This window comes from Bombina bombina, chromosome 1, assembly GCF_027579735.1.
Source record: "Bombina bombina isolate aBomBom1 chromosome 1, aBomBom1.pri, whole genome shotgun sequence".
In the NCBI taxonomy this organism is placed as follows: Eukaryota; Metazoa; Chordata; class Amphibia; order Anura; family Bombinatoridae; genus Bombina; species Bombina bombina.
In genome coordinates, this window is record NC_069499.1 from 55,704,268 (window position 1) to 55,848,446 (window position 144,179).

At 40.6% G+C, this 144,179-nt stretch overlaps 2 protein-coding genes across 4 annotated transcripts in view; one reads left to right on the top strand and one right to left on the bottom strand.

The window, feature by feature from the left end:
* Window positions 1-23,090: 23,090 nt before the first annotated feature.
* Window positions 23,091-82,246, top strand: LOC128652826 (uncharacterized). The gene is made up of 11 exons (XM_053705793.1): window positions 23,091-23,120; window positions 26,177-26,278; window positions 26,345-26,627; window positions 40,734-40,850; window positions 46,594-46,599; window positions 52,911-53,098; window positions 53,201-53,397; window positions 81,409-81,506; window positions 81,592-81,646; window positions 81,768-81,865; window positions 82,029-82,246. Exons 1-11 carry the CDS (start codon window positions 23,091-23,093, stop codon window positions 82,244-82,246), a joined length of 1,392 nt encoding a protein of 463 aa, XP_053561768.1.
* A 53,545-nt stretch (window positions 82,247-135,791) lies between these two features.
* GSTZ1 (glutathione S-transferase zeta 1) overlaps window positions 135,792-144,179 on the bottom strand; it is a 72,374-nt gene continuing 63,986 nt past the window's right edge. For all 3 annotated transcript variants that reach the window (XM_053697368.1, XM_053697369.1, XM_053697370.1), the window contains one exon: window positions 135,792-136,137. In XM_053697368.1, the coding sequence (XP_053553343.1) occupies window positions 136,011-136,137 (127 nt within the window). In that variant the 3' untranslated portion in view covers window positions 135,792-136,010. The remainder of the gene's footprint in view (window positions 136,138-144,179) is intronic.

The following is a 144,179-nucleotide window of genomic DNA, read 5'->3' on the forward strand; positions in this document are numbered from 1 at the left end:
AGCGTCGTCTCTTTCCAAAGCAAAGGCTCATACAGACATTGTTCTAGCCTTTCTCAGATCTCACGGGTGGAAGGTGAACGTAGAAAAGAGTTCCCTGTCTCCGTCAACAAGAGTTCCCTTTTTGGGAACAATAATAGATTCTTTAGAAATGAAGATCTTCCTGACAGAGGTCAGAAAGTCAAAGCTTCTAAACGCTTGTCAAGTTCTTCACTCTATTCTTCAGCCTTCCATAGCTCAGTGCATGGAAGTAGTAGGATTGATGGTTGCAGCAATGGACATAGTTCCTTTTGCTCGAATTCATCTAAGACCATTACAACTGTGCATGCTCAATCAGTGGAATGGGGACTATGCAGACTTGTCTCCCCAGATTCAAGTAGACCAGGTAACCAGGGATTCTCTCCGCTGGTGGTTGTCTCACGATCACCTGTCTCAGGGAATGAGTTTCCGCAGACCAGAATGGGTCATTGTCACGACCGACGCCAGTCTCTTAGGCTGGGGTGCGGTCTGGGACTCTCTGAAAGCTCAAGGTCTATGGTCTCGAGAAGAGTCTCTTCTTCCGATAAACATTTTAGAACTGAGAGCGGTATTCAATGCGCTCCTGGCGTGGCCTCACCTAGCAAAGGCCAAATTCATAAGGTTCCAGTCGGACAACATGACGACTGTAGCGTACATCAATCATCAGGGGGGAACAAAGAGTTCCTTAGCGATGAGAGAGGTATCCAAGATCATCAAATGGGCGGAGGATCACTCCTGCCACCTATCTGCAATTCACATCCCAGGAGTGGACAACTGGGAGGCGGATTATTTGAGTCGTCGGACTTTTCATCCGGGGGAGTGGGAACTCCACCCGGAGGTTTTTGCCCAGTTAACTCAACTATGGGGCATTCCAGATATGGATCTGATGGCGTCTCGCCAGAACGCAAAGGTTCTTCGATACGGGTCCAGATCCAGGGATCCCAAGGCGACACTGGTGGATGCATTAGTGGCGCCTTGGTCGTTCAACCTTGCTTATGTATTTCCACCGTTCCCTCTCCTTCCCAGGCTTGTAGCCAGGATCAAACAGGAGCAGGCCTCAGTGATTCTAATAGCCCCTGCGTGGCCACGCAGGACTTGGTATGCTGACCTGGTGAATATGTCATCGGCTCCACCATAGAAGCTACCTTTGAGGCAGGATCTTCTAGTACAAGGTCCGTTCGAACATCCAAATCTAGTCTCTCTCCAACTGACTGCTTGGAAATTGAACGCTTGATTCTATCTAAGCGTGGGTTTTCAGATACAGTCATAGATACTCTGGTTCAAGCCAGAAAACCTGTAACTAGGAAGATTTACCATAAGATATGGCAAAAATATATCCGTTGGTGTGAATCCAAGGGATTCCCTTGGAGTAAAATTAAAATACTTTCCTTTCTCCAAGAAGGTCTGGATAAAGGTTTGTCAGCTAGTTCCTTAAAAGGACAGATATCTGCTCTGTCTGTTTTGTTACACAAACGTCTTGCAGCAGTGCCAGATGTACAGGCGTTTGTACAGGCGTTAGTTAGAATCAAGCCTGTTTACAGACCCATGACTCCTCCTTGGAGTCTAAATTTAGTTCTTTCAGTTCTTCAGGGGGTTCCGTTTGAACCCATGCATTCCATAGATATTAAGTTACTATCTTGGAAAGTTCTGTTTTTGGTTGCTATTTCTTCTGCTAGAAGAGTTTCTGAATTATCTGCTTTGCAGTGTACTTCTCCCTATCTGGTATTCCATACAGATAAGGTAGTTTTACGTACCAAGCCTGGTTTTCTTCCAAAGGTCGTTTCCAACAGGAATATTAACCAGGAAATTGTTGTTCCTTCTCTGTGTCCGAATCCAGTTTCAAAGAAGGAACGCTTGTTACACAATCTAGATGTGGTCCGTGCTTTAAAGTTCTATTTAGAAGCAACAAAGGATTTCAGACAGACATCATCTTTGTTTGTTGTGTATTCTGGTAAGAGGAGAGGGCAGAAAGCTACTGCTACCTCTCTTTCTTTTTGGCTGAGAAGCATCATCCGATTGGCTTATGAGACTGCCGGACGGCAGCCTCCTGAACGAATTACAGCTCATTCTACTAGAGCTGTGGCTTCCACATGGGCTTTCAAGAACGAGGCTTCTGTTGATCAGATCTGTAAGGCAGCGACTTGGTCTTCTCTGCATTCTTTTGCCAAATTTTACAAATTCGATACTTATGCTTCTTCGGAGGCTATTTTTGGGAGAAAGGTTTTGCAAGCCGTGGTGCCTTCCGTTTAGGTAACCTGGTTTGCTCCCTTCCTTCATCCGTGTCCTAAAGCTTTGGTATTGGTTCCCACAAGTAAGGATGAAGCCGTGGACCGGACACACCAATGTTGGAGAAAACAGAATTTATGTTTACCTGATAAATTTCTTTCTCCAACGGTGTGTCCGGTCCACGGCCCGCCCTGGTTTTTAATCAGGTTTGAAAAATGTCTTTCTTTATACACTACAGTCACCACGGCACCCTATAGTTTCTCCTTTTTCTCCTAATCGTCGGTCGAATGACTGGGGGGCGGAGCCAGAGGGGGAGCTATATGGACAGCTCTTGCTGGGTGCTCTTTTTGCCATTTCCTGTAGGGGAAGAGAATATCCCACAAGTAAGGATGAAGCCGTGGACCGGACACACCGTTGGAGAAAGAAATTTATCAGGTAAACATAAATTCTGTTTTTTTATTTGCACAGTGTATATTGCATGTGAATTTTAATCAGCATGCAAGATCATATTGTTAGAATATTATAATTTAGTAAATTATATACATTTCAGACACTGTTAAGACAGCTGTAGAAGTTTTTATTTTAGGTCACGCACACCTATTGGAAATGTGTTCCGCTTTATCTTGTTAAAAAGGAAAACAGTTTGAATTTAGGCTTCCGTTCCAGGCAGTACAGTACCGCTCAGTATCCTAGCGGTTCCTATATGCGGTTATGCGGCGGTAGATGAAGAGATCAAGAGAAGCCAAACTGGTCCGCCGCATATAGGAACTGCTAGGATACTGAGCGGTTGTTTTTTAGTTCCTGCTTCAAAAGGCCCCTGCACTAAAATCAGCGCAATGCGCATGCGCCAAAAACTGGAGTGCGGCAGCTCGAAAAGTTACAGGCAGAAGAGGAAGGAAGGAAGATGGCCACGACGAAATACAGGAGGAGGGTGGCGGCCATTTCAAAACGGCCGAGGGACATGTAGTAAGTACTTTTATTCGAAAACTACATATTTAGCAAAGTTGGGCTACAGTTTGAACTATTTATCCTAGTAAACTTGATCTGTAGGATTAAGAAAATTTTTTGGGTTGACTGTCCCTTTAAGAAAATTGACAAACTTCCTTACGTTCAGAGCTTTGTTTAAGCGTTAGGACCAATGTTAGAACCAAATTAAGGTTCCGAGTTTTGTAGGTCTCTCCTTTTGAGCCTATGCATAGTTTGGACATTGAGCTCCTGTCCTTGAAGGTATTGTTTATTTTAGCAATATCGTCTGCTACAAGTATTTCTTAATTGTTTGCTTTCTTTGCGAGTTTCTTTATCTAGTTTTTCACCAAGCTAACGTAGTTTTAGCCAAGAAGCTAAAGTAATGGCTGTGGCCTTTGTGTGGACCTGAGAAATTAGAAAACTGGAATTTCCCAATGGATGTTATCTGAAGAAACCATCTTTGGTAAAAAAGTCAATTTTAGTCCCTAAAGGGACACTGAACCCAATTTTTTTCTTTCATGATTCAGATAGAGCATGCATTTTTAAGTAACTTTTTAATTTACTGCTATTATCAATTTTTCTTTGTTCTCTAGCTATCTTTATTTAAAAAGCAGGAATGTGATGCATAGGAGCCGGCCCATTTTTTGTTGAGAACCTGGGTTATGCTTGCTTATTGGTGGGTAGATGAAAGCCTCCAATAAGCAAGCGCTATCCATGGTGCTGAACCTAAAACGGGCTGGCTGCTAAGATTTACATTCCTGCTTTTAAAATAAAGATAGCAAGAGAACAAAGAAAAAAATGATAATAGGAGTAAATTAGAAAGTTGCTTAAAATTCCATGCTCTATCTGAATAATGAAAGAAATTTAAAATTGACTTTTTACCAACAATGGTTTCTTCTGATAACATCCATTGGGAAATTCCAGTTCTCTAATTTCTCAGGTCCACACAAAGGCCACAGCCATTACTTTAGCTTCTTGGCTAAAACCCTTGATTAAAAAGGCTTACTTGGAGGCAGGTGGTGTCATCCTAATGTGCCGCTACTTGACTGGCCTGTTGCTGTGTTGGGGGACTCGTGCTAACTTGAACTACATATCCTAGAAACCTCACGGTGCATCAGATGTGCGGACTGGACCAATCCGCAGAGAGAAGCCAAATATAGGGCAAAAAACTGAGCACTAAAGAGGTGAAGAGCTAGAAACTAAGTTTATTAAATCCAGTTAAAAGGACACAAGCATGCAGAGGTGCAAGGGTGGACCCCCTGATGCGTTTCGCGCTACAATCAGCACTTAATCATAAGTAATTACAGTTAACATTCACTGCCGTTAAATATTCCCATTACCCAATCACAGCTTACAAAGGAGGATGGAAAAACTCCTCCAAAAAAATCTTTTAAGGTGGAAATATAAGGATAAGTATATAGGGAATAAAGAAACGGCTAAAAGCTATTTAAAATAGAAAATAATTTTCTGAAAAATAAATGTTACTGCCTGTTGTCCGTTATTAATCATTAAAAATAATCTATTTGTTATCATTTAGCATGTAAGAGACACAGGCAAACATCCTTGCACCAGGAACTAGCTATAAATTGTGACATATTATACTATCATTCTAAATGGTAAATCTGTAATCTATATGTAATGGCTGTACAATATATTAAATTAAAGAGGGCTATATTAAAGGGGTTATATGTACCCTATGAAATATCCCATTCAAAATTCATACCCAGTGAGAATCTTGTACCTAGTTTGAATATCCAAAAGAGTTCTCTCTTTGTCAAATATTTATACCTATCCCCCCCTCTGGTGTGTTTTTTCACTATTTCTATGATGTTAGTTGAAAAGTCAGGAACATTCGATAGATGCAAATCATTAAAGTGTTTTGCCACTGCAGAATCCTTGTGAAAGTTTTTTACATCTCCTTGACTCTATTATGTAGTTCACGAGAGGTTTGTCCTACGTATTGATTGTGACACAAATTACAGTCCAAAAGGTATACAACCCATATTGTTCGACATGTACAATATATAAATATATCAAAAATTGACCTGTGGTAGTAGATTGAAATTTATTACCAATCCTAATGGTTTTACATTGTATACATCCTAGGTAATTACATTTATAGTTAGCCTTTTTCTGTAGCCATGTGTGTTGAGTAGTCCCAGTGTTATCATACTCTGGAATAGTTTTGACCCCAGTGTTACTGTTTTTTTTTTTTTTTTGTTTTTTTTTAGAAACAAATCTACAATGTTGTACCACTGGTGCAAACGTCATGTCATTCTGTAACAAGTTGAAATGTTTCTTTAGAATGTTCACTATTTCTGAAAACTGGGGCGAGTAAGCAGTACTAAAATATACAGTTAAATTAGATTCTTTATTATCATAAGTAAATGTTTTTGCCTCTTGTCTCACAATATCCAGATGATCTGAAGGATAACCTCTTTATAATAACTTGTTTTTTAAGTTCACTTGTCTGCTCATCGTATATCGTATATCGAATTAGAGTTGGTGTTGCGTCTTAGCCTGATGAACGGACTTTTTGGAATAGATTTAATGTCCGCCGCATATATAAAGTGTTGTGGATGTGATGAATTTGCATGTAGAATGGTGTTTCCCGAAATGGGCTTTGCGAAAAGTTTAGGGGGAGTCAGGAAATTCTCGCCCAAAACTTATTAAAGCCCATTCTACTAGATCAGTTTACACCTCCTGGGTCTTCAAAAAAGAGGCTTATATTGAACAAGTTTGCAAGGCAGCAACTTGGTCATCCTTAGATATCTTTACTAAATTCTACCACTTTGATATTTTTGCTTCCTCTAAAAAAACGGCTTTTGGTAGGAAAGTCCTCCAGGTAGCAGTGTCTGGAAATTAGGTGACTGCCTTTTCAAAAAAAATTTTGTCTCGCCCAAATTACTCGTGGACTCCACAGCTTGGGTGATATTTACCAGGAGTAATCGCTCTTGGACTCTCACCACCTTATGAAAGAAAACAAAATTAATTCTTATTTGATAAATTTAACCCCTTCCTGCTGTAGGATGTTCCATGCCGTCCTGACTGCGGTGGGCTTTAGCGCCGTTAGGACGGCATGGAACGCCCTAGCCATTTGGCTGTCCTGAAGCCATAGCTGCTTCCTAAATGGGGTTTACACATGCTTTGTCCTTTCCTATCTTTCTACTTCCCCTTGCTTGGCTATACGTAAGACTAACATACCAGAGAGGTGGGAGGGATTAAGTTTTCTTGGAGTTTTGGGAATCTTTGCCGCATCCTAGTGGCCAGGAATTTAAATCCCACGACTAATGGCTTATGGACTCTCACCACCATGAAAGACAATTGATTAGCTAAGCATACATTTTGTTGTTAAGATTTCCTATACATATTTGTAGTATTAGTACAGAATATGTTGAGTTTGCAGTAAGCAGCTTTCAGTATGCAGTTAGAATTGTTAAAGAATAGTAAATGATTTTTATAAATTACTTTAGTTTCTATAATAATAATATAATTAAATTATGTTTAGTAAAAAAAAAAAGTTGCAATATACTCTTTATTTGATCCCCTTTTCCTGTAATTTAAATTGTGTTCCACTGAGTTTCTGTAAAGTAATGGGTACTGTCATGTTGGAACCTAGGTTTTTCCCCTTATCTCTCTCTTCTACTGAGGACAATTAGGGACAGATACAATGGACAGTACAAGAGTGTGTGTGCAAACAAGGCTGTGTGAAATATAGAATTGTTAAAGTAACTATCAGGTTTTCCACACAGCCTTGTTGGCACACTTTCTTTTATTAGTCTACTTAATATATGCCCCTAATTGTCTTCAGCAGAAGAGATGGGGGAAGTGCCAATAAATGACGGTTTATTGCAAAGTTATTTTACTACACACATATATATAAATCTCAAACTGTTTAATGTGCCTTTTAAAGATGCTAATCTAAATTTTAACTTAGAAAAAGGCTTCTTTTTAAAAGCATTTACATGGGAAACTTGCTTTGTACGTTGTGCTTTGTCTGCTAAATAGACCCAACATTATGTGTAGCAGAGTGTTCATTTAAGTAAAAACTTTCATGATTCAAATAAAGTACTCCCATTTACTATGTAGTGGACAGAACATGTTCCAAGCTAGGGAACCTGTCCACCCATATTCAGGGTGAGCAGTTAATGGACATGCAGAATCTGCTGCTCCAATTTATTATACACAAGCAAATGCACTTTACACCAAGTGTACGCGAGCAGGTCCTGTTATTCACTCAGGATAAATGAGTCTGAGGTGATATAACTTACTGCTGCTTCTTATCTCAGAGCAAAGCGACGCACATGAGTAAAAAGTCTCTTTAAACCAAAACTGCCACATACTTATCTGTTTACCATTTATTAAACCCTCCACCTGCCATGGGCTACATATCATTGCGCTGCATCAATCTAAAACATTTCATATTTTGCACTATTGTTATATATTTTATTAAAGAAAAAAAATTGAAAATCAAACCACTTGAGTTTCTGTTGTGTTACCTCCACACTGAGCGTAAAAATGAGATCCTGCAAATCTCCCGTCAGAAGAACTTTTGAAGCTTGAATACATCCTATTTTGTAGATTTTAAGAAAACTTTACATTCAGTATCCTTTAATGAACCCCATGTTTGTTTTGTCTCTTGTTCATATTCTTGTTCTGTAATAAAGTTTTTTTCTTTTCTATGACTTGCTGTGCTTATGTCTTATTGCTTGTTGTCAGCCATGAACAAAATTCTGCTACACTTTTAGAGTTATTGCTTAAAGGGTCTCAGTACTTAAAATGTTCTGTCATCCATATGAATGAGCGGCATTTACACATCCCAATTTATTATTTTATTTTACAAAAAAAGTGCAGTAAATCAGTTGTGTACTTTTTCTAATACTCAGTGGACTAGATTCAGACACTAGTTAGGTTCACAAAGGGCCTTGTTGTTAAAGGGACATTCCAGCCAAAATTATTAATCCACATGGATTTATTTCAATTTTAAATAGAAGTATTTTTGTCATATACATGTATTAGCAAAATGTTTCTAATAAAAGCTCCAGCTGTTTCAAAAGTGTATTTAAGTATGCACCGTGCACCAGCATTTTAATGCTTGTACCATCTGGTAATGACTCAATTTGTTAATTGCTGACATGATACAGTCCCCACTGGCACTCTGAGCAGGTACAGTTTTTAAAATGCTGGTGAACTGAGAATATCTAGCTATGCTTCACATGCACGTGCAGAGAAAAATGCTAACGCTAAAACAATAATAACTTTTATTAGAAGCATTTTTGCTAATACAAGTATATTGCAAATATGTTTCTATTTAAAGATGTAATTAATCTATGTGCATTTAACTTTTGACCGGAATGTCCCTTTAAGTTCATAGAGGCTCGCGACACCTATTTTAATATTTAAATTCTTCTATTCAGGAGGGTGATAATAGTTTTGAGCATAACATCCTTGTAACAGTTTTTGCTGTAGACATTTTAATAATTTGAGAGGAAAAGCTTCACAACATCACCCAGTTTTTCACACAAGTATAGTTGCCAGGTGCATGAAAGGAAATCCTCTGTCACAAAAAAGCCTACAACAGAGAAGCCAAATATTTATTTTACTCCCAAACTGATAAGGTTCCAATTAAACTGCACCAGTGAACATTTGAAATAAAGCTTTTATAATCTACATAATAAGAAACCAGAGTAGTTAATGTAAATGCGTCACTGTCTGTACTAACAGTACCTACAAATAATATTTAAATCATAGTTACACATTATATCTAGTTCTGTGTGTTGATACTGACAGCAGAGCTCAGAGCAGATGACTACTGACTCAAAAACCAGTTCCATAAGAAACAGATGCAGCAAGTAAGGTGACTATAGTTCAGCCATTACTGTCTGACATTGCACTCAAGGTTGTTTCAGTAGAAGCATAAACGTGAAAATAAAACAACTTTGAAGTTGTAGCTTGTTGAAAATGAGCAGACTCCCAAAAAGGAGCAGCTAATGCCTTGACCGATACAGTGATATCACTTTAGGATATGTTACATCCTGATGTGAGATCAGGGGTCATTGATAAGTGACATCATTGTCTTGAAAGACATGGGACTATGATAATTTGAGTCGAAAAATGGGGGGGGGGGGGGTGAAAGGAAAGTCCTGAACCACAATGAATATGTGCCAATATACAGTATATGTATAAGGTGCTCCCCAAATACTGGATAAAGTCTCTCAAACCACACAGCGTATGTGGATAATTCGGAATACATCTTATCCTGATACAAGACCTCTCATCATGTTGGGCTCAATACCTGCTAGCTCCGTAGCGTGTTGCTGTTTCCACCTCGTTGGCACGGGCATAAACTTTCTGCCCTTCCACACACCAGCGGAACTCTCAGCTACCGGGTAATAGCGTCCTGACAGAGAAGCCCTCGTCAGCAACGTCCGACTCACGTGACTCGGTCTTTCTTTCAATGGGAAAGAACGGCTCCTGCTAGTTCAGTATACGTGCACAGACGAAAATGCTGGTAGGCAAAGTTCAAACAGAAGAAGAATCGTCTTGCAGAATAAAATACAAAACTTTATTATCCAAGTTAAAAACGGGGTATAGCAACCCAGAGCAAACACACATAAGGTCTTGGAGGCTTCTATTCGCTTACCATTACCCAACTTAGACCCCTATTTGCCCTCCATGTTTACCCGGAGGGGTCTATTTATCAAGCTCCGAACGGAGCTTGATGCCCCGTGTCTATGGCGAGTCTTTAGGCTCGCCAGAAACACAAGTTATGAAGACCGCTGTCAATGACCTGTCTGCCTGCTCTGAGGCAGCGGACAGACATTGCCAAAAATCAACCTGATCCAAGACGATTAGGTTGATTGACACGCCCTGCTGGCGGCTGATTGGCCGCGAATCTGCAGGGGGCGGCATTGCACCAGCAGTTCACAAGAACTGCTGGTGCAATGATAAATGCCAACAGCATATGCTGTCTGCATTTATCGATGTGCGGCGGACATGATCCGCAATATCGGATCATGTCCGCTTGCACCTTATTAAATAGACCCCGATGTATTAACCTGAAATAACCACACAGACACCGTAATTTGGGCAAAAAATGGAAAGGTCAATATTTAATTAATTTTTGTCAACAAAAGGCAGTTTTAGAATCGGAAAGTAAAAATTTGCCAACATAAACAAATATAATTCTCATAAAATGCACCCTTATTTGCATACAATATGAACTTTGGGTCCCACGTATTAGGGGGAAGATCACAAACTCCCCTGTGGCATAGCAGAAGGGGGTAAGAAGAACCCGTGGCATAGCCCGCCCAGTATAGACCACCGGATAACCACTCTAGGCTAGTGTATGCCACAGGATCCTCCAATCCTCTCTCTTCCCTGCCCACGTGACGGACCTGAATTTCACCACCACAAAAGAGCTCCCTTTTTCAGCCACCTATTCTATTTGACCTATGTGACCTTTCCTTACCTTCGTCAATACTTGCAGCATCATCCGGATGTCCGCCAAGAGTTGGTCATTCCCCTTGTGCGTGAGATGTACCCCATCGCAACAAAATATTTCCTCTCTCAGTGGATGTTCTAACACTAGTCCCCCTACTTCCTTGGCCGCTAACTGGTTCAATTTCCTCCTTGACCTATAACCTGCCCTCCGTGTGTACAAATTCCTACAATATATCCTCGATATTATATTTGACCACACTATTTTAACAGACGGCTATGCTTATCCATTTACCTCCTTAACCTTCTCTTCCAGCTCCTTTAGCGGGTAAGCTCTTATGTCGTTTCCCCCGAGGTGTATTATTAACACGTCGGGGCAACCCCACCTTTATCTTGCTTGCTGTATTGTTGGGACCAGTTCATCCCATAGCATTCCTCTCTTTCCTAAGCACGCAACACTAGCTTGCTGATGCGAGAAACCTAGATGCCCGCCTTGTGATGACGCTGTTGCTCTCGCTTGAGCCCAATACACTTAGGAATGTCCTACGATCCACACCCTTAATGCTCTTTCTGGAATGGAAATTAAATAACACCATTTTTTTTTATTTATTCTTTCCTCCTTTCAGCGTAATATGTGACTTGTATGCCGATGACTTCCATCTCCCTAGTTTTTGTATCTGCTCTGGTGTGCACCCTTTCCCTGCTGCTAAAGTTGCTGCTCCTATTCTAAATGAGTGAGGAGCAATATATGCCTCGTCCCAACCAAACTTTAATATGACCATGTTCAATACTTTTTTTAAACTGATATATGGTTACCTCAGAACCGTCCATATGTCTCAAAAAGGCACGGCCTTTGCCTCTTACTATTGCCATATACTCCTTTGCGCATGCTACCGGGCAACCTAGCATTTGTGATGCCCTCATATTTACCCATACCCCTCTAACTGCTCTGTCCGTCTTTGACTTCCTAATGAGAACCATTACAGCCTCGTCCCTTATTCTGACATCACTTTCATCCAAACCCCCCCTTCCTTCTTTCTTATTCTTTGGGAGTAGCTCCCCAATCCTCATTGCCTCATGGAATGCAAAAGTGAAAGCCGTCCTGAATATTACTGCTTCCTTCTGATTAAAATAAACTTCCTGCAGCGCAAACCATCATAACTTCTAGTTTGTCCTTTGTTATGGGTTCCCTTTTATCCAACTTCCTTTCTTCACCTATTCCCCTTGCCCTAGCAATTTTCTTTACTATGAATCTCTTGGTCCAGTCTATTTCCCCATATAATTGCGCAAAATAAGACATTCTGCTAGCACGGTACCCAACTGTCCCTTCTTTACCTGCATCAACCATTCCAGAAACTTTCCTTCATCCCCCAATGTGCTGTTTCAAACTCCCGCCATTGTTCCCAGTATTTTTTATACGCTAACCATGTCCTTGGGGCCAGGGATTTCTCCACCGATTCCTTGATCCCGTCTATTCGTTGCCAATCTGCCAGATATAAATAGGACAGCAATCACCTTCTATCTGTAAAAACCTAATCACTGAAGGGGGCGCTCAAGATGCAGTATATTCAATAATCTAGAACAAAAGTATATATGATGGGGCAATGTTAAGCTATCATAGATGAGTATATACACAATAAAGGCAGAAAACAGTAAATTCTTAGATACTGTAGTGAAAATACACTTGCAATTGTGAAAAATTAGACAGTCCTTTATACGTTCTTCAAAGGATAGCGATTGCTGTAGCGGCTGCCTCCTCCTCACTGGATGGTCCAGGTGGTACTAGATAAGATAAAACAGAATGGAGGGGCGCCTCATGTGTGGTATCATCTATTAATTAACAACGAGTAACAGAACTATTGCCAAATGGGTACCCACAAATTTGGAGAGCACACTTATGTGCTGGTAGGGGCGGGCTGCAGAATTAGAAAGGTGTGACAGCTCACCCACTTGAAGGCACTCTTGGCGTAAGATGTTGGTGCTATAAGGGAGACAAGAAATACGGGCACCACATGTGCAGACTATTAATGGTACAACCACAACAGATTCCTTAATGTGGAGGGTACTCACATATTCCCAGAGCACACCAATGTGCTTGTAGAAGCAGGCTGCAGATTGGTAGAGGTGTGGCAGCTCACCCAAACTCTAGGTATCTTGATATTTGTATGATAATGTGTTCCCTCAGGTGCTGGGCTGGTCTCTCATAGGTGAACAATGGCAGATGGTGGGTAGAAATGAATCCATTCAAAGGATAAAAGATATATCCAAATTTATTTAAAAAAGCATAAAAGTTTAAAAACAACAGCACAATGATTGCTGATGGGAGTGGATAACTTTGATTTTTTATGCCTGATGAAACGGTCTGTGAACCGTGAAACGCGTTGCATGATTGGGTGATTATTGGACACCCTGTTATCCACTCTCATCAGCAATCATTGTGCTGTTGTTTTTAAACTTTTATGCTTTTTTAAATAAATTTGGATATATCTTTTATCCTGTTGTTCACCTATGAGAGACCAGCCCAGCACCTGAGGGAACACATTATCATACAAATATCAAGATACCTAGAGTTTGGGTGAGCTGCCACACCTCTACCAATCTGCAGCCTGCTTCTACAAGCACATTGGTGTGCTCTGGGAATATGTGAGTACCCTCCACATTAAGGAATCTGTTGTGGTTGTACCATTAATAGTCTGCACATGTGGTGCCCGTATTTCTTGTCTCCCTTATAGCACCACCATCTTACGCCAAGAGCGCCTTCAAGTGGGTGAGCTGTCACACCTTTCTAATTCTGCAGCCCGCCCCTACCAGCACATAAGTGTGCTCTCCAAATTTGTGAGTACCCATTTGGCAATAGTTCTGTTACTCGTTGTTAATTAATAGATGATACCACACATGAGGCGCCCCTCCATTCTGTTTTATCTAATCACCTTCTATCCTAGCATTGCGGACCAGGCTCCTAAATTTTACCCATTGAAAATGCGGAAGGGCGTCCGCCATTACGTTTTTGTACCCTGGAATGTGTTTTGCTTTAAAACATATGTTCAATTTCAAACATTTCAATACTAAATGCCTTGATACTGAGTACTTGATAACTGGTAAGGATGAAGCCAATAGGTTATTAATGATATCTACAACTACTTTGTTGTCTGGCCAGCATAACTATGCTTTTGTTTGCCAACTTCTCCCCCCACAGTTCAATGGCCACCACTATGGGAAATAGCTCTAATAGCACTAAGTTCTTCTCGCTCCATAACTCAGGCCATTCGCCCGCGCACCATCTGCCCTGCCAGTATGCTCCGAACCCTGTGCTTCCTGCCGTATCTGTATATAATTCAATCTCCTCCCCAGACACTTCCTACACCTATATTATTATACTGTCGAAATCCTTTAGAAAATCATCACACACTCTGAGGTCCTCCCTCATTGCCCCAGATATTCAAATAAAATGCTCAGGTTTTTTGGCCCTTTTCGTGCCCAGCTCCAAGCGTCTTTTAAAAACTCTGCCTACCGGTATAACTTTACAGGCAAAATTCAAGATGCCCAACAACTTTTGCATCTCCCTCAGTGTCACTTTTTTCCTCTTCAGCATTCCCCCCCACTGCCTGTCTAGCTTTTTCAACTTTGTCCTCGGGTAACTCACACTGTCCTCTTACTGAGTCTACAACTCTTCCCCAGGAAAGCCAATTGCGACACTGGGCCTTCCGTTTTTTCTTTTGCAACCGACACCCTCAGCTCACCCAACATTTCAATCAAACCGTCCTTCATTTGCCTAAATACCCCAGATCCCGCCGTACTGACTACCATGCAGTTGTCTATATAATGGACCATTGACTCCTTTCTTAACCTCTTTACCAATAACCAATGCAGAAATGAACTGAATTTCTCAAAGATCGAACAAGAGATTAAACAGCCCATTGGCAAACATTTGTCTATGTAAAACCTTCCTTGGAATTTACACCCCATTAGCTTAAAACTCTCGGGATTCAATGGCAATAGTCTGAATGCAGACTCAATATCTATTTTTGCCATTCCCGCCCCTTTGCCTGCTTTTCTCACTAGGTTTACTGCATTGTCGAATGACTGGTACTGGACTGCAGCGTCAAGCTTATCGATAGCATCATTTACTGATTTACCCTTCGGTTAAGATTAATGATGTATCATTCTGAATTTACCTTTTTCTTTTTTAGGGACCATCCGTCTACAAAAGGTTTCTCCCAAACAAAAACCACCTCTTTTTCAATTCTAACAAAATCTCAGGGAAATCATAGGCAGACTTTAGGTTCCTAGCTTTGGTTGCCCCCTCGACTTCCCTTTTTACTGGTACTATGAAGCCCCTATTTATGCCCTCAATTAATAGCTGCCTACCTCCGTGTATAGGTTAACTTCTCAATTCCTGCGTTATCTTATCTGCCCTCAATGGCGTTGAGGCCAGACTCCACCGGTTGTCCTCTACCCATATTTCCTTGGTTTACGAAAAAGGAACCCCTCCCCGCTCCGTTATTACCATTATTCCTCCTGCAGTCGACCCCCGCATGCCCTCCGCTACAGTATCTACATGCATGCCTATATTTACAGTCATTGCCTCTATCACATCTTTTTTTTTTTTTTGAAAGCCCAGCATTTCTTAAAGGGACACTGAACTCAAATTTTTTCTTTCATGATTCAGATAGAGCATGAAATTTTAAGCCACTTTCTAATTTATTCATATTATCAATTTCTTCGTTCTCTTGCTATCTTTATTTTAAAAAGAAGACATCTAAGCTTTTTTTTTTATTTAGAACTCTGGACAGCACTTTTTTATTGGTGGATGAGTTTATCCACCAATCAGCAAGAACAACCCAGGTTGATCACCAAAAATGGGCCGGCATCTAAACTTTCTTGCATTTCAAATAAAGATACCAAGAGAATGGAGAAAATTTGACAATAGGAGTAAATTAGAAAGTTGCTTAAAATGCCATGCTCTATCTGAATCACAAAAGAAAAAATGTGGGTACAGTGTCCCTTTAAACTCAGTTTTAACTAACTTCTCAACATTCATATTCTGCCCCCTTGATTATCTGCCACTTTCATTAACCTTGTATACATATCTAGAATTTTTACCCCAATCCTTGCGCCCTCTATCACCAAGCTGCATATTACCCCTCCTAAGTTCTGCATCATAGTCTTTCCAAGCAAATCCTCCGTAGGTTGTATAGCATTCCGTATTTTTCTTTACATTTTTCTTTACCTTTCCCTTCCTCCCCTCATCTGCGTTAAAGGGATACTGAACCCAACTTTTTTCTTTTGTGATTCAGATAGAGCATGCAATTTTAAGCAACTTTCTAATTTACTCCTATTATCAATTTTTCTATGTTCTCTTGCTATCTTTATTTGAAAAAGGAAGTCCAGAACCCTAGACAGCACTTGTTCATCAAAAATGGGCCGGCATCTAAACTTACATTCTTGCTTTTCAAATAAAAATACCAAGACAATGAAGAACATTTGATAATAGGAGTAAATTAGAAAGTTGCTTAAAAATTGCATGCTGTATCTGAATCACAAAAGAAAAAAAATTTGGGTTCAGTGTCCCCTTTAAATTCCTCCATCTTCCCCCGCAGCATCCTCCATTTACTTTCTCCTTATCCTCCCCTTTTCCTTGCTTCGCCTAAATCTTTCTTACTATTTTTAGTATTCTATTACAACCATCGCCCTTGCCCTTATCATCAGAATCAAAATCAGAAGAGCTCTCATACATGCTATTGTTTCTACATATAATCCGCTTACCCTGTTTAGGTTTCTACATGCCGTCACTCCTTGTAGCTACCTCCACATTCTTAGATGCCACAGCTCCTTCCTTCTGCTGCGTTGCCACTGTCCCTGCTCTCTGACCAAATTCTGCTTCCAAGGATTCCATAGTCTTAGCTGCTGACACCGCTTGTCCATCCTTAGCGCGCTGCTCCCCTGTACTCTGTAAAGGATTATCATAATTATTATTAATGGCCTTTTCTTTATGTAGAGTGCGCTGCACCCTCGTGGTACCCTGTTGATTTTTAGCATCCCTCTCCTCCATGCTTCCCTTGCTACTACTGCCTACCGGTTCCCCTACTGGCTCCATCATCATATAGGTATTCCCCTCCATGTCCCTAATTATCCTAGGCCTGCCCTGTTCGCTTCAAAGGTCTTCCTAGAGCTTTGCTTTCCATTTTGTAATTACAAATTTGCCCAAGTTCCCTGTATGCGCTAACTCACCTTCCTTCCATCCTGAATGATCCGTCTTCTCTTGTGTCCCTAAATCTCCTGTTCTCCCACCCTTCCTCATAAAACGCACTGGGACCGCAGCACCAGCTATCCCCATACTCCTGTCTCCCCCTACTTTCTTTGGGACCCCTGCCCTATCAGGCTGCCTCACTATCCCAGCCATAACTGTGAAAACCACCTGGGCCCTTACCGCTAACATCCGGCTAAGAACGCTGCCATACCCGCTCGCCCTGACGATGAAGCCCCTACTCCTGCTGCGTGCAACTGCTAGGCCCCAAATCACCCCTCTCATTTACAATGTAAACTTCACCACGCCGCCGTGACGTCATCTTCCAGGGCCAACGCACGCGGTGCGCTAACGCCCCACGGCCATCTTGGATTCTAAAACCACACTAGGCCTACAGTGCCGTGGGCCCTCCCAACCACCGTGGGCCAGAGGAGTACCCCCCCCCGGGAGAGTCAGGGGGCGAATTAAAACATTGGGGCACCCCAATGCTCTCCTGCGACTCGCCGGAGTCCTCGCCTGTCCACCCCATAATGTCTGCGCTGTTACCTGCTATGATGGGACCTGCATTGGGTGACACCTCCTCCGGATCTGATACTACATCATTTTTCAGTAAAGGAATCACCAAACCACCAACCGCACTGTCCGGCGATGCTCCTTTGGCTGGCTTTTGTCCAGATTTGTCCTTCTCCTTCCTCCGTAACTTCCTTTGCTCCTGCAGGGCCCTAGTCCTCCATACAGATTCCCCATCGTCCAGGTATCTTTTTGGAATTTTCCTATTCCTGGTCGACATCTTCTGAATTCTTCACGAGCTGTGAGTTGCCTGTGTGAGTGCTTCCTGTGAAAACAAAAGGTTAGTTTAAGCACCTCCCCTTATGTACCTGTTCTGAAGCCACCCCCCCTTTGTCCGCTTCCGCCAATAATGAGGCTCTTATCCCCCTCAGGGTGTTCCTACATCACACAAAGCCAAACCTTTTAACTATTACCAGCCCAGAAGCCCCATGTCTTATTTCGTTCCCCTGCATACGCTCCCTACACTTTGTTTATGCAGCGAGCACAGAACAGCTGTCTGTGCTGCACATTTGTGCTTGCTCAGGGTTGCTATACCCCATTTTTAACTAGGATAATAAAGTTTTATTAGATTAACAAATTCAGCTTCTGGATGGATAGAATTATAATGAAAAATCATGGCTGAAAAGGCTGTTTACACTACTATGTCCACTTGCACCATTAGAGACCATAACGAAAGACCTTACTGAAGGCATACATCTCATGTGCCAAAATATGTAATCAGAATCTTTTGGAAAGTGACTACCAGGTCAATTAACTTTTTGCACAGCTGAGATGGGAATCCTTTTAGTTATGCAGAATATATATCTTATTTAAGTTAGCTGGACTGGGAAATGTAGCTCTATTTGCACCTGGAACTGGGAATGCCCCAAAAAAGGCCCCAAGTGACACCCTCAGTCAGTGTAGCTACACCCTAACATAAAAAAAAAAGCTTTAGACAATACTTATTTCATGCCATCTAGGCCTAAGGACCTGGCCAGGAACAAGAGGAGGTAGGTTTAATCACTCAAACACATGCCGCACCAGCTTGGGAACAGTTGAAATAATGCTGGAAACATGTTAAAACATGTCCCTTTATTGTGTATAATAAAAAATTACAGGTTGTTAGACTCAGGCTCAAAGTAGCCCAACAGTAGAAACTGTCCAAAGGAACTGCCCAGAGGAACTTCGAATGCCAATTTATTTGAAGGAAACAAGCTTGTGGCCAAGTGAACCATCACTCAGCAGGCACTGCTGGAGGAGGAACCTGTGGATTGAACCAACTGAATATATCTGTTTCTGCACCTACAGTGATCTGGGGGTAGCTTAGCTTTCCAGGCCCCTTATAGCTAGGTGCCCATGCATGTGGCAGTGTAACTGGGAAACTGAAGGAGTTCAGATGAATGTAAACCCAGCCCTCCTGTTAAATTGTCTTGTATCATAATCTCTGGCACCAGCTTGACTGAAGGAAAATGATTACAAAATAAAATCTTAGACTGCACAAACCATAGCATTCTGGAAGAGGCATAACTCAAAACTGAGCTTAGGGATGTGGGATCAAAAGGTTAAGAGGAATACAAAGATTATTTTGAGCCTCCTAGAAAGAGAACATAATCTATTCAGAGCTGTGCTGTCACACAGGATGTGAAAAAAAATATATATACAAGAAGGAAGCAGAATAAAAAAATGCAGAAGTGAAAAAAGAAATTAATTTGTGAGTCATGCCAGGGATGAATGTGATTTATAGGACATTGTTCAACTTTTTCAAAGAACAGGCCCAGTGTAATATATTGTTTTTTATCCTGTTTGATTAAACTACAGGTGCTGTAAATCAAAATATTCAGCAGTGTGCACTGGTTTGCACATACAGTCACATTTGTCATTTGAAATAGCTGTCTTTGCCTGCAAAAACTGCAAACTATATGAGAATTTTAATACCGCAGAGGCGGCTGAAAAAAAATCATACCATGACCATCTGTCTAATGCTTATGTTACTCAAAACCAGCCCTTCTTACAGGCCCTCATGACCACTAACATGATCTAGTTGTAAAGGACATATTATTTCTATTAAGTTTAGAGATTCCATAATATATTTTATCAGGTGACTACCTTCTACATGGAACACATGATCTCTTGCAGTGGCAGTTTTTAAAGGGCCATGTGGGTGCAAAAGTGTCCCCAGCAACCACACTGTGCTCAAACTAAGGGAGGAGGTAAAAAACTCCCCATCTCTTCCATTGTTCCTTCCTGCCTAGCTACATCTTCAGACAACCCAACTGTGCCCACTACAGTAAAGCACAAGAAACAGCCACAATTACTCCGACTACCCTTACTCCAGCCGTAGCACATCCACTACTCCACCAAAAGGCCTCCTAACTCAAATCCTAGGCCTCAATGCCCTATGCTTGGAGCTCTGCAGCCTGGGGTGTTTACCCCCCAACATTCCAGAACTGCCCCTATCTTTTGTGAGAGCCTTCAACTTCAGGAGCATAAAATATTATGTTTAGGATTGGAACCAAGGTTATCTAAGTGCTTAGGCATAGACAGATTATCCATTAGCAGCAATGTCTAGGAGCCTGCTACAGTTTGGCAACCCGTGTAAGTTAGTAGTTAACATAGTTTTTTCTTTCTTAAACCTTCAGTGCTTACAGTGTTATGTTATGTAGGGTGGCATTTTCAAGATGACCACCACCATAAAAATGTTACACTGCCCAAGAAAGTTTTGAGCGCCATGTGCAAATTCTGGTTGGAAGTGGCCATCTTGAAAAGGCTGCTGTTAATACTTTTGCATCCCTGCCCAACAAACTACCCCCTTCAGCTTGGTGCCCACATATCAGGTCATCTTTGTTTGGAATCAGGTTCTTATTTGCAGCACATTCCTTTATGTGGCACATTGTGTGACAAAAATCAACTGGGATAAGCAAATTATGCACAACATTCAATTATGTACACGTCCATAGTCTGGTGGGGTAAAGAGGCAGCAGATATGATAGAGGGACTCATAAATATAATCTTGATAAAAAAAATTATCCAAATACTACCTGGGTGTATGTAAAAAAGTTTGTTTTAAGTAACCAAAGTAAAAAAAAAAAATATTACCACCCTTTTAAATACGAAGGATTATCTCCACCCTAGTTGCTTCTAACCTATTTTAAATTTTGCTCTTCTCAATTTCCACATCTTCCTACACCCTAGCCCACCCTTTTCCTCACTGCCGCCTCCACTTCAACAACTCAACTAACTCCCGCCATTTTATAACAACCCACAAACACAACATTTGTAACAAGCTTGCGCTCGCCCCATTTGCCCTCCTGCTGAACACCTTATATATACTTTGATAGGCCCCGCCCCATGTTACGCTAATCATTGGTTTCATGCTGTCACATAACTGCGACCAACTCTTCCCACGCGGTATGTCTCGTGTGGAATTTTAAGCCCTGTGGTCACTGCTGGATCCGCCGCGCGCAGGTTCATCAGGTGTGAAACGGAGTAAAGAGCTTTATTCGTGGAGAACGCTCCTGTGTCTGATATAGAACCTCCTGAACAGTTCCCAAATACCCCGCCGTAGTGCAACAACTACTTGTTATTCTATACTCATTTGTTAATTGGTTATAATCCGGCAACAATATTCTCTTTTTACCGAAAGTACAATGTACTTATTTTGTGCCCCCCCCCCCCCCATACATTGTACCAACCCCTCATTCTGCTCTCCAGAAAATTTTTAGATATTTATCTCACATAAAATATCTTTGTTTTTCAACAACCCCACGTTTTACCATACTGTGTTTTCACCTTTACAAACCTTATCATTTTCCCTTTTTACATGCATTTTTTCACAATAATAATACATTTTATACCTTCTTCCTACAGATCGTATCAGACTAATTTTTTCACCCCCAGAGGTACAATTCTGTTTTACCTGACCAGTAATCTATTTAATTGTACTCTTGGTACCACTAGCTTCTATCTTTGCAGCTGAATCCATTGTTTAATGAATAAGTTCATAGTTTAAAGGGATACTGAACCCAAATTTATTCTTTCATGATTCAGATAGAGAATACAATTTTAAGCAACTTTCCAGTTGACTCCTATTATCAATTATTTGTTCTCTTGGTATCTTTATTTTAAAAAGCTGGAATGTAAGCTTAGGAGCTGGTCCATTTTGTTTCAGTATCATTGGTATGCTTGCTGATTGGTGGTTACATTTAGACACCAATCAGCAAGCGCTACCCAGGTCTGAACCAAAGATGGGCAGGCTTGTAAGCTTACATTCCTGCTTTTTCAAATAAAGATACCAAGGAGTATGAAGAAAAAATTATTATAGAAGGTGAGTTAGAAAGGTTGCTTAAAATTGCGATGCTCAATCTGAATCATGAAAGATACAAAATGGGTATCATATCCCCTTTTCAGAGATGAAGATTGGGAGGCCATTGAAGCTAAAGGCATCAACTTCTGCCATTGTCTATTTTTTCTTTCAGTCAGGTCCTGAAGACCATGTGCTGTCTCACCCAAGAATAAAATAAAAACCAAATGCCAATCAAATAGTCAAAACCCAGCCCTAGGTAGCAGTCTCAAAGATTCGTTCAGCAGAATGAAACTCGCACAGATCATGCTGATACCCAAATCTCTATTAGCCAGAATCTAAGTGCCACTCTGTAAATGCCCCCTGGGTCTGGATTATCCTACTTGGTCCAATTATAGAGCTTCCCCCACTTTAACCTTTGTCACTTGTTCCTACATCCCTAACGCACACGTCCATTCCTTTGTTCCTCCCTTGACAAGGTGCCGCCCATTATTTTCACAGTAAGGGAAGTCGGATGAGTTTCAGCTCCCTATCCCACTTCCCCTTCCCAAACAGCTGCTTCTCTTCAGCCTGGGTGACTGGAGCTACTACACCCCAGATACACAAGTTATGCCGCAGCTTATTGCTGGGGATGCTGAGCCCGCAGGCACTTAGGAACCCTCTCTATTAACTGCAGGTAATGACCACCACTCTAGACATCACAAACTAGCTAAGCCTTTAGAAAATGTTTAAAAGGAACACCAAATGATTATATTATATCATAACAATTAATGGATTGCAAAATTAACTGCAAAATTATGTTTTATAGAGAAATAAGTTTAGCCCATGATTTAACACGGCCACTTCCAGAGCTGCAATGCACTACTACATTAGGTGTTCAATGACAAGGCATATGTGTGTACACCCAATCACCAGCTAGCTCCCAGTAATGCACTTGCTGCCTCTGTGCCGACCTAGGTATGCTTTTTAATAACAAAGTACATTGCTAATAGAAGTAAATTGATAAGTCTCTTATAAAAAAAATATTTGATAGTCTACGTAAATTGGGAAAATTGCTTAAAGTTATATTCTCCATCTGAATCATGATTTTTTAATTTTGCCTTTAGTGTCCCTTTAATGCATATTATTTTCAATCTAAGGACATACCTTTTGGAAAATAATCTTGAATTATTCTTTATTTTATCTTGTCTCCTGAGTAGGGGTTGCCACCCGTCCCTTAAAATCCAGAACACTTATAAGTTACACATGCTGCAGGGAGGAACGATGAATAGTGTTGTCCAGAAACACAATACATGTTCCTCCCTTCACACCCCGCAGCATGTGTAACTCATAAGTGTCCAGGAAAACATGGCTGAAAATGGCAACCCTACTCCTGAGGCATGTTAGAGACTGATAATAATGATCTACAATAATGATCATGCAATCACTGTAGATTGTTGCAGCTTTAAAGGGACATGAAACCCAACATTTTTGTTTAATGATTCAGATAGAGCATGTAATTTTAAACAACTTTCTAATTTACTTATATCAAAATTTTATTTGTATTCTTGGTATCCTTTCTTGAAAAGCAGAGCTGTAAGTTCAGGGGATGTGTGCATGTATCTGTAGCACTATAAGCAGTTTGCGGGATGTTATCCATTTGCAGTAGATGACAGCACTATTTCCTGCCAGAATTTTTGGCTTCATGTCCCTTTATGATTCTGGAGTCTGGAGTACACACTTCAATATGTTAGAATTTAAGGAAACAACGGTAAAGTAATACAAGTACTATGCAAAAGTATTGGAACTATTCCTAATTGAACCATTTTATGGAGTAGTTCAGTTTGTGTTTTAATCCTTTAGCTGATCAGTTTGCGCTCCTCTTCCGCCTCTCCTGTATCCTCAGTGTTGATTATTTTGTATGTGGGTATTCATTGCAGATCACAACTAGTTAATGTTTTGTCTTGACCCACGGTTGTAAAAACATGGGGCAAGTTCTGACAGTGCCTAATGCTCCTGCTTCTTATGACACAGTTACACCATACGCATTGTGTTCTCTAGGTCTCTTGTGTGGGAAGGAAAATGGAGTGTGCACATTGTGATGGAAAGCGTAAAGATGGCGGCTCAGGGGAACTCCAGCCAAACTTCTCCTGACAGTAAGTGGACAGGTAAGAATCTGCATTGATATCTACTGACTCTTCAATCTCTTGTATCAGATACAATACATTTAAAATGACATGTATGATATATATTCCATAATTAGACAACTCCACAGAAACAAAAATGCGGTATTAGAGAGGCATTTCGGTTGTCTTGCTATAGAATAACATCAGCCAGTCTAAACATTTTTTTAAAACAAGATAACACGTTGTTGCTGCAGTGGCCTTTTCAATAGCTACACTCCACTGACTGCTTACCACCATTTGGAGGACCCAGGTCTGAGCTTAAAGGGACACTAAAACCCACATTTTTTTCTTTTATGATTCAGGTAGAGAATACAATTTTAAACAACATTCCTATTTACTTCTGTTATCTAATTTGCTTCATTCTTTAGATATTATTTGATGAAGAAATGCAGTGCACTATGGGTGAGCCAATCACACGAGGCATCTATGTGCAAGCCACCAATCAGCAGCTACTAAGCGTATCTAGATATGCTTTTCAGTAAAGGATATCAAGAGAATGAAGAATAATCGATAATAGAAAGTAAATTAAAAGTTGTTTTAGAAATTGCATACTCTTCTAAATCATGAAAGAAAAAAATTGGGATTTCCTGTCCCTTTAAGTATGCAGCTTACAAGGCTAGCCACAGACATTAAGGGACATGAAACCCCAAATATTTCTTTTTTGATTCAGATAGAGAATACAATTTTAAACAACTTTCTCATTTACTTTTATTATCTAATTTGTTTCATTCTCTTGGTATCATTTGTTGAAGCAGCAGCAATGCACTACTGGTTTTCTAACTGAACACATGGGTGAGCCAATGACAGTATATATATATATATATATAATATATATATATATATATATATATATATATATATATATACATATATGCATAACAATCAGCAGCTAGCACCTAGGTTCTTTACTGCTCCTGAGCTTACCTAGATAAACCGTTCAGCAATGGATAACAAGAGAAGGAAGCAAATGAAATACTAGAAGTACATTGGAAAGTTGTTTAAAATGCTATGTTCTGTCTAAATCACAAAAAATTTGGGTTTCATGTCCTTTTAGTATGAAGTGGTTTTGTTTTGCAATTATCTGTTAAAGACAAATACATATGTAGCAAGGTTAAAGGGACAGAGAACTGTAAAACTGGTTTCTCCATTTCAAATGACTTGATATATTGGATGCAGAGTTTAAAATATATGGGAAGTTTCTCCTTTAGTTTTGTTTGTATTTGAAATAGCTGTCTCTGCTAATTGAAACCACAACATAATCAAAAGGGGAGTTAAAAATCAGTAAACCTTTCAAAGTCAGCAGGATCCATTTCCAGCTCAGAAATAAATTACATAAAAAAGGGCAAAATAAATAATGTAAGTATATTGCAAAGTAGTTTTATTGCACACAACTAAACATTTTATATTAAAATCTCAAGAAGTTTACAACAAGTGTGCATATTAAAAGTGTGATGTTACCCCTGCTGGTGCATTCCAGATCATCACTATACCTGATAGAGATGTGCATTTGCCAGTTTCGTTCACTGCCGAATGCGGAAGTAAGAGCGTGCTTGCGGTATTCTGCACTTTTCAGAGCCAAATATCTTCTTGTGCAAGTAAAACATACTAAGATGTAGATTCTAGTGTGTTTCACATGCACACTAAGATATTTGGCTACGAAAAGAGCCGAATACCGCAAGCAGCCTCTTACGTCTGCATTCGACAGTGAACGAAACTGGCGAATGCACGTCTCTAATACCTGATTAAGTGTTCCTTTTAGAAACACAACACACAACCACTGCTGGTTGCCAGACCTTATTATCTGCTTGCAATCAATCAAACACAATTAATGACTGCAGATAAATTAATATTGCAGCATAACTTATGGGTACATGAGCCAACTCTAGACAATTTAGTAAAGGGACTCTAAAGTAAGTGCTGGAACTGCAAGAGTCAGGACTTTGTGTAGATCAGCATCCAATCTGCCACTGTATGGCTATAAGCACAGACCTGAGGGGCAAGCTTTTGCCTACTAGAGTATATAATGTATATTGCAGTGGTTATCTAATGATAGTCAGGCATGATCACAACTTGTATCACTTTTTTTATACAAATACATTTGATTTATAAGCCAACAATATTGATAGCATTAGAGCTGTTAATACACCTCAAATGTCCATTCTATATATAAAACATAGGTTTAAAGGGGCAGTGAAGCATGTGTGAGTATGTATACATAAGTTGACTGCCATTTTTTTTAGCAACATTTGCATTATTTTTCTTCGGCAGGTTGTGAAGGCTTCCAACTTCAGGAGCAGTACCCCTGCTAGAAAGCGGCTTTGTATCGGTCCCCCCAGCTCTCCTTTGCTATCAGAGAGTTCAATTGCTCAAGTGAGAGGCTTGGATGCTCCAAATGAGGTCACTAATTATGTGTTTTTCTGTTTCTGATTAAAACAGCCAATGCTTATGTATGTTAGTGATAATGTTTTAATGATCGGCATAAGTTTTTATCACACACCACAGGGCAAGGGTCATGGTTCAGAGGTCACTCACCTGACAACAAGTGCTATAATCAAGGTGTCTCCCCCTGTGAAGAAGGCTGGACTGATTCTACCTTCACAGGGTAAGGATAGAGAGCCTGATGGACAACAGACCTCTCGGAGGATGAGCTGGAAACAAAGAAACCCAAGGAAACTGCGCTTCAGTAGTCGGGGGTCTGATGATGGAACCCCTGGGAAAGGTAATACACATCACTTTTACACTTTGCCGCAATCACAAACTTCTACAGGGGTTTATTGCATTTCTAGGAATATAAAGTTAACATTAAACTTTAAAGGGACAGTATGCTGTAAAACTCTTGCGTTTAAAGGGACAGTCTACACCTTAGTCATCTTAAAGTCTTACCTTAGATTAAGCTGCAAATAGTCTCCTGCAACTTTTCTATATCATCCAGCCAACACAGGTTAAGCAATATCGGCAGACACTATTGTAGAGTGAGGAGTGAGCAAGGAACGTTAAAAACAATTCGTTTACTGAAACATGAATTTAAGAACGTAAAGAGCACAGCTATCATACCTATACAGCTGACGCGTTTCCTGCCTCCTAGGGCACTTCCTCAGAGCTGTTGTACAGGTGTGTCTTACCTAATTAAGTACACAGACAGGATAGAAAGCCCAACAAATCAAAATTCATCAAGGCTACACTCCCACTCTGTATACCTATCACATACAATCTAATAATACACATTTACAAGAATATAAAACAGTGAAGTTACAAAGCTGAAATGATTTTGTATCACCCGTGAACACATAAAGTGGACATAACTCATTGAAATACATAGTTGCATCTACAATAAATTAAGTTGATAATGGGTGCAAAAATGAAAATACATGCAACTAGAGCAAAAACTTAATGCGGGTGAGACAACGTATTAATTGTAACTCCACCTATGTGGTTTATTTGGTAACGTGCAAGGTGTGTAATTTTCAGTATGTGAGACTCACCTCAAGGATGCTCAAAGATAGAGTTAGGGAGCATCTATCTTGAGGCTAAGGTTCCCAAAACGTCGGTAGCGTTTTCAAACATACTAATCGCTTGAAAGCCTTTAGTTTCCAAGGTGTTGAATTGGTGAATATGGGATGCAGAGGTGGAGATAAATTTCAAGTGTTATGTAAAAAAGAACATTTTTGGATTTACACTCTGTGCACAGGGTCTTCTCTAGGTATTGATGAAATCAGCTATGTGAAACTTTTCATTGATAAAACATAACTTGTGTTTACCATTGCAAACATATATATATCACACGTCCTTATTTTTGATTGACGCTTGTGCTCCAGAGGCTTATTATATATATATATATATATATATATATATATATATATATATATATATATATAGTTAGTTTCTTTTTGGGAGATTGTGTTGTTGGATGGTGAGCTCATGTTTTAAATTGCAATTTATTTGAATAATTTCATAAGTCGTGAAGGCTCTTTTTCTGACCCGCATTAAGTTTTTGCTCTAGTTGCATGTATTTCCGTTTTTGCACCCATTATTAACTTAATTTATTGTAGATGTAACTATGTATTCCAATGAGTTATGTCCACTTTATGTATTCACGGGTGATACAAAATTATTTCAGCTTTGTAACTTTGTTTTTATATTCTTGTATATGTGTATTATTAGATTGTATGTGATAGGTACACAGAGTGGGAGTGTAGCCTTGATGAATTTTGATTTGTTTGGCTTTCTATCCTGTTCCTGTCTGTGTACTTCATTAGGTAAGACACACCTGTACAACAGCTCTGAGGAAGTGCCCTATGAGGCAGGAAACGCATCATCTGTATAGGTCTCATAGCTGTGCTCTTTACGTTCTTAAATTCATCACGATCTGGGCTGCATCTATGCACTCTGCACTCTGCAGAATAGCATTGAAAGTCTGTTGAATACAGCTAGTGAGCCTTTTTTGTTTGGAAGCAATATGCAGCCCAGATCGTGATGTCATAAGTGGGTGGAGCTTGGCAGCCATTTCAAACTGTCTGGAAACCATTTTAATTTCAAAATAACTGTTTTACTGTTCCTGCTGCATGATATAGAAAAGGTGCAGTAGATTATTTGCAGCTTAATCTAAGGTAAGACTTTAAGATGACTGTGTAGACTGTCCCTTTAATGTATATTCACTTGTTATAACAGCTGCAGAGTATAAAATGTAAGAAATTGCATTTTCAGGTTTATTTGTGTATATGACAATGGGTTGAACTTGCAGGTAATATCAGGTCTCATTAAGTTATCATTTTGTGTACACAGACTTGCTTCTTTGTTATATTTGTCTGGAAAACTGAAGTGCAATACTTAGCGAGGACAATGGAAATTAACGTTTTATTACTTAAAGGGAGACACAAGTCAAAATAAACTTTTGTGATTTAGATAGAACATGCAGTTTTAAGACACTTTCTAATTTACTTCCATTATCAAATGTCTTTTTATTTTCACACTTTCTGGGGAACAAGATCCTACTGAGCATGTGCACAAGCTCACAGGGTATACTTATACTAGTCTGTGATTGGCTGATGTCTGTCACATGATGCAGTTGGCCCGGAAAATGGGAGAAAAACTAAAGATGTCAGAAAAAAAATCTACTGCTTATTTTAAATTCAGAGTAGGTGTGTTATAGCATTGCCTTTTTATTATGCACTTGTTAATTATGCAATTCTACAGCACTGAGTGGTCCTTTAACGATCCTGCACCCCACTGGGAGTGTAATTTTTTTCTCCTGGCTGTTCTTGTCAATAGCTTGGACATAAGACAAGACACTTTCAGTATAGTTGGGAATACCACAGGCTAAATTAGCTATTTTAAATGCTGAGATATGGGTAAAGGAGCTACTTGTAAACCATTTAATACACTCCAGCAGGTAAAATGGATCATTGGGAACAATTTTAAGGTAGTAAACTTTCCCTTTAATGATTCAGACAGACTGGGCAGTTTAAAAAAAAAACCTTTCTTTTATTCTCAAATTTGCGCTATTCTCTTGGTATCCTTTGTTAAAGAGTAAACATAGGTAGGCTCATATGAGCTTAGAAGTGTGCACATCTTTAGCAATCTCTGGCAATAGTGTTTACAACGTTGTATAACATTGCTAAAAACATTGTTGTAAACACTGCTGCCAGAGAGCGCTAAAGTCGCATGCACACTCTTATCAGCCTAGCCTAGTAAAAGGGACATTTATAGTTGAAAAAATACATTCTCTAATTCAATAAAGCATGTAATTTTAAAACTAGCTACCATTAGTCTCTTTGTGTTTAAACTTCGCAACAGGAGTGAAACACATAGAAGTACCGTTTGGGACCTGCAGAGCACTGCTGGTACCAAATGGAGACTGCTGCTAATCCAATCAACAGAGCTAGATACACATTAAACACATTATAGTATATAAATGCAACTGCTATCTTATGAAAGTTCTGCATGAAAAATAAATGTTTTCTAAGCATTTTAACTATTTGTTAGAAACATTTGTTGCCTCTGGGCAGTCAAGTGAAATAATTCTTGAAAAACCTCTTCAGATATTATACCTTATATCATCTGCAATGGTCAACTAGAGACAAATATAAATGTGCTCCTGCACTGATCAAGCAAATACTGTGTATCATGTGGCTGAATCAGAGGTCTGGATCTGGAGGTAAAGTTTAAAAATAAATCATAAAAGTACATTTTTTTTTAAACTATGCCAGATTATTCCGTTTTTAATGGGACTTAAATACACATAGAGAGAAGTGCACGCTCAGGAACGAACAGCCAGCTCAATACCATTGTTAGCCTGTTCTAGGGCGTTTTACCACCTGGGTGCAGCTTCTTTGTAGCCCAGTAATGCTTTTCACAGAGTAGAACCTTCCTGTAGTAGATCAGTCTGATCCCGCCTATCATGGTTTGTCCAGCGCTGAAATACAAGGCAACAAATGTTATTGAGCTGGTTGTTCGCTCCTGTGAGTGCGCGTCTTTCTTTATGTGAAAAAGGGGCAACCAGACGTGGACTTCTTGCTCAGCCAATCGGATTGAACTTGATTCTGATTGGCTGATTCCATCAGCCAATCAGAATATTCCTACCTTAATTCCGATTGGCTGATAGAATCCTATCAGCCAATCGGAATTCAAGGGACGCCATCTTGGATGACGTCATTTAAAGGAACCGTCATTCGTCGTTCAGTCGTCGGCCAGGATGGATGTTCCGCGTCGGAGGTCTTCAGGATGCTGCCGCTCCGCGTGGATGACGATAGAAGATGCCTCTTGGATGAAGACTTCAATCGGATGGAAGACCTCTTCTTGCTACGCTTGGATGAAGAATTTGGCTCGGCTGGGTGAAGACGACTCAAGGTAGGGAGATCTTCAGGGGCTTAGTGTTAGGTTTATTTAAGGGGGGTTTGGGTTAGATTAGGGGTATGTGGGTGGTGGGTTGTAATGTTGGGGGGGGGTATTGTATGTTTCTTTCATGTAATTAGCAAGAGTCCATGAGCTAGTGACGTATGGGATATACATTCCTACCAGGAGGGGCAAAGTTTCCCAAACCTTAAAATGCCTATAAATACACCCCTCACCACACCCACAATTCAGTTTTACAAACTTTGCCTCCGATGGAGGTGGTGAAGTAAGTTTGTGCTAGATTCTACGTTGATATGCGCTCTGCAGCAAGTTGGAGCCCGGTTTTCCTCTCAGCGTGCAGTGAATGTCAGAGGGATGTGAGGAGAGTATTGCCTATTTGAATGCAGTGATCTCCTTCTACGGGGTCTATTTCATAGGTTCTCTGTTATCGGTCGTAGAGATTCATCTCTTACCTCCCTTTTCAGATCGACGATATACTCTTATATATACCATTACCTCTGCTGATTCTCGTTTCAGTACTGGTTTGGCTTTCTACAAACATGTAGATGAGTGTCCTGGGGTAAGTAAATCTTATTTTCTGTGACACTCTAAGCTATGGTTGGGCACTTTATTTATAAAGTTCTAAATATATGTATTCAAACATTTATTTGCCTTGACTCAGAATGTTCAACATTCCTTATTTTTCAGACAGTCAGTTTCATATTTGGGATAAATGCATTTGTTTCAATCATTTTTTCTTACCTTAAAAAATTTGACTTTTTCCCTGTGGGCTGTTAGGCTCGCGGGGGCAGAAAATGCTTCATTTTATTGCGTCATTCTTGGCGCGGACTTTTTTGCCGCAAAAATTTTTTTCTGTTTCCGGCGTCATACGTGTCGCCGGAAGTTGCGTCATTTTTTGACGTTTTTTTGCGTCAAAAATGTCGGCGTTCCGGATGTGGCGTCTTTTTTGGCGCCAAAAGCATTTAGGCGCCAAATAATGTGGGCGTCTTTTTTGGCGCTAAAAAATATGGGCGTCATTTTTGTCTCCACATTATTTAAGTCTCATTATTTATTGCTTCTGGTTGCTAGAAGCTTGTTCACTGGCATTTTTTTCCCATTCCTGAAACTGTCATTTAAGGAATTTGATCAATTTTGCTTTATATGTTGTTTTTTTCTTTTACATATTGCAAGATGTTCCACGTTGCAACTGAGTCAGAAGATACTTCAGGAAAATCACTGCACAGTGCTGGAGCTACCAAGCTAAGTGTATCTGCTATAAACTTTTGGTATCTGTTTCTCCAGCTGTTATTTGTATTGCATGTCATGTCAAACTTATTAATGCAGATAAAATTTCCTTTAGTACTGTTACATTACCTGTTGCTGTTCCGTCAACATCTAATTTTCAGAGTGTTCCTGATAACATAAGAGATTTTATTTTTTAAATCCATTAAGAAGACTATGTCTGTTATTTCTCCTTCTAGTATACATAAAAGTCTTTTAAAACTTCTCTTTTTTCAGATGAATTTTTAAATGAACATCATCATTCTGATACTGATAATGGTTCTTCTGGTTCAGAGGTTTCTGTCTCAGAGGTTGATGCTGATAAATCTTTGTATTTGTTCAAGATGGAATTTATTCGTTCTTTACTTAAAGAAGTGTTATTTGCATTAGAAATAGAGGATTCTGGTCCTCTTGATACTAAATGTAAACGTTTAAATAAGGTTTTTAAATCTCCTGTAGTTATTCCAGAAGTGTTTTATCTCCCTGATGCTATTTCTGAAGTAATTTCCAGGGAATGGAATAATTTGGGTAATTTATTTACTCCTTCTAGACGTTTAAGCAAATTATATCCTGTGCCATCTGACAGATTAGAGTTTTTTGGGACAAAAATCCCTAAGGTTATGGGGCTGTCTCTACTCCTGCTAATGTACTACTATTCCTATGGCAGATAGTACTTCATTTAAGGATCCTTTAGATAGGAAAATTGAATCCTTTCTAAGAAAAGCTTACTTATGTTCAGGTAATCTTCTTAGACCTGCTATATTTTTAGCGGATGTTGCTGCAGCTTCAACTTTTTGGTTAGAAGCTTTAGCGCAACAAGTAACAGATCATAATTTTATAGCATTATTATTATTCTATAACATGCTAATAATTTTATTGGTGATACCATCTTTTGATATCATTAGAGTTGATGTCAGGTATATGTCTCTAGCTATTTTAGCTAGAAAAGCTTTATGGATTAAACTTGGAATCTTTCTTTCCAGGGTAAATAATCATTTTCGTTCCTTTCCTCACAACAAGGAACAAAAGCCTGATCCTTCATCCTCAGGAGCGGTATCAGTTTGGAAACTATTTCCAGTTTGGAATATATCCAAGCCTTATAGAAGCCTATAGCCAGCTCCTAAGTACCTATGAAGGTGCGGCCCTTATTCCAGCTCAGCTGGTATGGCGCAGATTACGTTTTCTTCAAAGAAATTTGGATCAATTCCGTTCTTAATCTCTGGTTTCAGAAACATTGTTTCAGAAAGGTACAGAATTGCCTTCAAGTTAAGGCCTCCTGCTAAGAGATTCTTTTCTTTCCCGTGTCCCAGTTAACACAGCAAAGGCTCAGCATTTCTGAAATGTGTTTCAGATCTAGAGTTGGCTGGAGTATTTATGCCAGTTCCAGTTCTGGAACAGGGGCTGGGGTTTTTATTTTATCTCTTCATTGTACCAAAGAAGGTCAATTCCTTCAGACCAGTTCCGGATCTATCATTATTGAATCGTTATGTTAGGATACCAACATTCAAGATGGTTATTGTAGGACTATCCTGCCTTTTGTTTAGCAAGGGCATTATATGTCTACAATAGATTTACAGGATGTGTATCTGCATATTCCGATTCATCCAGATCACTTTTAGTGTCTGAGATTCTCTTTTTAGACAAGCATTACCAGTTTTGTGGCTCTACCGTTTGGCCTAGCCTCAGTTCCAAGAATTTTTTTCAAAGGTTCTCGGTGCCCTTCTTTCTGTAATCAGAGAATAGGGTTTTGGTATTTCCTTATTTGGACGATATCTTGGTACTTGCTCAGTCTTCTCATTTTCAAAGAATCTCATACGAATCGACGTGTTGTTTCTTCAAGTTCATGGTTGGAGGATCAATTTACCAATCAGTTCATTGATTCCTCAGACAAGGGTAACCTTTTTAGGTTTCTAGATAAATTCAGTGTCTATGACTCTGTCCTTGTCAGACAAGAGAAGTTTAACATTGATATCAGCTTGTCAAAACCTTCAGTCACAATCATTCCCTTTGGTAGCCTTATGCATGGAAATGTTGGGTCTTAGGACTGCCGCATCAGATGCGATCTCCTTTGCTCGTTTTCACATGCGACCTCTTCAGCTCTGTATGCTGAACCAATGGTGCAGGGATTACTCAAAGATATCTCAATTAATATCTTTAAACCGATTTTACGACACTCTCTGACATGGTGGACAGATCACCATCGTTTAGTTCAGGGGGCTTCTTTGTTCTTCCGACCTGGACTTTAATCTCAACAGATGCAAGTCTTACAGGTTGGGGAGCTGTGTGGGGGTATCTGACGGCACAAGGGGTTTGGGAATCTCAGGAGGTGAGATTTCCGATCAATATTTTGGAACTCCGTGCAATTTTCAGAGATCTTCAGTCTTGGCCTCTTCTGAAGAGAGAGTTGTTCATTTGTTTTCAGATAGACAATGTCACAACTGTGGCATACATCAATCATCAAGGAGGGACTCACAGTCCTCTGGCTATGAAAGAAGTATCTCGAATTTTGGTTTGGGCGGAATCCAGCTCCTGTCTAATCTCTGCGGTTCATATCCCAGGTATGGACAATTGGAAAGCGGATTATCTCAGTCGCCAAACGTTGCATCCGGGCGAATGGTCTCTTCACCCAGAGGTATTTCTTCAGATTGTTCAAATGTGGGAACTTCCAGAAATAGATCTGATGGCTTCTCATCTAAACAAGAAACTTCCCAGGTATCTGTCCAGATCCCGGGATCCTCAGGCGGAGGCAGTGGATGCATTATCACTTCCTTGGAAGTATCATCCTGCCTATATCTTTCCGCCTCTAGTTCTTCTTCCAAGAGTAATCTCCAAGATTCTGAAGGAATGCTCGTTTGTTCTGCTGGTAGCTCCGGCATGGCCTCACAGGTTTTGGTATGCGGATCTTGTCCGGATGGCCTCTTGCCAACCGTGGACTCTTCCGTTAAGACCAGACCTTTTGTCTCAAGGTCCTTTTTTCCATCAGGATCTGAAATCTTTAAATTTAAAGGTATGGAGATTGAACGCTTGATTCTTGGTCAAAGAGGTTTCTCTGACTCTGTGATTAATACTATGTTACAGGCTCGTAAATCTGTATCCAGAGAGATATATTATAGAGTCTGGAAGACTTATATTTCTTGGTGTCTTTCTCATCATTTTTCTTCGCATTCTTTTAGAATACCGAGAATATTACAGTTTCTTCAGGATGGTTTAGATAAGGGTTTGTCCGCAAGTTCCTTGAAAGGTCAAATCTCTGCTCTTTCTGTTCTTTTTCACAGAAAGATTGCTATTCTTCCTGATATTCATTGTTTTGTACAAGCTTTGGTTCGTATAAAGCCTGTCATTAAGTCAATTTCTCCTCCTTGGAGTTTGAATTTGGTTCTGGGGGCTCTTCAAGCTCCTCCATTTGAACCTATGCATTCATTGGTTATTAAATTACTTTCTTGGAAAGTTTTGTTCCTTTTGGCCATCTCTTCTGCCAGAAGAGTTTCTGAATTATCTGCTCTTTCTTGTGAGTCTCCTTTTCTGATTTTTCATCAGGATAAGGCGGTGTTGCGAACTTCTTTTGAATTTTTACCTAAGTTGTGAATTCCAACAACATTAGTAGAGACATTGTGGTTCCTTCATTATGTCCTAATCCTAAGAATTCTAAGGAGAAATCGTTGCATTCTTTGGATGTTATTAGAGCTTTGAAATATTATGTTGAAGCTACTAAGTCTTTCCGAAAGACTTCTAGTTTATTTGTTATCTTTTCCGGTTTTAGAAAGGCCAGAAAACTTCTGCCATTTCTTTGGCATCTTGGTTGAAATCTTTAATTCATCTTGCCTATGTTGAGTCGGGTAAGACTCCGCCTCATAGGATTACAGCTCATTCTACTAGGTCAGTTTCTACTTCCTGGGCGTTTAGGAATGAAGCTTCGGTTGATCAGATTTGCAAAGCGGCAACTTGGTCCTCTTTGCATACTTTTACCAAATTCTACCATTTTGTTGTATTTTCTTCTTCTGAAGCAGTTTTTGGTAGAAAAGTACTTCAGGCAGCGGTTTCAGTTTGAATCTTCTGCTTATGTTTTTCATTAAACTTTATTTTGGGTGTGGATTATTTTCAGCAGGAATTGGCTGTCTTTATTTTATCCCTCCCTCTCTAGTGACTCTTGTGTGGAAAGATCCACATCTTGGGTAGTCATTATCCCATACGTCACTAGCTCATGGACTCTTGCTAATTACATGAAAGAAAACATAATTTATGTAAGAACTTACCTGATAAATTCATTTCTTTCATATTAGCAAGAGTCCATGAGGCCCGCCCTTTTTTGTGGTGGTTATGATTTTTTTGTATAAAGCACAATTATTCCAATTCCTTATTTTATATGCTTTCGCACTTTTTTCTTATCACCCCACTTCTTGGCTATTCGTTAAACTGAATTGTGGGTGTGGTGAGGGGTGTATTTATAGGCATTTTAAGGTTTGGGAAACTTTGCCCCTCCTGGTAGGAATGTATATCCCATACGTCACTAGCTCATGGACTCTTGCTAATATGAAAGAAATGAATTTATCAGGTAAGTTCTTACATAAATTATGTTTTTTTTTTACAGGCAAAAGAGCTGAACTTCTTGGGGCATGCCCCGCAAAGGGCCCTGTTCAGGGCTGGTAAGGTAAAAGAGCTTTGAACTTTAGTAATTTAGAATAGGGTAGGGAATTTTTTTTATTTTGGGGGGCTTTGTTATTTTATTAGGGGGCTTAGAGTAGGTGTAATTAGTTTAAAATTGTTGTAATATATTTCTAATTTTTGTAAATATTTTTTTATTTTTTTGCAACTTAGTTCTTTTTTATTTTTTGTACTTTAGATAGTTTATTTCATTGTATTTATTTGTAGGAATTGATAGTGTAGTGTTAGGTTTAATTGTAGATAATTATAGGTATTTTATTTAATTAATTTATTGATAGTGTAGTGTTAGGTTTAATTGTAACTTAGGTTAGGATTTATTTTACAGGTAAATTTGTAATTTAACTATTTTAGCTATTAAATAGTTCTTAACTATTTAATAGCTATTGTACCTGGTTAAAATAAATACAAAGTTACCTGTAAAATAAATATTAATCCTAAAATAGCTATAATATAATTATAATTTATATTGTAGCTATATTAGGATTTATTTTACAGGTAAGTATTTAGCTTTAAATAGGAATAATTTATTTCATAAGAGTTAATTAATTTCGTTAGATTAAAATTATATTTAATTTAGGTGGGTGTTCGTGTTAGGGTTAGACTTAGCTTTAGGGGTTAATACATTTATTAGAATAGCGGTGAGCTCCAGTCGGCAGATTAGGGGTTAATAATTGACGTTAGGTGTCGGCGATGTTAGGGAGGGCAGATTAGGGGTTAATACTATTTATTATAGGGTTATTGAGGCGGATTAGGGGTTAATAACTTTATTATAGTAGCGGTGAGATCCGCTCGGCAGATTAGGGGTTAATAAGTGTAGGCAGGTGGAGGTGACGTTGAGGGGGGCAGATTAGGGGTTAATAAATATAATATAGGGGTCGGTGGTGTTAGGGGCAGCAGATTAGGGGTACATAGCTATAATGTAGGTGGCGGCGCTTTGCGGTCGGCAGATTAGGGGTTAATTATTGTAGGTAGCTGGCTGCGACATTGTGGGGGGCAGGTTAGGGGTTAATAAATATAATATAGGGGTCGACGGTGTTAGGGGCAGCAGATTAGGGGTACATAAGTATAACGTAGGTGGCGGTCGGCAGATTAGGGGTTAAAAAAATTTAATCGAGTGGCGGCGATGTGGGGGGACCTCGGTTTAGGGGTACATAGGTAGTTTATGGGTGTTAGTGTACTTTAGAGTACAGTAGTTAAGAGCCTTATGAACCGGCGTTAGCCCAGAAAGCTCTTAACTACTGACTTTTTTCTGCGGCTGGAGTTTTGTCGTTAGAATTCTAACGCTCACTTCAGACACGACTCTAAATACCGGAGTTAGAAAAATCCCATTGAAAAGATAGGATACGCAATTGACGTAAGGGGAGCTGCGGTATGGAAAAGTCGCGGCTGAAAAGTGAGCGTTAGACCCTTTTTTTAATGACTCCAAATACCGGAGGTAGCCTAAAACCAGCGTTAGGAGCCTCTAACGCTGGTTTTCACGGCTACCGCCAAACTCCAAATCTAGGCCATAGAAAGGTGGCGCACTGATAGGATGTGAAAAGTAAATAAAATAATTAAAATGAACAAATGTTGTCTGTGTAAACAAAAGTAATTTAAATATACATAATAACAATTGTTAGAATGATAAACAATATTTCAATAGTAAAATCCATAAATTGATAATCAAATTCTATTGTAGAAATGAGATTCAAGGGTAGAAACCAATTTTGGAAACGGTGTAAGGCAGCTCCACTTGTGGAGAACGATCTCAATTCACCTCGATAATCTAGATAAGAAAAGGAAATGGGCGCCTCATAGTGAAATCCATATGCAATATGGTCAGAACAAAGAGAGTAAAACTCACAATTTGTGATGGCACTTATGCAGTGCAAACAGGCAGGCTGACAGTCACAGTGGTCAGCTAACTGGATACTTCTCCCGTATCAGGGTGGATCCTGTCTCAGGTCTCTGGTCTGTCAGCGTCCAAGCCACAACACCAGCAAACAAAACAGTGTGAAAAAATCACTAGTGCAGTGATACAGATGTAAAAAAAACTTCTGTGGAAGTAAAAGGCAGACACCTTCGTAAAAGGTTAAAATGTAGTTTAATATTGCAACGCATTTCTCGACCCAAATATTTGGTAGTTTGTATACCAATACTTTTTTGCCTGACGACCGAATATTTGAGTCGAGAAACGCGTTACAATATTAAACTACATTTTAACCTTTTACGGAGGTGTCTGCCTTTTACTTCCACAGAAGTTTTTTTACATCTGTATCACTGCACTAGTGATTTTTTCACACTGTTTTGTTTGCTGGTGTTGCGGCTTGGATGCTGACAGACCAGAGACCTGATCCACCCTGATGCGGGAGAAGTATCCAGTTATCCGACCACTGACTGTCAGCCTGCCTGTTTGCACTGCATAAGTGCCATCACAAATTGTGAGTTTTACTCTTTCTTTGTTCTAACCATATTGCATATGGATTTCACTATGAGGCGCCCCCTTTCCTTTTCTTATAAAAAAAAATAAGTCCACATTTGGACCTTTTGATAAATAAAAGCAATTTGTGCAGAAATATTAAACAGTATGAGAAGATTGTATTAGTAAATGATTAATTATATGTATTTAAAAAAAGCTTTGTAGTATAATGTTCCTTTTTCCTGTAATTTATATCTGGAAATTGTTGTTTTTCTAAATTCCACTGAGTTTCTATAAAGTAATGGACGCCGCCATGTCTAAACTTTATTTTAAGCTTATCTTGCTGTCCTGCTGCAAATAATTAGGAACAGATATAAAAACAGCAATAAAATAGATTGATATAAACAAGTTTGTGTGGGATTCCACACAAAAACTCTACTTTATTGCCTGGTTTATATATATATATATAGATTATATATATATATATATATATATATATATCCCTAATTGTTTTCCACAGAAGCAAGAGATTAAATAGAAAACTATTTAAAAAATGGCCAGCACTCATTACTTGAGCAGTGGATTTATTTTCTTTCAAAATTAACTTCAATTTTCTGTCCCTCTGTATCATGTGACAGCCATCAGCCAATCACAGACTTATATACACTATGCTCAGTAGTAGCTGTTGCCACAGAAAGTATGCATATAAAACTGTACAATTTGATAATAGAAGTAAATTGGAAAGTCTCTTAAAACTGCATGTTCTATCTGAATAATGAAGTTTTATTTAACTTTAGTGTCCCCTTTAAAACACCAGTGGCAATAAAAATAAATAATTAAAAGGCTATAATAGTCTAAATATTACATGCAATAATTGTTAGAGCATGCTATTTTAAGACTATTGACCTACACTACTGTGTGTTTAACCCCATATTAGTGGTTGTTTCTGTTAGACACGCACACTCAGGTTTTGTTTTCCTTCGAATAAGGAAGAAGGCGTTTCTTTGTGCTGCTCGGCTATTTTTGTTGCCACAATTATCCTTGTGCAACAGCGATGCACCAAAATCTGGATTTGCTCAGATTTTAGTGCGTTGCCGTTGCACAAGAATAAATGCGGCAACGAAAGTAGCCGAGTGGCACAAAGAGCTGCCACCTTCCGCATTCAGAGGTTAACGAAACCTCAGAATGCACATAACTAGTTTCTGCTCAGGATCTGCAATGCTTGTGTATTTAACCCATTTTCGGTAGTGTAGAGTCGATGGTCTTAAAATTAGATCATGTAACAAATTAGTCATTTTTTGGCCTTAAAAAAAAAAAAAAGGCAGCACAACTATTGAAATACAGGGCATAATAATAGTTATGCATGTCCAATAAGAGTCAAAACACAAGAACAAAAGAAAGAAAAGGTTGTGCCTGTGATTTTAGGGCATATGCACATTTTGTAATGCTTTATATAGAAGAAATTGGTTTGGGTATTTTAAATATTTGCCCTTTCTTTGATGTAATAGTCCAGATTGTTTAATTCATTTTATCTTGTATTTATAAGTTGTTTCCAGAGTGTATTTTACATGATTTTTTTTTTATATTATCACATCTAATTTTCCTTTATTTCCCCCCCTTTTTTTTCTTTTATCTTTCCCTACCTGTTTTTAGTGAGCCCATCACCAAGGTGGGGTCATAATGTTGTCCTCTGTGACCCCGACACAGTAATCCTGATTGGTGGCGAGGGAATAAATCAGAAGCCATGTCAGGATGCTCTCTGGAAGATTGGTAATTGGGTACAGAAATGTAATGAAACCATGTCTCTTGCAGTATTTTAGCTGAAAACATTAACAGTGCATTGAAATCAATTCTATTTACCAGTCAAAGTTTACAATGTGTGACAGCACATGGCAGTGACTTGTCAATAACTCATACAATGTGTGTGTTTAGTAATCATTGGAGAGATAAGATTGAAGTATCAGTATCATGGCTCCCCTTGAAGGATTGTAGAAGAGAGCCCCTTGTTTAATCCCTCCAGGCAGCTGTAATGCCCAACCCCAAACTCGTACAACTAGGAGAACAGTTTTTTTCAAACACATAGTATGCCCTCACATAACTCATAGGTCCAGAAATCAAAGGTACAAGGGATGTTGACTCAGAAGATCTAGATTCTTAGAAGGTTGTAGGTTGGCCTCTGCATGCTGGCACTATGATGCCCACTTTATCACTTTCAATATTGTGGTTAACTCTGTAGACAGACACTGGAATTCTGCAAAAACTGACTATTTAAGAATCCTCCTATTGGGACTCACACACTACCTTTCTCCGTCCATGTAGTTGGCTTCACATCTATAAATGTATATTGTAGGTTTGTAAATCTAATGAGGCACATGTATAATGAATCAGTAGAAAACCATTTTGGACCACAAGTGAATCTGACAAAGCTTATGAGGGTGCCAAGGGACCTCTAACGCACCAATGGACAAAATCACACATCATCTACTATTTATGCTGGTACAGCAGTAGACTTGGGGTTTCCTGCCTTGTGCTAGCTGGTGTTTAGTGTCTGTGTGTGCGGTACAAACAAAACAATGCTTGAATAAGGGCAGTAAGGAAAAGCTGATAACCTCTAAAAATTAAGTAACAAGTAACGCAGCAGAACCACTGTTAAAAACACAAGTCCTTAATTAGGGTAAAATGCTCAAAAATTAGCAACTTTAATCCATGCTATATCGACCAATGCAACATATAAATTTAAAGCCCAAAATAATTACCCACATTACTGTTACCTGTCTCTAACAATAACCCTAGGTAACACCTATTTAACACTCTACTGATGCCTAGTGTCCCATTAAACAACATTCTTAAATATTCACATCTTCAAATCTATAACCCCTGTTGCCATTCCCAAATTACATTAAAATATAAAAACTTATTTCATTACAAATTAAAATAATTTAATAACTACTAACCTGTATGTTAAAAAAAACAAACAAAAAAAATGCAGATAATAATACCTATTTAGGACTCTTGATAGAAAATTTTGTACCCAATGTTTTGATCCACCACACATTTTTCTTCAATAACATTTTCTGTTACCCCCTTCTTCTAGGCACATGACCCATTACCTTGAAACTGTAATTGGCTCACCCTATGTCCCGATTATAGAAAATGTTTAGAAACTGGTTGTGGTAATCCTTATTGCTGATTTAGTTTTCTGTTATATATTTCCTAACTGTACGAGTACTTTCATCCAACATAACAAAGGCACATGGGCACTTTTAATAAGTATATATAAATTCCAGTTGACTTGTATAATACCCACCAATCATCGATCCTCTTTCTACGATGTTTTTGCTAAATATTTACCTTTAGATCATGGGAATTGCAATTAGAGCAATTAGAATACTCCCTTTTATTTCTTTCCTAAGATATGGTGGAGCTACGGCTTGAGTAATTACTGTTGAATATCACTCCTGGCCAGCAGGAGGAGGCAAAGAGGCACTACAGTTAAACTGTTAAGTATCACTCCCTTACCCACAATCATTCTCTTTGCCTTCGGTGCATGGAGGAGGTGAAGTTTAGGTGTCTGAAGAAACATTTTGATTTAATCTACAAGCAAGTTTTGAGGTATAGCTGTATTCAACGTCATTCCTTGCAGTCGGGTAGTGGTGGCTTTAAAGCAGTTTGGAACTTGTAAAGAGGTACTTACTGAGTTTTCCTAGCAATTGCTGCCCTAGTTTAGAAAGCCGGAGTTGGTTACTCTGTTCTTTCTTTTCCAAAGGTCTCTGTGAAGAACTGTGTCTTCTCATACCTTGTAACTGTCTACATGTCGGACAGCGGAGCAGGTAAGTGCTTTTTCTTCCAGTTTGGGAGACAATGCACTTAACAAATTAAGACACTGCTTTTTTATTGGGACATAGATAATCCTGTTGTATGGGTTACACTGGGGGACGAAGCAGCCACTGTAGCATGTGTGAGACTAACATTTAAACTCTTTTAAAAAGAAAGGGTAAAATGTTTTTATTAGGCTTTATTTTCTGACACATATTTACTTGATAAAGCAATACAAGTTTAAACTTAAAGTAAGGCTGCATTTTCTATTTCAGAAGCTTATTCATTTCCCATTTGCTTTAAAATAAAACGATGCAACATTTTAAACTGTCAGGTTTGAAAAACTGTTGTGTCGCAGCAGTAATTTGAGCTCGGCAGTTGCGGTCACATGACCGGCTTTACCTCATAACGTTTCTGAGGAAAAAGTTGTTTTTCTCCATTTCTGGGTGATCCGGTCTTAATTGGTAGCGGTAAGGCACCTCAGTAATTGAGGTGTGGAGTTGCCTGAGGGGTAATTTTAGGACGTTTATTTGATGTTTATTAAACGTTTTTTCTTAACTTTTCTCACATAATTTTAGCTGGGGGATTGATCCTAATTTGGGATAAAATTTAAAGTGTATTTGTTTCCTTGGCTTAATTGAATATTAAAATGTTTGAGAACTTATCTGTACAAGTTTATTACTTGTTTCACAACATGTCTGATATGGAACATGCTCTCATGAATTCATGCTTATTATGTTTAGATGCACAAATTGCAGCTCCTATTCCATTTTGTTCTTCATTTGTAAAGAAAACCTTGCAAAAAAAAAGGGTAACATTTTTGAGCCTAATGCTCTCAGGATGATGCTGTTTAAAATAAATACCTCAGCTTTCTCCTGCTAAGCCCAAGCCTCAATGGGCGTCACATGCAGTGCCCTGTGGTTCCTCTATAACTCCTACTGGAGTTTATTTAAAAACAGAAATTGCTACCTAGGTATCTTCAGCGGTATCTGTGTGCATTAGCTGCCATTCCCAGAGTACTGAGAAAAAGCAATAGAAAATCTAGAAATTCCAGAAAGTTAAGGTGCTTGTCCTCAGTTCTGCTTCCCAAGTTGCCCTTTTTCATAAGCCTGAAGAGGAAGATACAGCTGACTTTCTGAGGTGAAATCTCAAAATTTGGACAGTATAATTCCTTCTTCTGAGACTGAAGTGGTATCCTTCAGATTTAATCTTGAACACCTTTGTGTATTGTTAAAGGAGGTTTTAGCTACTTTAGATCACTCCGATACCTCTGTCGTTGTCACTCCTAAGAAATCTAGTAAACTTAATATTTCTTTGATGAACCCTTCCACTTCAGAGGTTTTTCGCGTGTGCCGGACCGTGCTAGGGAGAATATTTCACAGGAATGGGAGAAACCAGTGGTGTCTTTTTCCCCGTCTCCCATTTTTAAGAAAATGTTTCCTGTCGAGGACTCCATTAAAGACCCTTGGTAAAACTGTACCCAAAGTTGAAGGGGCAGTTTCCACTCTGGCTAAGAGAACAACTATTCCTATTGAGGGATTTAAGGATCCGATGACAAGAACCTGAGGCTTATTTGAAAAAGATTTATGTTCCTCAAGGTCTCCAATGGCAACCTGCGTGTGTATTGCCACCGTGACTAGTGCAGCATCTTATTGGGTTCAACGCCTTGTTTGATTCTCTTCAAGTAGAGAATTCTTGAATAAAATTTAAGATAGGATTAAGCTCTTAAGTTGGCCAATTCCTTATTGCAGATGCCATTTTTACAGGTTGTTTAGACTAGGAGCTAAAACCTCTAGTTTCGCTGTCCTAGCCCGCAGACGTTTCCTCTAAAGTCAAGCTTCTGGAGATTCATTACAAGGGCAAAAACCTTGTTTGGACTGGTTTGGCAGGAAATTATCTCTGATATTACGGGTGGAAAAGGGTCTTTTCTACCTCAAGATAAGAAGGAATAGGCCAGTAATTTTCGTTCCTTTTTCGTAACTTCAGGAGAAAAGCCTTCCCCTTCTTCCAAGCAGGAACAATCCAAGTTTTCTTGGAAACCCAATCAGTCTTGGGACAAGGGGAAACAATCAAGGAAACCCGCAGCTGATTCCAAATCAAAGGGTTTTGCCCCGATGCCGGGATGGGATCAAGTGGGGGGCAGACTTTCTCAATTCTTTCAAGCCTGAATACGAGATGTCCCAGATTCCCTGGAGCTGTGGATATAGAATCCCAGGTTTACAATTTGGAATTATAGACTTTAACTCCCAGAGGCTGATTCCTTTATTTCAAGATTATCTGCAGACCCATAAAGAGAGAGGCTTTCTTTGAAATGTATACAACATCTTTTCCTACCTTGGGAGTGATAGTTCCAGTTTCAGTGCAGGAACAGGGTCTTGGGTTCTACTCCACACCTATTTGTGGTTCCCAAATAAGAGGCAACTTTACGTCCCATTCTAGACTTGAAGTGTCTAAACAAGTTTCTCAAAGTTCCATCCTACAAGATGGAGACTATACGCTCCATTCTTCCTTATAGTAACAAGAGGGTCAGTTTCATGACAACCATAGACCTAAAGGATGCGTATCTTTATGTTCCTATTCACAGGGACCATCACAGATTCCTGAGATTTGCCTTCTGGACAAACATTCCAGTTTGTTGCCCTTCCATTTGGTCTAGCCACGGCCTCCCACAATTTTTTCAAAGGGTTCTGGGGCTCTTTTAGCAGCGATCCGTTCTCGTAGAATTGCTGTGGCACCCTACTTGGATGACATATTGGTTCAGGCTCCATCTTTTTTAACTAGCTAAATCTCACACAGAGATAGCCTTTTCTTTCATTCCCACCGGATGGAATGTGGAATCTGAAAAAAGCTCCTTTCTCCCCTGCTACAAGAGTAGTGTTCTTAGGGACCATAATAGATTCTCTATTGATGAAGATTTTTCTGACAGAGGTCAGGAAAAAACAAAATAATTTCCTCTTGCCTCTCCCTTCACGCTTCTGCTCATTCTTCAGTGGCTCAATGTATGGAGGTAATCAATCTGATGGTGGCTTCTATGGACATCATTCTCTTTTGCTCGATTCCATTTGAGAGCTCTCCAGTTGTTCATCGCTCAGACAATGGAATGGCGACCATGCGATCTATCTCAGAGAATAGAGGTTAGATCAGTCCGTCAAGGGATTCTCTCCCGTGGTGGATTTCTCAGGAACATCTGTCTCAGGGCACATGCTTTCGGAGACCTTCCTGGGTGATCTTGACCACGGACACCAGCCTGCTGGGCTGGGGAGCAGTCTGAACTTGTTAAAAGCTCAGGGCCTTTGGACTTGGGGGGAGAAGTCTGCTCTTCCTATCAACATCTTGGGGTTGAAGGGCGATTTACAATGCTCTATTTGCGTGGCCTCAGTTGTTCCTCAGCCCCAGTTATCAGGTTCCAGTCAGACAAAAATAACCTCATGGCTTACATCAATCACCAGGGAGGAACTTGGGAGTTCCTTAGCCATGAAGGAGGTTACTCGGATTCTTAGTGGGCAGAGACCCACAATGCTGTCTCACGTAGACAACTGGGAAGTCGGATTTTCTGAGCAGGACAGACTTTTCATCCCGGGGGAACTCCATCCGGAGGGTGTTTTCCAGCGTAGTCCTCAAATGGGGGGTGCCGGGAGTAGATCTGATTGCGTCCCATCAAGAACACCAAGCTTCCAAGGTACGGTTCAAGGTCAAGAGATCCGTAGGCTGTTCTGATAGATCTCTGGGCGTTCCTTGGTTTTCAGGTTGGCATACCTGTTTCCTCCGTTTGCTCTCCTTGAGTCATTGCTCGTATCAAACAGGAGAGGGCTTCAGTGATTCTAATAGCCCCTGCTTGCCTTGCAGGATCTGGTTTGCAGACCTAGTGGAGATGTCATCTCTCTCACTTTGGAGACTACCTCTGAGGAAGGACCTCCTGATTCAGGGTCCTTCCTTCATTCCAAATCTCGTTTCTTTGAAGCTGACTGCTTGGGAGATTGAAACGCTTAATTCTGTCTAAGCGTGATTTTTCTGAGTCGGTCATTGAGACCATGATTCAGGCTTGCATAAGATATGGAGTAAATATCTTTATTGGTTGAATCCAAGGGCTACTCTGGAGTAGAATTAGAATTTCTAGAATTTTATCTTTTCTTCAGGAAGGCCTGGAAAGGATGTGTCAGTCAGTACCATTAAGGGTAAGATTCTGCTGTATCAGTTTTACTACATAAACGGTTTGGCGGATGTGCCAGATGTTGCAATATTTTTGTCAGCCTTGGTCAAAATCAGGCTTGTCTAAGGTCTGTTGTTCCTCCTTGGAGCCTTAATCTTGTTCTTAAAGTTTTACAGCTGGCTCTGTTTGAGCCGTTGCATTCCATAGACATTAAGTTTATCTTGGAAGGGTTTTTGTTTCTTGTTGCTATCCTCTTCTGCTCGAAGAGTCTCGGAACTCTCAGCTCTGCAGTGTGATTCCCCTTATCCTATTTTTCATGCCGATAAGGCGTTTCTTCATACTAAGTTACGTTTCCTCTCCCTATTTATTTGTGTCCTCTAGCTTGGGTATTGGTTCCCAACAGTAATTACTCAAGCCGTAGACTCGCCATATCTTAGGAAAGAAAAACAAAATTTGTGCTTACCTGATAAATTTATTTCTTCCTGGATATGGTGAGTCCACGGCCCCACCCTTTATTTTAAGACAGTTGTTCTTTTGACTATAACCTCAGGCACCTCTACACCTTGTGTTACTCCTTTTTCTTAAAGGATTACTTTCTGTTATAATTTTTAAACTAAACAACTAACATATTAAAGTTAATAAACATTAATTAAAACCTACTGACCTATATTTCTCCAAAACGAGGTTTCATAACGTTCTAGAAAGTTATATCTTTTATTCGCCGATTGATGTCACGTATCCTGCCACTGCTCTTCTGAGCCAAAAACTACTCTTTCCTCTGACTTGTGTGAACAGCGGTGCTGTTGCATTACTTGAATTTGCATATAATAAATGGGGTGAGCAGAGACCCTATTTAGCACAAGCACGGTTGTGAAATTGGAATTAGGAGAGTGCTATCTTTTCTACATTGGATAATTTCTAGATCAAGACATTGTGTATGCTGTTGTAGTAAAATGAGTGAAAAACAGCTATGTTATAAATTACAAACTTCTGTCATTGCAGATGTTTATGCATCTGGAAAACAAAAACCTTCCGCCAACTGAAATCATGACAGCTTTTTTAAAGAAAGGCCTTAGTTTATGGGGCTTTTATGGAACTCCCTTGCTGAAGAAAATGGACCTCAGGTTAAAAACAACAAGATCCCAGTAATAAACAAAGCTTTGTGGGTAAACGCAAAGTACCATGACTATGTTTACACTGTTTGCTGCTGACTAGAATTTTGAGGCCACATGTACAAAATCAACAAAAAGCGATAAGATCACTGTGAAGTTTTGGGAAGGTAAAGACCTGTGCTTTTTCTCTTGGGATACATACTGGCTTCTTACCCATGCAGACCTTTGAAGTGCTATTCAGAGGACAAACTCTTTGACGGTTCCAGACATTGTAGTGTGCAAGGAAGTTGCCCTTCGAAAACTTAATACTGTCTTTAAGGGGAGCAGCTGAGGTTCTAGTACTTTTTTTCTCATCCTACCTTTCCATGCTGGTAGAGTATTAATACTCAGTAGTTACTGATAACTGCCGTAGCAGTCACAAATTGTATGAGAGGTAAATTGCTGAGAACAAACTCAAGCGATGATGGGAAAAGTCTTATTTCTGCACCAGCTCATTACAGATGAACAGAAAAATCTAGTATTCAGTTACCTAGTGAACTCCTTTTACTTGTCAACGTTTATTTGTGCTCGGACTGAGAATAGTTTGTTTTCTTCTACTGTAAATTAGCTAGTCCATAGCAGTGTACTTGCCCTTGTTTATTTATGGCCCAACAACCTAAAACTGCATATTGTATTGGCTTGTGTGAAAATTGCCTTCAGTCTAAACTGAAATGGCAAGGTTTCCCACACCTGAGAAGTAGTACTAGGCAGAGTGCTGTAACATTCATTAAAAAAAGGCTAATGTAACAATTTATAAACTTAAGTTAAAGCGAATGGATAGAGAATGAATACTAAGCAACTTTACAATTTACTTCAATTATCATTTTGCTTTCTTGTTATCCTTTGTTAAAGAGTAATCCTAGGTGAGCTCAGTGGTGGTTGCACAATGTTTATAGTGATGTTTATATTGTTGTGAACACTGCTGCCATAGAAAGCTAAAGGCAACGTGCACAGTCCTAAGCGCCTATCGGCCTACCTAGCTTCACTTTTCAACAAAGGATACCAAATTTTATAATGGAAGCAAATTGAGAAGTTGTTTAAAATGATATGCTTTTTGAATCATGAACATTTAAAAGGACACAAAACCCAAATATTTTAGAAAGAGCATGTGATTTTAAATAACTTTCTAATTTACTTCTATTATCTAATTTGCTTCATTCTCTTTGTTGAAAAGCATATCTAAACAGGCTCAGTAGCTGCTGATTGGTGGCTGCACATAGATGCCTTGTGTGATTGGCTTACACATGTGCATTGCTATTTCTTCAACAAAGGATATCTAAATAATGAAGCAAATTAGATAATAGAAGTAAATTGGAATGTTGTATAAAATTGTATTCTCTACCTGAATCATGAAAGAGAAAAAAATGTCCTTTCATTTTTACTTTACTTACTGTTTAAAGAGTAAATGTAGGCTGTCACCCACGAGCTTGTCTTTAGCGCTCTATAGCAGCAGTATTTGCAACAAATATATAACATTGCTACAACAATTGTGGAATACACTGCTGCCATAGAGTACTAAAGACTAGGGGGCCTATTTATGAAAGGCCTGTCGGACATGATCCGACATTGCGGATCATGTCCGACAGACCTGGCTGAATGCAGAGAGCAATACGCTCTCTGCACTCAGCATTGCTACAAGCAGCTCTTGTGAACTGCTGGTGCAACGCTGCCCCCTGCAGATTTGCGGCCAATCGTCCGCTAGCAGGGGGGGAGGTCAATCAACCAATCGTATTCGATCGGGTTGAATTGCGGGGATGTCTGTCCGCACTCCTCAGAGCAGGCGGACAGGTTATGGAGCAGCGGTCTTTAGACTGCTGCTCCATAACTTGTGTTTCTGGCGAGTCTAAAGGCCGCCGGAAACACAGGCCCTCAAGCTCCATACGGAGCATGATAAATGGGCCCCTAGATATGGACCCGATAATGTTTTTTCAGGGCCGATACCGATTATTGGCCACCATTCAGGCCGATAACTGATAACAGGGGCTGATATTCTGTACATTTAATGTTTTGAAAAATCAACACAATTTCTACACAAATCTGGTATAGAACGGAACAGTTTATTAAAATTTGAAACATTAAAGTGCCATTGGGGGTATGGTAGTTGGTAACTGAGCTCCCAGGAACACCTGCGCTTGGACTCTGTTATCAGTGCTATGCTATGTCCAGCTTATATGTGCTATCAGGCTGCATCACTACATCTGATAACAGAATCCAAGCCCAGGTGTTCCTGGGTGCTCTGTTTCCAACTACCATACCCCCCAATGGCAGGCCTGTAGATGGACTTGCATTAACAAACATAGATGATTTGTGTCACTTAAAAACTACATCGTTTCCCTGAAGTACACAAAGCTAAATTACTTTTGATTCACTCCATATCGCTAATATCGAGTATTTTACCGATTATTTCAGAAATTCCGAATATCGGCCGCTCCGATAATCGGTCTATCCCTACTAAAGACATGTGCATGCTCTTGAGCTTACTTAGGTATTGAAGAACATAGACAACATTAACTGATATAGGTCATTAGGAATTACTAGCAACAGTCCTCAAAAACTGCAAATGTAGGAATGATAGATTTATCAACTAGATAAGACTTGAAAGGTGACAAACTCGCCTGTTATTGTTTTGGAAAGGGACATTCCAACCAAAATTGAAATCCATATGGATGCATTTCAGTTTTGTAATATAGATATAGACCCAGTTTGCTGCAAATTAGGCATTTAAAAAAATAAAATTCTGTAGTGTAGCTGCCCCCCCTCAATATCCTACCCCCTCCCAGATCGACTTCCCACCCTCCTATTCCCATCACTAACCAATATAACCAGGACCCCCCCTCGCCACTCCCTCCTTCCCCCTCCCTGCCGCTTTCAGTGTTTTGTTTTTTTTCAACTCCCGCCCGCCTCCCTCCAGCGATGGGCCGCCAACCCGCCTCCCTCCTTAGCCTCCCACCCACCAACGATCTGCACCACCGCTGTGCGATGCAGAGAGGGTCACAGAGTGGCCCTCTCTGCATCACCAACTCTGCAACTTTGGGCATGCAGAAATAGCCCGATCTCGCAATTTTGAGCGAGATCACGGCAGAGAGAAGCCCAGGACTGCCAGGGTACGTCGCTGGTCCTTAAGGGCATAACGAACAGCGTTGTACAGGGTACGACGCTGGTTGTTAAGGGGTTAACTAGTGATAACTTTTACTAGAGGCAATTTTGTCAGTACATCTATATTTCAAATATGTTTCTATTCAAATATGTAATTCACCTATATGCATTTACATTTTGACCGGAATTTCTCTTAAACTCAAAATGTAACCATCTATAACAGTGTTTCTCATCTCCAGGACCCCTAACAGGCTAGATTTTCATGATATCTGAACTAGAGCACAGGTCAAATAATAAACTGATCAGTAACCATGGTTACACACCTGCTTTTACCAATCATAGCTGATTATTTCACCTGTACTCTAGTTAAGATATCAAGAAAATATAGTTTGTTAGTGGTCCCAAGGACTGGAACTGAGAAACCCTGCTCTATATAATGTTTAATAAAAAATAACCATGCATTATACATTTATTTATTTTGCTGTCTGACAAATATGGTGACATTTACCCTGTAACATTTTACAGAGGGATTGTTTGATCAGTATAGGAGTTTAAATCTGTCCTTAAAGGGATATGAAAGTCAAAATTAAAGGGACATAATACTCATATGCTAAATCACTTGAAACTGATGCAGTATAACTGTAAAAAGCTGACAGGAAAATATCACCTGAGCATCACTATGTAAAAAAGGAAGATATTTTACCTCACAATCTCCTCAGCCCAGCAGAGTAAGTTCTGTGTAAAAAGTTATTCTTCACCTGCTCCCAGTTGCAGGTAAAAATAAAAAAAAATTAAGAAATGAACAGCAGCCAATCAGCATCAGCAGTGCTGAGGTCATGAACTCTTACTGTGATCTCATTAGATTTGACTTAACTCTCATGAGATTTCATATGAGAGTTCACGAGGCTCATCCCCTAAGCTGTCCTAGGACAGACACACTAAAATGCTGCTTAGAAATCCTTTACAATGGGATGTGGCTACTGAGGAACTTTTGAGGTAAAATATCTTTCTTTTTTACTAGAGTTGTTCAGGAGATTATTTTCTAGTCAGCTTTTTTACAGCTATTATGCATCACTTTCAAGTGTATAAACATTTGGGTATTATGGCCCTTTAAACTTGCAAGAATCAGATACGGCATGTTATTTTTAAGACATTAAAATAACTTCTATTTTCAAATGTGCTTTGTTATCTTGGTATCAATTGTTGAAAATTAATACACACATATCCTACACTAGTGGGAGCTATCTGGTGATTGGTTCCTTCACACATTTGTCTATTGTGATTGGCTAACTAAGTGTGTTCAGCTAGCTGCCAGTAGTGCAATGATGTTCCTTCAGCGAAGGATACCAAGAGAATCAAGTATAAAGTAAATTTAAACGTTATTTAAAATTGTATGTTCTATCTGAATCATGAATGACATTTTGGGGATTTCCTGTCGCTTTATCTGACCTCAGCAAGGACCAGGAACTTGAAATGTGTCTAAAATATATATCATTTCCTGTTCACTGTAATGTGAATTAGCAACCAGTAATGTTATCATGTTATGGTAAAATAATACAATGTTGGTATAGTCGTCTTCTCTGCTGTGAATTTTACACTGATTTCTGTTCATTTTAGACAGTGATTTCTGGTTCCCCATGGATGGACTGTGCTCAGGGACTGTCCCCCAGTGTTCTTTGGGTCACACTGTAACTTTTGACCCTGAGACCAAAAAAGTGTACGTATATGGAGGGATGAGAGAAGGTCGCAAGTTCAGCAGTATTTATGTGCTGGATACACTAGACTGGAAATGGAATCTGCTCACTGTGAGTGTTGTACTGTGAATATCAGTCTTATTTTAGTAAGTGGAAAGGTATTAATTTTTGGTATAGTGCAACGTACAGATTAAAGATGTTTATCTCCCACAGGCTGGGGGTAAGGTGCCAACCTTGGCTTATCATACTGCCACTATCTACCAGAGAGAGCTGTATGTATTTGGGGGACTGTGCCCGCAGCCAGGCTCTGAATATGGATCCTGCACAAATTCCCTTTATATCTTCAACCCTGAGTACAAGATCTGGTACCAGCCCATTGTGGAGGGAGAGAGGCCTCTGCCAAGATACGGGTGAGGAGTATTATCACTATATGGAAGTTGTGGTTTGGTAGTGGACTTTATAAAATCTTTACAAAGTGTTAAAGGGAGGCGCTGGGGGTGTTTTAGCCTCTTTTAGATATAAGCTCCTTACTGGCTTATGGGTGTTAGAAATGTGTAGAATTCAAAATTAAAAAGGGTGCTTATATAGCTGACACTATAGAAGTTAGTATTCTGCTTAAAATGATACTATGTATTTGTTAAAATAAAAACAATATTTAATGTGCAATTATTGCAATAGTATCCACATATTCATATCATATAATATCACATATACATTTAAGTGACGTCTCCCTTAATGAAGCAAGCTTGAAAAATTGAACAGTATAAAAAGTAGAAAAAGTATATATATTTCTCTTACTTGGTGTATTCAGTCCACAGATTCATCCTTACTTGTGGGATATTCTCAGTCCCTACAGGAAGTGGCAAAGAGAGCACACAGCAAAGCTGTCCATATAGCTCCCCTCAGGCTCCGCCCCCCCAGTCATTCTCTTTGCCACTCTAACAAGTAGCATCTCCACGGGAGGGTAAAGAGTATGTGGTGTTAGATTTGTAGTTTTTATTTCTTCAATCAAGAGTTTTGTTTATTTTAAAATAGTGCCGGTTTGTACTATTTACTCTGAGGCAGAAAGTGATGAAGATTTCTGCTGAGAGGAAAAAGATTTTAGCATGTTGTAACTAAAATCCATTGCTGTTCCCACACAGGACTGTTGAGTACAGGAGAACTTCAGTTGGGGGGAACAGTTTGCAGGCTTATACTGCTTAAGGTATGTTCAGTCATTTTTTCTAACAAGGTAGTGACTGACAGAAACCCCATGAGGGAAGGTAAGCCATTTTCTGAGACACTATAGTATAGAATGATAGCTTCAGTTAAGGGCTTTAATACTGACAGACACTGTGATGGGCTAAATCGATTACTTTATTAGAGTAATCTTATGTTTATTACGCATTTTTTAGACGTTGGAAACACTTTTTGGGGACTTTTTTATGCCTGGCATTTTGTAAGACAGCTAATCTGACTCAGAAAGGCCCCATAACTGTGGAGTGATGAAGGAGGGGGCCTCATTTTCGCGCCTCAATTGCGCTGTTAATTTGCAACACAGCTCCATGCAGCTTCATGTGCAGAGCCTTTAAAGTACAGGAGGACTTCAGGGAAGCTTAATTTACACCTGCAATTAACCCTAAAGGAAGGTAAAGCCACAGCAAAGACTGTGGCATCGCACTGTAGTGAGTTAAACCGCGTGTTTACTTCATTTTGCTCCGGTTTGGGCATAAGGGGTTAAACGATTTGAAAATTTGTGTGCAATCATTTCAAGGCATTAGGATCATGTGGTGAAAATTTCATTAAGATCGGATGTTTTTTGATGATTTGGTAAAAAAGTGTGTGCCTTTTTATTATTTAAAGAGACAGTAACGTTTTTTCAAAAAGTATTTTTTTCAACATTTTAGTGTTGTCTGAGTCTGTCAAACATGTCTAAGCCTTCAGATAGACCTTGTTCTTTATGTTCAAAAGCCATGGCAGTACCCCCATTGCATTTATGTTTAAAGTGTGCAAAAACATCTAAGCATTTTAAAGATCATCCAGTGACAATTAAAAATGCTGACCAAGATGATTCCTTAACATAGGGTAATGAGGATAGTCCTCCTTCCTCCCCCCACGTGTCTACACCAGTAACGCCCGCGCAAGCGATGCCTAGTACCTCTAGCGCATTGGCCCCTATCACTTTACAACAATTAGCAGCAGTAATGGATAATTCCCTTGCAGCATTTTTATCCAAACTGCCAGTTTTTCCAAGAAAGCGCGATAGCTCAGTTTTAAATACAGAGGATGAGCAATCTGAAGCTTTGGATAATTTATCTGTAGTACCCTCACAAAACTCAGGAGGTAGCAGTGAGGGGAAGGGCTGTCTGAGGGAGAAATTCTGACACAGGAAAAGTTTCTCAGCAGGCAGAGTCAGATTCCTTAGCGTTTAAATTTAAGCTGGAACACCTCCGCGTTCTGCTTAAGGAGGTTTTAGCTACGCTGGATGATTGTGGTCCCTGAAAAGTTGTGTAAGATGGACAGATTTCTAGAGGTCCCTATATACACTGAGGCATTTCCGATCCCAAAGAGGGTGGCGGATATTGTGACTAAGGAGTGGGAGAGACCAGGTGTACCCTTTGTTCCCCCACCTATCTTTAAGAAAATGTTCCCCATAAACGACCCTAGGCGGGACGCGTGGCAGACGGTCCCTAAGGTAGAGGGGGCTGTTTCAACACTGGCTAAGCGTACAACTATACCAATAGAGGACAGTTGTACTTTCAAAGATCCTATGGATAAAAAATTGGAAGGATTGCTGAAGAAAATTTTTGTTCAGCAAGGTTTTCTGCTTCAAACCAATTGCCTGCATTATTCCGGTAACTACTGCAGCGGCTTTTTGGTTTGAGGCTCTGGAGGAGTCGCTCCAGAGGGAGACTTCATACGATGAGGTCATGGATAGAATTCACGCTTTGAAGCTGGCTAATTCTTTTATCACTGATGCCGCTCTCCAATTAGCTAAACTAGCGGCGAAAAACTCAGGTTTTGCCATTATGGCGCGAAGAGCGCTTTGGCTCAAATCATGGTCGGCGGATGTGTCGTCCAAAACAAAACTGTTAAATATTCCCTTCAAGGGAAAACCCTATTTGGCCCAGAGCTGAAAAAAATTATTTCAGATATCACTGGGGGCAAGGGCCATGCCCTTCCACAAGATAGGCCGTTTAAGGCCAAAAATAAGGCTAATTTTCGCTCCTTTCGCAACTTCAGGAGCGGACCTGCTGCAACCTCTGCTGCCGCAAAGCAAGATAACGCTTCCCAGCCCAAAGCAACCTGGAAACCCTTGCAGGGCTGGAATAAGGGTAAACAAGCCAAGAAGCCTGCTCCTGCTACCAAGACAGCATAAAGGGGTAGCCCCCGATCCGGGATCGGATCTAGTAGGGGGCAGACTTTCTCTCTTTGCTCAGGCTTGGGCAAGAGACGTTCCGGATCCCTGGGCATTAGAAATAGTTGCTCAGGGGTACCTTCTAGAATTCAAGGACTCTCCCCCAAGGGGAAGGTTCCACATTTCTCGTTTGTCTTCAGACCAAACAAAGAAACAGGCGTTCTTACACTGTGTAGAAGATCTACTAAAGATGGGAGTGATACACCCAGTTCCAATTGCAGAACAAGGACTGGGCTTTTACTCAAACCTGTTCGTAGTTCCCAGAAAGGAAGGAACTTTCAGGCCAATCCTGGATCTAAAAATTCTAAACAAGAGTTCCGTCTTTCAAGATGGAAACCATTCGGACAATCTTGCTGATGATCCAAGAAGGTCAATATATGACTACCGTGGATCTAAATGATGCGTACCTACATATTCCTATCCACAAAGATCACCATCAGTTCCTAAGGTTTGCCTTTCTGGACAAACATTACCAGTTCGTGGCCCTTCCTTTCGGGTTGGCCACCGCTCCCAGAATTTTCACAAAGGTGCTAGGGTCCCTTCTAGCGGTACTAAGACCGCGGGGCATTGCAGTAGCACCTTACCTAGACGACATATTAATACAGGCGTCGTCCTTTCACAGAGCCATGGCTCATACGGACATCGTTCTGGCCTTTCTAAGGTCTCACGGGTGGAAGGTGAACGTAGAAAAGAGTTCTCTGTCCCCGCTCACAAGGGTTCCCTTTCTGGGAACACTAATAGACTCTGTAGAAATGAAAATCTTTCTGACAGAGATCAGGAAGTCAAAACTGTTGAATACTTGCTGAGTTCTTCATTCCATTCCTCGGCCTTCCGTGGCTCAGTGCATGGAAGTAATTGGTTTAATGGTTGCAGCAATGGACGTACGCCCGACTCCATCTCAGACCACTGCAGCTGTGCATGCTCAAACAGTGGATTGGAGATTACGCAGATTTGTCTCCTCAAATTCAAATGGATCAAAAAACCAGAGACTCTCTGGTGGTTGTCTCAAGATCACCTGTCTCAGGGAATGAGTTTCCGCAGACTGGAGTGGATCATTGTCACTACCGATGCCAGTCTGGTAGGCTGGGGTGCGATCTGGAACTTCCTGAAGGCTCAGGGACTATGGTCTCGGGAAGAATCTCTTCTCCCGATAAACATTTTGGAGCCGAGAGCGATATTCAATACGCTCCAGGTGTGGCCTCAACTAGTAGAGGCCAAATTCATCAGTTTTCAGTCGGACAACATCACGACTGTGGCGTACATCAATCATCAGGGAGGAACAAAGAGTTCCCTAGCGATGAAGGAAGTAACCAAGATCATCAAATGGGCGGAAGATCACTCCTGCCATCTATCTGCAATTCACATCCCAGGGGTAGAGAACTGGGAGGCGGATTTTCTAAGTCGCCAGACTTTCCATCTGGGGGAGTGGGAACTCCTCCCGGAGGTTTTTGCTCAGCTGACCCAGCTATGGGGCATTCCAGAGTTGGATCTGATGGCGTCCCGTCAGAACACCAAACTCCCCCTTTACGGATCCAGGTCCAGGGATCCCAAGGCGGCATTGATAGATGCATTAATAGCGCCTTGGTCATTCAGTCTAGCTTATGTCTTTCCACCGTTTCCTCTTCTCCCTCGGCTAATAGCCAGAATCAAACAGGAGAAGGCTTCGGTAATTCTGATAGCGCCTGCGTGGCCACGCAGGACTTGGTATGCAGACCTAGTGGACATGTCGTCGGTCCCACCATGGAAACTGCCATCGAGGCAGGATCTTCTAATCCAAGGTCCTTTCAAGTATCCAAATCTAGTTTCTCTGCAACTGACTGCTTGGAGATTGAACGCTTAATCCTAGCTAAGCGGGGTTTCTCTGATTCAGTTATAGATACTCTGATACAGGCCAGAAAGCCTGTCACCAGGAAAATTTACCATAATATATGGCGGAAATATCTTTGGTGGTGTGAATCCAAGGGTTACTCGTGGAGTAAAGTTAGGATTCCAAGGATATTGTCTTTTCTCCAAGAAGGTTTGGAGAAAGGCCTGTCAGCTAGTTCCTTAAAAGGACAGATATCTGCTCTGTCTATTCTGTTACACAAGCGTCTGGCAGCTGTACCAGACGTTCAGGCGTTTGCACAGGCCCTAGTTAGAATCAAGCCTGTCTACAGACCTGTGGCTCCTCCATGGAGTCTAAATTTAGTTCTTTCAGTTCTTCAAGGGGTTCCGTTTGAACCTTTGCATTCCATAGATATCAAGTTTTTATCTTGGAAAGTTTTGTTTTTAGTAGCTATTTCTTCTGCTCGAAGAGTTTCAGAATTGTCTGCTTTGCAGTGTGATTCACCCTATCTGGTGTTCCATGCAGATAAGGTTGTTTTACGCACTAAACCTGGTTTTCTTCCAAAGGTGGTTTCTAATAGGAATATTAACCAGGAAATCATTGTTCCTTCTCTGTGCCCTAATCCAGTTTCTAAGACGGAACGAGTGTTGCACAATCTCGATGTGGTTTGTGCTTTAAAGTTCTATCTAAAAGCAACCAAAGATTTCAGACAAACATCATCCTTGTTTGTTGTGTATTCTGGTAAGAGGAGAGGTCAGAAAGCAACTGCTACCTCTCTGTCATTTTGGCTGAAAAGCATCATCCGATTGGCTTATGAGACTGCTGGTAAGCAGCCTCCTGAACGAATTACAGCTCATTCCACCAGAGCTATGGCTTCCACATGGGCTTTCAAGAATGAGGCTTCTGTTGAACAGATTTGTAAGGCAGCGACTTGGTCTTCACTGCATACATTCGCCAAATTCGATACTTTTGCTTCTGCGGAGGCTATTTTCGGGAGAAAGGTTTTGCAAGCAGTGGTGCCTTCCGTTTAGGTTACCTGACTTGTTCCCTCCCTTCATCCGTGTCCTATTGCTTTGGTATTGGTATCCCACAAGTAAGGATGAATCCGTGGACTGAATACACCAAGTAAGAGAAAACAGAATTTATGCTTACCTGATAAATTACTTTCTCTTACAGGTGTATTCAGTCCACGGCCCGCCCTGATATTAAGTAAGGTTCAAATTTAATTTACAATAACTAGTCACCACTGCACCCTATAGTTTCTCCTTTTTCTCCTAACCGTCGGTCGAATGACTGGGGGGGGGGGGGGCGGAGCCTGAGGGGAGCTATATGGACAGCTTTGCTGTGTGCTCTCTTTGCCACTTCCTGTAGGGATTGAGAATATCCCACAAGTAAGGATGAATCCGTGGACTGAATACACCTGTAAGAGAAAGTAATTTATCAGATAAGCATAAATTCTGTTATATCTCGAGGGTGTAGTGTATGCACTCTCACTACCGTCCTGCGGCCGCAAGGTTGCTATAGTAAGGAATATAGCAAAACAGTAGAAAAGCACTCACTGGACTTTAGACATCAGTGTTAATCCTTTATTGTGACATTTCGGGACAACCAGAGAGGGACTATGGTGAAGTAGTTGCTTAAGGGGTTTAGGATAGAGGCAGAGTTAGCCAGCGAATAGGAGCAGTGTGGGCCGGACTTGTGAGCCTATCAGTTGCTCTGTTTGATGACAGCTGTATCGGCTGACGATGTTGTCTAGTACACTTTTTTTTTCTATAACAGAGATGTGGATCTAGGTATGCCTTGGAGCTAGATGAGAGGGGCTGAAACTCCGGTGCTGATTTATTCGTTGAGAGGTCTGTTTCAGGGGTGGTGCAGTCTGCGACTATAGTCTGTAATGTGTGCGATCTAAAAATAGGAACTATATATTTTCTTCTTAAATGGAAAGAGTCCACACCTGCATTCATTACTTTTAGGAATTAAGAACCTGGCCACCAGGAGGAGGCAAAGACACCCCAGCCAAAGGCTTAAATACTCCTCCCACTCCCCTCATCCCTCAGTCATTCTTTGCCTTTCGTCCCAAGAGGTTGGCAGAGACGTGTCAGAATTTTTAATTTTAGATTTTTGTCTCTTATGGAGGGTAATACTCTTCGGCATGGGACAGGAGTTTTAAGTAGTCCTGTCAGTCTCTCACTGAGGGCTTGGATGAAAGTTAGAGTCTGGAGATGCAGGGAGAGTCTTTCTGTGAAACCATCCTGGCTCATATTAACAGCTCCTCAAGCAATCAGCGTTGTCGAACTTTGCTCCACTGCCGGATTTCTTCTCTCATGTCCATGGCGGAGGCAATGCCACTATTCGTCACACTTGAAAGGCCGTGTTCCTGTTCCTGTCAGGGTGCCAGGAATCAGACTGACGAGAAGTGCAAAAATAATCACACCTTTATTAATAGCAAAAAATAATAAAAAGTCCACAAGTCAAATAACAAGCCAGGAATCAAAACCAGAGCTGGTAGTCAGACGAGCCGAGTCAGGAGCCAAAGCGAATAGTCAGACGAGCCGGAATCAGGAACAAGGAAAACAGCAGAGTCAGGAACAAGCCAAGGATCAGGAACCAGGAAGGACGTCCGGCAGCGAGGTAATACACAGGAACTCTCACAAACAGGTCTGAGACAACGCAAAGGCAAAGCATACTGAACAGAGGCCCTTTAAATAATAAGTGATGACATCACAATTCTGAGATTGCATCCTGTCTCACATGGATGATGCACACCAGTCTGGCCATAAAAGGAAGTGCAGGAATTGAGCAGCATCCCCCACAATGCACCATAGTCAGGAAGAGAGGTGAGTAAAATGGCTGCCAGCAGCACATGGCAAACAAAACAGGGAAAAAACCCTGACAGTTCCACGGCGTAGATTCCGGTAAGATCGTTTCATTTTACTTTATCGTCAATGTACTGTAATATGAATGTTTTCCCGAGAGGCTACCACACCTTTGCGGGTCTAACTATATGACATAAGGGTCTCAGTGAGTCTTAGTTAGTATCTTGGAATCGAGGGTTAATATCTCCTGAGGGTGGTTATTGAATAGGGGGGTTTAAAATCATGTTTGTTATGTGATTTAATCTGCTTAGGTGTGATGTTTATGTTCTCGTGGTTGGAACTTTGAGGATTTGGTGACGCAGCCTTTTGGTTGGGCACGCTGTTTTTGGACTGTTCGGTTCACCTTGTGTTCGGGCGTGGTTCCGTTCCGTTCCCCATTTCCACATTCCTGACCGTGTGGTGAAGGAGATATTCTAGTCCACAGGGGTCTGGTCATAGGAGGTGGTGAGTGCCCCAGCCATTGTAGGTGTTAGGTGCCATTTTTTTTTTCATTCTTAGTCCATATTGATATTTCCTCTATCCAGTTATGGAGGATTCTGATGCTGAGACTGTGCTCGTTTCAGATTCAGTTACGGAGGATTCTAATACAGAGACTATTTTGATTTCAGATTCTGTGTCCGGTGTTGACTCCGGTTTGGCCTCGTTGACGCATGTCGACCAGTTTTGTTAAGTATGCCATATAAGAGGCACCTGGTTCCTCGTGCTTGGGGAATCAAGGGACTGCTGAGAATCAGGGGACTGCTGAGCTATCCGCTCTGGGGACCCCGTTTTCCAAGAGGTAAGTTCCCTTCCAATTTATATTTCTACACATGCGGGTAACCCAGTTTATGGTTCCTCTGTGCGGGGTGGCGTGTTCCCCCTGGAGGTAGCAGCACGTTTTCGCTTCCAGATAATGTTAGCAATGGTCCGTCTGCAGAGTCCATACGTTTATTTGAGATTGTGCTCGTTCCCTATTGTCCCGGGTCTTCCGCCTTGGGATGGGCCTCTACAGTTCCCCGCGGGTGTAACTGTTCCGGAGTGTTGTGCCTTTTGTTACAGGATTGCGCGCCTTAGCCTGTTGCTTAGACATCTTTTTCAGTTAGTGAATGACCCTATCGTTAACAGATATGGGGATTTTCAGTCTGATAATTCGAATGGTGCACCTCATTAGACATGTGGGGGTTATTTCCTGTTTATTTGTTTTAGATCTTTCCCAGTTTTTTGACAGATAGGGGCTCCGTTTGGCTGGTCTTGCGGGTAGGCCTGTGTCTTTTGGGAGCTGTGCCTCTGTTGGGTGAACTACTTGTGAGGGTGTCCTTTCGAGGACATTTGCAGGGGATTTTTTTTCTTCCCCGTTTAGAGCCGGTGGGCTTCGGGCCTTGAAGACGGTTATTGCCCTTTCTGACCTTTTCCCCTTTTTCTTTAAGGGATATTCTCTTCCTAGGGAGTCCTTACTAGGGGCTTCTCCTGGTCGGGAAGTGGAAGGGTGGACTGGGTTCCACCTGGAATTTTGCTGGATCCATGTCAGACTGTGGGGCCTTGTTTTGATAAATCCTTAGGTATATGGCCTTGTCTGTTTTTCAGAGTTGGGTTGTACTTATACTCTAGGGGGATGGGCTCTGCCATATTTACGCTCGTTCCTGTACCAGTTTTCGGGATCTTTGTTCCCTTGTATTGGTGGCCCAGCTGGGTCTGCCGGTCAGGATGCCAGAGCGGTCTATGGGTCACAGTATCCTTTGGGATGTGTGAGCTTGCTGAGTCTATTCTGATAGCTCAGTCTGCTAGGAGATGGTTTTTCCTTTCTCCTTTGACAGGAGACGGTTTCCTCTTCTGAGGGTATTTTCTCCTTCTCGGGGGGCCTCGAGGGAGGCTTTGTGTTCCCCTTTTTAGGGACCTGTGAGTAGGTCCGGCGGCTTAGGTTGCCTGGAGTGTGCCCTCTGTCGGGGGTTGTTTTGATGACTGCTTTTTCTTCTTCCTTGCAAGCTACCTCTGTGTCGTCCTGTTATGGACTCTGTGTTCTCGAACTTGGGGTTTCGCCTGGGTCTATTACACGCTCTTTCACAATTGAATACTTGGTATTCTATGGGGCAGGCGCTGGGAGGACTTTGCCTCTTTAGTTGCGTTCCATGCTTGCAGGTTGTTAGGGATATGTCTCTTTGGTCTCCATGCCCGGTATTATCCCGGGTTTCGCCTGGTATAGGCGTGGCCTCTTTCCCTGTTTGGGTTCATTTGGGTCTCTGTGTGCTGTGCCCACTCTTGGAGGTGCTGTTTTTTGTATTAACGGTTTCCTTGGTTCTCCTTTGTCTTGTTCCCCTTGGGGATTTCGACTGGTTCTCCCATCATTTGTGAGGGGTGAGTGGTGGGGGACCATCTGTTGGGCGACGATGTCTCTTGGTGGACTGTTGGCTCAGTCGAGTCCATTTTGCGGTCTCTGGTTTGGCTCTGGACTGGCTGCGAGTCAGTTTCACTGGGGCTTTTCCTTGAATTTTTTTCTCTGCTTTGGTCGAATCGGGATTTTTTTATTGGGTAGCGGTTCAAGCCTGGTGCTCTCAGTATGGGCTGCCTATTGTACCCTCCTGTCTTGGCATTCAGTGTCCTCTATAGCTTGGGTATTGTTTGCTAAACGTAATGAATGCAGCTGTGGACTCTTTTCATTTAAGAAGAAAAACATAAATTATGCTTACCTGATAATTTCCTTTTCTTCTGATGGAAAGAGTCCACAGCTCCCCACCTGTAATTTTATGTGGGGCGTCCTTACATTCTTCTGGCACCTTTTCACCCTGATATTTCTTCTACTGTTCCTTGTTCCTCTGCAGAATGACTGGGGGATGAGGTGAGTGGGAGGAGTATTTAAGCTTTTGGCTGGGGTGTCTTTGCCGCCTCCTGGTGGCCAGGTTCTTAATTCCCAAATGTAATGAATGCAGCTGTGGACTCTTTCCATCATAAGAAAAGGAAATTATCAGGTAAGCATAATTTATGTTATTTAATTTTCCGCATACTATAGGCCACTTAAGGGTGATTACCGGCTACAGATGATAATTTTAAATGTTAATTTTAAACATTTTGTGAAGGTTTGGAGCATACACTCGGATTGGAGGAGGAGCTCTATACCAGTTAGCTAATGTGATTAATATGTACCGTGCATGGGAGCCTATCAGTTGCTTTGTTTTGATATCAACGTCGGCTGACACTGCAAATACAGTTGCGGGGGCTTGTTAGCCCTCGGCGGGTGGTGCCCCTTTTGTAATAGAGAGCTAGTTATAGTCATGTACCTGAGTCGGTATTTAAGTTAGTTACACTGGAGAATAACTTGACGGCTCTCTGGTGCTATGGGGGCGGCTTTGGAGTACTGATGTTGTATCGATTGGTGGGTGGTGTTCTCCTGATCCAATCAGTGTCATTGTGTTGGTAGCCAATAGCCATGCTGTCTTATATCAGTATTTATACACCAGCCAAGATCATCATAACGGAAGGTAGATCTACCATTTTCAGTTTTACACTTGACACAAGATTAATTGCTTCACCTGTTTTATACATATATTACTTGTTTTATTCATGTATCACATATACTTTATATTAAGCTTGGTTGATTATTTTGCAAACGGCTATCACTGATTGGTAGCCCTGAAGGGGATTGTCATTCAGGCCTATAAAAGTTTTCATTTCTCCAACATAGGTGTGTCCGGTCCACGGCGTCATCCTTACTTGTGGGGATATTCTCTTCCCCAACAGGAAATGGCAAAGAGGCCCAGCAAAGCTGGTCACATGATCCCTCCTAGCTCCGCCTTCCCCATTCATTCTCTTTGCCGTTGTACAGGCAACATCTCCACGGAGATTGGCTTAGAGGTTTTTTGGTGTTTAACTGTAGTTTTTATTATTCAATCAAGAGTTTGTTATTTTAAAATAGTGCTGGTATGTACTATTTACTCTGAAACAGAAAGGTGATGAAGATTTCTGTTTGTAAGAGGAAAATGATTTTAGCAACCGTTACTAAAATCGATGGCTGTTTCCACACAGGACTGTTGAGAGGAATTAACTTCAGTTGGGGGAAACAGTGAGCAGACTTTTGCTGCTTGAGGTATGACACATTCTAACAAGACGATGTAATGCTGGAAGCTGTCATTTTCCCTATGGGATCCGGTAAGCCATTTTTATTACATAAGAAAAAAAGGGCTTCACAAGGGCTTTTAAGACTGTAGACATTTTCTGGGCTAAAACGATTGATATATAAACATATTTTATACTTCATAGCTTTGAGGAATTATTTTATTCTTGGGAATTATGTAAAATAACCGGCAGGCACTGTATTGGACACCTTATCCTCTAGGGGGCTTTCCCTAATCATAGGCAGAGCCTCATTTTCGCGCCTCTATTGCGCACTTGTTTTTAGGAAGCATGACATGCAGATGCATGTGTGAGGAGCTCTGATACACAGAAAAGACTTTCTGAAGGCGTCATTTGGTATCGTATTCCCCTTTGGGCTTGGTTGGGTCTCAGCAAAGCAGATTCCAGGGACTGTAAAGGGGTTAAATATAAAAACGGCTCCGGTTCCGTTATTTTAAGAGTTAAAGCTTTCAAATTTGGTGTGCAATACTTTTAAGGCTTTAAGACACTGTGGTGAAATTTTGGTGAATTTTGAACAATTCCTTCATACTTTTTCACATTTGCAGTAATAAAGTGTGTTCAGTTTAAAATTTAAAGTGACAGTAACGGTTTTATTTTAAAACGTTTTTTGTACTTTGTTATCAAGTTTATGCCTGTTTAACATGGTCTGAACTACCAGACTGTGTTCTGTATGTGGGGAAGCCAAGGTTCCTTCTCATTTAAATAGATGTGATTTATGTGACACAAAATTTAGAGAAAAATGATGCCCAAGATGATTCCTCAAGTGAGGGGAGTAAGCATGGTACTGCATCATCCCCTCCTTCGTCTACACCAGTCTTGCCCACACAGGAGGCCCCTAGTACATCTAGTGCGCCAATACTCCTTACTATGCAACAATTAACGGCTGTAATGGATAATTCTATCAAAAACATTTTAGCCAAAATGCCCACTTATCAGCGAAAGCGCGACTGCTCTGTTTTAGAAAATACTGAAGAGCATGAGGACGCTGATGATATTGGTTCTGAAGTGCCCCTACACCAGTCTGAGGGGGCCAGGGAGGTTTTGTCTGAGGGAGAAATTTCAGATTCAGGGAAAATTTCTCAACAAGCTGAACCTGATGTGATTACATTTAAATTTAAATTGGAACATCTCCGCGCCCTGCTTAAGGAGGTCTTATCTACTCTGTATGATTGTGAGAATTTGGTCATTCCAGAGAAATTATGTAAAATGGACAAGTTCCTAGAGGTCCCGGGGCCCCCCGAAGCTTTTCCTATACCCAAGCGGGGTGGCGGACATTGTAAATAAAGAATGGGAAAGGCCCGGCATACCTTTCGTCCCTCCCCCTATATTTAAGAAATTGTTTCCTATGGTCGACCCCCAGAAAGGACTTATGGCAGACAGTCCCCAAGGTCGAGGGGGCGGTTTCTACTCTAAACAAACGCACCACTATACCCATAGAAGATAGTTGTGCTTTCAAAGATCCTATGGATAAAAAATTAGAGGGTTTGCTTAAAAAGATGTTTGTTCAGCAAGGTTACCTTCTACAACCAATTTCATGCATTATTCCTGTCACTACAGCAGCGTGTTTCTGGTTCGATGAACTAGAAAAGGCGCTCAATAAAGATTCTTCTTATGAGGAGATTTTGGACAGAATTCATGCTCTCAAATTGGCTAACTCTTTCACCCTAGACGCCACTTTGCAATTGGCTAGATTAGCGGCGAAAAATTCTGGGTTTGCTATTGTGGCGCGCAGAGCGCTTTGGCTAAAATCTTGGTCAGCGGATGCGTCTTCCAAGAACAAATTGCTTAACATTCCTTTCAAGGGGAAAACGCTGTTTGGCCCTGACTTGAAAGAGATTATTTCTGATATCACTGGGGGCAAGGGCCACGCCCCTTCCTCAGGATAGGTCTTTCAAGGCCAAAAATAAACCTAATTTTCGTCCCTTTCGCAGAAACGGACCAGCCCCAAGTGCTACGTCCTCTAAGCAAGAGGGTAATACTTCTCAAGCCAAGCCAGCCTGGAGGCCAATGCAAGGCTGGAACAAAGGAAAGCAGGCCAAGAAACCTGCCACTGCTACCAAGGACAGCATGAGATGTTGGCCCCCGATCCGGGACCGGATCTGGTGGGGGGGCAGACTCTCTCTCTTCGCTCAGGCTTGGGCAAGAGATGTTCTGGATCCTTGGGCGCTAGAAATAGTCTCCCAAGGTTATCTTCTGGAATTCAAGGGGCTTCCCCCAAGGGGGAGGTTCCACAGGTCTCAATTGTCTTCAGACCACATAAAAAAACAGGCATTCTTACATTGTGTAGAAGACCTGTTAAAAATGGGAGTGATTCATCCTGTTCCATTAGGAGAACAAGGGATGGGGTTCTACTCCAATCTGTTCGTAGTTCCCAAAAAAGAGGGAACATTCAGACCAATCTTAGATCTCAAGATCCTAAACAAGTTTCTCAAGGTTCCATCGTTCAAAATGGAAACCATTCGAACAATTCTTCCTTCCATCCAGGAAGGTCAATTTATGACCACGGTGGATTTAAAGGATGCGTATCTACATATTCCTATCCACAAGGAACATCATCGGTTCCTAAGGTTCGCATTCCTGGACAAGCATTACCAGTTTGTGGCACTTCCGTTCGGATTAGCCACTGCTCCAAGAATTTTCACAAAGGTACTAGGGTCCCTTCTAGCGGTGCTAAGACCAAGGGGCATTGCAGTAGTACCTTACTTGGACGACATTCTGATTCAAGCGTCGTCCCTTCCACAAGCAAAAGGCTCACACGGACATTGTCCTGGCCTTTCTCAGATCTCACGGGTGGAAAGTGAACGTAGAAAAAAGTTCTCTATCTCCGTCAACAAGGGTTCCCTTCTTGGGAACAATAATAGACTCCTTAGAAATGAGGATTTTTCTGACAGAGGCCAGAAAATCAAAACTTCTAAACTCTTGTCAAGTACTTCATTCTGTTCCTCTTCCTTCCATAGCGCAGTGCATGGAAGTAATAGGTTTGATGGTAGCGGCAATGGACATAGTTCCTTTTGCGCGAATTCATCTAAGACCATTACAACTGTGCATGCTCAGTCAGTGGAATGGGGATTATACAGACTTGTCTCCGACGATACAAGTAGATCAGAGGACCAGAGATTCACTCCGTTGGTGGCTGTCCCTGGACAACCTGTCACAGGGGGATGAGCTTCCGCAGACCAGAGTGGGTCATTGTCACGACCGACGCCAGTCTGGTGGGCTGGGGCGCGGTCTGGGGACCCCTGAAAGCTCAGGGTCTTTGGTCTCGGGAAGAATCTCTTCTCCCGATAAATATTCTGGAACTGAGAGCGATATTCAATGCTCTCAAGGCTTGGCCTCAGCTAGCAAAGGCCAAATTCATACGGTTTCAATCAGACAACATGACGACTGTTGCGTACATCAACCATCAGGGGGGGAACAAGGAGTTCCCTGGCGATGGAAGAAGTGACCAAAATCATTCAATGGGCGGAGACTCACTCCTGCCACTTGTCTGCAATCCACATCCCAGGAGTGGAAAATTGGGAAGCGGATTTTCTGAGTCGTCAGACATTTCATCCGGGGGAGTGGGAACTCCATCCGGAAATCTTTGCCCAAATTACTCAGTTGTGGGGCATTCCAGACATGGATCTGATGGCCTCTCGTCAGAACTTCAAGGCTCCTTGCTACGGGTCCAGATCCAGGGATCCCAAGGCGACTCTAGTAGATGCACTAGTAGCACCTTGGACCTTCAAACTAGCTTATGTATTCCCGCCGTTTCCTCTCATTCCCAGGCTGGTAGCCAGGATCAATCAGGAGAGGGCATCGGTGATCTTGATAGCTCCTGCGTGGCCACGCAGGACTTGGTATGCAGACCTGGTGAATATGTCATCGGCTCCACCATGGAAGCTACCTTTGAGACGGGACCTTCTTGTTCAAGGTCCGTTCGAACATCCGAATCTGGTCTCACTCCAACTGACTGCCTGGAGATTGAACGCTTGATCTTATCAAAGCGAGGGTTCTCAGATTCTGTCATTGATACTCTTGTTCAGGCCAGAAAGCCTGTAACTAGAAAAATCTACCACAAAATATGGAAAAAATATATCTGTTGGTGTGAATCTAAAGGATTCCCTTGGGACAAGATAAAAATTCCTAAGATTCTATCCTTTCTTCAAGAAGGTTTGGAGAAAGGATTATCTGCAAGTTCTTTGAAGGGACAGATTTCTGCCTTATCTGTGTTACTTCACAAAAAGCTGGCAGCTGTGCCAGATGTTCAAGCCTTTGTTCAGGCTCTGGTTAGAATCAAGCCTGTTTACAAACCTTTGACTCCTCCTTGGAGTCTCAATTTAGTTCTTTCAGTTCTTCAGGGGGTTCCGTTTTGAACCCTTACATTCCGTTGATATTAAGTTATTATCTTGGAAAGTTTTGTTTTTGGTTGCAATTTCTTCTGCTAGAAGAGTTTCAGAATTATCTGCTCTGCAGTGTTCTCCTCCTTATCTGGTGTTCCATGCAGATAAGGTGGTTTTGCGTACTAAACCTGGTTTTCTTCCGAAAGTTGTTTCTAACAAAAACATTAACCAGGAGATAGTCGTGCCTTCTTTGTGTCCGAATCCAGTTTCAAAGAAGGAACGTTTGTTGCACAATTTGGATGTAGTTCGTGCTTTAAAATTCTATTTAGATGCTACAAAGGATTTTAGACAAACATCTTCCTTGTTTGTTGTTTATTCTGGTAAAAGGAGAGGTCAAAAAGCAACTTCTACCTCTCTCTCCTTTTGGCTTAAAAGCATCATCAGATTGGCTTACGAGACTGCCGGACGGCAGCCTCCTGAAAGAATCACAGCTCATTCCACTAGGGCTGTGGCTTCCACATGGGCCTTCAAGAACGAGGCTTCTGTTGATCAGATATGTAAGGCAGCGACTTGGTCTTCACTGCACACTTTTACTAAATTTTACAAATTTGATACTTTTGCTTCTTCTGAGGCTATTTTTGGGAGAAAGGTTTTTCAAGCCGTGGTGCCTTCCATCTAGGTGACCTGATTTGCTCCCTCCCTTCATCCGTGTCCTAAAGCTTTGGTATTGGTTCCCACAAGTAAGGATGACGCCGTGGACCGGACACACCTATGTTGGAGAAAACAGAATTTATGTTTACCTGATAAATTACTTTCTCCAACGGTGTGTCCGGTCCACGGCCCGCCCTGGTTTTTTAATCAGGTCTGATAATTTATTTTCTTTAACTACAGTCACCACGGTATCATATGATTTTATTCCTCCTTTACGTCGGTCGAATGACTGGGGAAGGCGGAGCCTAGGAGGGATCATGTGACCAGCTTTGCTGGGCTCTTTGCCATTTCCTGTTGGGGAAGAGAATATCCCCACAAGTAAGGATGACGCCGTGGACCGGACACACCGTTGGAGAAAGTAATTTATCAGGTAAACATAAATTCTGTTTTTCACTTGTACTGGTTGTCAGAAGAAGGGACGTTTGTGGTCCCGAAACGTCACAATAAATTATAATAATAGTGCTTTTTTACTGTTTTGCTGTGTGTGTATGTATATATATATATATATATGTATGTGTATATATATATATATATAGTGTAGAAGAGTCAAGTTGCTACACCTGCAAAGTTCCTTATTGGAACGCTTTAGCGTTATTCAGGAGAGCTGTATCTGCCGAATTTAACGTATCCACATAAAATGTAAATATATTATTGTTGCAACTAGTTGCAGATTGCTTAGGGTGAACCGCTATTAATTTACCTTACCACAGTCTTCAGAACTATAACGGGGAGTTCCTTTCAGTTCCCCTCTCACTCCGTGTGTAGGTTACCTGCTCCTCCGTTTAGTTCACTGGTGTGCGTGGTAGGAAGTGCGGCTGGTCTTGTGACCGATCTGTGTCTTCTGATTGTCGCAATCTCGGTCCCTTCTGTTTACAAGCTGTTAAGGTCGGATTCTATCATAGATTTGAAAGATAAAGAAGTTTAGGGTTCACAATGACATCCCACAGTGCTTCAACGCTTTTTGCCCACTTAGGGCTTTATCAAGATTCCTTACTGTGTTAGGATTACTCCTTTTATATCCTATATGTCATTATGATTGGTTGGCACTGTTCAAAAACTTTAAGGTGGATCACAGAGTTTCATAGAAGTTGTGTCTTAAGGTGGTATAGGCGAATTAGGACAAATATATTTTCTTGTGTATATATATTAAGTCATTATTTCACCTATTATGGTGTGGGCTTAAATAGAACATAAATGAATGTCTCTACTTTTTTGCCGGTGATGTAGATCAAATGCCCTGACTACAAAAGCTTGTTCTAAGATCCAAGGGTCACAGGTTCATATCCGGCAGGGTCGATGCAGCCCTTCGGCCTTTTGAGGTCAATAAAATGTGTACCATTTATTTGGGTAATAACAACTATTACTATTCAGCTGCCAATTTGGTTAACTCTGAGTGCAAGCGCTGAAAAAGCGTTATTTTTTAGTCCTACTAGGAGAAAAGCACTATACAAATACTAGTTAATAAGACTGCATGAAGGTGCGGTTCTCAAACCAGTTCTTCTGGTGTGGGGCAGATTAAGTTATTTATAGATGGATTCAGTCCAAAGTCTATAGAATATTATTCTTAGGGATTATGAATAGATTTTTAGAATGAGACCTTCTATGGGAAGATTCTTTCTCTCTCATGTTTGAATACACTCGGAAGGTTGTTTTTTTCTGAAATATATTTCAGAACTAGATTTTTTTTCAGGGGTGTTTGTACCAGTTCCTTAGCAGGGACAGTGTTTGGGTTTCTATTCAAATCTATTCTTTGTCCCAAAGAAGGAAGATTCATTCAGACCAATCTTGGATCTGAAAACTCTAAATCGTTTTGTGAGTGTCCCAACTTTCAAGATGGCGACTATAAGGACCATTATGCCTTTTGTTCAGCAAGGTCATTACATGTTAACAATAGTTGTACGGGACGCTTATCCTCACATTCCAATTCATTCAGACCACTTTCGGTTTCTGAGATCCTCTCTTCTCCTTGTAATAACATTTCCCATGCTCAATTAGCACTCTGCTGTAGTACCCATTGGGCCCCCCCTGGCTCATTGGGCCCCTGACAGGAGTCACCCCTGTCACCCCCTGATGGCGGCCCTGCTTCTATGCAAGCTTTACCAATTTGTCGCTTTTCCATTTGGTCTAGCGACAGCTCCAAGAATCTTTTCGAAGGTTCTCGGGGCCCTTCTATCTGCAATCAGAGAGCAGGGTATTGCATTGTTTTTCTTATTTGGACGATAAGCATTTAGCAGAATCTCACACAAATCAACTAGTGTTGTTTCTTCAAAGACATGGATGCAGGATCAATTTAGCTAAGAGTTTTCGTGATTCCTCAGGCAAGGGTCACCTTTTAAGGTTTCCAGATAAATTCAGTGTCCATGACTCTGTCTTTAAAAGCCAAGAGATGAATGAAGTTAGTTTTAGCCTGTCTAAACCTTCAGTCTCTATTATTCCCTTCAGTAGCTATGTGCAGGAAAGTTTTTAGGTTTCATGACTGCAGCATTGGACGCGATCCCCTTTGCTTGCTGAAACTATGGTGCAGGGATTATTCTCAGGTATCACAGTTGATATACTTAATTCCCAACACTCAACTTTCTCTGACTTGGTGGTTAGACCATCGTATTATTCAGGTATTATTCAGATGCTTTTATCCTTCTTTGTTCGTCCTTCCTGGACTGTATTCTTACGAATGCAAGTTTTACAGGTTGGGGAGCTGTCTGGGGTTTGCTGACAGCACAAAGGGTTTGGAAACCTCAAGAGGGGAGGTTACCAATCATCATTTTAGAACTCCGTGCTATTTTCAGAACTCTTCAGGCTTGGCCTCAATTTAAGAGAGAATGTTTCATTAGTTTTCAGACAATATCACAACTGTGGCATATTTCAATCATCAGGGAGGGGACTCACAGTCCTTTAGCGATTAAAAGAAGTATCTTGAATACTTTTTAGGGCAGAATTCAACTCCTGTCTAATTTCTGCAATTCATATCCCAGGTGTAGACAATTGGGAGGCAGATTATCTCAGACTTTACATCCAGGGGAGTGGTCTCTCCATTCAGATATGTTTTTTTCAGATTGTACAGATGTGGGGCCTTCCAGAAATAGTTCTGATGGCCTCTCATCTATGCAAGAAATTTCCCAGATACCTTTCCAGGTTCAGGGATCCTCAGGCGGAAATGGTGGATACATTAGCAGGTTCTTCTTTCAAGGGTGATCTCCAAGATCATAATGGAACAGTCTCATGTGTTTCTGGTAGCACTAGCATGGCCTCACAGGTTTTGGTAGGTGGATCTTGTCCAGATGTCTAGTTGCCAGCCTTGGCAACTTTCTCTAAGTCCAGACTTTCTGTCTCAAAGGCCGTTTTTCCTTCAGGATCTAAAATTGTTAAATTTGAAGGTATGGAATTTGAACGCTTAGTACTTAGTCATAGAGGTGTCTCTGACTCAGTGGTTAACACTATGTTACAGGCTCGTAAATCTGTTTCAAGAAAGATTTATTATAGGGTTTGGAAAACCTATATTTCATGGTGTTCGTTTCATAAATTCTCTTGGCATTCTTTTAGAATTCCTAGAATTTTATAATTTCTTCAGGATGGTTTGCATAAGGTTTTGTCTGCAAGTACTTTAAAGGGACAAATCTTTGCTCTTTCTGTTTTATTTCATAGAAAGATTGCTAAACTTCCTGATATTCACTGTTTTGTTCAGGCTTTGGTTCGTATCAAACCTGTTATTAAATTAATTTCTCCTCCTTGGAGTCTTAATTTGGTTTTAAGGATTTTGCAGGCTCCACCTTTTTGAGCCTATGCATTTTTTGGATATTAAACTACTTTCTTGGAAAGTGTTGTTTCTTTTGGCTATCTCTTCTGCTAGAAGAGTTTCCGAGTTATCAGCTCTCTCTTGTGTCTGATTTTCCATCAAGATAAAGCTGTTTTGCGGACTTCATTCAAATTTCTTCCTAAAGTTGTGAATTCTATCAACAACATTAGTAGGGAAATTGTTGTTCCTTCTTTGTGTCTTAAGCCTAAGAATTCTCTGGAAAGATCTTTACATTCTTTGGATTTCAGAAAGACTTCTAGTCCATTTGTTGCTTTTTTTTTCTGGTTCCAGGAAAGGTCAGAAAGCCTTTGCCATTTATTTGGCATCTTGGTTAAAGCTTTTTGATTCACAAAGCTTATTTGGAGGCAGGGCAGTCTACGCCTCAGAGAATTACAGCTCATTCTACTAGCTTCGGTTAATTAGATTTGCAAAACAGCAACTTGGCTTTCTTTGCATACAATTTCAAAATGTTTCCATTTTTATGTATTTGTTTCTTTTTGAAGCTGTCTTTGGTAGAAAAGTTCTTCAGGCAGCTGACTGTTTGATTCCACTGCTTATGATTTAAGTTTTTTTGTAGTTTTTAAGAAAAACTTAATTATTGTTTGGATTTAATTTCTCAGCGGAATTAGCTGTTATTTTATCCCTCCCTGTCTAGTGACTCTTCTGTGGACTTCCACATCTTGGGTATTTTATCCCATATGTCACTAGCTCATGGACTCTTGCCACTTACATGAAAGAAAACATAATTTATGTAAGAACTTACCTGAGACCCACTCTTTTTTGTGATGGCTATGCTATTTTTGTTTAAAAGCACAATATTTTTCCCAGTTCCCCTTTTTGTATGCTTTTTTAAACCTCACTACTTGGCTATTTGTTAAACTGAGGAATGAGTGTGGTGGGTGGTGTATTTATAGGCATTTTGAGGTTTGGAAAACTGTGCCCCCTCCTGGTAGGAATGTATATCCCATAATTCACTAGCTCATGGAATCTTACCACTATGAAAGAAATGAATTTATCAGGTAAGTTTTTACATAAATTATGTTTTTTAAATACACAAATAGATGCTTTTTTATCATCTTTATGTGTTGATGTTTTTATGTAAACATTCATTGATGTTCTATTTAAGTACACACCATAATAGGTGAAATAATTACTTAATAATGACTTAATATCTATACAAGAAAAGAAAAGATATTTGTCCAAATTCACCTATACCACCTTAAGACACAATTTCTATGAAACTCTGTGATCCTCCTTGTGACGAACCAAGGTTAACCAACCCTGCGCCAGTCACTTGTTGGTACAAAAAGGGTTCTCAGACTCCTTCTACTGTCACTAATTTGTCACAATCTAGCCACACCAGGCAAGCTTGTGATTTAGTTCAGTGGTTGCATGTGTTAACAACACTCTCTAGTCTGTACTAGACTTAAAAGAAATGCCCTAAACTCCCCTTAATGCCACCCACACTAAACTAACTATGCTGCCACCACTTATGACTTATTAAAGGGAAAATCCTAAGGAAAAACCCAGACTTACACATTAACTCTCAGAATACAATTTAGCAGAAAATAACCTAAAATATACAGTTCTAACACTCCAGTCCTTTCAGTAATGTGGTTCAATTATTAGACAAAGGCCAAAGCTTAATAAAGGAATTATTTATTATGCCAAAAATATTATACACAATGCATTATTAATAAAAAGTTGTTACAAATAAAATTACGCACAGCAAACAGGTTAAAATAAAGAAGAGAATAGACACCATATACTGTACTAGTCTTTGGAATCTGTTACCAGAGAGATGTCATGAAGCAATTGGGTCCTTACTCTGTGTTGTTACAGCCTCCCTTGTAAGAATTACAATTTCATTGTTAAAACACAAGATTCTTATACATATTTTCCAGAGATCAAGTTGCCTGACCACACCCCCCTGGGCAGGGGCTAAACAACCCCCCTATCTTTTATGACCTTCAATAAACTCTAACCGCTAGATTTGGAGTTTTGTCGGTAACGACCCGAAAAACTAACGCCGGCTTTTTTCTGGCCGCACCATAAAAAATAACTCTGGTATTGAGAGTCCACAGAATGGCTGCGTTAGGCTCCAAAAAAGGAGCGTAGAGCATATTTAACGCAGCTTCAACTCTCGATACCAGAGTTGCTTACGCAAGCGGCCAGCCTCAAAAACGTGCTCGTGCACGATTCCCCCATAGAAAACAATGGGGCTGTTTGAGCTGAAAAAAAACCAAACACCTGCAAAAAAGCCGCGTTCAGCTCCTAACGCAGCCCCATTGTTTGCTATGCGGTAACCCTTCCTACGTCTGCACTTAACACTCTAACATGTACCCCGAGTCTAAACACCCCTAACCTTACACTTATTAACCCCTAATCTGCCGCTCCGTAAACCGCCGCTACTTACATTATCCCTATGTACCCCTAATCTGCTTCCCTAACATCGCCGACCCCTATATTGTATTTATCAACCCCTAATCTGCCCCCCACAACGTCGCCTCCACCTGCCTACACTTATTAACCCCTAATCTGCCGAGCGGACCTGAGCGCTACTATAATAAAGTTATTAACCCCTAATCCGCCTCACTAACCCTATAATAAATAGTATTAACCCCTAATCTGCCCTCCCTAACATCGCCGACACCTAACTTCAATTATTAACCCCTAATCTGCCGACTGGAGCTCACCGCTACTCTAATAAATGTATTAACCCCTAAAGCTAAGTCTAACCCTAACACTAACACCCCCCTAAGTTAAATATAATTTACATCTAACGAAATTAATTTACTCTTATTAAATAAATTATTCCTATTTAAAGATAAATACTTACCTGTAAAATAAATCCTAATATAGCTACAATATAAATTATAATTATATTATAGCTATTTTAGGATTTATATTTATTTTACAGGTAACTGTATTTATTTTAACCAGGTACAATAGCTATTAAATAGTTAAGAACTATTTAATAGCTAAAATAGTTAAAATAATTACAAAATTACCTGTAAAATAAATACTTACCTAAGTTACAATTAAACCTAACACTACACTATCAATAAATTAATTAAATACAATTCCTACAAATAAACTAGCTAAAGTACAAAAAATAAAAAAGAACTAAGTTACAAAAAATAAAAAAATATTTACAAACATAAGAAAAATATTACAACAATTTTAAACTAATTACACCTACTCTAAGCCCCCTAATAAAATAACAAAGCCCCCCAAAATAAAAAAAGACCCTACCCTATTCTAAATTACTAAAGTTCAAAGCTCTTTAACCTTACCAGCCCTGAACAGGGCCCTTTGCGGGGCATGCCCCAAGAAGTTCAGCTCTCTTGCCTGTAAAAAAAAAACATACAATACCCCCCCCCCCCAACATTACAACCCACCACCCACATACCCCTAATCTAACCCAAACCCCCCTTAAATAAACCTAACACTAAGCCCCTGAAGATCTTCCTACCTTATCTTCACCCTGCCAGGTTCACCGATCCGTCCTGAAGAGCTCCTCCGATGTCCAGATCCAAGCCCAAGCGGGGGGCTGAAGAGGTCCATGATCCGGCTGAAGTCTTCATCCAAGCGGGAGCTGAAGAGGTCCATGATCCGGATGAAGTCTTCATCCAAGCGGGAGCTGAAGAGGTCCATGATCCGGATGAAGTCTTCTATCAACTGCATCTTCAATCTTCTTTCTTCCGGATCCATCTTGCAGACCTCCGACGCCGAACATCCTCTTCTCCCGACGCCTACTAGCCGAATGACGGTTCCTTTAAGGGACGTCATCCAAGATGGCGTCCCTCGAATTCCGATTGGCTGATAGGATTCTATCAGCCAATCGGAATTAAGGTAGGAATATTCTGATTGGCTGATGGAATCAGCCAATCAGAATCAAGTTCAATCCGATTGGCTGATCCAATCAGCCAATCAGATTGAGCTCGCATTCTATTGGCTGTTCCGATCAGAATATTCCTACCTTAATTCCGATTGGATGATAGAATCCTATCAGCCAATGGGAATTCGAGGGACGCCATCTTGGATGACGTCCCTTAAAGGAACCGTCATTCGGCTAGTAGGCGTCGGGAGAAGAGGATGTTCCGCGTCGGAGGTCTGCAAGATGGATCCGGAAGAAAGAAGATTGAAGATGCAGTTGATAGAAGACTTCATCCGGATCATGGACCTCTTCAGCTCCCGCTTGGATGAAGACTTCATCCGGATCATGGACCTCTTCAGCTCCCGCTTGGATGAAGACTTCAGCCGGATCATGGACCTCTTCAGCCTCCCGCTTGGGCTTGGATCAGGACATCGGAGGAGCTCTTCAGGACGGATCGGTGAACCTGGCAGGGTGAAGATAAGGTAGGAAGATCTTCAGGGGCTTAGTGTTAGGTTTATTTAAGGGGGGTTTGGGTTAGATTAGGGGTATGTGGGTGGTGGGTTGTAATGTTGGGGGGGGGTATTGTATGTTTTTTTTTACAGGCAAAAGAGCTGAACTTCTTGGGGCATGCCCCGCAAAGGGCCCTGTTCAGGGCTGGTAAGGTTAAAGAGCTTTGAACTTTAGTAATTTAGAATAGGGTAGGGCATTTTTTTATTTTAGGGGGCTTTGTTATTTTATTAGGGGGCTTAAAGTAGGTGTAATTAGTTTAAAATTGTTGTAATATTTTTCTTATGTTTGTAAATATTTTTTATTTTTTGTAACTTAGTTCTTTTTTATTTTTTGTACTTTAGCTAGTTTATTTAATTGTATTTATTTGTAGGAATTGTATTTAATTAATTTATTGATAGTGTAGTGTAAGGTTAATTGTAGGTAATTGTAGGTAGTTTATTTAATTAATTTATTGATAGTGTAGTGTTAGGTTTAATTGTAACTTAGGTTAGTATTTATTTTACAGGTAATTTTGTAATTATTTTAACTATTTTAGCTATTAAATAGTTCTTAACTATTTAATAGCTTTTGTACCTGGTTAAAATAAATACAAAGTTACCTGTAAAATAAATATAAATCCTAAAATAGCTATAATATAATTATAATTTATATTGTAGCTATATTAGGATTTATTTTACAGGTAAGTATTTATCTTTAAATAGGAATAATTTATTTAATAAGAGTTAATTAATTTCGTTAGATGTAAATTATATTTAACTTAGGGGGGTGTTAGTGTTAGGGTTAGACTTAGCTTTAGGGGTTAATACATTTATTAGAGTAGCGGTGAGCTCCAGTCGGCAGATTAGGGGTTAATAATTGAAGTTAGGTGTCGGCAATGTTAGGGAGGGCAGATTAGGGGTTAATACTATTTATTATAGGGTTAGTGAGGCGGATTAGGGGTTAATAACTTTATTATAGTAGCGCTCAGGTCCGCTCGGCAGATTAGGGGTTAATAAGTGTAGGCAGGTGGATGCGACGTTGAGGGGGGCAGATTAGGGGTTAATAAATATAATATAGGGGTTGGCGGTGTTAGGGGCAGCAGATTAGGGGTACATAAGGATAACGTAGGTGGCGGCGCTTTGCGGTCGGCAGATTAGGGGTTAATAAGTGTAGGCAGATGGAGGCGACGTTGAGGGGGGCAGATTAGGGGTTAATAAATATAATACAGGGGTCGGCGGTGTTAGGGGGAGCAGATTAGGCGTACATAAGGATAACGTAGGTGGCGGTCGGCAGATTAGGGGTTAAAAAATTTTATTCGAGTGTCGGCGATGTGGGGGGACCTCGGTTTAGGGGTACATAGGTAGTTTATGCGTGTTAGTGTACTTTAGAGTACAGTAGTTAAGAGCTTTATAAACCGGCGTTAGCCCAGAAAGCTCTTAACTACTGACTTTTTTCCTGCGGCTGGAGTTTTGTCGTTAGATGTCTAACGCTCACTTCAGAAACGACTCTAAATACCGGAGTTAGAAAAATCCCATTGAAAAGATAGGATACGCAGTTGACATAAGGGGATCTGCGGTATGGAAAAGTCGCGGCTGAAAAGTGAGCGTTAGACCCTATTTTGAGTGACTCCAAATACCGGCGGTAGCGTTAGGAGCCTCTAACGCTGGTTTTCACGGCTAACGCCAAACTCCAAATCTAGGTCTAAGTCTTTGCCTGAAATTATAGAACCCATTATAATTTCTGCTAGATACATCCATTTTCATCTAGACCAAAAGGCCAATCTCTTATTTACATTGTGAGAATCAATTTGAAGCCAAATATGACATGGTTGCCATTTTCCCTTCATTTAATGTCATAACATGTTTTAAACACATATCTACATTGTACCAATGTCCTTTTATTGACCTCATCAGGATATGGGGAAGAAGCACTGTTTTGTGTCATGCCCTCTGCTGACATTTTGAGCCATAGAGGCCTCTTCTGTGTATACTACAAAGTATTTATGAGGCTCCTGGCACTTCAAAGAAAACGCAAACAAACCCAGGACACAGTTTTTAAAAAAAACAAATGTTTGTTAGCTCACAGGCTAAACAGAATTAACCCCTTAGCAGCTAAATCCTGAGGTATTCGTGACACACCTTAAAGTTTTTGAACAGTGCCAACCAATCACAATGACATATAGGATATAAAAGGAGTAATCCTAACACAGTAAGGAATCTTGATAAAGCCCTAAGTGGGCAAAATGCATTGAAGCACTGTGGGATGTCATTGTGAACCCTAAACTTCTTTGTTTGTCAAGGTCGGATTCTATCATAGATTTAACAGCTTGTAAACAGAAGGGACCGAGATTGTGCCAATCGGAAGACACAGATCGGTCACGTCCTAGCACGCGCACCAGTAAAGTGAACGGAGGAGCAGGTAACCTACACACGGAAGACTGTGGTAAGGTAAATTAATAGCGGTTCACCCTAAGTAATCTGCAACTAGTCGCAACAATAATATATTTACATTTTATGTGGATACGTTAAATTCGGCTGATACAGCTCTCCTGGATAACGCTAAAGCATTCCAATAAGGAACTTTGCAACTTGACTCTTCTAGACTACATATATATACTTTGTGGAGACTAAATACTTAGGCAATTGATTGCTGAAGAATTAAGGTAGTTTCTATATTTGGGACAAAGGTGTTTTTAAAAGTAAAGGAATCCACACTTTTTTTATACTGTTCAATTTTTCAAACTTGCTTCATTAAGGGAGACGTCCCTGAAATGTATATGTGATATATTATATGATATGATTATGTGGATACTATTTCGATAATTGCACATTAAATATTGTTTTTATTTTAACAAAAACATAGTATCATTTTAAGGAGAATACTAACGTATATAGTGTCGGCTGTATAAGCGCCCTTTTTTAATTTTGAATTCTACACTTTATAAAATCTTTCTCACACTATTACTTGCACCTCTGTTCTTTCACAGCTTTTAACCATACGTTGCTTTCCTATCTCCTACTGCAGTCACAGTGCCACATTGCTGGGCAATCGTGTTGTGATATTTGGAGGACGGCGGTCTCCATCTCCAATCTATTTTAATGATGTTTACATCCTTGATCTAGGTTAGTTTATATCCTTTCTCTGTTCCCTAAATTCCACCCACATGTAAAGTTTTTTATTTTTTGTTTTGTTATTCTGGATCCACAGGTTATATGGAGTTTATTCCACTTCCAGATACGTCTAACAAACCTTCCCCACGATGGTAAGAGAGCCTGCCTAATTGTAACATTGTACCTATATATTCCGTGTGTGAATCTACACTTGGTATAGTATATTAGGACTGTAGCCCTTTTTTTGTTTTCTTTATTTTTTCTCTCTTCTAGTTTCCATGTTTCAATGCGGGTGTCTGAACACAAACTGCTGATTCATGGCGGCTGCTCTACTCTTGGTGCACTGAAAGATGCTTTTATCCTTAATGTGGGTGAGTGATATTTACCAATGTTCTAATTAGACCACAATTTATGATGGCCTCGTAAAAAAACGGGCAATCTACATTGTAAACTCTGCTTCTGGTAAAGTTTACTCTTCCCTCTACCTAGTTTGTTGCTTTCATTTTGGGCTGATATACAATGTTCTTTATTTAGATAACTCTTCCTGGAGCTCAATTAAGTTTGGGGACACCCTTCAGCCACCCCGTGCTGGTCACACTTTGTTGAACCTCTGCGCCTGCTCACTGACTGACTCTGACAAGGAGAAGGGAAGATCTCGGGGCCAATGTAGTGTCCTCCTTATCGGCGGTTCTGATGGCTCTGGTAACTTTTATAACGACACTTTGAAAATTCAGTTGGCCTTGACTGAATGACCCCAAAATTTGTAATATAGAGAGACATTAAGGGATCTGAGCTCAACTGCAAACGTTCTTTGGTACTATCATCTGAGCTACGTGACAATGTCTTTGGAATGTTTCATTATTTATTTATTTTTTACTATTGGCCTTTGGCACTTAGTGTGGATTCTTTTTACATTTTGTTAAATCCTTCAAAATCCCAAAGGTTTTTCAACTGGATACAATAGAAATGAAGCGCTATGCTGTCTCGTCACTTTGTGCGCACTTATGACAGCATGGTCTGGGTGAATGAAGTAAATGCAATACACAGGCTCTGCTGTATCAAAACAATTTAACATTGATAAATGTATATATTGTCCTCCTTGTCAGACTGAAGTGATAATTTTCAATGTATATTTCACAGGTGCTGCAACTATTAGTTCTGATAAAGCAGGTATTAAACTGAGCAAAGCTATTTTTTGAGGCCTGTGCATTCGGCAGCTTTGTTAACTGCCTAATGCAGAAGAAGTCGGCCCCTCACAGCCTTCAGTTATTTTCAGAGATGGATTTATTCTTGTGAAAGTAAAACACCCTAAGATCTATGCAAATCCAAATCTTAATGTGTTGCATTGTCACAAGACAAAATCTGCCTCCAACGAGAGCTAAAGACTGCGAGCGGCCGCCTTCTTCCATATTTGGCAGCTTATTTTTAATTTGGTTCTTTTCTGCCCCTGTACTTTGTTCTCTGATAAGGTTAGCTTTGCCATACACAAATCTATTACACTTAAATGACCAGAAAACCGCTTTCAAATAAATGCATTATTGTAATTGCTCTTTTTATTAAGATGGTTAAACAACCCTTTATGATTGTGCAATATTTGTATTAAAATTTTGTATCATTTTGTAGGCAATGAATTTTTTCATTGTGTTCGATCACCCTTCCTTTTCATTCAAGGGTCCATTGTCCAGTGAACTCAAGCCATTAAGGATCTGCCGTTCAGGTGCACTGTCACATAAAAAATTAGCGCTGCGGAATCTGTTGGCGCTCTACAAATAACTGATAATAATAAATAGTGAGATTGCATTGATGTTCACAAAAGAAAATGATAAAGCTGCAATTTGTAAAAACGACTACCAACAGAAAAAAGGAAATGCTAGTTCATGTGTGCCATATAGATACAATTTTGCTCTCTCCCATAGAGTTATGCAGGAACCAGCATTAATTGGCTAAAATGCAAGTTTGTAAATAGCACAGAGTTAAGAGGCAGTTTGCAGAGGCTTAGATACAGGTAATCACAGAAGTAAAAAAGTACATTAATTCTAAGTGTTGGTTATGCAAAATTGGGGAATGGATAATAAAGGGATTATCCATCTTTCAGAGGAGTGGTGAGAGTCCACGTTCCATTACTCCTTGGAATTACTATTCCTGGCCACTAGGAAGAGGCAAAGATTCCAAAATTCCAAGAGCTTTATAAAACCCCTCCCACCTTACTGGTAATCAGTCTTGTGTTTGTCTCTGCTAGAGGAAGGTGAAGAATGAAGGTGCTTCTGATCTTCTGTGTGACAGGTTCTCTGTGAGGTCCATTTCCCCTCAGAAATGCATTGGGGGTATGGAGAAGTGGCACAATTACTACCCTATGGGAGTTAGTCACAAGCCTTCCACAGATGTTGCAGGGACCTGTCCTTAGCCTCCTCCTGTTGGGTCATTGGTATACACCTATTCTACTGGTTTGGCTATCTACCGGATCCTGGTTAGAAGATGTCCAGTAGTTGGATGCCTATGGGTACATATTTTTATTTAGCCTATTGGGCTATGTAGTGTGTGCACTATTGTACTCTGTAGCCTGGGGACAGTATTTATTATGTGTTGGTTTTGTATTAATTCTATTATTTTATAAGGCTCTATTCCCCTTTACATTTTTTGTGTGCGTTTTCTTTTGTCAGTACTTGTCAGCTCAGTGAGTTTGTGCATGACGGCTTGTCTGCATGTTGGTTTCAGGGGTTTGCGCCCGTCGGCGAGTCAAGAGAGGGCAGTTTTTCTTTTTGCTGTACTTTTTTATTTTTAGCCACGCTGTTTGTTCAGATTCTTAGTGAGCTCTGTTCTTACCCACATTATTTAATCTTTTTGGTGTTGGGTAAGCACTTATTAGCCTTGCTATTTTTTTTTTATGCTTTTTGCATGAAAGGGGTACTTTTTTCCCCACTTGCTTCATTGCTCTTTTTAGGGAGTTATAGCCTTATTGTTTTGTTTTTCTACATTTTGTAGTTTTCACCAATTATGGAGCCTTCTGTATCTGTCTCTGACACCTCTTTAGACGCTAATTCCTCAGAACAAATTAGCTTCTCCACACAGGGAGCTAAACGTCTGACACACTTCTCAGTGAAATATGATCCTGGCTACCAGGAGATTGTTTCTCAGTGAAGTGTGTAAGTTTAGTCCGGTAGGGGAAGAGAGTAAGAAGCTGCACATTATTTATAGGAGGAGGTTGTAGACAGACATAGCTGGATAGTTTTAGTCCGTTCTTTGAGGAATTCCTGTCAATCACATGATCAAGAAAACTGGCGATCGAAGAGCCTTAACCGGCATTTAGGGAATTGTCAGACGTAGAAATAGTCTCAAAATCTGTTCTTTCATCAGGATTTCAAGTTTTTAAGCTTGATGGTTCTGAGATTGAACGGTTAGTGTATGGTTTATGCCTTTTCCTAGTTTTCTATTAGAAATCCTAGAATTCTGTATATGCTTTTTGTTTGGATTTATCCGCCAGTTCTTTGAAAGGTCAGTTTTCGTTTCTTTCTGGGGGGGATTTCACAGGAAGATTAAAGGGACATAATACTCATATGTTAAATCACTTGAAACTGATGCAGTATAACTGTAAAATGCTGACAGGAAAATATCACCTGAGCATCTCTATGTAAAAAAGGAAGATATTTTACCTCACAATCTCAGCTCAGCAGCAGAGTAAATTCTGTGTAAAAAGTTATACTCAGCTGTTGTCCACCTGCAGGTAACAAAAAAAAAGAAACGAACTGCAGTCAATCAGCATCAGCAGTGCTGAGGTCATGAACTCTTTTACTGTGATCTCATGAGATTTGACTTAACTCCCATGAGATTTCATTGTAAACTTCCTTACACTGAATAGGGAAATAAGATGAGTGTGCACGTAAGCTCGTTCCTTCCACTGTCCCGGGACAGACATACTGATTTGTTGCTTAGATGTCCTTTACAATGGGATGTGGCTACTGAGAAACTTTTGAGGTAATATATCTTTCTTTTTTACATAGAGATGTTCAGGTCATATTTTCTAGTCAGCTTTTTACAGCTATACTGCATCACTTTCAAGTGTTTAAACATTTGGGTATTATGGCCCTTTAATCTACGTTTCATTTTATGTTTTTGGCAATTGCTTATGTTAGGAGAGTTTCTGAGTTGTTCTCTCTCTTGTGTCTTTTTTCTTATCTTGCTTTGCTTTTTTATCAGAATAAGGCAGTTTTGAGCACTATTTAGATTTTTTGCCTAAAGTGGTATCTTCAGACAATATAAGTTGGAAATGGTTGTATTTTCTTCTTTTTCTTTTAATATTTTTATGGAGAGGATTCTCCATAATTTAACTTTGTAGTTTTTTTTCTGAATGCTATATAGGATTTCAGATAATCCTTTAGTCTGTTCTTTCTGGAAAAGTAGTCCACAAGACACCACCCTGTTATTTTTTTCTGATAGTTTTTGCACCTTTTTTTTTTGCTCTTATTTTTTTTCCTACCTTTTTTGCTTGGCTATACCTCAGACTGATTAACATTGAGGTGGTAGGTGTGGTTTTATAGAGCTCTTAGGATTTGGGAATCTTTGCCTCCTCCTAGTGGCCGGAAAAAGTAATCCCCAGGAATAAGTCATTCCCAGGAGGTTATGGACTCTCACCACAATGAAAGAAATTAATTTATCTGGTAAGCATAAATAGTTTTTTAAACAATAACAATTTTCAGGTAGACTGTCCCTTTAAGTACCTCCTTTTCGAAAATTAGAAATTGGGAGGTCTCCCGAAATTGATGCATTTAATAGACCATTCACACTTCATAAGGTTACAGGAAAGCTCTATTTTGCATGTGTGACATTAACCTATTTTCACCAGTATCTATCCTCAACACTCAACCATTGAAATGCCATAGATATGATGGGCATATAGTCGGTTCAAGACACAGACATTTGTGATTGTCACGAACAGTACCGTCATTATAATTGTGTTTTTAATATACGAAGTTTAGTTGTGACTTCCACAGGAACCTATTGTAATCCATTCCCATCCACACCACTGCTAAACCATCTAAATGCTTCTATTAGGTTGTTAGGATGGGCAGACTGTGACAATTTTTCTATCACTATATGCACACTTTTAAACTTTAACAAGTATGTTTTCCCCACCCAATATTTAGATATATTGTTTGTTAAAGTTTCCATTTTGGCGTGAACTGAAAAAAAAATATTGACTACTTTTCATATCTTCTTTTACTGGATTGTAATATTCTATAATCGTGATCCTACTGCCTTGCTGCATTGTTTCTACCTGGTAGACCCTTAAACGAGATTGCACTTTTGTGACCAGGTTTTTATAATGGACACGCCTCCATGCATGTTAAGTCCAAACTCGGTCACAAGAGTGTGTTATAAAGTGTTTGCGCCTACGTTATAGAACTTTTGAACTGGAAATAGCATTCATGACCATGAGTTACATAATGTAGGTGCAAGCACTCTCGGGTACTTATCATGAAATAATTGTAAAGATGTCAAAAATGCCTTTTTAGGACAAGTGCCAAAGGTGTTGATTTGAAAATGGCTCTAAAATGTGTTGAAAAGTAACTTGAAAATGGTTTGCGATCACTGAGAAAATCTTGGCCCCTGTAGGAGAAATAGAGCTTTTATCAGGGATCCAAAAAACACTTGCGATTATGGGAATCAGTTAAAAACTCGATATTGTGATTGCTCCAAATTGGAAAGTAGCCTTTTTCGGCCCCCAAAAAAATAATCTGCTTCTGATTGTTGTTGAAAAAATAGAATGCCGAGATACAGCGCTACACTACCCCCAAAAGAGGGTTGTGTTGCTAAAGATGGTGTCCACGACTATAGAAATATATATTAATATGAATGTATGGATAAAAATAGATCTATACTATATAAAACGTTAGAACATTAAAAAAGGTTAAAATTCTCAGTGCACTAGCATTTTATATATTGCAGCTACTCTGAGCGCCAGTGGGACTTGTATCATGTCATCAATTAACAAATTGGGTTATTACCAGATGATACAAGCACCTTAGGCTCTCTTAGTAAGGGCTTTGTTTAAAATGCTGGTGCACGGTGCATACTTATATACACTTTTGAAACAGCTATAGCTTTTATTAGAAGCATTTTTGCTAACACATGTATATTACAAAAATGCTTCTTTTAAAAAGTAAAACGCATCCATGTGGATTCCAATTTTGGCTGGAATGTCCCTTTAAGCTTATAAAAATATTTAAGTGTTCAAGCTCCCTTTAATGCCTTTATAGCTAGTTTAGTTGCCAGTTTATCATAGGGTTATGATGGGGTCTTGTATTTATATTTTTGGTGAAGAACTTGCTTTAGGGTAACTTTATAAATCCTTGGTGTTTGATGTTATACCTTTATTCTTTTTTTGCAGCAGTTCCATTCATTTTATTTACCAACCCTAGGCTCCAATTTAAAAGGACATGAAATCCAAATGTTTTTTTTCATGAAGAGAGCATACTTTTAAACAGTGTTCTAATTTTCTACTTCTGTTGATTTATTCTCTTACTATAATTTGTTCAAGGAGCAGCAATGTATTTCTGGAAGCTAGATGAAAACTTTAGATGAGATAATGACGAGACATATTATGGGCAGCCACCAATCAGCAGCCTAGCTACCAGTTTTGCATTGATGCTCCTCAACCTACCTAAGTATGCTTTTTAAAAGAGGATACTAAGAGAATGAAGCAACTTAGATAATAGAAGTAAACAGGAATGTTGTTTAAAATTCCGTGCTCTTCCTGAACCCTAAACGTTTGTGACTTTACTATCCCTTTAATATGCATTTGGAAAGGGGTGTTATGTGCCCTATCATTATACTCGGACTTCACAGATTATTGGATTTTGTTTATGCAATATTTGACTGACAAATGATGGTAAGGTATTTTAATTTACAAATCACATGAACACATGCTATTCAGAAAGGATAAAGTTACTAGTCCGCTGTAATTTCTTAGTAGGCCGGGACTAGTGGGAATTTCCAGTTCTTTTATAATTAAAGCTGTAAATAATAATTATACTGTTAAACCTTGGTCACGTATTTTATACAGTGCAGCTATACAAAAGTTAAAAACCTTAACTGCAACCCTAATTTTAGTAATGTCCAATGTCTTCCATGAGAGAATACAAACTAAAGAGGGCCTCAAAGACATCTGCACTTTATTTTGTTAGGCCCAGAAATTAGGCAGATTGAATGGCACTTCATCTTCCTGCAGAATTGAACTATGGTCGTGGTTGGCTGAGCAGTGCTTACATTTATTTTACAGAATTGCAACTTTACATGAAGATGGGGATATGCAGAAGTGTATTTGATGACATTCAACAAGAACGTTCGAGTACCCTGCCACTCATTGAGTTCCCCTTTTTATCAATCAATAGGACTCAGAAATACTACTACTTGTTAGCATTAGCAATAGAAACCTTTTGTTGATTTTGATATTTCCAGGAGTTCTTCAATAACGACAGATAGGTTTACGACTTGGTTGCTGAATGATTAATGCTGCACAAGTTAGATATTACAGCAATGGCAATTTAACACATACTCCAAGCAACACAAAAGTCTACTACTTTGTAATAATACAATCTGGGTTACTTTCCTTTTTCCAGCTGTACGATAAAACATAATGCTTCAGCTTTAAGGAACTGATGAGCTAATATTCTCCGCTCAGGTGAGATGATATAAAATTATCCTCCACCACTGCAAAATCCCTTGTAAAAATTCTTAACAGGCAGATTTTGCTTTACTTCTCCAAGGGTCATTCTCTGCATTTCTGTATGTGAAGGAGAGACAAGCCCAGTGCAATACAGCACTGCATGACATGACAGTTCTGCTGCATTTTTACTTTGTATTTTATATTACTTTACACTTCAGATTACGTTGTATTACATTTTAACTTTGCACTTTCTATTATGTATTTTATATACAACAGTGTATTTAGGATTGTGATTTTACAAATTCTGATTATGCTTTCACAATTTCTGTGTAATTTTACACTATTTAAAATAAAAGTCACAGCTTTATTACTTTCTATGGACCCAATAAGCAAAGATTCTCTAGTCTGGAGAGAAATTATAATACAGACTTCACAGGGGCTGAACTTACTAAATTAAAGAACATCTGGGGCTGATCTAAAGGCTCAGTTTGCATTAATTACAAATTAAACTGAAATGTTATCACTACAATTTAACTTGCTTTTGCCTATAGATTAGTATATGTTACGAAATGGAAAATAAATATTCAAAACATTATGCTAGCAATAATACAAATATTACATTTGTAATCATCAATAAATGACTGAATAAAGTGACATAAACAGGCACTGACGACATCGTACACATGAGATAAAAAAGGAAGGTGGTACTATTGAGAAATCAGTAGTGACATTTCTCAAAGTAAAATAGAAATGTTTGATTCTGCTATTCACAATGTATTCAGAAAAATGTCAACTTTGATGTATTGAACCCAACAATTAGTCAAATAGTGTTTTTTGTTCCCAAATAAAGTAGTATACTTTTCTGTCAGTTAAATAAGTGTATTGTGAATTTTGAGCAAATTCCACCTGTTTACAGCTCACTATATGAAGTTGTTTTATTTTACAACAGAGAAAATACAAAGTGCAATGGAAGTTGGAAAAGATATATAGAAATATACATAATATGATCCTAATTTGTAACAAACTTTCAAAACAATCAGCATTTGGAAAATCACTGCTGGATCTAAATCTATTAATATATATATATATATATATATATAAATCTATTAATATATATATATATATATATATATATACAGGGAGTGCAGAATTATTAGGCAAGTTGTATTTTTGAGGACTAATTTTATTATTGAACAACCATGTTCTCAATGAACCCAAAAAACTCATTAATATCAAAGCTGAATAGTTTTGGAAGTAGTTTTTAGTTTGTTTTTAGTTATAGCTATTTTAGGGGGATATCTGTGTGTGCAGGTGACTATTACTGTGCATAATTATTAGGCAACTTAACAAAAAACAAATATATACCCATTTCAATTATTTATTTTTACCAGTGAAACCAATATAACATCTCAACATTCACAAATATACATTTCTGACATTCAAAAACAAAACAAAAGCAAATCAGTGACCAATATAGCCACCTTTCTTTGCAAGGACACTCAAGAGCCTGCCATCCATGGATTCTGTCAGTGTTTTGATCTGTTCACCATCAACATTGCGTGCAGCAGCAACCACAGCCTCCCAGACACTGTTCAGAGAGGTGTACTGTTTTCCCTCCTTGTAAATCTCACATTTGATGATGGACCACAAGTTCTCAATGGGGTTCAGATCAGGTGAACAAGGAGGCCATGTCATTAGATTTTCTTCTTTTATACCCTTTCTTGCCAGCCACGCTGTGGAGTACTTGGCCGCGTGTGATGGAGCATTGTCCTGCATGAAAATCATGTTTTTCTTGAAGGATGCAGACTTCTTCCTGTACCACTGCTTGAAGAAGGTGTCTTCCAGAAACTGGCAGTAGGACTGGGAGTTGAGCTTGACTCCATCCTCAACCCGAAAAGGCCCCACAAGCTCATCTTTGATGATACCAGCCCAAACCAGTACTCCACCTCCACCTTGATGGCGTCTGAGTCGGACTGGAGCTCTCTGCCCTTTACCAATCCAGCCACGGGCCCATCCATCTGGCCCATCAAGACTCACTCTCATTTCATCAGTCCATAAAACCTTAGAAAAATCAGTCTTGAGATATTTCTTGGCCCAGTCTTGACGTTTCAGCTTGTGTGTCTTGTTCAGTGGTGGTCGTCTTTCAGCCTTTCTTACCTTGGCCATGTCTCTGAGTATTGCACACCTTGTGCTTTTGGGCACTCCAGTGATGTTGCAGCTCTGAAATATGGCCAAACTGGTGGCAAGTGGCATCTTGGCAGCTGCACGCTTGACTTTTCTCAGTTCATGGGCAGTTATTTTGCGCCTTGGTTTTTCCACACGCTTCTTGCGACCCTGTTGACTATTTTGAATGAAACGCTTGATTGTTCGATGATCACGCTTCAGAAGCTTTGCAATTGTAAGAGTGCTGCATCCCTCTGCAAGATATCTCACTATTTTTTACTTTTCTGAGCCTGTCAAGTCCTTCTTTTGACCCATTTTGCCAAAGGAAAGGAAGTTGCCTAATTATTATGCACACCTGATATAGGGTGTTGATGTCATTAGACCACACCCCTTCTCATTACAGAGATGCACATCACCTAATATGCTTAATTGGTAGTAGGCTTTCAAGCCTATACAGCTTGGAGTAAGACAACATGCATAAAGAGGATGATGTGGTCAAAATACTCATTTGCCTAATAATTCTGCACTCCCTGTATATACTGAAAGGACCCAGTCTGAAGTGTAAAGTAATATAGAATACAAGTGTAACAAAACTCATATCATGCAGTGCTGTATTGCACTGGGTTTGTCTCTCATTCAGATATAGAAATGAGAGAGAACTCAGTGCTGGAGAGTTCTGCCCTTTTCTTTTTAAAGACTCGATGAGTCCACGGATCATCTTCATTACTTATGGGATATTCACCTCCTGGTCAGCAGGAGGAGGCAAAGAGCACCACAGCAGAGCTGTTAAATAGCTCCCTCCTACTCCAGTCATTCTTTTTGCCTACGTTAGTGCTAGGAAGAGGTAAAGTTAGGTGTTAAAAAAGATTCTTCAATCAAGAGTTTATTATTTTTAAAGTAGTGCAAGATTGTGCTGCTTTGTTCTAGGGTGTAGCCGTAATCCATATCAGTCTCTTCAGTAGAGCTTTTGGTGGCTTTAGAGCAATAGGAACTTGTGGGACATAATTCTCACTGTGCCTCCTATACATTTAAGCTGCCCTTATCCTGATGGCCTAAGCAAATTTAATCTAGGCTTATCATTTTCCACAGGGCTATGGGAGGGAGAGGACCTCTTAAACCTGCTGGACTGTCCTGCTGTCGGACAGTATTAAAGGTAAGTGCTGACTTTGTTTATTCTGGGAAAAGTAAACTCAGAGGAAAGTGGGCACTTTAATTTTATCTCTGGATAACATATAAGGCTCTGGGACATCAAGCTCTTATTTGGAGGGTATTGGACAGCCATAAGTACAGGCACTGGGGCTGGGAGTTGAGCTCAATTTCTCTTGTAAGGTGTATCCAGTCCACAGATTCATCCTTTACTTGTGGGATATTCTCTTTCCCTTCAGGAAGTGGCAAAGAGAGCACACAGCAGAGCTGTCCATATAGCTCCCCCTCTAGCTCCACCCCCCAGTCATTCTCTTTGCCGGCTCTAAGCACTAGGGTCTCTCTCTGGAGGGTAAAGTGAATGTGGTGTTAGAATTGTAGTTTTTATTATCTGTACCGGTCTAAACGGAAGGCACCACTGCCTGCAAGACCTTTCTCCCAAAAATAGCCTCCGAAGAAGCAACAGTATAACATTTATAGAACTTTGAAAAAGTATGAAGCGAAGACCAAGTCGCCGACTTACACATCTGTTCAACAGAAGCCTCATTTTTAAAAGCCCATGTGGAAGCTACCGCTCTAGTAGAATGAGCTGTAATCCTTTTAGGAGGCTGCTGGCCAGCAGTCTCATAAACTAAGCGTATTATACTCCTTAGCCAAAAAGAAAGAGAGGTTGCCGAAGCCTTTTGGCCTCTCCTCTGTCCAGAGTAGACAACAAACAATGCAGATGTTTGACGAAAATCTTTAGTAGCTTGTAAATAAAATATAGCTTTGGTATTGGTATCCCACAAGTAATGGATGATCCGTGGACTGGATACACCTTACAAGAGAAAACATAATTTATGCTTACCTGATAAATTTATTTCTCTTGTGGTGTATCCAGTCCACGGCCCGCCCTGTCATTTTAAGGCAGGTGTTTTTTATTTTTAAACTACAGTCACCACTGCACCCTATAGTTTCTCCTTTCTCTTGCTTGTCTTCGGTCGAATGACTGGTAGTGGCAGTTAGGGGAGGAGCTATATAGACGGCTCTGCTGTGTGTGATCCTCTTGCAGCTTCCTGTTGGGAAGGAGAATATCCCACAAGTAATGGATGATCCGTGGACTGGATACACCACAAGAGAAATAAATTTATCAGGTAAGCATAAAATTTTTTTTGTATTTTTTTTTATTTGTGGTGTAGCTGGCCCCCCACTCCCTCCCCTCCTCCCCCTGATCCCTTTTTCAAACCTTATTTCCCACTCCCACCCCCCTGCTCTCACCAACACCTCCCACTCCCACCAACAGCACAATAACCAAACGGTGCTGATCGCGTGCGCACATGCGCGCGCACGTTCCCCACCTACTGTGCGTGCTCCTGCACGCACCGGGGACTAATGCGACCGAATCACACCAGCGATGGGCCGTCCACCCGCCTCCCTGCAGCTGCTCCCACCCACCAACGATTGGCACCATCGATGGCCGATGCAGAGAGGGCCACAGCTTCCAGCTGCTTTAAACTCCTACGTCATACAGGGCACGTCACTGGTCTTTAAAGACCAGTTTGTGCAAGACGTACCGTGTACAACATGAGTCGTTAAGGGGTTAAAAGCTCTATGTACAAGATCATCATAATGCTACAAAATATTATATGATATACAATTATAATACAAATATGATGATGAGCATATAATAGTTTCAACCCCAGTATTCTAGGCATTGTAATCTAAATTAGATATATTTAGCCATTACTAAAATAATTAAAATAATTATAACACTGGCTCGATAATCACAATCGACTAATTTATTGTGCAACTGCATATATTTATATCTAATTCTAAAACTCTGTCACTAACTAATGTTTCTTTAAATGGCCAGCACTAGATCTATGAGAGACATAATATTCGCATACCCAACACTACATACAGAGACAAGCTTACATCCACCAGAGCGCAGATGGCATACATATGGATATATCTGATATTCCACAACTAAGGGGACTCGAAATCTAAAACGTCCACAATGGGTTTATACGGCCCCCAAGATGGTGATATATTAATCCCCACTAAGGAAAATAAGCTGGAATATATTATCATACCATACAACTGGGGGTAAATGGTTCAGTAGCCACACACATAACTCCCCCACTACAATCAAATCTAACTCATATGTTACCTATACCACCGGGCGTGGGTTTGATCTACCTCCTAAATGGTTACCTCCATATATAGTGATGTCCCGAACTGTTCGCCCGCGAACGGTTCACAGCGAACATAGGTTGTTCGCGTTTGTGGGCGAACACATGGCGATGTTCGATCCGCCCCTATGTGTCATCATTGTGGAAACTTTGACCCTTTATGTCACAGCCGCCTGACACATTAGAGCCAATCAACATCAGACACTCCCTCACAGACACTCCCAGCTACTCGGAATCCGCCATTTTAGACTCATAACGACCTTGTTTTTTTAATGAGAGGACGTGTTGTGTTTTTGCTCCTGACATTAATAGGAAAAACATAGCTAGGCTAGTGTATTTACAGTCCAGAAGGACTCCACTCATCTCTGCTGCAAGCACAGCACCCCAAAAAGCCCTTTTTAGGGCTATATTTCGTGCCGTTTTTTTTATTTTTTTATTAGCATTTGCCTGGCTTTCAGCTGTGTGTTTAAGGCTCACAGCATATGCTGTGACTACTGCCACCACTGATATCTCCCTAACAACATTAGTTTAAATTTAACTAACCCAAAAATATAATTATTTTTCTAGTGTAATTTTTTTTCATTTTCTATCAGGCCAGTGTCACACAGCATATACTCTGGTTCATTGCTCTGTGCCAGCCAGCAGTGTTAATATCCGTTAATAACATTATTTTTAATTTAAAAAAAAAAAAAAATATATATTTTTCTAGTGTAATCTAATTACATTTACTATCATGCCTGTGTCTGTCAGGCTCACTCAGCATTAATATACCTCTTTTTTTTTGGTTAATTGGTCTGTGCCAGGCAGCCACCCAGCACTCATATCTATTTTTCTTTCACCTTAATTTTAATATAAAAAAAAAAAAAAAGTTTAAATTTGTTTGCTAGTGTAATCAAATCTAATTTTCTATCCGGCCTGTGTGTTTTGCTGACATAGAGAGCCTACTGTGTTTACTTGCTGCCCTCCCTAGTCTATGAGCCACGACTCATATGTGTTAAACCTTTTTTTAATTTCCCCCCCCAAAAAATAATTTCAATCATTTTTCTAGTGTAATCTAATAGTATTTTCTATCAGGCGTGTGTGTATCCGACATACATAGCCTACTGTTTTTAATAGCTGCCCTTCCAAGGCTATCAGCCACGACTCATATGTATGTGCTTAACCTTTTTCTTAAAATTTCCAAAAAAAAGTCTTTAAATCATTATGCTAGTGTAATCTAATTGTATTTTCTATCAGGCCTGTGTCTAACTGTCTATCTGACTTACACAGCATACTGTTGTTATAATTGCTGCCCTACGTAGCAGCCAGCCAGTGCGACCACTCATAGAGTCATATGTGCATTGCACTTCTTAACATAATTTTAATATTAAAATCTAAAATTTTAAAATATTTTGCTAGTGTAATGTAACTTAATTTTCTCTCAGTCCTGTGTTTTTGTCACTTACACAACATACTGTGTTAAATTACTGCCCTACCTACCATCCACGACTCATATCTGCCAGCCTGTCTGCCAGGCCCAAGTAGCCAATTAGTGGCACCAATCACAATAAAAAAATAATTTTTTAGTGTTGATCTTAACCCTCAGTTTGCTCGTGCCTTTGAATTGCACTTTTCTACAGCTTTCCAAGCCTGTGTGCCAGGCCTACTTAAAAAATATTTACACCAATCATATTTTTTGTGACAGTATTCTAATAATTAAAAATTTAAATTTTTGGTAATAGTTGCTGTGATTTGAATCGTCAGTTTGCTGGTGCCATTGAAACACACTTTCCTCCTGCCTTGCAGCCTGCTGTGAGCCAGGCCCCCACCTAGCCAATTGTTGTCAGCAATCATATTTCTGTTAACAGTATTGCAAAAATTGTCAATCATCACTGTTTAGACTGTCAGTAATCAGTCTCCTAGTGTCCTTGATTCATTGCATCTCCCTCCTGCCTGCCATCCTTTTGTGCCAGGCCGTCTTGCCAACTATTTACACCAATCCTAATTTTTTGTCACAGTATAGTTACTAATTATAATAAAAAAAATCTTTATTGTTGATGATCTTAACCCTCAGTTTGCTCGTGCCTTTGAATTGCACTTTTCTACAGCCTTCCAAGCCTGTGTGCCAGGCCTACTTAAAAAATATTTACACCAATCATATTTGTTGTCACAGTATTCTAATAATTAAAAATTAAAATTTTTGGTAATAGTTGCTGTGATTTGAATAGTCATTTTGCTGGTGCCATTGAAACGCACTTTCCTCCTGCCTTGCAGCCTGCTTTGAGCCAGGCCCCCACCTAGCCAATTGTTGTCAGCAATCATATTTCTGTTAACAGTATTGCAAAATAGTCAATCATCACTGTTTAGACTGTCAGTAATCAGTCTCCTAGTGTCCTTGATTCATTGCATCTCCCTCCTGCCTGCCATCCTTTTGTGCCAGGCCGTCTTGCCAACTATTTACATCAATCCTAATTTTTTGTCACAGTATAGTTACTAATTAAAATAAAAAAAATCTTTATTGTTGATGATCTTAACCCTCAGTTTGCTCGTGCCTTTGAATTGCACTTTTTTACAGCCTTCCAAGCCTGTGTGCCAGGCCTACTTAAAAAATATTTACACCAATCATATTTGTTGTGACAGTATTCTAATAATTAAAAATTAAAATTTTTGGTAATAGTTGCTGTGATTTGAATCGTCAGTTTGCTGGTGCCATTGAATAGCACTTTCCTCCTGCCTTGCAGCCTGCTGTGAGCCAGGCCCACCTAGCCAATTGTTGTCAGCAATCATATTTCTTTTAACAGTATTGCAAAAATTGTCAATCATCACTGTTTTGACTGTCATTAATCAGTCTCCTAGTGTCCTTGAATTGCATCTCCCTCCTGCCTGCCATCCTTTTGTGCCAGGCCGTCTTGCCAACTATTTACACCAATCCTAATTGTTGTCACAGTATAGTTACTAATTTAAATAAAAAAAATCTTGATGGTTGATCTTAATCCTCATTTTGCTTGTGCCATTGAATTGCACTTTTCTACTGCCTGCCAGCCTGTGTGCCAGGCCCAACTATCCAATTAGTGCTAGCAATCATATTTCTTTTAACAGTATTGCAAAATTTGTCAATCAACACTGTTTTGACTGTCAATCTGCAGTCTACTAGTGCCCTTGAATTGCATTTTCCTCCTGCCTGCCTGCCTGTGTGCCAGTCCCAACTAGCCAATTAGTGCCACCACTCATATTTATTGTAACAGGATTGGAATTTTTGTTAATCATAACTGTTTTGACTGTGATTCTTCAGTCTCCTAGTGCCATTGAATTGCAGTTTCCTTTCTCCCAGCGTGTGTGCCAGACAGGCTCATTTGCCAAATAGTGCCAAACAATCATATTTGTTGCCACAGTACTAGTAATATTTAAAAAAATTAACAATTTGTGATTTTTAAAACATCTGTCTTTTTTGTTGTTGTCAGTCTCACAGCGTATACTGTGCCCACTTTCACAGTGCCACCACTCAATTGGTGTAATAGTATTGTTAGTGTCCATTTAAAAAAAAATGACAGGCAGAGGCAGGCCACCCCGCAGGTTCCGTGTTCGTGGTCGTGGTGCTGTGATTCCTTTAGACCCTACAAATATGCACATTGTTCAGACGCCGGGTGCCAGGGGGGATGCAAAAACTTCTGAGGAGGACCTAGTTGAATGGCTAACACAGGAAACCCAATCTTCTTCAGCTTCCGCTGCTAGTCCTCCTAACCTTGACGCACCATCTAAGTCCAGCTGTGCTTTGGGCAGGTCTCAAGTGACCAGTGACACTCCGCCGCCTGTCGCCACCACCAACACTAGCACCACAGCCGCTTCACTTGATCTGTCACAGGAGTTATTGACACATCATTTTGAAGAAATGAGTGATGCGCAACCATCATTGACAGAGGATGTAGATAATAGTGATCAGTCTCAGTCAGGCAGCATTACCGACATGGAGGTACGCTGTGATGATGATGGTGATGTTGTACCCGCTGCTGCTTCCTTTCTTGATGTTTCAGATACAAGATGATGATGTGTCGGGGGAAAGTTCAGATGGGGAGACGATTTGGAAGCACGGGGAGGTCGTCTCAAGGAGCTAGTGGCACAGTCAGACAGCATGCATCGTCACCAGGGGTCAGCCAGACAGCCCGCCGACGCCCATCAACGCATGCTGTTGCCACCACCAGAATGCCGTCATCGCAGAGCTCAGCAGTGTGGCATTTTTTTTGTGTGTCTGCCTCTGACAACAGCGATGCCATTTGCAACCTGTGCCAAAAGAAACTGAGTCGTGGGAAGTCCAACAGCCACCTAGGTACAACTGCTTTGCGAAGGCACATGGTCTCCCATCACAAAGGCCGATGGGAAGAACACATGAGTAGAAGCAGCACACAAAGTGAAAGCCGCCCTCCTCCTCCTGCTCCAGCATCTTCAGCCACGTCAACCAGTGCTGTCCTCCTTGCCCCCTCTCAACCATCCTCCACTCAGTCTCTCTTACGTAGCAGTTCCTGGTCATCTGCCCACAGTCAGGTGTCTGTCAAGGACATGTTTGAGCGTAAGAAGCCAATTTCTCAAAGTCACCCCCTTGCCCGGCGTCTGACAGCTGACTTGTCTGAACTCTTAGCCCGCCAGCTTTTACCATACAAGCTGGTGGAGTCTGATGCTTTCAAAAAATTTGTATCTATTGGGACACCGCAGTGGAAGGTACCTGGCAGAAATTTCTTTTCACAAAGTCAATCCCAAACCTGTACTCTGTTGTGAGAAAGGAAGTTATGGCATGTCTGGCACACAGCGTTGGGGCAAGGGTCCATATGACCACGGATAGCTGGTCTGCAAAGCATGGTCAGGGCAGGTATATCACCTACACTGCGCATTGGGTAAACCTGCTGACTTCTGACAAGCATGGAATGCGTGGCTCTGTAGAAGAGTTGGTGACACCGCCACGACTTGCAGGCAGGCCTGCTGCTACCTCCTCTACTCCTCCTACTCCATCCTCTTCCATAACCTCTTCCTCGGCTGACTCCTCTTCAACTTCTGCGTCTTGCTCCACATCTATGGCACCCCCCCAGCTCCCCAGGTACTATGCTACATCCTGGGTACGGCAGTGTCACGCCGTCTTGAGGTTGACTTGCCTGAAAGCGGAGAGTCACACCACACCAGCACTCCTGACCGCCCTGAACGCACAGGTGGATTAGTGGCTGACTCCGCACCAACTGGAGATTGGCAAGGTTGTTTCTGACAATGGAAGTAATTTGGTGGCGGCAATGAAATTGGGCAAGTTGACACATGTGCCGTGCATGGCACATGTGTGTAATCTGATTGTACAACGATTTGTCCATAAGTACCCAGGCTTACAGGACGTCCTGAAGCAGGCCAGGAAGGTGTGTGGCCATTTCAGGCGTTCCTACACGGCCATGGCGCACTTGTCTGATATCCAGCGTCGAAACAACCTGCCAGTGAGGCGCTTGATTTGCGACAGCCTGACACGGTGGAATTTAACACTCCTAATGTTTGACCGCCTGCTCCAACAAGAAAAAGCTGTTAATGAGTATTTGTATGACCGGGGTGCTAGGACAGCCTCTGGGGAGCTGGGGATATTTTTGCCAAATTACTGGACGCTCATGCGCAATGCCTGTAGGCTTATGCGTCCTTTTGAGGAGGTGACAAACCTTGTCAGTCGCACCGAAGGCACCATCAGCGACATCATACCATTTGTTTTCTTCCTGGAGTGTGCCCTGCGAAGAGTGCTGGATCAGGCAGTAGAGGAAGAGGAAGAGTTGTGGTGTCCATCACCCCCACAAACAGCCGAATCAGCATTGCTTGCTGGACCTGCGGCAACGCAGGAAGAGGATTGTGAGGAAGAGGAGTCAGAGGAGGAATGTGGCTTTGGGGAGGATGAGGAGGAGGAAGACCGAGCACAACAGTCATCCCAGGGTGCTAGTTGTTGTCACCTCTCTGGTACCCATGGTGTTGTACGTGGCTGGGGGGAAGAAGATACCATCAGTGAGATCAGTGAGGAGGAGGAACGCGACATGATTAGCTCAGCATCCAACCTTGTTCAAATGGGTTCTTTCATGCTGTCGTGCCTGTTGAGGGACCCTCGTATAAAAAAGCTGAAGGAGAACGACCTGTACTGGGTGTCCACGCTCCTCGACCCCCGGTATAAGCATAAAGTGCCTGAAATGTTACCAAATTCCCGCAAGTCGGAAAGGATGGAGCATATTTTTTTTTATTTGTGGTGTAGCTGGCCCCCCACTCCCTCCCCTCCTCCCCCTGATCCCTTTTTCAAACCTTATTTCCCACTCCCACCCCCCTGCTCTCACCAACACCTCCCACTCCCACCAACAGCACAATAACCAAACGGTGCTGATCGCGTGCGCACATGCGCGCGCACGTTCCCCACCTACTGTGCGTGCTCCTGCACGCACCGGGGACTAATGCGACCGAATCACACCAGCGATGGGCCGTCCACCCGCCTCCCTGCAGCTGCTCCCACCCACCAACGATTGGCACCATCGATGGCCGATGCAGAGAGGGCCACAGAGTGGCTCTCTATGCATCGGTGTGCCAGAAAAGGTATTGCAGTGATGCCTCAATATCGAGGCATCACGGCAATACCTTGAAAGTGGCTGGAAGCGATCAGGATCGCTTCCAGCTGCTTTAAACTCCTACGTCATACAGGGCACGTCACTGGTCTTTAAAGACCAGTTTGTGCAAGACGTACCGTGTACAACATGAGTCGTTAAGGGGTTAAAAGCTCTATGTACAAGATCATCATAATGCTACAAAATATTATATGATATACAATTATAATACAAATATGATGATGAGCATATAATAGTTTCAACCCCAGTATTCTAGGCATTGTAATCTAAATTAGATATATTTAGCCATTACTAAAATAATTAAAATAATTATAACACTGGCTCGATAATCACAATCGACTAATTTATTGTGCAACTGCATATATTTATATCTAATTCTAAAACTCTGTCACTAACTAATGTTTCTTTAAATGGCCAGCACTAGATCTATGAGAGACATAATATTCGCATACCCAACACTACATACAGAGACAAGCTTACATCCACCAGAGCGCAGATGGCATACATATGGATATATCTGATATTCCACAACTAAGGGGACTCGAAATCTAAAACGTCCACAATGGGTTTATACGGCCCCCAAAATGGTGATATATTAATCCCCACTAAGGAAAATAAGCTGGAATATATTATCATACCATACAACTGGGGGTAAATGGTTCAGTAGCCACACACATAACTCCCCCACTACAATCAAATCTAACTCATATGTTACCTATACCACCGGGCGTGGGTTTGATCTACCTCCTAAATGGTTACCTCCATATATAGTGATGTCCCGAACTGTTCGCCCGCGAACGGTTCACAGCGAACATAGGTTGTTCGCGTTTGTGGGCGAACACATGGCGATGTTCGATCCGCCCCTATGTGTCATCATTGTGGAAACTTTGACCCTTTATGTCACAGCCGCCTGACACATTAGAGCCAATCAACATCAGACACTCCCTCAGACACTCCCAGCTACTCGGAATCCGCCATTTTAGACTCATAACGACCTTGCTTTTTTAATGAGAGGACGTGTTGTGTTTTTGCTCCTGACATTAATAGGAAAAACATAGCTAGGCTAGTGTATTTACAGTCCAGAAGGACTCCACTCATCTCTGCTGCAAGCACAGCACCCCAAAAAGCCCTTTTTAGGGCTATATTTCGTGCCGTTTTTTTTATTTTTTTATTAGCATTTGCCTGGCTTTCAGCTGTGTGTTTAAGGCTCACAGCATATGCTGTGACTACTGCCACCACTGATATCTCCCTAACAACATTAGTTTAAATTTAACTAACCCAAAAATATAATTATTTTTCTAGTGTAATTTTTTTTCATTTTCTATCAGGCCAGTGTCACACAGCATATACTCTGGTTCATTGCTCTGTGCCAGCCAGCAGCCAGCAGTGTTAATATCCGTTAATAACATTATTTTTAATTTAAAAAAAAAAAAAAATATATATTTTTCTAGTGTAATCTAATTACATTTACTATCATGCCTGTGTCTGTCAGGCTCACTCAGCATTAATATACCTCTTTTTTTTTGGTTAATTGGTCTGTGCCAGGCAGCCACCCAGCACTCATATCTATTTTTCTTTCACCTTAATTTTAATATAAAAAAAAAAAAAGTTTAAATTTGTTTGCTAGTGTAATCAAATCTAATTTTCTATCCGGCCTGTGTGTTTTGCTGACATAGAGAGCCTACTGTGTTTACTTGCTGCCCTCCCTAGTCTATGAGCCACGACTCATATGTGTTAAACCTTTTTTTAATTTCCCCCCCCAAAAAATAATTTCAATCATTTTTCTAGTGTAATCTAATAGTATTTTCTATCAGGCGTGTGTGTATCCGACATACATAGCCTACTGTTTTTAATAGCTGCCCTTCCAAGGCTATCAGCCACGACTCATATGTATGTGCTTAACCTTTTTCTTAAAATTTCCAAAAAAAAGTCTTTAAATCATTATGCTAGTGTAATCTAATTGTATTTTCTATCAGGCCTGTGTCTAACTGTCTATCTGACTTACACAGCATACTGTTGTTATAATTGCTGCCCTACGTAGCAGCCAGCCAGTGCGACCACTCATAGAGTCATATGTGCATTGCACTTCTTAACATAATTTTAATATTAAAATCTAAAATTTTAAAATATTTTGCTAGTGTAATGTAACTTAATTTTCTCTCAGTCCTGTGTTTTTGTCACTTACACAACATACTGTGTTAAATTACTGCCCTACCTACCATCCACGACTCATATCTGCCAGCCTGTCTGCCAGGCCCAAGTAGCCAATTAGTGGCACCAATCACAATAAAAAAATAATTTTTTAGTGTTGATCTTAACCCTCAGTTTGCTCGTGCCTTTGAATTGCACTTTTCTACAGCTTTCCAAGCCTGTGTGCCAGGCCTACTTAAAAAATATTTACACCAATCATATTTTTTGTGACAGTATTCTAATAATTAAAAATTTAAATTTTTGGTAATAGTTGCTGTGATTTGAATCGTCAGTTTGCTGGTGCCATTGAAACACACTTTCCTCCTGCCTTGCAGCCTGCTGTGAGCCAGGCCCCCACCTAGCCAATTGTTGTCAGCAATCATATTTCTGTTAACAGTATTGCAAAAATTGTCAATCATCACTGTTTAGACTGTCAGTAATCAGTCTCCTAGTGTCCTTGATTCATTGCATCTCCCTCCTGCCTGCCATCCTTTTGTGCCAGGCCGTCTTGCCAACTATTTACACCAATCCTAATTTTTTGTCACAGTATAGTTACTAATTATAATAAAAAAAATCTTTATTGTTGATGATCTTAACCCTCAGTTTGCTCGTGCCTTTGAATTGCACTTTTCTACAGCCTTCCAAGCCTGTGTGCCAGGCCTACTTAAAAAATATTTACACCAATCATATTTGTTGTCACAGTATTCTAATAATTAAAAATTAAAATTTTTGGTAATAGTTGCTGTGATTTGAATAGTCATTTTGCTGGTGCCATTGAAACGCACTTTCCTCCTGCCTTGCAGCCTGCTTTGAGCCAGGCCCCCACCTAGCCAATTGTTGTCAGCAATCATATTTCTGTTAACAGTATTGCAAAAATTGTCAATCATCACTGTTTAGACTGTCAGTAATCAGTCTCCTAGTGTCCTTGATTCATTGCATCTCCCTCCTGCCTGCCATCCTTTTGTGCCAGGCCGTCTTGCCAACTATTTACATCAATCCTAATTTTTTGTCACAGTATAGTTACTAATTAAAATAAAAAAAATCTTTATTGTTGATGATCTTAACCCTCAGTTTGCTCGTGCCTTTGAATTGCACTTTTTTACAGCCTTCCAAGCCTGTGTGCCAGGCCTACTTAAAAAATATTTACACCAATCATATTTGTTGTGACAGTATTCTAATAATTAAAAATTAAAATTTTTGGTAATAGTTGCTGTGATTTGAATCGTCAGTTTGCTGGTGCCATTGAATAGCACTTTCCTAGCCAATTGAATAGCACTTTCCACCTAGCCAATTGTTGTCAGCAATCATATTTCTTTTAACAGTATTGCAAAAATTGTCAATCATCACTGTTTTGACTGTCATTAATCAGTCTCCTAGTGTCCTTGAATTGCATCTCCCTCCTGCCTGCCATCCTTTTGTGCCAGGCCGTCTTGCCAACTATTTACACCAATCCTAATTGTTGTCACAGTATAGTTACTAATTTAAATAAAAAAAATCTTGATGGTTGATCTTAATCCTCATTTTGCTTGTGCCATTGAATTGCACTTTTCTACTGCCTGCCAGCCTGTGTGCCAGGCCCAACTATCCAATTAGTGCTAGCAATCATATTTCTTTTAACAGTATTGCAAAATTTGTCAATCAACACTGTTTTGACTGTCAATCTGCAGTCTACTAGTGCCCTTGAATTGCATTTTCCTCCTGCCTGCCTGCCTGTGTGCCAGTCCCAACTAGCCAATTAGTGCCACCACTCATATTTATTGTAACAGGATTGGAATTTTTGTTAATCATAACTGTTTTGACTGTGATTCTTCAGTCTCCTAGTGCCATTGAATTGCAGTTTCCTTTCTCCCAGCGTGTGTGCCAGACAGGCTCATTTGCCAAATAGTGCCAAACAATCATATTTGTTGCCACAGTACTAGTAATATTTAAAAAAATTAACAATTTGTGATTTTTAAAACATCTGTCTTTTTTGTTGTTGTCAGTCTCACAGCGTATACTGTGCCCACTTTCACAGTGCCACCACTCAATTGGTGTAATAGTATTGTTAGTGTCCATTTAAAAAAAAATGACAGGCAGAGGCAGGCCACCCCGCAGGTTCCGTGTTCGTGGTCGTGGTGCTGTGATTCCTTTAGACCCTACAAATATGCACATTGTTCAGACGCCGGGTGCCAGGGGGGATGCAAAAACTTCTGAGGAGGACCTAGTTGAATGGCTAACACAGGAAACCCAATCTTCTTCAGCTTCCGCTGCTAGTCCTCCTAACCTTGACGCACCATCTAAGTCCAGCTGTGCTTTGGGCAGGTCTCAAGTGACCAGTGACACTCCGCCGCCTGTCGCCACCACCAACACTAGCACCACAGCCGCTTCACTTGATCTGTCACAGGAGTTATTGACACATCATTTTGAAGAAATGAGTGATGCGCAACCATCATTGACAGAGGATGTAGATAATAGTGATCAGTCTCAGTCAGGCAGCATTACCGACATGGAGGTACGCTGTGATGATGATGGTGATGTTGTACCCGCTGCTGCTTCCTTTCTTGATGTTTCAGATACAAGATGATGATGTGTCGGGGGAAAGTTCAGATGGGGAGACGATTTGGAAGCACGGGGAGGTCGTCTCAAGGAGCTAGTGGCACAGTCAGACAGCATGCATCGTCACCAGGGGTCAGCCAGACAGCCCGCCGACGCCCATCAACGCATGCTGTTGCCACCACCAGAATGCCGTCATCGCAGAGCTCAGCAGTGTGGCATTTTTTTTGTGTGTCTGCCTCTGACAACAGCGATGCCATTTGCAACCTGTGCCAAAAGAAACTGAGTCGTGGGAAGTCCAACAGCCACCTAGGTACAACTGCTTTGCGAAGGCACATGGTCTCCCATCACAAAGGCCGATGGGAAGAACACATGAGTAGAAGCAGCACACAAAGTGAAAGCCGCCCTCCTCCTCCTGCTCCAGCATCTTCAGCCACGTCAACCAGTGCTGTCCTCCTTGCCCCCTCTCAACCATCCTCCACTCAGTCTCTCTTACGTAGCAGTTCCTGGTCATCTGCCCACAGTCAGGTGTCTGTCAAGGACATGTTTGAGCGTAAGAAGCCAATTTCTCAAAGTCACCCCCTTGCCCGGCGTCTGACAGCTGACTTGTCTGAACTCTTAGCCCGCCAGCTTTTACCATACAAGCTGGTGGAGTCTGATGCTTTCAAAAAATTTGTATCTATTGGGACACCGCAGTGGAAGGTACCTGGCAGAAATTTCTTTTCACAAAGTCAATCCCAAACCTGTACTCTGTTGTGAGAAAGGAAGTTATGGCATGTCTGGCACACAGCGTTGGGGCAAGGGTCCATATGACCACGGATAGCTGGTCTGCAAAGCATGGTCAGGGCAGGTATATCACCTACACTGCGCATTGGGTAAACCTGCTGACTTCTGACAAGCATGGAATGCGTGGCTCTGTAGAAGAGTTGGTGACACCGCCACGACTTGCAGGCAGGCCTGCTGCTACCTCCTCTACTCCTCCTACTCCATCCTCTTCCATAACCTCTTCCTCGGCTGAGTCCTCTTCAACTTCTGCGTCTTGCTCCACATCTATGGCACCCCCCCAGCTCCCCAGGTACTATGCTACATCCTGGGTACGGCAGTGTCACGCCGTCTTGGGGTTGACTTGCCTGAAAGCGGAGAGTCACACCACACCAGCACTCCTGACCGCCCTGAACGCACAGGTGGATTAGTGGCTGACTCCGCACCAACTGGAGATTGGCAAGGTTGTTTCTGACAATGGAAGTAATTTGGTGGCGGCAATGAAATTGGGCAAGTTGACACATGTGCCGTGCATGGCACATGTGTGTAATCTGATTGTACAACGATTTGTCCATAAGTACCCAGGCTTACAGGACGTCCTGAAGCAGGCCAGGAAGGTGTGTGGCCATTTCAGGCGTTCCTACACGGCCATGGCGCACTTGTCTGATATCCAGCGTCGAAACAACCTGCCAGTGAGGCGCTTGATTTGCGACAGCCTGACACGGTGGAATTTAACACTCCTAATGTTTGACCGCCTGCTCCAACAAGAAAAAGCTGTTAATGAGTATTTGTATGACCGGGGTGCTAGGACAGCCTCTGGGGAGCTGGGGATATTTTTGCCAAATTACTGGACGCTCATGCGCAATGCCTGTAGGCTTATGCGTCCTTTTGAGGAGGTGACAAACCTTGTCAGTCGCACCGAAGGCACCATCAGCGACATCATACCATTTGTTTTCTTCCTGGAGTGTGCCCTGCGAAGAGTGCTGGATCAGGCAGTAGAGGAAGAGGAAGAGTTGTGGTGTCCATCACCCCCACAAACAGCCGAATCAGCATTGCTTGCTGGACCTGCGGCAACGCAGGAAGAGGATTGTGAGGAAGAGGAGTCAGAGGAGGAATGTGGCTTTGGGGAGGATGAGGAGGAGGAAGACCGAGCACAACAGTCATCCCAGGGTGCTAGTTGTTGTCACCTCTCTGGTACCCATGGTGTTGTACGTGGCTGGGGGGAAGAAGATACCATCAGTGAGATCAGTGAGGAGGAGGAACGCGACATGATTAGCTCAGCATCCAACCTTGTTCAAATGGGTTCTTTCATGCTGTCGTGCCTGTTGAGGGACCCTCGTATAAAAAAGCTGAAGGAGAACGACCTGTACTGGGTGTCCACGCTCCTCGACCCCCGGTATAAGCATAAAGTGCCTGAAATGTTACCAAATTCCCGCAAGTCGGAAAGGATGGAGCATTTTCATAATAAATTAAAAACTATGCTTTATACAGCGTATAAGGGTGATGTCACAGCACCACGGGAATGTAACAGGGGAAGAGATTAAATTAATCCTCCTCCTCCCACGACCACGGCGGCAAGGACCGGGCGCTTTCCTGACGTCTTGTTGATGGAGGACATGCGTACCTTTTTAACTCCCATGCACCACTCAACCGACAGGTAGCAGACTACCTAGCTTTAACTGCGGATCTCGACACTCTCAGGATCGATGGACCCCTTTCGACACTCTCAGGATCGATGGACCCCTTGACTACTGGGTGTGCAGGCTGGACTTGTGGCCTGAGCTATCCCAATTTGCAATGGAACTTCTGGCCTGCCCCGCTTCAAGTGTCCTGTCCGAAAGTACTTTTAGTGCAGCAGGAGGTTTTGTCACTGAGAAGAGAAGTCGCCTAGGTCAAAAAAGCCTTGACTATCTCACTTTTATAAAAATGAATGAGGGCTGGATCCCGAAGGGACTGACATTGGGCGATACATTTGAATAAAAAACTACTGATGATGATATGAGCTGCCTTGGGCTACAACTGGTACACAGGCTGGCCTTTTTTTTTTTGTTATAAAGACGGAGGACTTGCTTGACTTATCCGCCAACAACTAGTGTTCAAACCACAAGCTTTTAGGGCACTTTATAAATGTTTTACAAACATCGATTTTTCTGGCCGCTGCTACAGCAGTTGCTCCAACAATACCCCAATGTTTCAGTCATTTGTACATTCCTAATTTTTCTGGCCTCTGCTGCATCTCTGTGGGTACAAAACTCAAATAAAAAAAATAAGGCACATAACACTAGTGATTAAACTGTTACGAATTGTACAACTTTACACACCACTCATATCCGGTGGACCATTCAATTGAACGCAAAATGCAACAAATTTGAAAGAGTAGGACCGACCAAGCATCTTTATCCGTCTCTTGGTTGATCTAAATTATCTCCGTGTTCCATCTATGACATACCTGTACTCTATTGTGCAAAAGGGTGGAATATGTTTTGTTTCATGCTGTTGTGCCTGTTGCGGGTCGTGGCCCATGATATAAAAAGGCTGAAGGAGAACGACCTGTAGTAATGGTTGCCCCATCCAGTTTTTATAAAAATGTTCCTGGTTCCTCTCAATTATCTTTGGGTTTCTAAAATGGATGCCATACCTGTACTCGCTTGTGCAAAAGGATGGCATATGTGGTGGTGTTTCCTGCAGTTATTTCTGTTGAGGGTGCTGGACCCTCTTATAAAAAAGCTGAAGGTGAACGACCTGGAGTGGGAGTCCAAGCATGGTTTTTGGTGCTATTTCACTTTTACAAACAATTATCTGTGGGTTTCACAAATCAATGCCGTACCAGTACTCTATTGTTCCAAAGTATGCCATATGTTCTCTTTCCTGCTGGTATTTTGTTTGAGGGTCCTGGACACTCTTATAAAAAGGCCTAAGGTGAAAGAGGTGTACTGGGTGTCCACTCATTTTTATTTTCTATTTCTCATTTGACCTAAATTATCTCTGGTTTTGTAAAATCAATGCCGTACCTGTACTCTATTGTTCAAAAGGATGTCCTATTTCCTGCTGGTGTTTTTTTTGAGTGTCCAGGACCATCTTATAAAAAGGCCTAAGGAGAAAGAGATGTACTGGTTGGCCACTCATTTTTATTTTTCTATTTAACAATTGACCAAAATGATCTCTGGGTTTGTAAAATCAATGCTGTACCTGTACTCTATTGTTCAAAAGGATGCCATACGTCCTCTTTCCTGCTGGTGTTTTTTTTGAGGGTCCAGGACCCTCTTATAGAAAGGCCTAAGGAGAAAGAGGTGTACTGGCTGTCCATCGAATCATTTTTTTTATTCAAATTTACATTTAAAATTTTTTTTTATGGGTTTCTAAAATCTATGCCTTTCCTGTACTCTATTGTTCAAAAGTATGCCATATGTCCTCTTTCCTGCTGGTTTTTTGTTTGAGGGTCCTGGACCCTCTTATAAAAAGGCATTATGGATAAAGAATTGTACCTGGTGTCCATCCAATCTTTTTTTTTTTATTCAAATTCACGGTTGCAACAAATTATCCCCGGGTTTCTAAAATCAATGCCTTTCCTATAATCTTTTTTTTCACAAAGGATGCCATATGTCCTCTTTCCTACTGCTGGTTTTGTTGAGTGTCCTGGAGCGTCTGCTAAAAAGGCCGAAGGATAAAGAAGTGTACTGGGTGTCTATTCAATGTTTTTTTAGATTTCACAGTTGTAACTTATTTTTTCTGTCTTTCAAAAATCAATGCCTTTCCTGTAATCTATTTTTCAAAAGGATGTCATATGTCCTCTTTCATGCTGTTCTTTCTGTTGAGGCTCCGGGACACTCTTTTAAAAAGGCCTAAGGATAAAGAAGTGTACTGGGTGTCCAATCAATGTTTTTTTTCTATTTCCCGGGTCATATAACTGATCTCTGTGTTTCTAACATCAATGCCTTTCCTGTAATCTAATTTTCAAAAGTATGCCATATGTCCTCTTTCCTGCTGGTGTTTTTTTTTGAGGGTCCAGGACCCTCTTATAAAAACATAATTTATGCTTACCTGATAAATTCCTTTCTTCTGTAGTGTGATCAGTCCACGGGTCATCATTACTTCTGGGATATTAACTCCTCCCCAACAGGAAGTGCAAGAGGATTCACCCAGCAGAGCTGCACATAGCTCCTCCCCTCTACGTCACTCCCAGTCATTCGACCAAGGACCAACGAGAAAGGAAAAGCCAAGGGTGAAGTGGTGACTGGAGTATAAATTAAAAAATATTTACCTGCCTTAAAACAGGGCGGGCCGTGGACTGATCACACTACAGAAGAAAGGAATTTATCAGGTAAGCATAAATTATGTTTTCTTCTGTTAAGTGTGATCAGTCCACGGGTCATCATTACTTCTGGGATACCAATACCAAAGCAAAAGTACACGGATGACGGGAGGGATAGGCAGGCTCTTTATACAGAAGGAACCACTGCCTGAAGAACCTTTCTCCCAAAAATAGCCTCCGATGAAGCAAAAGTGTCAAATTTGTAAAATTTGGAAAAAGTATGAAGCGAAGACCAAGTTGCAGCCTTGCAAATCTGTTCAACAGAGGCCTCATTCTTAAAGGCCCAAGTAGAAGCCACAGCTCTAGTGGAATGAGCTGTAATCCTTTCAGGAGGCTGCTGTCCAGCAGTCTCATAAGCTAAACGAATTATGCTACGAAGCCAAAAAGAAAGAGAGGTAGCAGAAGCTTTTTGACCTCTCCTCTGCCCAGAGTAAACGACAAACAGAGAAGACGTTTGTCGAAATTCCTTAGTTGCCTGTAAGTAAAATTTTAGAGCACGGACTACATCCAGGTTGTGCAGTAGACGTTCCTTCTTCGAAGAAGGATTTGGGCATAAAGAAGGAACAACAATCTCTTGATTGATATTCCTGTTAGTAACTACCTTAGGTAAGAACCCAGGTTTAGTACGCAGAACTACCTTATCCGAATGAAAAATCAAATAAGGAGAATCACAATGTAAGGCTGATAACTCAGAGACTCTTCGAGCCGAGGAAATAGCCATTAAAAATAGAACTTTCCAAGATAACAACTTTATATCAATGGAATGAAGGGGTTCAAACGGAACGCCCTGTAAAACATTAAGAACAAGGTTTAAACTCCATGGTGGAGCAACCGTTTTAAACACAGGCTTAATCCTGGCCAAAGCCTGACAAAAAGCCTGGACGTCAGGAACTTCTGACAGACGTTTGTGTAACAGAATGGACAGAGCTGAGATCTGTCCCTTTAATGAACTAGCGGATAAACCCTTTTCTAAACCTTCTTGTAGAAAAGACAATATCCTAGGAATCCTAACCTTACTCCAAGAGTAACCTTTGGATTCACACCAATATAGGTATTTACGCCATATCTTATGGTAAATCTTTCTGGTAACAGGTTTCCTAGCCTGTATTAAGGTATCAATAACTGACTCAGAAAACCCACGTCTTGATAAAATCAAGCGTTCAATTTCCAAGCAGTCAGCTTCAGAGAAGTTAGACTTTGATGTTTGAAGGGACCCTGTATCAGAAGGTCCTGTTTCAGAGGTAGAGACCAAGGTGGACAGGATGACATGTCCACCAGATCTGCATACCAAGTCCTGCGTGGCCACGCAGGTGCTATTAGAATCACTGATGCTCTCTCTTGTTTGATTCTGGCAATCAATCGAGGAAGCATCGGGAAGGGTGGAAACACGTAAGCCATCCTGAAATCCCAAGGTGCTGTCAGGGCATCTATCAGGACTGCTTCTGGATCCCTGGATCTGGACCCATAACGAGGAAGCTTGGCGTTCTGTCGAGACGCCATGAGATCTATCTCTGGTTTGCCCCAACGTCGAAGTATTTGGGCAAAGACCTCCGGATGAAGTTCCCACTCCCCCGGATGAAAAGTCTGACGACTTAAGAAATCCGCCTCCCAGTTCTCCACTCCCGGGATGTGGATTGCTGACAGGTGGCAAGAGTGAGACTCTGCCCAGCGAATTATCTTTGATACTTCCATCATAGCTAGGGAGCTTCGTGTCCCTCCCTGATGGTTGATGTAAGCTACAGTCGTGATGTTGTCCGACTGAAACCTGATGAAACTCCGCGTTGTCAACTGGGGCCAAGCCAGGAGGGCATTGAGAACTGCTCTCAATTCCAGAATGTTTATTGGCAGGAGACTCTCCTCCTGACTCCATTGTCCCTGAGCCTTCAGAGAATTCCAGACGGCACCCCAACCTAGAAGGCTGGCGTCTGTTGTTACAATTGTCCAGTCTGGTCTGCTGAATGGCATCCCCCTGGACAGATGTGGCCGAGAAAGCCACCAAAGAAGAGAATTTCTGGTCTCTTGATCCAGATTCAGAGAAGGGGATAAGTCTGAGTAATCCCCATTCCACTGACTTAGCATGCACAGTTGCAGTGGTCTGAGGTGTAGGCGTGCAAAGGGTACTATGTCCATTGCCGCTACCATTAAGCCGATTACCTCCATGCATTGAGCCACTGACGGGTGTTGAATGGAATGAAGGGTGCGGCAAGCACTTTGAAGTCTTGTTAACCTGTCCTCTGTCAGGTAAATCTTCATTTTTACAGAATCTATAAGAGTCCCCAGGAAGGGAACTCTTGTGAGTGGAACGAGTGAACTTTTCTTTTCGTTCACCTTCCATCCATGTGACCTTAGAAATGCCAGTACTAACTCTGTATGAGACTTGGCAGTTTGAAAGCTTGAAGCTTGAATCAGAATGTCGTCTAGGTATGGAGCTACCGAGATTCCCCGCGGTCTTAGTACCGCCAGAAGAGCACCCAGAACCTTTGTGAAGATTCTTGGAGCTGTAGCCAATCCGAATGGAAGAGCTACAAACTGGTAATGCCTGTCTAGGAAGGCAAACCTTAGGTACCGGTAATGATCTTTGTGAATCGGTATGTGAAGGTAAGCATCTTTTAAATCTACAGTGGTCATGTACTGACCCTCTTGGATCATAGGTAAAATTGTCCGAATAGTCTCCATCTTGAACGATGGAACTCTTAGGAACTTGTTTAGGATCTTTAAGTCCAGGATTGGTCTGAAAGTTCCCTCTTTTTTGGGAACCACAAACAGATTTGAGTAAAACCCCTGTCTCTGTTCCGATCGTGGAACTGGGTGGATTACTCCCATTAACAAGAGCTCTTGTACGCAGCGTAGAAACGCCTCTTTCTTTGTCTGGATTGTTGACAACCTTGACAGATGAAATCTCTCTCTTGGAGGAGAGTATTTGAAGTCCAGAAGGTATCCCTGAGATATTATTTCTAGCGCCCAGGGATCCTGGACATCTCTTGCCCAAGCCTGGGCAAAGAGAGAAAGCCTGCCCCCCACTAGATCCGATCCCGGATCGGGGGCCCTCAATTCATGCCGTTTTAGGGGCAGCAGTAGGTTTCCTGGTCTGCTTGCCCTTGTTCCAGGACTGGTTAGGTTTCCAGCCTTGTCTGTAGCGAGCAACAGCTCCTTCCTGTTTTGGTGCAGAGGAAGTTGATGCTGCTCCTGCTTTGAAATTATGAAAGGAACGAAAATTAGACTGTCTAGTCTTAGTTTTGGCTTTGTCCTGAGGCAGGGCATGGCCTTTACCTCCTGTAATGTCAGCGATAATCTCTTTCAACCCGGGCCCGAATAAGGTCTGCCCTTTGAAAGGTATATTAAGCAATTTAGACTTAGAAGTAACATCAGCTGACCAGGATTTTAGCCACAGCGCCCTGCGTGCCTGAATGGCGAATCCTGAATTCTTCGCCGTAAGTTTAGTTAGATGTACTACGGCCTCCGAAATGAATGAATTAGCTAGTTTAAGGACTCTAAGCCTGTCCGTAATGTCGTCCAGAGTAGCTGAACTAATGTTCTCTTCCAGAGACTCAATCCAGAACGCCGCTGCAGCCGTGATCGGCGCAATGCATGCAAGGGGTTGCAATATAAAACCTTGTTGAACAAACATTTTCTTAAGGTAACCCTCTAATTTTTTATCCATTGGATCTGAAAAAGCACAGCTATCCTCCACCGGGATAGTGGTACGCTTAGCTAAAGTAGAAACTGCTCCCTCTACCTTAGGGACCGCTTGCCATAAGTCCCGTGTGGTGGCGTCTATTGGAAACATTTTTCTAAATATCGGAGGGGGTGAGAACGGCACACCGGGTCTATCCCACTCCTTAGAAACAATTTCAGTAATTCTCTTAGGTATAGGAAAAACCTCAGTACTCGTCGGTACCGCAAAATATTTATCCAACCTACACATTTTCTCTGGTATTGCAACTGTGTTACAATCATTCAGAGCCGCTAACACCTCCCCTAGTAATACACAGAGGTTTTCCAGTTTAAATTTAAAATTTGAAATATCTGAATCCAGTCTGTTTGGATCAGAACCGTCACCCACAGAATGAAGTTCTCCGTCCTCATGTTCTGCAACCTGTGACGCAGTATCTGACATGGCCCTAATATTATCAGCGCTTGCCTCTTAGTTCTGGTAATTTAGCCAAAACTTCAGTCATAACAGAAGCCATATCCTGTAATGTGATTTGTAATGGCCGGCCAGATGTACTCGGCGCTACAATATCACGCACCTCCCGAGCGGGAGATGCAGGTACTGGCACGTGAGGCGAGTTAGTCGGCATAACTCTCCCCTCGTTGTTTGGTGAAATTTGTTCAATTTGTACAGATTGACTTTTATTTAAAGTAGCATCAATACAGTTAGTACATAAATTTCTATTGGGCTCCACTTTGGCATTGCAACAAATGACACAGGTATCTTCCTCTGAATCAGACATGTTTAACACACTAGCAAATAAACTTGCAACTTAGAATACAATTCAATTAGAAAAATATTAAAAACGTACTGTGCCTTTAAGAAGCACAGAAAATCTATGACAGTTGAAAATTAATAAATTGAAACAGTTATAGCCTCAATCCTTGTAAACAACACAACTTTAGCAAAGGTTTAATAAACGTTTTTTATCACAGTCAACTATAATTCTCACAGCTCTGCTGAGAGAAATTACCTCCCTCAAAATAAGTTTGAAGACCCCTGAGTTCTGTAGAGATGAACCGGATCATGCAGGAAATACAATGAGTTGCTGACTGAAATAACTGATGCATAGAAAAGGCGCCAAAAAACGGCCCTTCCCCCTCACACACAGCAGTGAGAGAGAACAGAAACTGTCAGAAAAAGATTAAACAACTGCCAAGTGGGAAAATGGTGCCCAAACATTTATTCACTCAGTACCTCAGCAAATGAAAACGATTTTACATTCCAGCAAAAACGTTAAACATAATTTCTAGTTATTAAACAGCTTAATGTACTTCTTACAGTGTAATTCTAGTGAAGTACCATTCCCCAGAATACTGAAGTGTAAAGTATACATACATGACATTATATCGGTATGGCAGGATTTTCTCATCAATTCCATTGTCAGAAAATAAAAGCTGCTACATACCTCTATGCAGATTCATCTGCCCGCTGTCCCCTGATCTGAAGTTTACCTCTCCTCAGATGGCCGAGAAACAGCAATATGATCTTAACTACTCCGGCTAAAATCATAGCAAAAACTCTGGTAGATTCTTCGTCAAACTCTGCCAGAGAGGTAATAACACACTCCGGTGCTATTTTAAAATAACAAACTTTTGATTGAAGATATAAAACTAAGTATAATCACCATAGCCCTCTCACACCTCCTATCTAGTCGTTGGGTGCAAGAGAATGACTGGGAGTGACGTAGAGGGGAGGAGCTATGTGCAGCTCTGCTGGGTGAATCCTCTTGCACTTCCTGTTGGGGAGGAGTTAATATCCCAGAAGTAATGATGACCCGTGGACTGATCACACTTAACAGAAGAAAAGGCCTAAGGAGAAAGTGGTGTACTGGGTGTCCATCGAATCATTTTTTTGATTCAAATTTACATTTGCAAAAAATTATGGGTTTCTAAAATCAATGCCTTTCCTGTACTCTTACTGTATTGTTCAAAAGTATGCCATATGTCCTCTTTCCTGCTGGTTTTTTGTTTGAGGGTCCTGGACCCTCTTATAAAAAGGCATTATGGATAAAGAATTGTACCTGGTGTCCATCCAATCTTTTTTTTTAATTCAAATTCACGGTTGCAACAAATTATCCCCGGGTTTCTAAAATCAATGCCTTTCCTATAATCTTTTTTTCACAAAGGATGCCATATGTCCTCTTTCCTACTGCTGGTTTTGTTGAGTGTCCTGGAGCCTCTGCTCAAAAGGCCGAAGGATAAAGAAGTGTACTGGGTGTCTATTCAATGTTTTTTTAGATTTCCCGTTTGTAACAATTTTTTTCTGTCTTTCTAAAATCAATGCCTTTCCTGTAATCTATTTTTCAAAAGGATGCCATATGTCCTCTTTCATGCTGTTCTTTCTGTTGAGGCTCCGGGACACTCTTCTAAAAAGGCCTAAGGATAAATAAGTGTACTGGGTGTATAATCTATGTTTTTTTAGATTTCACGGTTGCAACTAATGATCTCTGTGTTTCTAAAATCAATGCCTTTCCTGTAATCTAATTTTCTAAAGTATGCCATATATCCTCTTTCATGCTGCTGGTTTTGTGGAGGGTCCTGGAGCCTCTGCTAAAAAGGCCTAAGGATAAATAAGTGTACTTGGTGTATAATCAAAGTTTTTTGTGATTTCACGGTTGCAACTAATGATCTCTGTGTTTCTAAAATCAATGCCTTTCCTGTAATCTAATTTTCTAAAGGATGCCATATGTCCTCTTTCATGCTGCTGGTTTTGTGGAGGGTCCTGGAGCCTCTGCTAAAAAGGCCTAAGGATAAATAAGTGTACTTGGTGTATAATCGCAGTTTTTTGTGATTTCACGGTTGCAACTAATGATCTCTGTGTTTCTAAAATCAATGCCTTTCCTGTAATCTAATTTTCTAAAGGATGCCATATGTCCTCTTTCAGGCTGCTGGTTTTGTGGAGGGTCCTGGAGCCTCTGCTAAAAAGGCCTAAGGATAAATAAGTGTACTTGGTGTATAATCGCAGTTTTTTGTGATTTCACGGTTGCAACTAATGATCTCTGTGTTTCTAAAATCAATGCCTTTCCTGTAATCTAATTTTCTAAAGGATGCCATATGTCCTCTTTCATGCTGCTGGTTTTGTGGAGGGTCCTGGAGCCTCTGCTAAAAAGGCCTAAGGATAAATAAGTGTACTTGGTGTATAATCGCAGTTTTTTGTGATTTCACGGTTGCAACTAATGATCTCTGTGTTTCTAAAATCAATGCCTTTCCTGTAATCTAATTTTCTAAAGGATGCCATATGTCCTCTTTCATGCTGCTGGTTTTGTGGAGGGTCCTGGAGCCTCTGCTAAAAAGGCCTAAGGATAAATAAGTGTACTTGGTGTATAATCAAAGTTTTTTGTGATTTCACGGTTGCAACTAATGATCTCTGTGTTTCTAAAATCAATGCCTTTCCTATAATCGTTTTTTTCAAAAGGATGCCATATGTCCTCTTTCCTGCTGCTGGTTTTGTCGAGGGTCCTGGAGCCTCTGCTGCGCATAATAAAGAAAAAAAAAATTAATTTAACTTGACTTAATAACTGAAGCATGACTTCAGGAGTCAGGTGTGGTCGTAGGTAGTGGTTGTTAGCAGATTATTTTTATTGCAAATTGCAATTGCCACAGCGTGCATAAAATGTGCGTCACTAGTCCAAATTTTAATTTTTTTTTTCCCATTCAGGATTAGTTTGGGGTACGGCGCAATATTGGAAACGCAAAAAACAGGTCTCCGTACCCGTTGATATAAGGGGTGACTACTACTGCTTTTACCAGGCTTCTCTTGGATAGCCCCAGAAAGTGTGACTATGAATCCCAAAAAGAAAATTAAATTAAGGTTGAAAACTAACTCCAAAGTAACTTGTAAGACCTGGAGCTCCTCAAACACACGTCCTACCTTAACAGCTATAGGCTCCACAACCCACAAATCTTAACTTTTTCATGCCAATTGATATTGCCACAGCTGGAACAACAGTAAATAACATGTGCGTCACCACAGTCTCCGAAGCTGTTGTCGGATGTATACAAAAACACTGATAAAGTATTCCTTTAGGAGCGCAAAGAGATGGCTACCGGAACACCAGGAACTTCACAAGAGTGGCTGTATTGTGTTTCTGGTGATGTTTGAGACATCTGGGTAGTGTACAGGGAGGGCAAAAATCGTCTCCATCTCTGTGCACCAAAGGACATGACGTCCTTGTCATCCATAAGCACATGAAATTGCTGGCATTTTTGTTGCTTCAAGAAGTTCATTTTTTGTGGTGATAGATAGTACTGAATTAAATAAACTTTGGTTTCCTACCATACTAAAGACAATCTTGTATTTCAAAATTCGTACTTGCTGTGGGAAACAGTGGCCTGTCCATACCAGGAAGATGATTTAGACAGAAGTAACGAGCTCTGCTTGCAGGTGACACATGTTTATCGTCAATCATCAAAGGGGTTGCGTGCAGAATATGGCTGATGGCCCCTTATTCACATGTTTGTCCAGAGCCACAACATTTGCAAACAGCCAGAAGAAAGGTCGTTTCTCACCAGCCTAAGTTGAGCTTCATTTAACAAATGCTGATATTCAAAAAAATAGACAAACAGTGCCTTAAATAACACATTTGCGATATGGATTCACCAGAGCAAGGTCATTGCAAGTACTAAGTTCCCACGATAACAAAATTAAAATGCCACAACTATGCAATCTTCACCTTCAGATTATTATTGTCACACTCCATTGTACTCCTATGCCCAGCTCCCTGCTCTTGTTTTTGTTGAGGGTCCTGGAGCCTCTGCTGAAAAGGCCTATGGATAATAAAGTGTACTGGGTGTCTGTTCAATTTTTTTTTTTGATTGCCAGGTTGCAAGTAATTATCTCAGTGTTTCTAAAATCAATGCCTTTCCTGTAATCTATAATTCAAAAAGATTCACATATGTCCTCTTTCATGCTGTTGTTTCAGTTGCGGCTCCGGGACCCTCGTATTAACAAGGCCTGAGGATAAATAAGTGTAACCGGTATCTAATGAATGTTTTTTTCTATTACACGGGTCATATAAATGATCTGTGGGTTTCTAAAATCAATGCCTTTCCTGTAATCTTTTATTCAAAAGTATGACATATCTCCTCTTTCATGCTGTTGTTTCGGTTGAGGCTCCGGGACCATCGTATTAAAAAGGCCTGAGCATAAATAAGTGTCACGGGTGTGTAATCAATTTTTTTTTTCTAATTTCACAGTTGCAAATAATGATCTGTGGGTTTCTAAAATCAATGCCTTTCCTGTAATCTTTTATTCAAAAGGATGACATATCTCCTCTTTCATGCTGTTGTTTCGGTTGAGGCTCCGGGACCCTCGTATTAAAAAGGCCTGAGCATAAATAAGTGTCACGGCTGTCTAATCAATGTTTTTGTGTAATTTCATGGTTGCAAATAATGATCTGTGGCTTTCTAAAATCAATGCCTTTCCTGTAATCTTTTATTCAAAAGTATGACATATCTCCTCTTTCATGCTGTTGTCTCGGTTGAGGCTCCGGGACCCTCGTATTAAAAAGGCCTGAGCATAAATAAGTGTGACGGGTGTGTAATCAATTTTTTTTTCTAAATTCACGTTTGCAAATAATGATCTGTGGGTTTCTAAAATCAATGCCTTTTCTGTAATCTTTTATTCAAAAGGATGACATATCTCCTCTTTCATGCTGTTGTTTCGGTTGAGGCTCCGGGACCATCGTATTAAAAAGGCCTGAGCATAAATAAGTGTGACGGCTGTGTAATCAATTTTTTTTTCTAAATTCACGGTTGCAAATAATGATCTGTGGGTTTCTAAAATCAATGCCTTTCCTGTAATCTTTTATTCAAAAGGATGACATATCTCCTCTTTCATGCTGTTGTTTCGGTTGAGGCTCCGGGACCCTCGTATTAAAAAGGCCTGAGCATAAATAAGTGTGACGGGTGTGTAATCAATTTTTTTTTCTAAATTCACGGTTGCAAATAATGATCGGTGGGTTTCTAAAATCAATGCCTTTCCTGTAATCTTTTATTCAAAAGGATGACATATCTCCTCTTTCATGCTGTTGTTTCGGTTGAGCCTCCGGGACCCTCGTATTAAAAAGGCCTGAGCATAAATAAGTGTCACTGCTGTCTAATCAATGTTTTTGTGTAATTTCATGGTTGCAAATAATGATCTGTGGCTTTCTAAAATCAATGCCTTTCCTGTAATCTTTTATTCAAAAGGATGACATATCTCCTCTTTCATGCTGTTGTTTCGGTTGAGGCTCCGGGACCCTCGTATTAAAAAGGCCTGAGCATAAATAAGTGTGACGGGTGTGTAATCAATTTTTTTTTCTAAATTCACGGTTGCAAATAATGATCTGTGGGTTTCTAAAATCAATGCCTTTCCTGTAATCTTTTATTCAAAAGGATGACATATCTCCTCTTTCATGCTGTTTCGGTTGAGGCTCCGGGACCCTCGTATTAAAAAGGCCTGAGCATAAATAAGTGTCACGGCTGTCTAATCAATGTTTTTGTCTAATTTCACGGTTGCAAATAATAATCTGTGGCTTTCTAAAATCAATGCCTTTCCTGTAATCTTTTATTCAAAAGGATGACATATCTCCTCTTTCATGCTGTTGTTTCGGTTGAGGCTCCGGGACCCTCGTATTAAAAAGGCCTGAGCATAAATAAGTGTGACGGCTGTGTAATCAATTTTTTTTTCTAAATTCACGGTTGCAAATAATGATCTGTGGGTTTCTAAAATCAATGCCTTTCCTGTAATCTTTTATTCAAAAGGATGACATATCTCCTCTTTCATGCTGTTGTTTTGGTTGAGGCTCCGGGACCCTCGTATTAAAAAGGCCTGAGCATAAATAAGTGTCACGGCTGTGTAATCAATTTTTTTTTCTAAATTCATGGTTGCAAATAATGATCTGTGGGTTTCTAAAATCAATGCCTTTCCTGTAATCTTTTATTCAAAAGGATGACAGTACTACCAAAATACAGCCAATGAAGGGCCTTAGGAAGACTGAGCCAAGGTTGGATTGTAGTATTTGGTTAGGCTAATCATGATGGCCATGTAGACCACCACCACCGAGAGTCCTGGAAGTAACAGGGATGATGAGATGAAAGAGCTAAGAATAGTAGAACTTGAAACAACAGAGTTAGCCATGGGTGTTAGTGCAAAACCGCTTGGCTTTTTTTTGGCTTTGGGTGCGGCTATTCATGCAGGCCATATAGAGCTGACAACATTCGGTGTCGTATCAGCTATTAAACTAATAAGAACAGTACTACCAAAATACAGCCAATGAAGGGCCTTAGGAAGACTGGGCCAAGGTTGGATTGTAGTATTTGGTTAGGCTAATCATGATGGCCATGTAGACCACCACCACCGAGAGTCCTGGAAGTAACAGGGATGATGAGATGAAAGAGCTAAGAATAGTAGAACTTGAAACAACAGAGTTAGCCATGGGTGTTAGTGCAAAACCGCTTGGCTTTTTTTTGGCTTTGGGTGCGGCTATTCATGCAGGCCATATAGAGCTGACAACATTCGGTGTCGTATCAGCTATTAAACTAATAAGAACAGTACTAACAAAATACAGCCAATGAAGGGCCTTAGGAAGACTGAGCCAAGGTTGGATTGTAGTATTTGGTTAGGCTAATCATGATGGCCATGTAGACCACCATAGTAATAAGAACAGTACTAGCAAAATACAACCAATGAAGGGCCTTAGGAAGACTGAGCCAAGGTTGGATTGTAGTATTTGGTTAGGCTAATCATGATGGCCATGTAGACCACCACCACCGAGAGTCCTGGAAGTAACAGGGATGATGAGATGAAAGTGCTAAGAATAGTACTACTTGAAACAACAGAGTTAGCCATGGGTGTTAATCCAAGACCGCTTGGATTTATTTTTGTATTGGGTGCAGCTAATCCTGCAGGCCATATTGAGCTGACAACATTTGGTGTTGTATCAGCTATAAAAATAATAAGAACTGTACTATCAAAATACAGACAATGAAGGGCCTATGAAGACTGTGCAAAGGTTGGATTGTAGTATTTTGTTCGGCTAATCATGATGGCCATGTAGACCGCCCGTAACAGGGATGAAAGTGCTAAGAATAGTACTAATTGAAACAACAGAGTTAGCCATGGGTGTTAGTCTAAGACCACTCGGCTTTTTTTTGGGTTTGGGTGCAGCTAATCATGAAGGACAGATAGACCTGCCACCATTTGGTGTTGTAACAGGTATGAAAATGCAAAGAACAGTACTACATAACACAACCTACTTACCATGGGTCCCAGAACATATGTTTGGTTGTTATATTTTGTAAGGGTAATCATGCAGGCCATATAGACCTCCACCGATAGGGTGAGTATGAGTAACAGCTATTAAAATGCGAAGGACATTACTAATTAACACAACATAGTTACCATGGGTCGCAGACCAAGAGCAGATGTCTTATTATTATATTTTGTATGGGTAATCATCCAGGCCGTATAGACCTCACCAAATAGGGGGAGTTACAGAGATTAAAGTGCTAAGAATGGTAGTACTTAAAACACAACCTCGTTAAAATAGGTAGCAGACCACGTGTCTTATTATTATAATTTTTCAGGGTAATCTGGCAGGCCATATAGAACTCCCACGATAGGGGGGGGGGAAACAGGGATTAAAGTGCTAAGAAAAGTACTAATTGACACAAGCTAGTTGGGTCCAAGAACGCATGTTTGATTATTAGAATTTATTAGGGTAATTATATATCTAACAAATATATCTATTTCTCTTCTATCGATTCTATCTAACTATCAATCTATGTATATCTATCCTATCTATCACTATCAATCTATCTTCTGTCCGGGATGTTTTGAGACAGCCACTTTGGGAATGTTAGTTGATTTAGACCCATTATGGCTTAAAAGCAGACTCTGCATCAACTATGTAATTTTCCATGGGAGTTTTGCCAGGGATCCCCCTCCAGCATGCAACAGTCCAGGTGTTAGGACCCTTGAAACAACTTTTCCATCACTATTGTGGCCAGAAAGAGTCCTTGTAGGTTTTAAAGTTCGCCTGCCTATTGAATTCAATGGCGGTTCGCGCGTTCGCGAACAATACCGGAAGTTCGAGTCTGCGGTTCGCGAACCGAAAATTTTAGGTTCGCGACATCACTATCCATATATAATGCAATTCTATTATTTTCAACCCCTCTAGTGGAAACCAAGTACAAATTGTAGCCCCTAGGGGTCATTGGAAGGCTGCTAAATCTACATTCATATTGAGACCATAAGGATGTAAAGTCTGAAGTTTATGAATCCAATATGTCTCTCTTTGTCTCAACCTGAAAAAACTATTGTAAAAATCTGATTTGGGAATATATTCTATTGGTGTAATAGTAAAACAATCAATTTTACCATTATGTTTTATATGGCAATGTCTTGGTACACTATGTAGTTTATAGTTGTTCTTAATATTATAATAATGTTCGGACCATCTGCTGCTAAGACGCCTACAAGTGCGCCCTACATATTGGATGCCACAAAAGCAAGATAAAAGGTGAACCACATAATTTGATGCACAGGACATATGGCCTACCATAGGATGTTTTTTTTTAGTGGTATAGGAAAAAAAGATGGGTGTTATGCGCAATATGGACACACATTTTACATTTCTTATTATTACACTTGTATCATCCTGTCTTGGACCCTCTTTTGTTGGTCACCAAGGTCCCACACTGGATCTCTTTCTTATTTTTATTTTTAACTACTTTACTTGGTGCCAAAATGGTCTTTAGATTAGGTGCCTTTTTAAACACCACTAAAGGTTTTGCTTCAATTAATGTCCCCAATATTGGATCCTTAGTGAGAATACTCCAATGTTTATTAATGATTTGTTTTATCAGATCATGATTGCAATTATATTGAGTAATAAACGTGCAATTTTTTTTTTTATTATTTCCTATCATTGTAGTGTCTGTTTTCCTCTGAAAATAAAGGCTCCTATCATCAAGTTTCGCCCTTCTATATCCATTGTCTATAATATGCTGAGGATATTTTTTCTCCTGAAATCTTTCTTTCTGGATCTGACTTTGTACCTCATAATCTGTAAGGGTACTGCAATTCCTATGAACCCGTTTAAACTGCCCGTAGGGCACATTTCTTTTCCACGGATAGTAGTGATTGCTAGTGAAATCTAAATAACTGTTACAATCTACCGTCTTGAAATGGGTATTGTGACTTTACCATTTTCAAAGCGGAGATTGAGATCTAAAAAAACTATAGTTTCGTCATTAATAGAGCTGGTAAATTTAAGGCCTCTATTATTATTGTTAAGATGTTCCACAAAGTTATTAGCTGAAACTTCATCTCCTCTCCAAACGAAAATCAAGTAGTCCATGAAACGCCCATAGAATACCAGGTTCGCCCCATGTCCAGAGTTGTATATATAAATTTGTTCAAAGGACCCCATGAAAAGATTGGCATAACTTCGGGTGAACCTGGTAACCATGGCAGTCCCCCTTACTTGAAGATAAAATTCATCCTGGAACACAAAATAGTTGTGTTCCAGGATGAATGATATTAGTTGCAAAATGAACTCTTTCTGAAGATCTGGTATATAAATGTCTGCCGGGCGGCATTTGGCTAACATTCACCACACCTCCATGACTCATAAGATAACAATGTAAATGATCTTGGAGCATTTGTCCAAAACAAGGTAACAAGACTTTTGCCAGGAAGAACCCCTGCTGTTTGTAAACACAAAACAGAAACATAAGTGGAGTCCCATTGTCTAGGAACTTTGGTGGATGGAATTACAAACAAATGGACCCTCACTCACATGTTAATGAGATGCCTGCTGGTCTAAGTGAACAACTCAGACACTCCCTAACATAAACAAAGTACAACAATGTTAGGAAAAGAAAAGGAAATTTATGCTTACCTGATAAATTTATTTCTTTTACGATATGACGAGTCCACGGATTTCATCCTTACTTGTGGGATTTATCCTCCTGCTAACAAGAAGTGGCAAAGAGCACCACATCAGAGCTGTATATATAGCTCCTCCCTTCCCTCCACCTCCAGTCATTCGACCGAAGTTAGGAAGAGAAAGGAAACGCTAAAGGTGCAGAGGTGACTGAAGTTTATAAAAATAAGTACATACCTGTCTTAGAAATGACAGGGTGGGCCATGGACTCATCATATCGTAAAAGAAATAAATTTATCAGGTAAGCATAAATTTCCTTTTCTTTTACAAGATATGACAAGTCCACGGATTTCCTCCTTGTGGGATACAATACCAAAGCTACAGGACACGGATGATAGGGAGGGACAAGACAGGAACCTAAACGGAAAGCACCACTGCTTGAAGAACCTTTCTCCCAAAAACAGCCTCAGAAGAAGCAAAAGTATCAAATTTGGAAAATTTGGAAAAAGTGTGAAGAGACGACCAAGTTGCAGCCTTGCAAATCTGTTCAACAGAAGCATCGTTTTTAAATGCCCATGAGGAAGCCACAGCCCTAGTAAAATGAGCCGTAATTATTTCAGGAGGCTGCTGTCCAGCAGTCTTATATGCCAGACGGATGATACTCTTCAGCCAAAAGGAAAGAGAGGTAGCCGTAGCTTTCTGACCCCTACGCTTTCCAGAAAAAACAATGAATAATGAAGATGATTGATGGAAATCCTTAGTCGCCTGCAAGTAAAACTTCAGGGCACGGACTACGTCTAAGTTATGCAACATACGCTGCTTCTTAGAAGAAGGGTTAGGACATAATGAAGGAACAACAATTTCCTGATTAATATTCTTATTAGAAACAACCTTAGGAAGGAAACCAGGTTTGGTACGTAAAACCACCTTATCAGAATGGAAGATAATATAAGGTGAGTCACATTGTAACGCTGAAAGCTCAGAAACTCTACGAGCAGAAGAAATAGCAACCAAAAACAAAACTTTCCAAGATAACAACTTAATATCTATGGAATGCATGGGTTCAAACGGAACCCCTTGAAGCACGTTAAGAACTAAATTCAAACTCCAGGATTTAGCAATTGGTCTAAACACAGGCTTGATTCTGGTCAAAGCCTGACAAAAAGACTGAACGTCTGGAACATCTGCCAAACGTCTGTGAAGTAAAATCGACAAAGCAGAGATTTGTCCCTTTAAGGAACTTGCTGATAACCCTTTCTCCAATCCTTCTTGGAGAAAAGACAGAATCCTGGGAATCCTAACTCTACTCAATGAGTAGTTCTTGGAATCGCACCAATAAAGATATTTACGTCCTATCTTATGGTAAATCTTTCTAGTAACAGGCTTACGTGCCTGAATCAGAGTATCAATGACCGAGTCAGAGAACACCAGCTTACATAAAATCAAGCGTTCAATCTCCAAGCAGTCAGCTGCAGAGAAATTAGACTTGAATGAGAAGGTCCTGCTTCAATGGAAGTTTCCACGGCGGCAGAGAGGACATGTCCACTAGATCTGCATACCAAGTCCTGCGAGGCCACACAGGCGCAATTAGAATTACTGAAGCTCTCTCCTGTTTGATCCGAGCAATCACCCGGGGAAGGAGAGGAAACGTTGGAAACACATAAGCTAGGTTGAACGACCAAGGCACTGCCAAGGAATCTTATCAGTTCGGCCTGAGGATCCCTCGACCTGGATCCGTATCTTGGGAGCTTGGCATTCTGGCGAGACTCCATCAGGTCCAATTCCGGTCTGCCCCATCTGAGAATCAGGGAGGCAAAGACCTCCGGATGGAGTTCCCACTCCCCAAGATGAAATGTCTGTCGGCTTAAAAAGTCTGCCTCCCAGTTGTCCACTCCTGGGATGTAGATTGCTGACAGATAACAAGAGTGAGCCTCCGCCCACCGAATTATCTTGGATACTTCTGTCATCGCTAAGGAACTCCTTGTTCCTCCCTGATGATTGATGTAAGCCACAGTTGTGATGTTGTCCGACTGAAAACGGATGAATTTGGCTGAAGCCAGCTGAGGCCACGCCTGAAGCGCATTGAATATTGCTCTCAATTCCAGAATATTGATTGGAAGTAGAGACTCCACCCAAGTCCTCACACCCTGAGCCTTCAGGGAATTCCAGACTGCACCCCAGCCTAGTAGACTGGCGTCCGTTGTCACTATCACCCACGAGGGTCTGCGGAAACACGTCCCTTGGGACAGATTATCCGGCGACAACCACCAAAGAAGAGAGTCTCTGGTCTCTTGGTCCAGATTTATCTGAGGAGATAAATTTGCATAATCCCCATTCCTCTGTCCGAGCATGCACAGTTGCAGTGGTCTGAGATGAAATTAAGCAAACGGAATGATGTCCATTGCTGCCACCATCAATCCAATTACCTCCATGCACTGAGCCACTGATGGCCGAGGATTGGACTGAAGGGCTCGGCATGATTTTAGAATCTTTGACTTTCTGACCTCCGTCAGAAAAATCTTCATGGATTTAGAATCTATCAGAGTTCCCAAGAAGGGAACCATTGTCTGTGGAATTAGTGAACTCTATTCTAGATTCGCCTTCCATCCGTGAGTTCTCAGAAAGGACAACACCATATCTGTATGAGATTTTGTCAGATGATAAGTCGACGCCTGGATCAGAATATCGTCCAGATAAGGCGCCACTGCAATGCCCCGCGGCCTGAGAACTGCCAGAAGGGACCCTAGAACCTTCGTGAAGATCCTGGGTGCTGTGGCCAACCCGAAGGGAAGAGCCACAAACTGAAAATGTTTGTCCAGGAAGGCAAACCTTAGGTACTGATGATGATCCTTGTGGATAGGAATATGAAGATATGCATCCTTCAAGTCCACGGTGGTCATATATTGACCCTCCTGGATCAATGGAAGAATTGTTCGAATAGTCTCCATCTTGAAGGATGGGACTCTGAGAAACTTGTTTAGACTCTTTAGATCTAAAATGGGTCGAAACATGCCCTCTTTTTTGGGGACCACGAAAAGATTTGAGTAAAACTCCTGTCCCTGTTCCAGTCTTGGAACGGGACGAATTACTCCCATAGTCCCCATTGTCTTTTACACAACATAAGAACGCCTCTCTTTTTATCTGGTTTACAGACAATCATGAAAGAAAAAACCTCCCCCTTGGGAGAGAATTTTTGAATTCCAGTTGATACCCTTGGGACACGATTTCCAATGTCCAAGGATCCTGAACATCTCTTACCCAAGCTTGGGCAAATAAAGAAAGTCTGCCCCTACTAGATCCGGTCCCGGATCGGGGGCCGCCCCTTCATGCTGTCTTGGTAGCAGCAGCGGGCTTCTTGGGTTGTTTACCCTTGTTCCAAGCCTGGTTGAGTCTCCAGACGGACTTGGCCTGAGCAAAATTTCCTTCCTGCTTGGCAGAAGAAGAGGGGACTCCCTTAAAGTTCCGAAAGGAACGAAAATTATTTTGTTTACCGCTCAGTTTAGTAGTTCTATCCTGAGGTAGGAGATGACCCTTAGCTCCCGTAATGTCGGAAATTATTTCTTTCAAGTCAGGCCCGAATAGGGTTTTCCCTTTGAAAGGAATAGCCAAAAGCTTTGACTTAGATGACACATCAGCAGACCAAGATTTTAACCATAACGCTCTACGCGCTAAAATAGCAAATCCGGCATTCTTAGCCGCCAACTTGGCAATCTGAAAGGCGGCATCTGTAATAAAAGAATTAGCCAGCTTAAGAGCCTTAATTCTATCTAAAATATCCTCTAAAGGAGTCTCGGTCTTGAGAGACTCTTCTAAAGCATCAAACCAGAAGGCCGCCGCAGTGGTAACTGGTACAATGCAGGCCGTTGGTTGTAAAAGGAAACCCTAATGAATAAACAATTTCTTTAGAAGACCCTCCAATTTCTTATCCATAGGGTCTTTAAAAGCACAACTGTCCTCAATAGGAATAGTTGTATGCTTAGCCAGGGTAGATATAGCTCCTTCCACCTTAGGGACTGTTTGCCAAGAATCCCGAACAGTGTAAGATATGGGATACATTTTCTTGAAATTAGGAGAAGGTGAGAACGGGATACCCGGTCTGTCCCATTCCCTCTTAATAATCTCCGAAATTATCTTAGGAACCGGAAAAACATCAGTGTAAGCAGGTACCTCTAAGTATTTGTCCATTTTACACAATTTCTCTGGTGGTACCACAATAGAGTCACAGTCATCCAGAGTCGCTAAAACCTCCCGAAGTAACAGGCGGAGGTGTTCAAGCTTAAATCTAAAGGACATGAGTCCGTCTGAGGTAACGCACTTCCCGAATCGGAAAGTTCCCCCTCAGACAGAAGTTCCCTGGCCCTCAATTCAGATCCCTGTGAGGGTACATCGGAAATAGCTAACAAAGCATCAGAGTACTCAGTATTCACATTGACCTACTGCGTTTGCCCTGTAACACTGGCAGCTTAGATAATACCTCTGTAAGGTTAGTTGACATAACTGCAGCCATATCCTGCAGAGTAAATGAATTAGACACGGTTGAAGAACCAGGCGTCGCTTGGGTGGGCGTTAAAGGTTGTGACACTTGGGGAGAAGTTAGCGGTATACCCTGATTCTCCTCAGACTGAGAATCATCCTTAGACACATTTTCTTTACATAAAATCTGTGCTTTACATTGTAATGCCCTCTCAGTACATGAGGGATAAAAAATCAGAGGGGGTTCCACAGTGGCATCTAAACACATAGAACAAGGAGTTTCCTCCTCAGTGTCAGACATGTTAAACAGACTAGCAATATTAATAATAGTCGTTCTTTGCTTAAAATATTGAGCTCTTAATTCACATTATAGTCAAAAATGTTAATGCAGAAAAAAACTACTGCGCCTTTAAATTTTAAAAGCGCAACTATTTTTCTGATATCTTTAAAAACGTGTTTGTGGCAATAAAAATTATTTTAATCTGCCCAAAACTCTCTATCAGTATTGCATCCACTTGAAATATGTGAGAACAATATAATATTGATTTTATCAATTATTTTGTTTATTATCTTTAATTAGGCCCTGTTAGCAGGAAGATAAAGCCCACAAGTAAGGATGAAATCCGTGGACTCGTCATATCTTGTAAAAGAAATACAATTTTGAAATGTAAGAAGTTAAAAGTCTGAATTGTGTATATATATATATAAATTGTTACATCAAATTGTATTCCAATCCTGTACAAATAATTAACTGATAACCAGTGTACAGTATATGACCACATGTTTTAATGTATAGATAAGTTAAATATGGAATAAGTATATGCAATAACCAATATGAGATATATATATATATACACATACACCAATATATCAAAGATATACATATGAGAAACTATTGTAAAATACTATATAATTCATTATGCCTCATCTGTAACATACACTTATTCATGAGATGCCCACATAGGGAGATCTATATATGTATATGGTACATTTTAAACAAAAAATATTAAATAAAATATATGGAGATTGATGTATATATAAATTATCTACCTCCATTAAAGCCCTGTACATATATTTTTAATAAGGCAATGCCCAAATGATAAGCCATAAAGACATGAATACTTATTTAAATATCTTTGGTAAATTTATAAAGTCTAGCTCAAAAATTAGATAAATGAATATGTGTGTGTGTGTGAGAGATATATGAAAAATGAATTCTAAGAAGGATAAATGTAAGAATTAGTTCACTTTTATAGCACAACTCACCATCACCATCTTGAGGCCAGTTAGTAAAAGTACAACCAGCTATACTTAACATTGGGTGAATTATTCCCAAACGTTAATTAGTATTAATCCAATCACAGCGTTGCAGATTCTCACACATCTGTGAAGAGATTAGTGCGGAGTTATAGTTCAGGATAAATTGGGTCACAGGACATTCACAAGAGACTGGGTTGGAGAAAAGTGAGTGGGTACTCTGTCCAAAATTTTTCCCTGATAAAGAACTTTTGAATCCTGGTGGTACCCAACTCATATTTTAATAACCTTGGAATTTATTGCCCGTTTTTCCTGTGGACTAAGAGATTTTGTGGGACCGGATACAGAAGAAACACAAAGTTTGACTAGTGATAACCCAGGGCTTGGATGAGCAAACATTTGAGGAAGTATAAAAAGTCTTTACTTATATGTAAGCAGTTATTGCATTTAAGGTCCTTATTAAGATTTGTGTTAGAAAATAATAGGCCCCATTTCTATATGTACTTACCCCTATAGTCTGGTTTATATTGTCTAGGAATCCAATTCACCTAACAATACAAGAAATCTTGTTATAGATCGTGTTAATTTAATTCAGCTTATGGTAAGGAAATCTCTGGGTATTATAAATAAATAAATTTAATTTTAGTGGTATTGTATTCTCTAAGGCTGAGACTTGTTGAGGCATCATAAAAGTTTCTTTTTTTTAAATTGTTTACTGGTTATAGCCATACTTTCTGAATCTGATTAATTGCTATAAATTGCTAAGTATCTGGATATAATTTTAATGGTAATATTTGGCTGAGATTTTATTAAATAACCGTTGTTAGTAACACATATTGCATAATTGGTTCATACTGCTTTATTTTACCTTGTTATAGACTTCACTGTTAGATATGTACCCATAGGATCAAAACAAAGTGTAGTAGCATATTTTATTTCATAGTGTATCACAGAGTTTGTTTTGTGTAAAATTAAATGGTATATCGCTTGCTAGTATCTGTTTAAGGTTTGTAACCTGGTATATATACTAACACGTTGGAGGTTACTGCTGAGATAGTCATAATTAATATTGTAATCTAAAATATATAACACGTGCAACGTCTCTGGTCTGTTAGAAATATCCTCATGGATATGGAGTCTATTGTAGTACCTAGGAATTCCACCATGATACTTGGGATAAGAGAACTCTTTTCCAAGTTTATCTTCCATCCATGTGATCGAAGAAGACGACTCTGAGAATTCTTCTGCAAGACGAAAGGATGGTGCTTGCACCATAATATTGTCCAAGTATGGGGCTACTGCAATACCCTGAGTTCTGGCAATGGCTAGAAGAGCCCCCAGAACCTTCGTAAAGATTCTTGGAGCAGTAGCTAGTCCAAACGGAAGGGCAATGAACTGGAAGTGCTGGTCCAGGAATGCAAACCTCAGGAACTGAAAGTGTTCCCTGTGGATTGGAACATAAAGGTAAGCGTCCTTCAGATTTATAGTGGTCATAAACTAGCCTTCCTGAATTAAAGGAAGAATGGACCTTATCGTCTCCATCTTGAAGGAAGGGACACTGAGAAATTTGTTTAAGCATTTTAGGTCCAGAATTGAGCGGAAAGTTCACTCCTTCTTTGGGACCACGAAAAGGTTTGAATAAAACCCAAACCTCTTTCTTCTATAGGCACCGGGACAACAACTGAGGATAGATCCCGAATGCACCCTAGAAAGGCATCACTCTCTTCTGGTCTGGTAGACAGATTTGAGAGAAGGAATCTGCCCCTTAGCGGATGAGATTTGAAGCCCATCTTTTATCCCTGAGATACCACATCCAGGACACACGGATCCTGTATGTCCTTGAACCAGGCGTCTGAAAAAAAAGACGGTCTGCACCCCTTCATGTCCATTTGTTTTCAGTGGGCTTCTTATTCTGCTTGGATTTATTCCAGGACTGAGCCGGCTTCCAAGTACTCTTGGGTTGCTTGGGCTTGGAGGAGGATTGTTGTCGTTGGGATTTGTCAGAACGAAAATTAGAAGATTGTAGTCCCTTAGACTTGTTCTTCTTATCTTGCGGTAGGAAAGCACCCTTGACTCTGGTAACCGTAGAAATAATGGAGTCCAGGCCTGGACCAAATAAAATCTTTCCCTTGAAGGGAAGAGAAAGGAGCCTGGACTTAGAAGTCATATCCGCAGACTAAGACTTCAACCAGAGCGCCTGGCGAGCTAGGACTGCAAAGTCAGAGGCATTTGCATTTAGGCGAATAATTTGCATGTTCGTATCACACATAAAAGAATCAGCAATTCTCAGAGATTTAATTCTGTCTTGAATATCCTCGAGGGGAGACAAAGAGTCGCACCAGTAGGTAGCCGCACCGGCAACTGCAGCCGCCGGTTGAAACAAGGCACAGGAAAAGTCGAAGGAACTTTCCTGTCTTCGTAAATTCTGTCTAACTTAGGTATCATAGGTTCTTCAGGCAGCGCGGCCTCTGGAACCTCTAACGTAGACAGAACCTCCTTTAATAAAAAATGCACATGCTCAATTTTAAATCTAAAGGATGGTTCCTCCGCAGCATGAGGCTTAGACGCTAAGGACTCCACCCAGAAAGTTCTCCCTCTGAAAGGAAAAGTCGAAGGAACTTTCCTGTCTTCGTAAATTCTGCCTAACTTAGGTATCATAGGTTCTTCAGGCAGCGCGGCCTCTGGAACCTCTAACGTAGACAGAACCTCCTTTAATAAAAATGCACATGCTCAATTTTAAATCTAAAGGATGGTTCCTCCGCAGCAGGAGGCTTAGACGCTAAGGACTCCAACCCAGAAAGTTCTCCCTCTGAAGCTACAGAGGTTAACTCATCATCGGATAACTGGGACATGATAGCTAAATCCGATATTTAGATGAGTCCGTGTCAGAAGAGCTATGTTTAACCATTCTCTTGCGTTTGTTAGAACGAGGTAATGCACTGAGGGCCGTAGACACCGCCGTTTATAACTGCACGGCAAAGTACGCAGGAAGAAGGCCCCCTCCGGATGGAGGATTAGATGTGCTATGGGGAAATGATTGTGGAGTGGATAATGTAGCAAGGGTAATCATCTCACGGGATGTCGAGTCCTGAGAGGTAGACGGCTCAGAGGGACTAAGAGCCTTAGCAGGCTTGTCTTCCTTCGTAGACTTTATAACAGTATTAATGTGGAACATTATTGAGTGGGCGGGAAAACCACAGCCTCCTCACAATATAAACAGGTATTATTTAGTACAGAAGGAGTACCTTTTAACATGTCAGTGTCCTCCATAGCTCAGGTTATACACAAATAAAAACGTTTTTTATTATAGAAAACTGCACATTTATACTCCCAATGGCTGGGGCACTCACCACCTCCTAGACCCAGACAGTTAACAGAGGAAACGCTCTCCTCAGGTTCAAGTCTCAGCCGGAATGGAGGAAATGAACATAGACCACACCCAGTCACATGGAGTGCAAGACAGTACTTCCCCTGTTATTACAAGTACAGCAAGTAATAGGAGCTGTGCAACACATTCAAAAACGAAAGTGAAACCTGTTTGTTCCAGCCAAAAACACAGTCTATCAGCCCAGGAAAAAAAAATAAAAAATCACACAAAGCAGCATGAATTAACCCCAACTGTTCAATAAACCCCCTTCAGAGGATATAAACCCTGAATCCTATCAAGGTATAAAGGAGCCACACTGTGACCCTGTTATATATAGCGTTTTATGTGTAAAAATTTAAACGATCTTACCTCCAGGATCCATGCTGTGGAACAGAACACAGCCTCTCAAGTGTGACAGTCTTATAGCAGCGCTCCTGACATAGACTTGAGTGAAAGAAAGCAGGCAGTGAAACTCGTCAACATTGATTGCTTAGGAGCTGTTAGCAGTAGTCTGGATGGTTTCGCAGAAAAACTTTCCCTGCATCTCCAGACATTAACTTTCATCAATACTCTCACTGAGAGGTTGATATGACTACTTAAAACTCCAGTTCTATCTTGAAGGGCAGATACCCTTTTTCAGGACTCTCTGAATCTTGACACTTCTCTGCCACCTCCTAACGTGACGAAAGGCAAAGAATGACTGGGGTAATGAGGAAATGGGAGGGATATTTAAACCTTTGGCTGGGGTGTCTTTGCCTCCTCCTGGTGGCCAGGTTTTGTATTTCCCAACAGTAAGGAATGAAGCAGTGGACTCTCCCTATCTTAGGAAGAAAAATAATATATATATATATATATATATATATATATATATATATATATATATATATATATATATATATATATATATATATAAAAAACAGATTAAGTGTAAATATAGTGAGTTAAGTTGCCTAGGAAAAAAATAAATCTGTATATCACATTCAGTCAGAAGAAACAGTTGGGTTGTTTTCTTTTTCATTTAAACCAGACATTTTGCAACACAGACTTGATCTTTGTATCTATTAGAGTCAATAATAAGGCTATATGTACAAATCTGTATTTTATTGATGTATAAGAACATTCATCCAACATCATCCACATTTGTATGAAGATGGAGTTTAGGTAATGTAGCCTCCTCCGTGTTGTGCAATGGAGATGTGTTGTACTATATTATTTTTTTTTTTTATAGTCTCAGTGTCTGATTATTTTTTATTTAGTTTAAACTGGTAGATGAATTTAGTCCCCAGCATCACAGGTGCCTCTCAGTTAGGCTCGGAGTTCTGGGGGTGTATCTGGCTGCCGTGATGGGTGGCTGACTTGGAAGGCTTCCAACTGAAGTAGAGACTGGTTAATTCTGGTGATTGTGGGATAGGGAGTCAGATCAATCTTAAATCTAGAAAAAAAAAAAGTAAAGTGGGATATAATGTTAATAGATAAGTTAGTGGTGCAGAGACATTAATTTGTGTGGAAAGGAAGTATGTGCCCACAGGAAGAGCACATCTGCTCCTGTTATCTCTTTAGCTATGCAAAGGCCAATAGTTCGGTATTGAAATGTTAAAGGGACAGTACTTAGACATTCATGATTTAGACAGAGCATACAATTTTAAATAACTTTCAAATTTACTAATATTTTATGTGCTTCCTTCTCTTGTTATCCTTTGCTGAAAGGTTTATCTAGGTCAGCTCAGGAGTGGCAAAGAACCTAGGCTCTAGCTGCTGATTGGTGGCTGCATATATATATATATATATATACATACACACACACACACACATACATACATACATATTGTCATTGGCTCACCCATGTGTTCCGTTAGAAACCAGTAGTGCATTGCTGCTCCTTCAACAAATGAATGAAACAAATTTGATAATAGAAGTAAACTGGAAAGTTGTTTAAAAGTGTGTGTTCTAGGCTGGAGAAGGTCAGTTCCGGAGGAGGAGCCCAGGTGTGTGGTCAGGTGAGACACCTGCTCAGCACAACCTCCATTGCAAGCTGTTGGCGAAATCTTCGCGCCTAAGCCCTTACATTTTGGGAGGCTTGCTCAGCAAGGCTATCGCTGCTGGATCTGACATAGTGCCATTATATCGCACAAAAACTGTAAGCTGCCAAAACCATTGCATCTTGTCTTTAGCCCTATCCGTGCAATTCTGCCATAGAGGGAAGGAAAAAGATGGAAAGAAAAGCTATGCTGTACTGCATATGAAAAAGTTCTTCCTTATAATTGAATCGGAGCGGAGGACGGACTCCTGGTCTGGAGCCTCTACGGGGGCTATCCCTGGCTTACCGATTGAACCCGGCGCGGTGACCCGCCCGCTCCATACTGACATTGGCAAACTGATTTAAGCCAGTCATCTGGCTTTATCTGCAAGTCCCGCTGTGTTGCTGCAGAGGTGAGAATACCGGACGGGTCCAGCTGATCTATCGTGGCTCCTGTCTTTGTTCGTGGAGAGGTGGCTGGTCTCGCGGTTGCTCCCGGTCCGTTGTCTCCTCCCACCGGTGCTGCGTGAGGGACACGGACTGCTATCTGCTTCTGGCTCATCCTCTCAGGTTCCAGGCTGCCCCCTTTGATGCCCGTTGCTCCCAGCGCTGGTCTGCCTGCGTGCTGTTTGTCTTCTCTGGCAGCTGTGGTCAGGTACACCCCCTTCCCACCGGTGCTGCGTGAGGGGGGTTGTGCTGAAGAGGAGCACCTTGTTCCCGGTCAAGACATCTGGAAGCCAGCAGTGGGTAACGTTCTTATTGAAAAAAAATGAAAAAAAAAAAGGACTCTGTGCCCCTCTTCTCCCTTCCCTTCTTTGACACGCTTACACTTTTAAAAGATAAGGGGTAGGAGTTGCTTTGAGAAGGGGAAAGCAAAGGGGCTAATACGGACACCTTGCATCTGGATATATACAGGCAAGACTTGATAAGGCTCAAGTTTAAAGACACTATTCTACCTGGCAGTTAGCTAGGATACTGAATTTGCCTATATTTTCTTTTTCTCCTATGTCTGGACTTGACCCAAAAAACACCTAAAATTTTTCTAATTCCAAGTGTGTTTAAGAATTTAAGCTATTGATTTGCACAAATGGGAAATGTATATATCAAATTAGTGATTTAAACTGTGGAAAATGGGTCTAACTATGTTTATTAATTAACTCTAGGGAGGTGCTAATTTCTGTTTCACCCTCTATTGATATTCTGACCCTGAATTTTTGTCTAGATTCTCACCCCTCCTCTAGCAACACTTGTTAAACTAGTGTACTTATCTCCTAAGTCTACATGCAGAGGTAGGGAATTTTGAGTTTAGTTAATTAATTCGGGATACTGACGACTAAGCATGAAATTATAAGTCTTAAATTCTAGAATTTTGTAATTTCCATACAGTAGAGAATTGGTTTAAGCATCCCTGTCTCTGACTGTGTTCTTTTTGTATTAAGGGGAAAATCTATCATGGAATTGTCGCTGTTCTGAAGGATAGAGTGCCCCCTTATTGTCCATTCCTCAGTTTTTTTGAATGGTTAACACAGCTAGATTGGTGTGCTTTGCCTTTGCAATTCTCTGGTGCCTGGAAACCCTCCTCTAGCCCCCTGGTTACTTGATTGTGATTGTTTATCATTTATTGTCTAGGTAGCAATCTATTGCGCCAGATTCTGTAAAGTCCTTTGTGGCTTATATGTATTTTCCCTTTTCTTGTGTTGAGAAGAGATCCTAAAGCCCAAGAGGCAGCCCTTAGGAATTGAAAACAGCATATGAATATACCTGTGGTCGGTTTGAATTAAGACGGCTAAAAGGAGAGGGAAAGAGGGGGACAAAAAAAAAGAAAAAAAAGAGGAAAAGTTAATTAAGGAAGGGAAATTTCTATTAACTGTAGAACTCCTTGTACCTAGAAACTTAGGAGATTCCTTAAAAATCTGACTCTTGTTAAATTTAGATTTTTTTTTTTTTTTTTTTTTTTTGTTGAAGTTAGTAATCTTTAGAAAGTAACATAAATTACAGTCACAATTCTTGTTCTTTGAAAATTCTGTTACAAAATAACTCTATATTAAGTACTAGTACAGTGAACTAGAGTTAGAGGTAAATTAGAGGGCATAATATTTCTGGATATACTTTTGATCCTGGGCTAAGGGTCTTTAAGAGTGCCCTAATCACTTTCCCATATTTTTACTCACTTCCTTTTCCCCCACTGTTCTTTATTATCTGTTATCACCTTAAGGGGGCTAACCCCTTTCGAATTAGTTAATACCCCATATTTTTACATCACATCCACAGATATATGGATAAATATATTAACACACAGGTTAAAACGTCCCTGCTAAATATGTCAGCAAGGCAAAGGGATAAAAAATCTAAGGCTTCAACGGAAGTCCTGGCCGATATTCACTCCACCACCACTACCTCCCCTCACACAAATGCACCACTTGATTTACCAACACTTGTCTCAAATATATCCGAAGCTTTAACACCTAAATTTGATGCCCTCAAAAACTAAATAAAACAGGATATTTTGTCATTAACAACTGAAATTCACCAATTCTCTAGCAGATTGAGCGAGGCAGAACAAAGAATCTCTGACTTAGAGGATATGATGGGCAGTCATACTGATAAGATAGATTCCCTGAACTGTAAACTTATAAAAACCCAGTCTAAAATGGAAGATCTAGAGAATCGTGCGAGACGCAATAATTTTAGGGTGATAGGGGTCCCTGAGGAAAAACAATACGAAGATCTTACTAAATTCTGAACTAAAACATTACCACAATTACTTCAAATTCCACAAACTCACCCACAGATAGTCCTTGAAAGAGCACACAGGTTAGGCTGGCAACCTCCAGATAAAGAAAACCCCAGACTAAGACCAATTATAGCGAAAACACTTAATTATCAAGATAAAGTTTTACTATTACAGTTTTACAAAAAAAAAACAACCTATCCTCTTAGGGGAGACTAAAATTATAAGATTCTTACTACTATTTTGGCCTTGAGGCTTCAAACAATTCTTCCTGGTGTTATTCGTAATGACCAAGCAGGCTTTATGTCCAAGCGTAATTCTTCAGCCAAGATAAGAGAGTTGTTTCTTACTATTGATTTCTTCAGAACTAGGGAGTGGTTGGGGACTGGAGGGCACGGGGTCACCCCTGATCTAGCAGTTATAGCAATAGATGCCGAGAAGGCTTTTGATTCGATACACCATGATCACTTAATTTATTCCTTGCAACATTTCGGTTTCTATGACAAATTCCTCAATTTTGTTAATAATCTTTATAATGTAGCTTCTACAAAAATGTTAATTAATGGCTCGACTACTTCAGATATTTTGCTTAAAAGAGGAACTCGACAGGGGTGCCCTCTCTCTCCACTCTTTAACGTTTCTTTTGAACCCTTGGCCATATGCATCAGGCAGCAGTTGGAGGGGATTAAGATCGGTTCGGAAGAGCTGAAAATAGCTCTGCACGCCGATGATATTCTTATTTATATGTCTAATAGTGTTAACAATATTCCCAAACTCCTATCTATCATTGAACAATTTGGCTCATTCTCTGGGTACAGAGTGAATACCACAAAATCGGAACTCATGTGGATCAAACCCCCTAAGGAACCCATGCTAAGCATACCTTTCAAAATATTCTCCAGAGCTTTTAAATATCTAGGGATAATGATCTCACCTATCCCAGAAAAATGGTATAGCCTTAACATTACCCCAGTACTTAATAGAGTTATGAAGATTTTCAAAAATTGGCAGAATCTCCCCTCTCTCTTTGTCAGGCCGTATAGCCTTATATAAAATGATTTGTCTTCCCAAAATTTTATATGTATTACAAAATACTTCATTGATCATAAGGGGAAGAGACTTAACAATATTTAACACTGCCTTGAGAAAATTTCTGTGGCAAAATAAAAAACCCAGAATTTCCTTACTTAAACTTTCTCTCCCCAGAGAACTTGCGGGCCTGGCTTTACCAGACTTAAAACTCTATAATTATGCCTTTTTACTACGTTTAATTATGGACTGGATATATGAGAGAGACTATGTCACTAATAATAATCTAGAAAGGAATGTAACATACCCATATCTTCCTTTAGCAATCATTCATTGTAATGCTGCTCAATTATCAAAGGAGGTGAAAAAGATGAGAACAATATATAGCCCCCTTCAAGCCTGGTGGAAAGTGTGTAAACTCCTAGGTGTTGAATATAGGGTCTCTAAATTTAAGCCACTATCAGGTAAGCCTCAATTTCAGGCGGGATTTCAATTTTCACCTTTCCAGAGATGGCATAGGGTAGGTTTAATTAAGGTCTTTCAGTTATTGGATTTTGAAAGGTCATGCATAATAACCTTTGGCTCATTAAGAGCGGAATATAATCTTCCTCAAAAAGATTTCTTCGCGTACCTACAAGCAAGGCATTATGTATCTAATATAATAAGTACTTACGGATGGAATTGGTCCCAGGAGCCCATAGAGAAATGGCTCATCTTAGCTAAATCTGGTATTATTTCAATTTCAACTAGTTATATAGATTTGAGCTCTATAAGAGGAGCTTCTAACCTGGAAAAGATCTCCACTAACTGGGCTGCAGCTTTAAGGCAAAGTTACATAGAGACTAGCTGTATCCAATTCTCAATTGCGGAAACTAAACGAGTTACCCTTTCTTCCACATGGAGAGAATCTCACATTAAATTATTATTAATTACTTTTTTCACTCCGGAAAAGGGAGCGCGGTATGGTAATTTTAAATTTAGCTCTTGCCCTAAATGTTCTCTTCCTTCTGCTAATCTCACACATATGTTTTGGGAATGCCCAAAGCTGCAACAATTTTGGTTTAAATTAAAATACTGGCTCAATACTATTTTAGGAACCTCTTCTTTGAGATTAGAGGTATCTCACATTATATTTCTACGGAAGGACTCAGAAGCTCAGACAGGCAATACTAAAATTGTTAATATGGCGATATTAGCAGCCAGATATTTAATCCTCAGAAAGTGGAAGGGGGGGGACTGCCCCCAGTATTCCGGAGGTCAAAAATTGTCTAAAAAAACAATGTATCCTTGAGCAAATGGATACTAATTTAAATAAGGAACGAGAGGTCATTTTATTCTTTAAGAAGTGGTAATTTTTTATTAAATCTTTTCCTTCAAGTGAAATTGACCTCCTAATTCATCCATTTAGAAACTCAGAAATGGTATTGCTGGGCATTTGGTAATTCACTTACTCTCCTTCTCTGTTTATTTTTCCCTCCTCCCTTTCCCCCTTCTCCCCCCTTTTTTTTTTTTTTTTTGGTATCATTTTGTCTGTTTGTCTGTGTGGTAGTTTGTTTGTCTGTCTGTCTGTTTGTTGATTGTTGTTGGGTTCACTCCAATTAAGGATGAGGGTTTTCGATAGAATAACAAGACATAAGTTTCTGACAGTTCTTAATTGGAGGTATTTTAAGTTATAGGGGAAAAGTAAAACCTTCTCCAACAGGTGATCATTTATCTGAGTGGAATAAACAATGAATTTCAGTAATAGGCAGGTTAGCCTAACTTAAGGTAATTTTTTTTTCTTTTTGTCTTTTCTTTTTTCTTTATTTTTAATATTCTGAGTTACCTTGCAAGCATTAAGTGAGGTACTGTATTAAGTTAACTAAGCTGTATCTGTTTTTGTCATTTTGTATGTTCCTCTGTGTTAACAGTTGATTGTATGAATTTGTATAACCTGTTGGATATTAAATAAAGACCTAAAAAAAAAAAAAAAAAAAAAAAGTGTATGTTCTACCTAAATCATAAAATAAAAGTTTTGGGTTTCATGTACATTTAATTATGGGTGGGGAATCAATGAGCACAACCAGCTATTTCAGATAGATATTTCTCGGGACGGTGTAAAAGCCGGAACGGAACAGGTCATTTATAAAGGTAATTGATTCACAATATGATAGGATGTGTTAGAGACTCTTGAGAACAATTTTAGGAACAATAATCTTTGTGATGTAATATTTAATTAACCCTTTAACTACCAAAATAGTGTCTGGAACCAAACATAACAGCCCGGAACAGCACCTTCCCAGAAAACCAGATACACCAAATTCACAAGTCACACGTGCCTAAATGTAATAAGTGTAATCAGCCACAAACCATCCACTGAAACCACGTTCCAATGCCTATAATACGCTTTTTCATGAAAAGTGACGGAACGGCACCTTCCCAGCAACATATACAGACCAAATTCACCAGCCACACATAACTAGATGTGATAAGTGTAATCATCCACACTGGTGACTGGAGAATTTGAATGATCTGGTTTGCTCGGAAGGTGTCGTTCCGTCACTTTTCATGAAAAAGCGTATTACCGGAAAGGGTATTGGAACGTGGTTGATTATGTGTGGCTGGTGAATTTGATCTGTATATGTTGCTGGGAAGATGCTGTTCCATCACTTTTAATAAAAAAAGTGTATTACCGGCACAGGTATCATAATGTGGTTTCTGTGGATGGTTTGTGGTTGATTACACTTATCACATCTAGTTATGTTTGGCTGATGAATTTGGTCTGTATATGTTGCTGGGAAGGTGCCGTTCCGTCAGTTTTCATGAAAAAGCGTATTACAGGCTGGAACAGATATAATGTGATTTCTGTGGATGGTTTGTGGCTGATTACACTTATTACATTTAGTCATGTGTGACTGGTGAATTTCGTGTATTTGGTTTTCTAGCAAGGTGTTGTTACGTCACTTTTTATGAAAAAGTGTATTACCGGCCGGAACGGGTAATGGAACAGTTTCTGTGGATTGTGTTTGGTTGATTACACTTATCACATCTAGTTATGTGGGGCTGGTGAATTTGGTCTGTTGCTGGGAAGGTGCTGTTCCATCACTTTTCATGAAAAAGCGTATTACAGCCCGGAACAGATATCATAATGTGGCTTCTGGCTGATTACACTTATTATATTTAGTCATGTGTGACTGGTGAATTTGATGTATCTGGGAAGGTGCTGGTCCGTCACTTTTCATGAAAATGCATATTACAGGCCGGAACGGGTATTGGAATGTGGTTTCTGTGGTTGATTACACGTATCACATCTAGTTATGTGTGGCTGGTGAATTTGTTCTGTATATGTTCCTGGGAAGGTGCCGTTCCGTCACTTTTCATGAAAAAGTGTATTACAGGCATTGGAACGTGGTTTCAGTGAATTGTTTGTGGCTGATTACACTTATTACATTTAGGCACGTGTGACTTGTGAATTTGGTGTATCTGGTTTTCTGGGAAGGTGCTGTTCCGGGCTGTATTGGTTCAATTAAATATTACATCACAAAGAGTACTGTTCCTAAAATTGTTCTCAAGAGTCTCAATTTCCTTTATAAAAATCCTGTTCCGGCTTTTACACTGTTCCATATTTCTCCCCACCCATTGTGAGGCTGGTTTCTGATGCTGTCTCTTGTTTAAACAGCTTTTTTTTTATAGAACATACTGCAGTATTAATATTTTC

Coding starts and splice junctions, on each gene's coding strand:
- LOC128652826 (XM_053705793.1), top strand. CDS start 23,091: ATGGCTGAAAATGGCAACCCTACTCCTGAG. Junction 23,121..26,176: donor ATGGCAACCCTACTCCTGAG/GCATGTTAGAGA, acceptor TTTCTTCGGCAG/GTTGTGAAGGCTTCCAACTT. Junction 26,628..40,733: donor TGATGGAACCCCTGGGAAAG/GTAATACACATC, acceptor ACCTGTTTTTAG/TGAGCCCATCACCAAGGTGG.